Source organism: Pogona vitticeps, chromosome 2 (assembly GCF_051106095.1).
Source record: "Pogona vitticeps strain Pit_001003342236 chromosome 2, PviZW2.1, whole genome shotgun sequence".
Lineage (NCBI taxonomy): Eukaryota > Metazoa > Chordata > Lepidosauria > Squamata > Agamidae > Pogona > Pogona vitticeps.
In genome coordinates this window covers 282309042-282453220 of record NC_135784.1, presented here as the reverse complement: position 1 = coordinate 282453220, position 144179 = coordinate 282309042, and the positions used below count along the sequence as shown (strand labels likewise).

Below are 144179 nucleotides of genomic sequence, written 5' to 3'. Positions count from 1 at the left end.
AAAAAGAAACAAAATATTCCCCCTCTAGTGGTTGAAGGAGGAATAGCAGCTTCCCATTAGTTTCTATGGACAGAAAAGAGCAGATACGGATCAAATGGTTTTCAATGCATTCCTATGGGAAATGCAGATTTGACCTGAGAACTTTCTGACTTGAGAACTGCCTTCCAATACGGATTAAGTTCTCAAGTCAAGACCCCACTGTAAACAAGATATGATGGGGTGGAATCTAGGACTTATCTTTGTGTTCATGACTCTGTCTTGACTGTAAAAGTTCCTGAGTTTTCCTATGATAGTGGTAGCCTCTTCTGTTTGACATTAATGGACCCTCTTTGTATATTTATATCAAATTTCTCTTCTACTATATCACTTGCTTCCTGTGAGGTGGGCCCACAGTGGTGCTACATGGCACACTGCAGTTTACATAGTTCTGGATTAGAGGAACAGAGTTTGCATCACATTTCATTGATTATCTATTAAATTGAGGTCTCACCATATCGACTTAAGACTAGAATCTGGAGCTTGTGCTTCTCTTACAAAAATTAACTGATTATATTATTCATTAGAGAGCCAGAAATTGTCCCATTAACATGGTTGGTTGCAAAGTTCTCAAAAGCACAGTTCATTGCTTATTCACTGTCAGTTTCCTATTGTTGGATGACATCACTCTGTATTATTTTGAACAGGGAGCAAGGAGCAGAACAAATAGCGTCTAAAAGATTAAATTAAAACCCCTATGATCATTTCATAAAATTAATGTAAGAAGAAACATTTCCACTTCCAAATCCCCTTGACTAGACATTAGAAAATGCAACATAAACTTGGAGCTGGCTGGATAGCTCTGTGGGTTGATTAATCAAACATTGGGAGTTAGATTCCTCACTATGTGTCCTAGGAGGAAAACCAGCGTATGTACCCTTGAACAATCTGCACACCCAGAAGAAGAGAATGGGAAACTACATCTGAGTACTCTATACCTAGGAAATGTATTATTCTTATTTATTACTTTATTAACCATCATCCTCAGTATTTATATTAATAACCCTGGAAAGGGTCACCATAAGATTGAATCAACTTGAAGACGCATTTTTATTATTATTAATATTATTGACAGTCATTACTTTGTTTCTTTTAAAAAGTAAGTGGTTAGGGCCTTATTAACATAAATCATCTCTTTTTCCAGGTTTTGTTTCTTCCAATTTAGGCAGAATTTTAGGATATACAATATGTGCAAGTCAGAGAACAATCTTTTTAAAGAATCATCTACCCTTTCCTTTGAAATCATGCTTCTAGCAACAGTATTTTTTAAATGTAATAGAGGACAATGTAAACAGTAAATCTGATTAGTCACAAGTTGCTGTTTTGGAACTTCAGGCATTCAGAATATTTTAAATCCAACAAAATGGGAACATAAGAATACCACTAAAAGTAGAAAACAGAAGCAGAAAAATGGAACACAAAAATATTTAGTACTGTACAAAACCATGTATCCTCCCAGCACATTTTGGATTCTTTTGATTATGGATGAGACTTTCAGAACTTGAGAACTTCCAGTCCCATAATTCAGTCAGAACCCTCCCAAGCGGAATTATGGGAGTGAAAACCCTCAAACTGTAAGGAGTTGAGTAGCCCTCCCTACGAGTACCTCCATGCCATCCCTGCATCACTACTTCTTCAAATAGTAAGAAAAAATACCCTGCTGCCCTATGAGAGTCCCAAGGATCTTTGTAACTCACAAAGGACCATGAGAGAGTGAGACCCAATGCCCATAACATTGCATGCAGGCAGCCTCCAATGGAACTACCTCTCCCATGAACCTTTGTGGGGCACCTCTCTTACCATATGAAGTGGCACAGGAACAATGTGGAGGGAGAGATGGCTACTCTAACTCCTTCTGATTTGGAGGTTTTCAGTCCCATAATTCTGCCAGGAGTGGCAGTGGTTCTGGCCAAATTATGGGCCTAGAAGTCCTCGGATTCTGAAAATCTCATCCCTAATGATTATTCTTCATTAGGGAAATTTCAAATAATGGACTTATTCTGTTCAGTTGTCCCTACTCTCAGGACAAGATGCATTTTACGTGATGGGAGGGTGAGGAATAGAGGATTCTCTATTCTCTGTAAGATTTCTTTGCATATTTTCCTTCTGATATTTATAAATAATTTATAATAATTTGTGTATCCTTAAAAGCAAGCAAGGAACAGCCAATTTAGATGACATATTGATGAAGTTCTGCTTCATTCATGACATCTCTGTTTTGAAATCTGTGAACTGTGCCTGGGTTAGTTAGCTTACCAACATTAACACTGCCTTTTGAATGATAATAATTAACAATATGACATATATTTATGATTTAATGTAATTGACTGCTCATTTTTTAAAAAGAGGGGATGAGCCACAGGTACTTGGAGAACTAGGGCCCCAATCTTACTTAACTAGTTACAGGAAGTTGTGCACTGGAGGTACACAGTAATGTGATGATATAATATAGTTGTTTGGGATCATAATATTTCCTCCCCATTGTAAAGCTGTGGGCAAGCCAACCACTGACCCAATACAAGCTAACCAATCAGTTTGCATCTGATTAGCTATCTCTCTGCTTCCAGCTCCCAAATGACCATCCACCCCCAAAGCAGAAGGATTTTCAGTAGGTGCTCTAGGTGGTCCTCAGTGTGGTTTCTTTACCCACCCTCAAAAGGATAAGTCTGAAAATTCTCCTTCACCATACATGTGTGTCAGAATCAAAACAAATGATACAGAGAGCTAATGGGCAAAAGAGGCAGTTCATTAACTCTGAAAGGACACACAATTGTCTTCTCACAAGCTTTTCCAATCTCCAGTAGCTTACAAGTCACCTTGCTTTGTTTCATAACAATTGGTAATCATTAGTAAAACACAGACTTTGTTTGCATTCCAGTTTCTCAGCCACAGTGGTCAGAGAGAGTTTTGTCCATAAAACATTAATGTGCTTTCATTTCAGAATGACATGCTAACTTCAGCCCTGAGTTCATGCTGAGAGAGTTCACTATAGAGTATTGATGCCTTAGGATGAGGGTTCACTCAGAATAAGCCATCTGTATTTTGCCAGGTGTATTCTGCACAGTTAATTGAGCATACTTCAATCCCTTCTTCTTAGTGCTACCAGGAAAGGCTTCACCAATGCACTCTTCAAGATATGGGCTTCTACAGTAAAATAAAACAATAAAGGATCCCTCTGAGACTAGGCTTAAATTCATGTCTTTACTATAAAATATATTAGATACAAGGCAAGAATTAAACAAGTTTACAAGGGAGAGCCACAAACATAACATAGCAAAAGCATATTTTCATGAAAGTTCAAAAATCTCTATTTCCCATATCTATAGCAGCCAACTTGCTGGAGGTGTCCGTCAGACTGCCTATGGTCTCTTTGTTTCATGAGCTTTTATAGTAGACCATTAGCACAAAATCACATGCAGAAAAGCAACTTAGCATCTGGTGTCTTAATTGGTGTCTTTACCAGACACTTCTTGGTCCCTTTATGGAGTTCCAGAAGGTAGTGATATATGTTGCTTTTCTACATGAAAGAAAATTGGTGGTTGAAGTAGCAGATGCCTGAAGCACACTTCAAGAATATCACCTGGAAGCAAGGCTGTCCTTTGGCTGACATCCAGTGTTTGCTGGAATATCCTTATATTTGCAAGTGCACCAAGGTCAGAATGCTCTACTAACTGTGCTAGTACATATTTTGTGGCTGTTAGATCAAGGTGTTCCTAGAAGCTTATTATTTTTTATGCTTAGTTCAAACACAAGCCTTTGCTTTGGATTTTCCAGACACGTCGTTCAGTTAATTCTTGCAGCTGCTTGTCCAACACAGAAAGTGTTGATTCTGTGTTCAATTCAAAATGGGATGAAATGTTGACTCCTTTGTGCCCTTTCTTTTACATGAGTTTAATTGTTTATTTCTAAATTACTAAACATGCCCTAGCTGGCCAGATAGATCAGAGAATTAGATATCCGGCTATGGGGCCAGATGTTATGAATTTGATTCCCCACTGTTCTCATAGGGAAAAAGAGTCAGACTGTGTAGCCTTGGGCAAGCTGCACAGTTCCCGGGCACTCTCCAGAAGAAGGCAATGCTAAACTGCTTCTGAGTATTCTGTACCTAGAAATACCTTGATAAATTTAAGGTAAAAACTGCCTCAGCTTTTGTCAACAATAAAAATCAGTAAAATATCTGACAAGTGCCTGCTGCTCTCCATCCTTGCCATTTTGGAGCAACCTAATAGTAAGAAAGCCTACCCAGGTAGAAAGGTGACCAATTATACTGTACATATATGATTGCCCTTGAAGAAGCATGGCTTGTAACTAGAGATACACAACTTTGTCAATCTGGCTTGAAACATCCAAGATAAGGGTACACTGACAGTACATTGATTAATTTCATTTAAAGAAGATTTAGGAAGTGAAGGAGAGTTAGTGTCAAATACTAATATTCCTCAAAGTTTACTGTAATTAAGCTAAGTGCTTCAAGCTCAGTTGTAACTCTGGTTAATACTTATATCCCATAGCTAATTCCCAGCATCACTCTGCTGATGATTGGCTACCTCAGGCATAATTGATGAAGAGATTAAGTACAGAAGTTCTGAACACCATAATTATTATGATAGGTGCTGCAATTAAATTAGGTCCCACAAAATTTGTGGAGCTTTGTCTTCAGGTTCAGCTGTGAGACCCTGTTAGTTCTTTAGTAACAAGGAAGCAAACAAAGCTTGCTGAAGCTTCCTGGGATTACCATATACATTCAGGCTACAGAATCTTGGCCGTAGCAACCCCAGGTTATTGTACATACATATCTCACCCAGAATATTGATTACTTCTGTGTGTCAAGACCAGAAAGCCATCTGCTCTGTTATTTCAGTAAACGTTACAGATGACCTTCAACCCATATCCACTCAGCTATTTCTCAATTTTTCAATTTGATTTAAGAACAGCAAGGCGGGTAAATAGGTGAGTGATAATTTGGAATGGATATAATACAAGATAGAGGTTAAAATATGAGTGATTAATGGACATGATGACTCTTAGTTTCTTTTTGAATTAAGGTGTAAGATACACTCTAAGGAGATATTCTGCTGAAGCAAATATCCACATATTGTGTGCATATCACGCCATTTATTTTCAAATCAAATCCTTATTATTATCTCAGGTAGAACTAAAGGGCTAAAGAAATGAAATCTCCCTGTGAGTCAACAGTATTTTGGGCTCTGAGGAAACAAGTGAGAAAACAAATGAGGAAAGTTAGCAAGTCCTCAGACTGCAGAATCTAAGCATCACTGCTGAATATTAGATGCGGATTTAAAAAAAAAAAGTTACGGCCAAGAAAGCAAGTGCTGTTGCTAAAAATTGGGTGGATTTGGAATTGGAGCTTGGAAATAAAAGAATTCAGCTCAGTGGCAAATAGTCACAGGCAGATTGAGAGAATCAAGGTGCAGTCCCAAGATACTTACGTCTGCTTCGGTATAGGAAGATTTTTATTCTGATTTGTTTAAGGGAGAGTTGGAAGAATGTCAAAAGTGGTCAAAAACATCTGGGGAATTTTAATTATCCTCCCAAATGGCTTCCAATTACTATGCAGGAATTAAAATCTCTCATACAGGCTTTAAAGAATAATAAAGTGCCAGAAAAGGATTTTATTTCCCCTGAGATTTTTACAGAAAGTGTAGACTAGTCTGCTTCTTTACTGGCTGGTATTTATGTCCACAGAAACAACACAAGGTGCATTGCTAATGGTTGGAAGCTCAGCTTAGTCATTCCATCATTCAAAACAGGTGGCTAAACAAATCCCAGAAATGATAGGCCCATCTAACTGTTGCGGGCCTATGGCTAAGCAGGCCCGGTCCCCCATCCCCAGACAATAAACACACTGCACAAACAAAACTGGAAGTAAAAGGCCACAATTTTATTAATTGAATTACAGCTGCAGTCCCCCTGACTAAGTATTGGGATTAGATCTGTATCCATCAGGAGGCCTGAGTGCCATCACTACTGTTGTTGTCAACTTCCCAGACTCTTCTAGGCAATGCCCTGAGGTGGCAGATCCTCAGAGACCATGTGGGTGTATGCCACTCTGCGGCTCTATGCCACCCAAGGGGCAAGGCCAGGACCCTGACACCCCCCCCCAAGCTGGGGCAGCCCTATCCCTTGTCCTTATTCCCTCAAACGGAAGGGGTTTCAAGATAGAGGTGGGGAGGACACTGCCCACCCTCTATCAACCACCAGATCCATCCCCAATGCTCCCAAACTGCTAGCAAAGCTGTGACAGGGATAGAAAATGAGAAGTGCAGTAACAAATACCCATCTAACATTGTTGTTTAGTCATTTAGTTGTGTCCGACTCTTCGTGACCCCATGGACCAGAGCATGCCAGGCCCTCCTGTCTTCCACTTCCTCCTGGAGTTGGGTTAAATTCATGTTGGTCACTTTGATGACACTGTCCAACTATCTCATCCTCTGTCATCCCCTTCTCCTCCTGCCTTCACACTTTCCTAACATCAGGGTCTTTTCCAGGAAGTCTTCTCTTCTCATGAGATGGCCAAAGTATTGCAAACTCAGCTTCAGGATCTGTCCTTCCAGTGAGCATTCAGGGTTGATTTCCTTTAGAATGGATAAGTTTGTTCCCCTTGCAGTCCAGGGGACTCTCAACAGCCTCCTCCAGCACCACAATTCAGAAACATCAATTCTTCAGCGGTCAGCTTTCTTTATGGTCCAGCTCCCACTTCCGTACATCACTACAGGAAAAAACATAGCTTTGACTATTTAAACTATTGTTGGCAAGGTGATGTCTCTGCTTTTTAAGATGCTGTCAATGTTTGTCATTGCTTTCCTCCCAAGAAGCAGGGGTCTTTGAATTTCGTGGCTGTTGTCACCATCTGCAGTGATCATGGAGCCCAAGAAGGTGAAATCTGTCACTGCCTCCATATCTTCCCCTTCAATTTCCCAGGAGGTGATAGGACCATGATCTTAGTTTTTTGATGTTGAGCTTTAAAACGTTTTTTGCACTCTCCTCTTTCACCCTCATTACAATGGTCCTTAATTCCTCCTCACTTTCTGCCATCAGAGTGGTATCATCTGCATATCAGAGGTTGTTGATATTTCTTCCTGCAATCTTAATTCCGGTTTGGGATTCCTCCAGTCCAGACTTTCGCATGATGTATTCTGCATATAAGTTAAATAAGCAGGGGGACAATATACAGCTTTGTCATACTCCTTTCCCAATTTTGAACCAATCAGTGTTTCCATATCCAGTTCTAACTGTTGCTTCCTGTCCCTACATATAGGTTTCTCAGGAGGTAGATAAGGTGATCAGGCACTCCCATAGTTTGCTGTGGTCAACACAGTCAAAGGCTTTTGCATAGTCAATGAAGCAGATGTTTTTCTGGAACTCTCTGGCTTTCTCCATAATCCAGCGCAAGTTAGCAATTTGGTCTCTAGTTCCTCTGCCCCTTCGAAATCCAGTTTGTACTTCTGGGAGTTCTCGATCCACATACTGCTGAAGTCTACCTTGTAGGATTTTGAGCATAACCTTGCTAGCGTGTGAAATTAGTGCAATTGTACGGTAGTTGGAGCATTCTTTGGCACTGTCCTTCTTTGTGATTGGGATGTAGATAGATCTTTTCCAGTCCTCTGGCCACTGTTGAGTTTTCCAAACTTGCTGGCATATTGAATGTAGGACTTTAACAGCATCATCTTTTAAGGCCCACTTGACTTCACTCTCCAGGATATCTGGCTCTAGGTCAGAAACCACACTATCTGGGTTGTCCGGGATATCCAAATCTTTCTGGTATAGTTCTTCTGTGTATTCTTGCCACCTTTTCTTGATGTCTGCTTCTGTTAGGTCCCTACCATTTTTATCCTTTATCATGTTCATCTTTGCACAAAATGTTCCTTTAATATCTCCGATTTTCCTGAACAGATCTCTGGTTTTTCCTTTTCTATTATTTTCCTCTATTTCTTTGCATTGTTCATTTAAGAAGGCCCTCTTGTCTCTCCTTGCTATTCTTTGGAAGTCTGAATTCAATTTTCTGTAACTTTCCTTATCTCCCTTGCATTTTGTTTCCCTTCTCTTCTCTGCTATTTGTAAGGCCTTGTTGGACAGCCACTTTGCTTTCTTGCATTTCCTTTTCTTTGGCATGGTTTTTGTTGCTGCCTCCTGTACAATGTTATGAGCCTCTATCCAAAGTTCTTCAGGCACTCTGTCCACCAAATCGAGTTCCTTAAATCTGTTCTTCACTTCTACTGTGTGTTCATAAGGGATTTGGTTTAGGTTATACCTGACTAGCCCAGTGGTTTTTCCTACTCTCTTCAGTTTAAGCTTGAATTTTGCTATGAGAAGCTGATGATCAGAGCCACAATCAACTCCAGGTCTTGTTTTTGCTGACTGTATAGAGCTTCTCCATCTTTGGCTGCAGAGAACATAATCAATCTGATTTCGGTTTTGCCCATCTGGTGATGTCCATGTGTAGACTTGCCTCTTGTGTTGCTGGAAAAGAGTGTTTGTGATGACCAGCTTATTCTCTTGACAAAACTCTATTAGCCTTTGCCCTGCTTCGTTTTGAACTCCAATGCCAAACTTACCTGTTGTTCCTTTTATCTCTTGACTCTATTTTAGCATTCCGATCCCCTATAATGAGAAGAACATCTTTCTTTGGTGTCAGTTCTAGAAGGTGTTGTAAGTCTTAATAGAATTGGTCAATTTCAGCATCTTCAGCATTGGTTGGTGCATAAAGTTGGATTACTGTGATGTTGAAAGGTCTGCCTTGGATTCGTATTGAAATCATTCTATCATTTTTGAGATTATATTCCATTACAGCTTTTCCCACTCTTTTGTCAACTATGAGGGCTACTCCATTCCTTCTACAGGCTTCTTGCCCACAGTAGTTGATATGATAATCATCTGAATTGAATTCGGCCATTCCTGTCCATTTTAGTTCACTGACGCCCAGGATGTCAATGTTTATTCTTGCCATCTCCTGTTTAACCACATCCAGCTTACCAAGTTTCATAGATCTTACATTCCCGGTTCCTATGCAGTATTTTTTTTCTTTGCAGCATCGGACTTTCCTTTCACTTCCAGGCACGTCCACAGCCGAGTGTCCTTTCGGCTTTGGCCCAACCACTTCATTAGCTCTGGAGCTACTTGTACTTGTTCTCCGCTCTTCCTCAGTAGAATATTGGACGCCTTCCGACCTGAGGGTCCCATCTTCCAGCGTCATATCTTTTAGCCTTTTGTTTCTGGTCATGGGGTTTTCTTGGCATAGATACTGGAGTGGCTTGCCAAAGCCTGCTCCAGGTGGATTGTGTTAAGTCGGAACTCTCCACTATGACCTGTCCATCTTGGGTGGCCCTGCACAGCATAGCCCATAGCTTCTCTGAGTTACTCAAACCCCTTCGCCACGGCAAGGCAGCAATCCATGAAGGAGCCATCTAACATAACCTTTATTAAATCTCAACATCTTTTAAACTTTACCAAACATGGAGTAGGTGGGCAGGGTGAATGCTGCTGAGGCTTGCCACGACCCAGGTCCGGGACCACACTATTGGACACACCAGCCAATCCTTGGCTGCCAACGCTACCCATCGCCTGCGTCACTCTCTCAGGTTCCCTTGTGGCCTGCCACATGGCTGTTGCCATTATGGAGCCTCAGAGGAGCATGGAAGGCCAGGCTGCCACTCTAGTCACATTGCAGGACCCGGATGAGTCCAGGTTCATCTATATTACTGCAGAAGGCTATGTGAAATTTCTCTTGCAGAAATTGGAGAATTGAGCAAAGCAAAATGGCTTCTTAGCACAGAAGCTTGCAGGCTGTAAATAGGGAAAATCTGGATTTTGGTAATTGCTGTACTCTGATGCACTTGATAGCAAAATACTCTGTGAGTGGTGGATGACCCCATACTGCATTTATCGCTTTAAGTCCTGGTTTTGTTCCAATAAATAAAACTATTTTATGGGAGAAACTCCTGATTGGAGATTCTGCTTCCTTATAAAGTCCAAGCGCTGATTGGAGATTCTGCTTCCTTATAAAGTCCCTCAAATTGAAAAGTTTAAACTTGGGTAAACCAGGTTTTAGCAAATAAAATCCCTGTAGTCAAAGGCATTTGACAGGACAGGACTCTATTTTTGACCCATTCCTTTTATACATGTGAATTATGTCATTCCAGTTGCTCACAGTCATGTTTTCCATATGCCAAAAGTCACAGGGCAGACCAGTAAACATCCTATTATATGCAGAGGATATGGTTTTATTTTCCACTAGATAGGTAGGTCTCCAGAGGCAACTGAGGAAGTTTAGTGCTTATTGTCACCAGAGCATTTCCAGTCAGTGGAAATGTCACAGACGGTTTTCAACCTGCATGAACAGGATAAAGAACCCTTCTCAGTTCATCCAGAAAAACAGAGGGATATGGAATTTCCATAACCACTACCATCATATCTTCATAAATGTCAGCTGAACTAAGGTCTGGTTTCAAGAGACAGGAGGAAACATAATTTCCGTAGGTACTTTCTGCTGTATATACACTGCATAGTCAATCCATTCATTATATGAAAAAAAAGGATCAAGAATTTCCAATTTTTACTACACGTAGCCTGCAAGCGTTTTTGTTTCAATATGCACGCATACATAGCTATACTGTACTTTCCTGGCACTTTTCTGAAGATTTCCAAGAGGGGCTTTTCCAAGCAGCTCTACACCATAGCTTAACCACAACTCTCATTCTAAAAGCACAAAAGATACACTATTTGACAAAAACAGGATGTGTAATCATAAGATCTGACAGCTAACTACATCAATCTAGTCTGAAAAGCAATCAAAGGAGGGGAGAGTTTTATATCAATCAAATACTAGTTCTGTCCCTAAGCAAATAATCAATAATATAGGGGGAAGGTCCCATTCAGATGGACAAACAAAACTAACCACTGCAAAGCTGAGTACCCAGATAAAATAGCTGAGATTGTGTGACTACACAACAAGGAAAAAAGCGATTAGCTGTGTAGTCACAATCAAGAAAATAGATTTACTCAGGTGAATTTTCTTTAGATGATCACACAGGAGGAGGCAGAGGAAATTGCTAGTCTGCACTTCTTAGCAATTTGTTAAGGTTGCTCTACCGCAGCCATCTAGATTTGAACGAGGTAGAGTTACAGTACAGCTGCCTTAAAAAGTTGCAAACAAGGGCTGGCTGCCAATTTCCTCCTTGATCACCTCCCCCCCCCCCCCCCGTTATTCTAGTGCACCAGCACTAGCACCAAGCCTTAACAAACAAAAAAGTACACAATTTTGAGGGAAATTGAGTGAGGGAAATTGACACCCCCACAAATTCCCCTTTGCTTCCTCTTTCCCCACCTTAAATGAGGAAGGAAAGTCAGCATCTTGCCCATTTCCTTGACTCAAGCAATCACAAAACCTGAACTGATGCAAACAAAATATATTTGAAAAAGAAATAGAAGCTCCTATGGTGGAGAGAAAAAGTACATATTAGGCAAGGGGGCCGTGGCTCCGGACTGGTTCACATTGACTTGTACATCATGTAGTCAATGGAAAATAATATGAATCATCCCATTTCTGGTGCATTTCCTGTATTATTTCAGTGCCATTTTTTAGATCAGCCAAAACTTTTATAATCACATTTTTTAAAAAATCACAAGTATTGTATTTTAATAGAAACCTATTGAATCAGAAGTGAATAAGAAAGAAATCTTTTTTGGGGGGTGGAATCTAAATATTGAGCTGATTATGTCTGCTGACATTACAGCATTTTGAATCAGAAGGGGAAATTGGCAAACACAAAGTGCTTTTCAAAGGAGCGATGGTTTCAGGCAGGTTTGCATAAAGTCACTCTGCTCAAGAACATTAAAGAGAAACCAAAAGGAAGTCCTGCACAAAACATACCCACCAGCAGCTCTAAAAGTTCATGGATTTCAAAGCAGTGTATGCCACAAGTAAGGCAACAGTTGAAAGATAATTCATTCATGACAGTATATACTTCTGGGCAACCCATTGCCTGTACATGAGCAAAAGTCAAGGGATCCATTGACAAGAAGCAGCAATCTCTCATGGAAAATAATGGCATGATGGAGAGACAGAAATGCTGCCATTGCTGATGTCTATTTGCCAGACTGTGGGAAAGTTAATTTTTGGAACATACGCTCCCAAATCCCACAGCCATCATGTCCATTTGGCCATTTGCCCAGCCATGTCCCTGTTATGTGCTTTTATATACTACACTGTCCATTACAGCTCTGTTCATACAACCATCACTGCTATGGATTGCATTGGGTTTAACTGACTTGAATTTTTTCTCCTCTCCAAGGGCACCATTTCAAGTTGTGGCTGGGAACTCAAGCAGAGGGAGTTCATTCCACCAGCATTCTCCCCCTCCTTCTAACCCTAATTTGAGTTTAACTTATTCTTCTCTGAGTTGGGTTCAACTTGAAGTGGGCTTCTTCATTCTGGTAGTGGATGAGTCTCATGATTAGATTTGGAGGCTGATCCAGAGCTTCCGAATAGATTCCTCTTCAGTCCAAGGTGATTTGTGTCCCATCCAATTCAATTTGTGCCACCAATCCAAAACAATTTATAAGCCTCCCGCTAACTTGTCTTGGAAGACCAAAATGGCGATAACCTTTTGGTTTTGGCACTGAAATTTCAGACAGACAGCATCGGGGATTGTGTGCTGTGCTTTTATTTAAAAAAGGTTGAAACAATTTGTGTTCAATCCAATTCAATTTGTGCTTCAGCTATAAAACAAGTTGTAAGATCATTGGATTCTGGAACAGAATTTGGCTGCTCAACTTTGATCTAGACCGCACACCTCACACAAGTCAGACCAAATCAGGCCAATTTAGTTAATAATTTGGAATTTTCCTGAATCCAGCACATATCTATGCTTCAGACACTTTGCCTTACTGTTATCTCCTGTCACACCCAAAATATTGTAGCACTTTTATTAATCTTTAAAATGCTACGGTATTTGCAGAGAAAGTTGCTCAGACCCACTCTGATGTAGATACTGTAGTTGGCACAGATCCTGTGGATGTAACTTTGGCCCCTGCCTGTCCTGTTATAATGTCCATATTTCAGTTGGTGCAGCTTGATGTTGTGGACGGGATCTTTGGAGAGGTGAAAGTCACCACACTTGTGCTGGATCCTTGCTCTTCCTGACTTATAAAAGCAGCCAGAGGGCAACTGGCTGAGTGGGTTAGTGTTGTAATGAAAGCCTCCTTACAACAAGGCAGGGTACCAAAATGCCTAAAATAGGCATTGATTAAACCTTTGCATAAAGCTCTCCTTGACTCCCACTGTATTGTCAGGCAGTCTCCAATATACAATTTTTTGGCAAGGTTATAGAGCATGCAGTGAGTGGAGTCCAAACTCTTTCGTGGATGGAACGGATTTTTAGATCCATTTTAGTGTGGCTTCAGGCCTGGTTACACACATAGCTTTGGTCACTTTGGTGGATGTTCTGCACTGGAAACTGAACAAGGGGACTGTTTCACTGTTGGTCCTGCTGAACCTCTCAGCAGCTTTCATTGCCATCTACCATGGTAACCTTCTGGGGCACCTTTCTGGGATGGGTCCTATATGTACTGTTTTACAGTTGTTCCAATTCTTCTTGGATGGCCAAACTCAGAAGGTGATGTTAGGAGAATCCTGCTCATCATCCTAGCCTTTGTTCTGTGATGTCCTTCAAGGCTCAGTCCTGTCCCCATGTTATTTTACATCTACATTAAACCACTTGGAAGGGTTGTCCGGAGTTTTGAGATTTGATGCTATCAGTGTGCTGGTGACACCCAACTCTATCTCTTCTTCCCATCTAATTCCAAGGAAGCTATTCTGTATTTAGACCAGTGTCTGTTCATAGTAACGGACTGGATGAGAGCTAGAAAATGGGAACTTAATCCAGTAAAGACAGATGTGGTCCCAGCCAATCAAAACACAAACCAGGAATTGGAATTCTCATACTTTCCTTCCTTGTTTTACCCACTCACTTCTCAAATCCTGCAGTTTTTGCCAGAATGCTGTCTAATTTTATTTTATTTCTTTTTATTAATCTCAATTTTCACTTTTGCACTAAGGTACAAACGTGGTAGTGTTTTTTAAAATTAAAATCATAAAAGAGGAACAGCTGATTCTCAAGAAAACTAAACAGAAGCAGCAGTGAGACATGGAGGGTGGGTGGGAAGTGACCAATATAAATACACAATAACAAAACATCATCAAATGACCGACACCCACAAAGTGCATAAATTAACATGTATCGCTGTGGTACTGGGGTTCACACGAACATTGTGAACTGGAGCAAGCCTGAACAAAGAAGTATAAAAATACACTACCTAGCAGTGACTTTGTTGATATTACTTTCAGCTTTGCACTATGTGGTCATCTGTGTGCAGCGCCAGTGTCATGGTGTAAGGGGGTCACCACTGATGCCCCGGGCAGGCTTTTTGCCCTCAAAAAACACAGGATGGAACTTGACTCCCAGGCTCCTGGCAGGCCAGGGGAAGGGCAACAAGTTCCATGAAGGAAACAGATAACGAGGGACATCACTGGGGGAAAGAGAAGGAGGAAGAGGCTAGAATAAAGGAGGAGGGGTGGGAGGTCTTAAATATGAACATATTTCTCTCATATGTCATATACAAATGTGTGTATGTCTACATGCACACACACACACACACACACACACACACAGAGATTGATTTAATCTAATAGCCTCTGAACTAGACCATGAATAAAAACTTTGCATCCCACTGAGAAACTCTCCAACATTTTAAAATAAAATTAATTAATGATGATTACTTTTCCTATATAATTATGCATTCTATCCACTTGAAAAACTTCTAAAAACTTAACAGTGTTCTTCTAATTATAATGATTATCATGATTATCAAGAAAGTTATAATAAATCATGTTTTCCCCTCTAAAACAGGGCTTGAAAGGAAAAAAAGATTTTTTCAGCCATTTTACAACTGTAGATTCTATAATGTAGAATGAACGAACTTATGTAGGAGTGAAGAGCGTGGTGACAAGCCCAGTACACAGCTTATGCAGATTTACTTCTTTGTATGTTTCCCACAATGATTCCACTAGATAAATAGCCAGAGCTTAGAAAAGTTGCTTGTTAAGACTAGAAGCCCCTAACTAGCAAGACCAGTGTGATTTTGTAAGTTATAGCTGGAAAGGGAACTTTTGTATATTACGGTTTAGGGCCTCGATACCTGGTGGAACGCCTACTCCCACCAAGATCTACCCGTATCACCCGAGTGAGCCAGGAGTGAGGCTGAGGAGCTTAACACCGAGGGAGGCCCTGAAAGAAAAAAATGAGAAACTGGGCCTTCTCGGCAGTAGCTCCTCGCCTCTGGAACAATCTGCCTCAGGAGATTCATGAGGCCCCTTCGCTGGGTAGTTTAAAAAAACAACTAAAAACATGGATGTTCAGGCATGCCTTCCCTCCAGTAAATATCTGATTCCTTTCTCTTTTCTTTTTTACTTTTTAATTTCTCTTCTCCATCTTGAAGAAGTGGTCATTGACGTAATAATTTCCTTTTGTTTATATTTACTTGTTTTATGTGTTTGTAAGCCGCCTAGAGTGGTCGCAAGACCAGATAGGCGGGATATAAGTAGAATGAATGAATGAATGAATGAATGAATGAATGAATGAATAAATAAATATGAGGAACTTCAGTTGGTTCTTCATTATGCAGAGAAGTTTCCATGTACTTACTCAAGAGATTTAAAGCACTTATGCCTGTAAAACAGCACTTCAGCTCAATCTGTAAATTAATTAGAAGCCAATGGAGAGCCTTTACAAACTGGAACCAGAAGCTCTTTGTAGCCCACTTCAATTAAAAGGTTTGTGGCTACGTTTTGTACCTGTTCGGTAGCCAAGGACTCACCAATGGCACTCTCTTCATGAGTGCTCTACAGCAGTGGTCCCCAGCCTTGGGCCTCCAGATGTTCTTGGACTTCAACTCCCAGAAATCCTGGCCAGCAGAGGTAGTGGTGAAGGCTTCTGGGAGTTGTAGTCCAAGAACATCCAGAGGCCCAAGGTTGGGGACCACTGCTCTACAGAACATTCATCTTTGTGACATTGATTAGGTGAAGTTCCAGCATACGAACACGTCATGAGTACATCAAGACGGAACCACAAGTGGCTGTGGCAACCAATACCTGGACTGTTATGAAATGTTTTCTTGCTCATCACCCTTTTTTGCCATACCAAAGTGGTGACAGAAATTACTGGGCCATCTTTTTTTCCTTTTTTGTCAGTTCAGGCTTCATCTTCATATCACAACTAGATATTTTTCCCCCTAGAGAACCATTGTAAAAAATATATAAGCATTGTGAATATCCTTTCTTTTCCCCACCATTTACCTCTCTGAATGGAACTTGAACTCTTTTTACTGTTTACTCTTATTGTAAATGCTCTCTGTGAAAATAGGACCAGTTATAACAGATGAGCTCTCTGCATGTGTTCTTTTTTTAAAAAAAAAATCATGTGATTCTCCCTTTGCACTTTTCCTGACCATGTGGGTTCAGAGTGGGTTTTGTTTTGTTCTCTTTTTTAAATTAAGCTGATTCAGGTTCTTCTTAACCCAAAAAAAAGCTGGTATTCTGAGGCTTTGAACTTTGAACAATGACATCTACCTTCCACGTGCTTTCCTCGCCCACCGCTTTGTTTCTTCTTTTCCTATTGTAATGAATGCAGGAAAAGACAGACTGTTTCTACCTACAAGGCCAAGAGGCGGTGAGGCCAATCAATCACTTGGCAGTTAGCAGAAGCAAATGTCAAAAGTGATGAGCACATCATTATTGATTGATATGTCTTAGTCTCTTGCAATGTGATAGATCTACAAGGTATATAAGGAGGAAAAAAGCAACTACAGAACTTACTTTCAAATCAGGGCCATCTCATAAGTGCAGCGGATAAAGAGAACAGATTGTAGAAAGTTCACATTTCTGGAAGTGTTTTCTCTGTTTCTTAATCCATAGTACATACCAAATGATTTCTTTTTGTGTCTATACATCAAGTCGGAGCCAACTTCTAATGACTCTAACAGGGCTTTCAAGGTGCAATATTGAAGGAGTGGTTCTACCAGTTCTACTCCCTCCGTGAGTTTCCATGGCCAAGTGAAGATTCAGACCTTGTTCTCCAGAGTCCTAGTCCATCACTCTATCCACTAAACCACACTGTGAATCCCAGATTTATTTTAATCCCTTGTCAAATCCCATAACTATGAAGGCTGTTTATTTGATTCCCACAATTTGACTGTCCTTGTTTCCAGAACTGGAATTTCTCATGTGATTTTGGAAAAATACTGATGAGTTCTTTTTAAAAAGCACCTACTGTATACTTGACACTTCATAAAAATATAATGACCAACATCCTGTTGCTTCGTATAGTAGACCCATTGAGTCAATGGGGATTCAGTGAGTAAGTTCCTCCATATATTCCATTGATGCAAATAGACTACTGTACTCTAATTGCAACTCACTGTGCTAAAGTAATTGAATAACCGTTTTGCTTGTTTCACAGGCAGGAAATGAATGTGCAGTGGGGGTATATACAGATTGTTTTGGTAGATCTTTGCTTGAAGAGCTGAGTGGAAAATTCTAGGCCAATGTTACCAAGGAGTAAAATTTGAAACCAAACACACACCAAGGGTGGCTTGCAGCTAGCATTTGAATTCATATTAAGAATCATACCTGGCAGACTTCTTTCATGAAATTTTGAGATTTTCATTTATAAATTCTCTACAGTATTGGTGCATTGTTTGAGGAAGTGAACTTGATCTACAAAAGCTTGCTGACTGGTTTATTAGTGGTCTAATAAAGGTATCACCTCTCCTGGATTTATATTGTGTAAGAACTTCCTTCTGGATCAGTCCTGAAAATTAATCATACGATCCTACTGAAATTTATTTATTTATTTGATTTATACCCCACCTATCTGGACTACCATACGACTCTAGGTGGCTATGTATAATAAATCAAATAACAAAGGGACTGTGGCATCCGCCCAGATCATGAATATTAATGTGGTATCTGCATAAACCAATGGGAGTACTGGAGGGGTGGAGTCACAAGATATAAGAGGCTCAGCAGGAGGAGGGGGAGTTTTAGTTGAGGAGATTGAGAGTTTAGAGAGAGTTGAAAACTTTTGGAGATTGGGCGGGAGAGTGGCGGTTGAGAGTGGATGAAGAAAGATGTTTGTTCAAGAGTTAATAACATTACTAAAACTATCATCATCTGTAACAATAAACAATTTCTAGTTTTAAAAATGATGATTTGCCTGGACCTCTATTATTAATAATAATGTTGATGTAATCGCTGGTGGCAGCTGAAAGACATGTAGCATGAGCTCTTAGTTTAGTGAAACAATCAGGGGCCACATGAAAATGTGACAGGGACCTTGTCAAAAGCCTTGCTGAAATCCAGATACAATACATCCACAACATGCTCCTCATCTACCAATATTGTGATACATCAAAAGGAAGGAAGGAAGGAAGGAAGGAAGGAAGGAAGGAAGGAAGGAAGGAAGGAAGGAAGGAAGGAAGGAAGGAAGGAAGGAAGGAAGGAAGGAAGGAAGGAGATTCATCTGGCACAACTAGTTTTTTAAAAAATGTATGCTGGGTCTTAGAAATCACAGCATTCTTTTCAAAATGCTCACAGGCCTAATGATCTTTTACAGTAACAACATTTCTGGTATAGATGTCAAAATTAATGGTCAATAATTGCCTGGCTCCTCTTCCTCCCTGTCCCAATGTCTCCTTGTTCTTTCTCTAGCATAGGTAGGAAAAAAACCTTTTTGTTAATTTTAACCTGCCTTTTTGTTAATTTTTAACCTGTGCTTATTTTGGACTTTAGCCTTTCTAACCATCTCTCTGTGCATATTAATTGCTTGCTGGCACCCTTTCTTGTTGATTTCCCCCTGCTTCCATTTTTTATACATTTTCCTTTTAAAACTTTATTTAACTGAAATATCACTATAGGGACGTATGTTTTTCATGTTTAAATAAAAGGTGGGGGGGAGAAGCTCTTTTTTCCATTTTGTCTTCCCTTATTTTACCAAAGAAAGCTTCTTAAATCCAAATGCTTTGTGTAAGTGAGAGAGAGAGAGAGAGAGAGATGACAGTTTCCTTTTTTTATGTTTAAAAATTCATCTAAAAAATTTCACCCTTTATCTGTAAAATTGCCTAGGAAATATTTCATGCAACAGAATTGTGAAGACTTCTATTAGTAGTTGGTCAGAAGGTCCTTGTAAAAGGGTCTGGATTGGGTGGAACAAAGTGGGAGTGCTCTATCTTTGTTTTAATCATGTCTTGTGAGTGTGCAAAGCTCCAAATGCCCTCCATTTTGGATTGTGTTGCCTGCCTGCTGGCCCCTATGACTCCTTCTAGGGTCTGTGATTTTCTGTGATTTTTTTTGACTTTTTGTACAATTCACACACACACACACACACACACACACACAGAGAGAGAGAGAGAGAGAGAGAGAGAGAGAGAGAGAGGACAGCCTGTTTGTGGGATTATTTTAATCCTTTGAATTATTTTTTTTATCCCCATTATTTCTTCAGGGATTTCGGGGATTTTCAGTTTTTTGTTCCTTTCCTTTCTTGGATTATTTGTGCTGCTGCTCTGGACTCAAAAACAGAAGAGGAGCAAGGCATCAAGTGACAGGGGAGAGAGAAATACCCCCCACATTTTAGTCATTTTGCTTTGGAGAGGGGCTTGACTGTATATCTTGCTTTTATTCATGTGCTTGCTTTCCTTCGTTTTTGGAAGAAGGGCTCTGTCTGTGTGCCCACATACCCATGCCTGTGTCCACATGCCATGCATGCTTGTCTGCTTTCTTGCTTGCTTTTTCCCTTCTTTCCTTGGGAAGGGTTATCTTCCTGTTTAATTGTTGTTGCTGCTGCTGCTGTTGACACTGTCATGTCCTTAAATTACTGTGTATTTATTCTGTGAAATACATATGTTTTAGGGGAGTTGGAACTGTTTAGTTCGTGGTGGTTGTCTGGTTTTGGAGTAGGCAGATTATCTGCTGCTTTGCCTGTGCTTTGGGGGACTAGTTTTCTTACGTTCTTTAGGGCTTTTTTGGACTAACACCAAAAAACAAAAACAGTGGGAAATGGAATGAAATGACCCATAAGATGCGTTTTCTGTCATGTTAAACTAAAGGGCCAGTGCAAAGGAAGGAAGGAAGGAAGGAAGGAAGGAAGGAAGGAAGGAAGGAAGGAAGGAAGGAAGGAAGGAAGGAAGGAAGGAAGGAAGGAAGGAAGGAAGGAAGGAAGGAAGGAAACACGCACACCCTGAATGAACCCAAAACAAAAAAATTTAAGTCTTCATTGTGTAATAATGCAGTCACAATTTCCAAAGAAGTAGCAATGTTTGTCTGTCTCAGCTTGTCAGCAAAAGAAAAGTGAAAAAGAGAGGGACAAAATATCATAGCAATTTTAAAACTGACATATTTATTTTAGTGTCAGCTTTCATGGATCAAAGTCCACTTCCCCTGGCTGGGTATCTAACGAAGTGGAATTTGATCCACAGAAGCTCACACAAAGCTTTCTTTAAAGTGTTAACAATAGTTTGACCTCCCTTGTTTTTTCTTTTGTCAACCTTTCCTTTGACTATTTCTGACCATGGCTAAAGGATGACAGATGGTTGTTTCTCCACTGTAATCATTACTACTTCATAAGAGTGATGTAAATCCATCCTAGGGGACCTGAAGATCAACATGTGCAAAGAGGGTGATATGAAAAGATATTTGACTAACAGTGAATGGATTAATCTGTTTCCAGTCCATGTGAACATTATTGTGTTCATTCATAAGTCTCTTCCTGTTTCTATAATGATATGAGAGTTTTCCTTTTTTTAAAAAAGAGCATGAAAAATAATATATAAATGCTTAATTAAATATGCATCTTAAAATGTTTTCCCCACAGAATATACATTTATAGAATGCATATGTGTCCATATATTATGTAACATAAATTTATTTTATCCTCTTATTATGTTTGATTTACTCAGTAAAACTACAATACTTCAGTGGAATCCAAAGGCTGAAATCCTGTTTATGCAGTTATACCCACAGAAGGCTGATGACATCACCGGAAGTGGTAATTTTTCAGAAATTAAATATTTCCTGTTACTGTCCCATGCCTCCGAAGGCTCCCTTTCATCCTTTAGAAGTCATGGGAACCATGAAATGGGAGGAGGAAGTCTTGAATTACAAAAACCTACCACCATCAGTAACGCCATCCCAGTAGCTATGATTTTCAGTAATTCAAATTTTTCTCCCCCTGTCATTTGGCTTATACAGGAGCTGCAAGATAGAACTCAGAACTGATTAATTTCTGAAAAAATTGCTCCTGCTGCTGATGTCATCAGCCTTATGTGGGCATAGTTTCACAGGATCTTAGCCAAAGGATAATTATACTTTTTATCTACACATTTATAAGTTATGGGTCAAATCAGTTCCAAGCTGTATACATATACTTGTCACAAAAATATGTGTTAAAGGAAGAAGAAGAGGATCTAGGTAGGGACTAGCTATAGCAGATTGATCACAATTTTGGCTGCAACTCTTTACATTCTTACCTGAGTGTAACCCTCACTGAATTCACTGAGTCTTGTTTCTGTGGGCCTGTGCTGTTAAATAACGATCTATTAAAAAAACTTAAAGGTGTATTTATTTAATAAATGAAAAAAAGGGAGGATCACTGGAAAAACACAGTTCCTATCCCCAGATTTTAGCTACCTAGGTTAGCAAAACTTGTCAAAACAGCATCACTCTAAAGAAGAACATACAGAGAATTCCAGGTTTTTACCACTTGAAGCTTTAATGAGAAAGATGTTCAAATCCCTTGCCTGATGGTAAAAACCAAGAGCTTGTGTTACATTTAGCACAAAGCGGTGGTATCACATTGGACATGGGGCAGAGGTCGTAATGTGTGAATTGCCTGACATTTCAGTGCAGAAAAATGGTGCAAATAGCTTCTTGCAGCAATGAACAGCTTTTCCAATTGGAGCAAGCCTGAAGCTTTGCAATCAAATCAGTTTTTAACAGCTCCTTCAGACATTCCATTCAGGTACAGTCTACCAAATTAGAAAGAATTTGCAGTCTTGTCCACTAACCACACACCATCTTTCTTTCTTTCTTTTGAAAGGTTTTTTTTTTTTTTTTTGGAGAGGATACTGCATTCTCTTTTTCCTTTTTCTTTGGGGGATGCACTTGCACCTGTACATCAGGACAGAGAGGGTGGGAGATGGTGTTGATTGCCCTGGGTGCCAAAATTTCAAGTTATAAATCTACCTATCACCACAATGTACAAACGATGCCTTAGTTAAATGGTAGCAATCCCATATGAATAATGGATGGTATTGCCCTGTAGTTGGCAAGAGGGTTGCAAGGCAATATGGTATGCCACTTGCCAGTGATGCACTCGCAAGCTATGGCCCCTGCCACTCTGATTTTAACTGAGCATAAGCAGATGACCTGTACTGATTTAGAGCTTGAGGGAGTTGCTTTTGGGGACTACATGGCCTATAACCGCAGAAAGACCCTAGAAACTGTAGTCCAAAACAATTCGTCTATCCAAGGATGGTCCTGATTGGTCAAGAATGCCTCTCTCAAGAAGTTATTTTGCAAGAATTCACATAGGGCAGTAAAAGGTAAGCCAAAGGGTGAATTAGTGGTGGGATAGTCCCAGGAGCTCCAGCCTTTTCATACACAAGTTTAAAGGCATGGGTTGTGGGGAGGAAGGATCAGGATGTACAGAAGGCCTCTGCCTGAGACAATACAGAGGTGCTGCCAATCCAGGCAGAGAATACTACTGTACAGGCTGTGTTTTATATAGCAGTTTTCTATGAAACCTTCAGTGTATCAATGAGGTTTAATGCACAAAAAGGGAGAGCTTTATAGTATTATACCAAGAAGTGTTAACCGGGAAAGATCAACTGGCTTTTTGCAGATCAATGGTTCCCAACCTTGTCCTCCTGATAGTCATAGACTAAAATTCTCAAATACCGTAGGATTGATTGATTGATTGATTGATTTACATACTGCCCATCTAGAACGTGTCTACTCTGGCAGATATGCCAGACCCTTGGTTGTGTCAACAAAATTTCTAGGTATTCTTGTCCAGATACATTCAGAAGGCCAGATCTGGGCTAGTTATTGTAACTGAAATTTTGAAAACGAGATATAAAGCCATGTTCTTTTAAGGAGGGGGGCGTTATGCAATGACATCTAGTCCACTTCCCCAGATCACACTAAAATACAGCAGTTAGCCTTTAAAGTGTCACAACGTTCTTGTCTCTTTTTGAGTTGGGATGGGTCGGTGTGCACCTGTTTCTCAGATATTCTTGCACAGACTAATGCAGCTATTTCTTCAAAACTTCAAGTATGAATGGTGCTTTGGTAATAGGAGCATCCTATACTATAAGCAGCACACTTTGCTATACTGATTGTTTAAACCAGTGGTTCTTAACCTTTTTGAAAGAAACGCCCCCTTGAGCCATTGAGGAAGTTATCGTCACCCCCCCTCCCCATGGGGATGATATTTATTTATTTATTTATTTATTTATTTATTTATTTATTTATTTATTTATTTATTTAAGACACTTAAATCCAATGACCCCTGAAAACAAAATTCAATTCCAAGATAATGAAATGCCCCCCAAAAGTAACATTTAATAATTTAGTTGCAAGCGAATTTTAAGACGCAAAAAGAAATACAGTATAAAAAGGGCATAAAAACAAACTGCAATGCAGGAACTAAAAATTTCAAGACAAAAACTCTGAAACTAAATTAAGATTGGAGGAAAATATATATTCATGCACACTGTAAAAAGGCTGCAGCCATCTTCACAGGTTTGGCTTGCTCCAGCGCCCCCCTACCGCCCCCCTTCTGCTCCAGCGCCCCCCCACCGCCCCTTTTCGTTCTACTGCCCCCCTGAAAAATGAAATCGCCCCCTGGGGGGCATTATCGCCCACGTTAAGAACCACTGGTTTAAACCAGGGATTGGCAACATCCCTGGGGCTTCAATCAACCCCAAAGGCCTTTTTTTGAAGCTCCTCCTCCGTCACCCCAAATTCTGCTGAAGTTGGAAGACAAGCCACAAAAATATCCTTGAAGTATGAAGTATGCAATGCCTGAAGACTTTGTTTGTCTGCTGCCAAAATTGGCAATGCAACTTGCCACTGAAAGTCAGTAGAGGCCTGACAGCATGAGGCTGTCCCTTACCATCAGAATTGCCCATCCCAGAATAAACGATTCAGAAATGTGTTTTATGGCTTCACCCATGAATACCCTCTCAAAATCTGAATGAATTATTATTTTTTAACTCACAAAATTGTATTGTAAATGTATTCAGTATTCTGTTTTTTTTGAACTTCCAACATCTTAAGATCTTTGATTTTTTTATGAAGGAAGGGAGAGGAAAAAAAGGAAGAGTCAACAGAGAGTGCCTCTGCTGAACCTAACATGAAAGCCAGTAATAACTTAAATGATTTCAGAGCTTCTAGGAGCATTTTCCCCTTTCTACAACTAAATTAAAATGATCCTGCATGTTCAAAAGTGCTTAAGCGGGATGTAGTTGCCATGGTTACCATGGAGGTAGTCTAAATGTGGTACAGTATATAAAATAATCAGCTGAAATGACTATGTACAATACTGATGACAGCTGAGGGAATGTAAGTTAAAAATACCTGATAAACAGAAAAACCCCCAAGTAAAAATAAAATTCTTCCACATTCGTGCATCTTTCGTACACGCAGTGAGACTCAGAGAAAAGTGAGAAGGAGATTAAAACAATCAGTTTCAAACATGAACAGACCATGTTTCCTGCTCAGACAGAATTCAGAACAATGCACATCACACAAATTAATACACCTAGAGTGTGCAAATAAATTAGTCATGTTGTCATATGAAAACTAGAGGGGCACAAGGAATGTTCACCCCCAAATGTTGATTCTTGGAGAAAATATAATCAGAAACAAAATACTTCACCAGACAAAATGAAGTAGATTATAACAGCTCTTCTGTCTTTCCTTCCACAACTGCATTGCAGGATATAAAGTGTTATTAACATTTTTAAGCAGATATTTTAAGCCCTTTTTCACATAAGCCCTTTTTCTGCCTCAGATACATCTGTTAGTTTGCTTTCTGACTGAAACCAAGAGGTTTGGCCTGATCTTATGTCTAGCTCCACCATGTGATGAAGTTGATAAGCTTCATAATATGCGCAGAGTAACAAAATAACCCAGCCCCCTTAGCTGATCAGACAGTAACAAAGTGATTTGGCTGTCATAGGGTTTTTCCTCTTGAAGAGAAACTTTCCATTTCCCGTCTGCCATATTTTAATTATAACATCATGAACTTTGTAAGGCAGGACATTAAAAAGGTAAGTGAACTGGGTAAAAGTAATCATTTTAACCAAAGCAATATGGCTTGATTGTGATAACCTATGTTTATCCCATCATTTTTCCTATTTAGGATTTGGATTTTTCCAGATATTTGAATAGTTGGATCTGAAAATTTGGTGGGATTTTCAGCTATGAAAAGACCTAAATATTTAAAGTGTTTATTTGTCAGCTCCGGGCACAATTATCCATTTGTGATTTCACATCAGGGATCATTATCCATGGCCTTGTGCAAAAAGCCTTTTAGGAAATAGGGACTAGCCATGTGGCATTATATACTTAGTCTTCCTCAGGAAGCTGGGCTGTGGGCGAAGGCCAGGTCTGTTTGTATGGATGCCTTGCTGAGTTTTTTCTTTCCCTGGGCTTTCTTTTTGTCTCCTGAGCACATGGCCTGGGGGTGGGGCCTAGGGGTGGGACTTCCTGATTTAAAAGAGCATGTCCCAGGACCCAGGACCCTTTCCCCTAGGAAGCTGGGCTGAGGGCGAAGGACAGGTCTGTTTGCATGGATGCCTTGCTGAGTGTTTTCTTTCCCTGGTCTTTCTTTTTGTCTCCTGAGCACATGGCCTGGGGGTGGGGCCTAGGGGCGGGACTTCCTGATTTAAAAGAGCATGTCCCAAACTTTATATCTGGCCTTAACATGGTAAATAGGAAAGCCAATGAGATTTGCATAAACCAGGTAGTCAGGAAAGTTTTAAGGATCAGATCATACTTTTGCACTATTAAAGAGCAGGCCGGGTAGGTGGGGCTCGTCAGCCATGGAAGGCAGCCCATCTAGGAGAAGGAAAACTCCAATTTCAAACCTCCACTGCCTTGTGGCTATATCCACTCATGGAAAAGGCTTCAGGAGTTAACCTCGAGGCAAAATCCGGAGCTGGAGTCCCGAAGGCAGCATGTGTCGTTCTGCCAACTCCTGCGACATTGCTGGAACCAGCTGTATTGGCTCTTGCCTTTCCATTGGACCATTTCAGCAATGTGGAGAGGGGGGATCTGCTGCTCCTCCATATTACCTTACCCGGGCTTCATGCTCTGGAGAGGACACTCCTCGATTCAGAGCATGTTACCATAGTCTGAGACTGAAGGATGCCTATGCAGCTTCCTCTTCGGTTTCATACCTTAGATCCAAATTCTGCTTTTAAATCTACAAGGAAGTGGACTCCATATAGAAAAAAGGGGTTTTTATTACCAGTATCTGATGAACAGTGTTAAAAAGAAATATAGGAAAACAACCATCCAACCTCTGTGAACATCCTCCATAGCATCTGTACTCTAGGAAAAGATTAAGATTTAGAGAGTTCAGTAAAATAAAAGATGACAAAGCCTATAATTAGAGGTATAAGCGATTCCTCAAGGGTATACATTAATAATCAAAATGTGCTGCGGAGACTCCCAAGGTTTTCTAAGCAAGTGCTCAGAAGTGTTTTCCCCATTTCCAGTCCCTGTTTCTGGTGGCTCTCTGAGACTGTGCAGCTTGCCCAAGGACACACAGGTGAGGCGGTGTTCTGCCTCATCAGCCACAGATGCTCTGGGTGATCTCAGCTGGCAGTTCTCCCAGGAAGCACAGGAAGGATGTGAATCCCCAGGCCCTGACTCCACAGCTAGCCATTCGAATCCACCGAGCTATAGATCCTTACTACAGAGAGTAAAATATTTCTCTCCATCATTTTACTCAAATATTGTTACTCATATTTTCCCCTGCATTACGTTCATTCCTTCCTACTTCGATACTTTGAGCTCAATAGGATATCATAGATTCTAAGGTTAATCCTCAGACACAATTTTCAGTCTGAACAATACATTTTTCCAAATTTGTGAGTGGCTATATCACCTATGATTTAATATTAGAATCGGGGAAAAATATTGTGTTAAATTTTCAGCCAAGATTCTTGCAGTGGTTGTACTTCAGTTCATAACTGAGCTGTTGTTTTGATGGATGACACATTCTATAGATCTTATAATCTACAAACCCACTTCTTCCCATGAACCAAAATGAGCAAATATATCCGATTCCTGATCATATAGGGATGTATGACAGAAAAAGTGGAGAAGATTATGTTCAAGATTCCTCATAGACCTTTCCCCCTATCATTGTGATCAATGTATTGACACAAGAAGAATATTAGGGAGATAAAATAGTAACAAAATAACTCTCCTACAAACTGTCCAAACATTTTATTGTGACTAGATTCTTCACATCAGTCAAACAAGTCACCATGTGGTCAACCCTTCTTTCACAAATCAAACTGACTGTGTCAGATCACTTCAGTATGAAAAGGGCAGCAATTTCTTCATAAGAACTGTTTCCTTCATGACTGCCTGATTACTCTAATTCTCCACAATAGGGCATGATCTGTCAGTCCATGATGATGATATGTACACAGACTTTAAAGGTATCATCTAGGCATCATCATTGGGCAGGGGGTTGGACTTGATGGCCTTGTAGGCTCCTTCCAACTTCACTTTCCTATGATTCTATGATCTACCGTATTTGCTGGCTTTTAGGCGACTGGGCGTATAAGACGACCCCCCAACATTTCCACTCAAAATGTAGAGTTTGTTATATACTTGCCATATAAGACTACCCCCTCTTCCGCATGCGTGATTCTGCTTTGGCTGCATCATGGGAAGAGTTCGTTTTGCCGCTTTTGGTTCCTTTCGCTGGGAGAGAGCAAGGGTTTGCTGGAAGAAGGACAGCATCGGCGCCGAACAGCTGACTGTCGGGAACCAGCAGAGAGGTGGCAGCCATTTTGGAGAGGCGGCAGCCATTTTGAGAGGCAGCAGCCATGTGGTCGCATTTCAAAATGGCTGCCGCCTCTCTGCTGGTTCCCAACAGTCAGCTGTTCGGCGCTAGAGTCAGGCTTTTCCCAGGCTACCAAGGAGGAGCTTGGTCTGCCCGGTCTTACTACCAGGTAAGTGACTTCGCTTGGAGAGAGGGAGGGTTTGCTGGAAGTGCACCTGGCGAATAAGACTACCCCCCCCCCACTTGGAGGCATGTTTTTCAGGGCCAAAAAGTCATCTTGTACACCGGCAAATATGAGTAGGCACACTGTTGATAAATTATTCTTGCATTCAAGGCATGCATGAATAAGGACGTACTAAGGAATAAAGGTCACCACATTTTTGTTCTCCAAATCTGAATAGCCTGTTTTTCATACTATGCAAGATATGCACATTCATTGTGCCTTTGTTTTTCCACAAAATATTTCATTTTGTGTAGTAACCACTGCTCTGAGAAAGAGTATAATGGCTGGAACATTGAGCTTGCAATAGAGAAAGCCAAGTTCAAATCCAAGTTTAGTCACAAAATTTACTTGGTGTTTTTGAGCCAGTCAGCATCCCTTAGTCAAACCTACACTAGATGGTTGCTTTTGGAATAAAATGAGGTGAAGAAAATAGTCTATAGCTCTCTGGAGGTTGCTGGTGCATATAAGAAAGGAACAGCAATATATTGCCACACAAGCACTTCTACAGATATCCCCATGAGATGCTGTCATTTTTTCTCTCCTTGGCATTTATTGACAGGGGAAAAAAAAAGAAACTGTACAGACATAAGAATACAGCAATAATCACCTACAAGTGACATGTTGTTTGATTTGGATGGGAAAGGAGAACAAACACGGATTCCAGGGAAGAAATAACATAATTAAAAGATAAAGATTTTATATTTTTGTATAACTAGATAATTTCCTAGTTCAACTTTCTTCCACTTCTATTATATTACAGTATGGAATGGGACTGTTAGCAGTATTAGGAATGTTGGATGCATTCAACTTAGTAGGACTGAGAAAGCAATTCCAATATCATAATCACAAGAAAAATAGAAGTAGAATTAGTTATTTGAAAAGGGTACTGTTGTTTCCTTATCATTGTTTGAAACCATGTTCCAGAAATTTAAGATTTACAGCAATTTATAAGCTTGATAAGTTGAATAATAAAATAATAAGCAGAAGTTTCTAATAACATATGCCTCTCTCACACCCCTTCCCTCCTCTTATTTTCACTGGCTTTTCCTTTTGTCAGAGTAGCACCTAGCTAAGCTCTCAGCTAAGTTCCTAATGAAGTATCCATAAGCCTGGGAAAGACAAAAATGAGCCCAATAAGAGGAATAACACCAGACAATTTTTTTATATTTATATTTTTATTTTGGATCATAGCTGCCATAATGTCCCACCCAGCATTTATTCCCATGGCTTCATTTCTTTTGATTCACTGTTTTGGATTGGGGTTGGCAAAACAGAGCTCACTACATTTTCGCAAGATCCACTGCCTCCCAGTATTCACCTTAGAAACAATTATAACAAGTAACTTTGCTACCAAAATTCAGTCTGCCACTGTACAGTGGACCTCAGTAATACAGCAAACAAGCTTTTTTGTCAGTGTTAAGTAAGAAACCTTTAGTTACCACCCAATTCCCAATTGTTGCTTTAGCATTTCCCCTTCTTTAACGCTGGCTGTTGATTGTAGAAGATTAACCTTTTGTTATTTAAGAGTTTAGGCATTAATTGTTAATTAAGAGGCTTAGGTCTGTGGGACTATTAGCTATCAGAGAATCTCAGACTATGATTATGTGGTGCTTCTGCTGCTGCCTTAGTAAAGTGTGAATAAATTCCTCAGTATAAATAAAAGTTTCTGAATGAATGCTTTATAATGATTGTTGAAAAAATTAGCTGGAAGAAATAAGCTTGATTTTCACAGAATGAACTATCTTTTATGCAAAGTTTTAAATGTTCAATATCTTTTATTTATCATGTATGTATTTATCAAGTATGTGCGCCTGTGTTTTGGACTGAGAATCCATGCACATTAAAAAAATTAAGTTTATGATAGGAACGATGTTTAATAACATAAATAATTAAAATTAAATATGGTGAATAAATGAAAAGGTGTATTCTCTAATCAGTCATTTTAGCCATGTTCCTTTCAACCTTAAGCACACGCCCTTATGATCTGCAGCCTTCAAGTAGCCACCGAACTGGAGGACCACTAGGGCAGGGGAAGGGAAAGGATGATAAAAAGGAAAAGGAACTCTAGATCAACTAGATCCGGATTTAAAAATATATTACGATCTTGGTATGGCAAATAGTTTACATGGGATGTTCAAACGTATATACAGTGGTGCCTCGCACAACGGGCGCCTCGTAGAGCGATGAATTCGCTCTACGAGGCCGTTTTTGCGATCGCAAATGCGATTGCAAAACGGTGCCCGTATAGGCGGGAAATCACAGAACGAAGGTCGGTAAGCTGCTCGCTTACCGACCTTCGCTTTGCAACCCGACAATCAGCTGTTCCGCGGCTTCAAAATGGTCACCGGAACAGCCGAAAGGGGCCGGGGCGCAGCGTTTTCGCGCCCTTGGTAAGCAAAGGGAGCGCGCGAAAATGCTGCGGAAGCCCCAAAATGGCTGCGCGCAACCATTTCGGTGCTTCCGGCAGCGTTTTCGCGCGCTCCCTTTGCTTACCAAGGGCACGAAAACGCTGCGCCCCGGCCCCTTTCGGCTGTTCCGGCAGCCATTTTGGACCTGCCAGACAGCTGATGGCAGCCATTTTGGCGCCCTCGTTGTGCGAGGGGAGGGAGCGAAAATGGCTGCCGGCCCCTGGGAAACATTGCACAACGGTGAGTATTCTATGGCATTGGAACGCATTAAACACTGTTTAATGTGTTCCAATGCCTTTTTGTGTTCCGTAGTGTGATGTTTCCCACAGTGAAGGTTAATCTGGAACGGATTAACCTCGCTGTGCAGGGCACCACTGTAATTTAAACAGTGAAATCATATTTTTTCATTCAAATGACCCATCTTCCAGCTAAGTCTGGACTCAGGGAAACCTGTTTCTGCATATCTGCTGTAGAACCCAACTTACACAAACTAATTGGCTAGCACATGTGACACCATCAACCCACCTACCTGGACATATTTTGTTCAACCGTTAGGGGACTGGTTGTGCTTCTTTAAAAAAGTTAGCTTTATTACTAGGAAGGTTAGGTTATTTTTGCTTACATTTAATATTATTTATTAAACTATCAATAAGAAAAAGAATCCTATGAATTCTTCACATACAACTCTTTGCAGTACTTCTCCGCATGCAGTATTCCACATGTCTAACAGTACTCCACCTGTCCTATTAACTTGTAATGACATCCTGCAATTAGAGATCCTCTGAAGAGAGATTCTCTATATCCATTGTAATCAGATCATGAAAAGGTTACTTCCTTGGACTACAACTCTCAGAATTTATTTCTCATTGTAGCCATGTTTGCTGTCAGACTCTGGGAATTGTAGTTCAGAAGTCAATTTTCAAAGCTTTGTGGCTGACTCAGATTTCTAAGAGTGCATGCAAAACAAGGGGTGTCAGTAAAAGAAGTGATACCGAAGCAGAATCAAAATAGATTTTAGTATAACCCTTAGCAGAGAAAACACAGGCTTCAGAGCAATTAGGCCCAGGAACATTCACACATAGTAGCTCAGGCAAATAGAGGAACATTCACACATAGTACAGAATGTCATTGTCACATTTTCGTTTTGCCCATCCTCCTTTTGACCTGGCAGATGGCCTGTATTTTTGGTCTGCTTAAAAGCAGACTTCTCTGCTTTAAAGAGAAGTCCCAGGTGCCCTTTTTTTGTGTTTGTTTTTGATGCTATTCAAATAAAATTGGGCATTTGGTTCAGCTGTTGCGTCTCTATGCCTGATTCCTTGCCAGAGAATCTTAGAACCCAGGTTTGGCCGGTAACAGAAGGAGCATCTAATTATGTCAACAAAATTCATTATTGTCTGGTTCACTTCCAGAATTCTCCACATCATTATATTACAGTTCTTCATTTCTATACACAAGGCAGAGCAAGAATGGAGAGTCTGTCCCTTTCAGGATATAATTGGAGCACATCTCCTATAGTTCCTGGCTCTTGGCCATGCTACCTGGGAGGTGGAATCCACAACATCAGAAAATACACACACTCCCCAGAGCTGGCACAAAGCTCTTTGGAAATGGATAGAAGAGATTTTGTGGCTATCTGTGACATCTTAATACTCCTCTATTGTACTCAGTCACATCACGTTTGAAAACAGGATTTATTTTTTAGGCATTATATACTTTTTCAACTGCTTGTTTACTTTTGCAATAAATAGCAATTGTATGATAGAGCTTACTGCTAGTAAAGCCTCATGTTGCTGTGCTAAGTGCACAGAACGTGTTTTTCAATTTTCACTGGAACGAGCTGAACCCTTCAAGATCCAGAAGAGCAAAGTGATCACACTAATTACTCATATTTTGTCCAGGATTCAGAGTATACAACAGTGTTTAAAGCTTTTATATGCTTGCCATTGGGAATGCTGCCTTGGTGCAGCAGATGTCTGGATCTTAGGCAAGTCCTTGAAAAGTGGTGGACATTATTGTGGAAGTAAACAGCCCGTATCAAAATAAGATGTCTCATATTTGCTCACTGCATTCATTTGTAATATAAGAATATTCCACCTTGTTTTATTCTGATACAGACTGAATGAAACCCTAAGAATTATATCATACATAATGATATGAAAATAAATATGCTGTAAATAAATGCTGTGAAATAATAACTGTTATTCAGTTCTTAACCAGCAAGCCAGTAGCAAGCCAGTAACAAGCAACCCAAGAAGTACAGTGGACTGTATGTTTGGAAATGAGTAAAGCCAGCAACAGCAATCAATATTGGTTTTCCTCTATAGATTAAAACATGAAAGGCCCATCTCTAAAATGAGCACAAGGAAGTTTTTATACAGATATAGACAAAAAACCCACCAATTAGTGTGGATCTCTACATACGATTTCTCACCCAACACTTTTATATCAGGGTCTTGAACTCTTTCTCTGCTTAGTTCCTGTCTCAGGGATACAGTTATAGTGCTTTCTTCACTTTGAAGAAAATCCAGGATGCTAAATGTTCTTTCAGCTGTCATGCTAGGAAGATGCTGTTTAGTTTCTCAAAACCAAGAAAGCCTCAAATTTTGAATTACATTTCAGAGGAAAGGAAGTCAACCGGACTGAGTGCAGAGAAAGTATTAGAAAATATGCTTCAGTCTCAAAAATAGAACCCCCGCGGGAATAGATAGCAGCATTGTGCTAGTCAAAGTGGAGCTAGACCTGCAGCATACTTTAGGTATTGAAGGAGGAAGAGCAACAGGTATCTCTGTCCCATCAAACAAATGCATGTGTTTGTTGTGGGCATGGCACCTTAATTCAAATCCTAGCTTACAGGACAGAGCCAATAATTGCCCTCTCTTGGGTCAGCAGTTCCTTTAACCAGAGACTTCTTTATAGCAATTAACCAAAAGCAATAGCACCACCAGGTGGCTGTGTTTCATACGTAACCACGTGTTTAACTTATATGCAGTCTGTGGACTAAACACAGTGTCATAACTGAACGTTGAAATGCCTTTTTATTTTTCCTTCAGACATTGCTTTTAGTAGTTTGATCTGAGCCATGGAAAAGGGGAAAGAAGTCTATCTTAAGCCCTGGGACTGCTATTCTCTTGAATTACAATGCCCAGAATCCCCTGCTACCATGTCCATTATCCATGCTAGAGGAATTTGGAGAGCAGTGATGCAAACAAGTAACTTTCCCAAACTCTGGGATGCCTTTGTTTCCTGGACCATAATCCTAATCCAGATCCCCCTAATCCAGAGTTAAGTGTAATATGACGAAGTGCCAAGATAATTTGTGCAATTCTTCCTGCAAAAGAAAGCTTAAATGTTGAGAAACCACGGCTGCTAATGCTTGGCTCTGTGCCTTTATAGATTTTATGTTTCCAGTAGAAGGAATCCAGATCTGTCCTTCAGTCCCAATGTCTGTGGGATACAATTCCCATTACCTCTGACTGTTGCCTATCCAGGCTGTGGCTGGTGGGAGTTGGAGCCCAAAAATATCCAAAAGGCCTTGTTCATAAGACACCCAACAAGAAAGATGAGCCTCCCTGAAAGATCAAAAAAAAAAAAAAAACCTGCAAGATTTCCCCCTGCACATCCCTAACTATTGTACTTTGATTGTACTGTAAGAGCAGGGAAGACTCACTGAAAAAGACCATCGTCCTGGGAAAAGCTGAAAGCAAGACAAAAAGAGGAGGACTTAACATGAGATGAATTTACTCAATAAAGGAAGCTGTGGCCTTTAGTTTGTAAGACCTAGGCAGGGCTGTTAATGATAGGACCTTTTTGACCTCACAAATTCAATGTTTATGTTTATTGCCCTCAAGCAGGAACTGACTTATAGCAACTCTAATAGGGCTTTCAAGATAAATGAGATATTTTATGAGTGGTTTTACCAGTTCCACCACTCCTCATGAGTTTCCATGGCTAAGCAAGGATTCAAATCCAGGTCTCCTGAGTCCTATTCCCTCATTCGATCCACTATATCATACTGGGTAACTCATTAATTCATAGGGTCATCATAAATTGAAATGACTTGACAGCACATAACAGCAATAAAAGGTAATTACTTATAAGCAGTTATTTCCCTGTTCTGGTTTTGGTTATAGATTTTAATTTGTACTGTCCTGGAATCCATTGGAAGAACAGCAGTTCAGAAATATTTTAATAACAAAAGTAACAACAATCCTGACCACGAAACTTTCATTCTTTGCTATATTTGTGCAAAAGAAACTCATCCAGATGGCAGTAAGAAGCACAGCAGTTCTTTAAACTACAACTACTGAAGAGGAAACTGACCTAGATAAACACTTAAAAGCACTTTAGCCAGCTATTTATAGATGACCTAATGATCTGATTTATGCAGGGAGGAGGGGTATTCCAGGAAGCAATCAACTTCAAGGAAATAAACCATTTATTTTATAGAATACATCCTAGTCCATGAACTCTAATGCCATAACGAATATGTAGATCTTTTAACAGCCTGCGGGTCTTTTAAACAAGAACCAAAATGGAAGCAAAAAGTAAAAAAAAGTAAAAAAAAAAAGTAAAAAACCTCATGGAACCTGCTGTATTTAAATGGGAGCTTTCATGGACAAATGTATAAATCCTCTCATTCTTATGTCTGAAGAAGTGGACTGTGCCTATGAAAGCTCACATTAAAATATAGCAGTCTTTAAAGTGCCACTGTGTTTTTGTCTTCTTCTTCTTCTTCTTTTTATTATTATTATTATTATTATTATTATTATTATTATTATTATTATTATTATTATTATCATCATCATCATCATCATCATCATCATCATCATCATCATCATCATCATCATCATCGTTGTCGGCGGCGGCGGCGGCGGCGGCGGCGTCATTGTTATTATTATTTTGCTTCTGTTTTGTTTTCTTTCTTGTCTGATATGCTTGCACAGACTAACATGGCCACATCTTTGAAAACCAGAGGTCTTTCTGTTGCTGAAGTATGTACCTTACAGCTCACTCGTACTTTAGATGAGAGATAAGCACAAACAGCTATTTTGGTAGTTTGTGCCTGTTTGGCGGTCGGCCCAAGGGGCATTCCATAGTTCCATGCCCCTCCCCCTCCAGCGGGCACCACTCAGAGGCAGCACCTGGAGGAGGCGGGGCAGAGAAGCCAGAACAGGGCCTTTGGGTGGATGCTCACCAGAGGGGGCAGGGCTTGGAACTTCAGAACCCCTGTTGGGCTGTCTGCCGAACCAGTGGTTCATGCCCATCTCTAATTTAGATGCAATAAAATAACTGAGCACTATTTATTGTAGCTAAATTGATTTACATACTCATTTTAATTAATCCTCATAGTTCTGTTGATCTAAGCTGAGGACTTAAGTTGAAAATGGTCACAAACATGCTCTGCCAAGATTCAATGTAAATTTGAGCTGCCAAGACTTTTGCATTCATTTTGCAACAACCAACATTCCCAAAGGATTAGATAGCACTTGAATGCTACCTACCCTCAAAGCCAGCTCCCATTAACAGTATCAAGCCTTTTAAAGACAGATTTATTGATGCTTTTACTGCTAGGCATTCTGAGTTTGTTTCTAATGGTTTTCTATGCATTTTATTAGATTTATGTACTTTTTAATCTATATGCTTTCTGGGATTTCCAGTGAATTGATATGCTGATATAAAATGAACTAAAATGTAGTAAAATAAAATAAAATAGAAAAGTATGGTATCTGAAGAAAGGGCTTCAAAAGAAAAAGTACAAGAAGAAAACGTAGGTAACATGCTGACTGCGAAATGGCAATGTCTTTAATTTTTGTTTGTTTGCTTTAAAGAATTTAGTGAAATCAAAGTCTTGATCATACCAAGCCATAGACTAGATTTTCTCAGAACATCAAACTGTACATGCAAGTGTATAACCCCATCATTATATACGGAACAGCCTATAAATTTACAGAGAGTTTATTTTCAATTTGTTGTAGGGAGTAGATGGCACTAGCGTACAAATGAGTCCCATTCTAGGGGGAAATGCAAGACAGCAGCTTCTTATATAATCTGGCTCATATTGAGGATCTGAAGTGCAAGCATGGTCCTTGGAGAACCACCTAATCATCAGCATGTTCTCTTCCTCCAGCCATGTTCTGCAACACTTATAAGAAAATCCTTAGGGAGTACACAGTGTGTGACTTCTTTGTCTTTCATCTGCTTTCTTTACTGACCTGTTTTTTTTATTTATTTCTGTGAAAAGTGAGTATCCTAGAACTCAGAGATATAGGTAAATGCCTGCTATTCGTTCTTAATGTGAGTTGAATAAACACATGTGAAGGGGGACCATACCAGTGATCTCTCCATCATCATTTCTGTGGCCTGCCTATACACCTTCACTCCCATTGGAGTTCTTCTTCCAGCTTATATTGGGGAATGGAATGACAAAGCAAATGCCCTCCACTTCCTCTCAGCTTGATTCAACATGCTTCAAGAATGATCGAATAGAATGACTTATTTTGTAGTGCAAAAGCAATTTTTATAGTTGGTATCACTAAATAGTAGATGAGAATGGTTCAAATTCTGGCCATAGCATTTAGTTACATTTGAGAAACCAGAAAGTAAAATAATACAGTACTTTTAAAAACTGCAACATAATAATTAACTATTTGGGGGATTTTGTAACTATTATTCTAACTAATTACTTTGATATGTAACTTTCCCTTTTCTGCAGCATATCAGAAATCTGACCAACAATTGAGGTTACAATACTTTGCAAGCAGCCAGTATTGACGTCTGAAAAGAGAACAAGCTTCTTCATCTTACACTGCACTGCCAACATTGTTCACCATCCCCTGATCTTGTAGGAGCATCCTCCACCTGTCTTAGATTTCTTGTCTGTCAAAGTTATTTAGCTGGTCTTTTAGATACTCACATCCCAAAGAGCTTAGGACTTTACAAGAAACCATTGTGATAGTAATAATTACATGTCATCCAATTATAGAAACCCTTTCCAGGGTTTTCTACGTAGAGGGGATTCAGAAGTGGTTTATTGCTCCCTAGTTCTTGGTCCATTCTGGGCTAGTACAGCTTGCCCAAGGCACCACATACTGGCTCTTTTCCTTTGAGTCGCAGTGTGGAATCAAACTCCCGATCTATGGCTCCCACTGCCAGATACCTAAACCACAGAGCTCTCCTAGCCAACATGAAACCAATGCTATAGGTAACCAGACTTAGTAATCACTGCTCTTTGAACTATGCCCAGAAGGAGACAGACAACATAGTTGCTTAAGAGCCATCACATAATAGCCAGGCTGCTGCATTTTGGACTAACTGAGATCTCCGAGATGCATCTTATCTACCAGAGCAGTGCTTTCCAACCTTGGGTCCCCAGATGTTCTTACACTACAACTCCCAGAAATCCTGGCTAGCACAGCTAGTGTTGAAGGCTTCTGGGAGTTTTAGTCCAAGAAAATATAGGGATCCAAGATTGGAAACCATCGCCCTAGGTTACCACTGCAAGGGCAATAGAGGCCATTTTCTCTCTCTCTCTCTCCACGATGGTATCATAGCTGGTACATTTGGTTAAATTTGTGGAGTGTGAAGAGGCTATATTTGGACTACTATTCCCAGAATCCCTCCAGCCAACAATGCCACTGTCACGGATGCTGGGAGCTGAAGTACGAACAAGTACCTATTCCAAATTCTACTACAGCAGGAGCCATTTGTACCTTTGGGATTATTTTCAGCCTATACCAGTTTTAAACTAAATTCAGTTAAAAGTAAGCAACATAACCATCAACAAGTCACTGGGAGCTTTTAGATACTTTGAAAACAATAGGGGCTCATGTCACTCCCAGTGTTGAATACATTCTGTAGCTATATAGAAGCACCTCTGTCTTTGTCATCTTAACTGGAATTGGGAAGGTCTTTGGCCAATCTTATTTAATTTTTAACCTTTCGAGTCATTTGGCTATTAGTGTAATAAGCAGCAGAACAAATAAGATAAGGAAGCATCATATAGCAGAATGGCACCCCTTCTCACTTTGATAAAGCACTCCAATTTGGTGCAAGAAATTGATGGGAAGAAGATTGAGAGAGTCATGCAAGCAAACTGTACTCATCTATCAAAAACCCTGCAAGACTAAAGATCGCATTTGTGGCTGCTGAAACCAAGGTAGTTCAAGGTTCTTCAAAGCAACAAAGATCCATACTTTTCTACTGAGCGAGCAGGAGATATATCAGTTATTGTACTAACAGTAATTAAGTTCAAGGATTGCTTTTGTTGATCAATAACAAGATGGTAGCATTGCATGCAGAGAGAAATTCCTGTTTGACCAATACGCCATTTTCCATGCCAGGACTGCAGATTGCTCTGTCTTCATACAGTCTTCTGCAATACAAACAGGCCTTGCATTTTACTTGATTTCATTCCTAGAAATGACTGGTAATGTTTAATCTTTTGTTCTCTTTATGGCAGCAAGAATTCATATTTAGTTAGAAAGCTTTGTTTTCTCTGCAGTGCTTGTGCTTTTCTAGAATATTTTTCGCTCATCTCTTTCCCCAGCCTTTAGCCACTTCCTGTGTTTTCCACATACTCCTAACACCTCCATTAATTCCCAATCCCATATTTTTCCACTTATTTATCACATACATTTTTTTAATGTTTTGTAGTTCATATTTTTATTTGTGCTTTGATTTTTCACCGAGAAGATTGCTGGGTGGGTAGGAAAAAAGAAAGTTGCAATGAGGGCTGTGTACGGGTTCCCCAATTTTAGTTTGGAGTATAATTCAAGAGTTCAGAATGGATCTTCATATAATCCAGAGCAATCTGAATTGATTTGTAAAATCAGATTGACAGCCTTCTATTGACTTGCACTGGAAAACAAAAATTGCTACAATGTTTTGTTTTGTACTGATGTAGGTGAAATTTGGAGGCATGCTTTATCCTAAGGAGGGGGATCAATCTATCAGTTTTCATACAGGTAGCTGTAAGGGCTCATGTCCTAGGCACGTTTTGTTTTTTTGGAGGAAGGCTGAACTGATTTGAGCCCCATCCAATTAATTTCTGCCCCAAATCCAAATCAATTTACAAACTGACTTCACACAGAGCTGACCATTCAGGCCATTCTGATTCAATCTAGACTTCAATCACACCAGACTGATTCTGTTACTAATTTGGGTTTTGGCCAAAGCTGGTACACAGCAACAGCTGCAACGTCTTTCACATCACTGAATGACTGCCTTATGTGCCAAAGGTGTGAGTTAGGAACTTTCAAAGCTTCCATCTAGCATGGCTATTGGTGAATTAAGGGAGCTGAAATCTAAAGCTTCTGGTGGGCCAGATGTCTCCCTACAACATATGATGGCTTTCCAATACCAAATAATTGCACAAAATTTGGCACTGAATTTGTTCTGTTGTGATCAGGCTAGAATTACCCTTAATCTTTTTTAAAAATTCACAATAGAAGGGGTCAAGAGTAAAGGCATCATGGGATACCAGAGGTTTCACTAAATACTAAGCCCTTACAGATATTCTTAATTTGTACAGACTATATTTACAGGTGAATAGAAGAAGGAAATAGTCATTACGTGGAGAATTGTATTTAATGCGAAAACTGTGCAAAAGAACCTTATGACTTAATACAAGCAAAATCAATGTAGCAGAAAGAGACTGGTTCATTCATTCATTCCTCTTGTAACTATCGCTCTCTTTTTTGCTTCAAATTCCCATCTATTTAGGCATGCTTCCACTTTATATGAATGTTTTAATTTTTAATTTTTCCTTTGTTTGTTTTGTTCTCTTCATCATAGATGTATTCTATTAATAGGATAACTTTAATAGGTAGGAATGTATGGGTGTGAAAGCTGGACTGTTCAGAACGCTAACAGGAAAAAAATGGTGGGCTGGAGAACAGCTTTGTAGATACCCAAACAAGTGGTTCCTAGAGCAAATCAAGCCTGGATTATCTTGAGACTGTTCTATTTTGGGCACATCATGAGAAGAAAGGATTCTCTGGAAAAGACAATAATGCTGGGAAAGGTAGAAGGCAACAGGAAAAGAGAAAGACCAAATATGAGATGGACTGACTCCCGAAAAAAGATCATGGTCTTCAGTCTGCAAGTGCTGAGCAGGGTGGCTGAGGACAAGACATTGATAAGTCACCATGAGTCAGAGGCAACTTGATGGCACAACAATAACAACAATAATAATAGAAAAGGCTGCCGAGATTCTGGGGTCTCCTCCTGTAACTGGAATGTTTTTGCCTTTCCCCTTTGCCAAGGAAGTAGAAGAAGGAATAGTTTGTGCCTGCCACATGAAAAATGTGTAGTGTACATAGTAGTACTTGATGGTCTCCTCTCTTCTGTCTCCAGGGGAGTGGTTTATTTCTTCCTGAGGATGCTGCAAGGTAGAACTATCTAGTATGACTGATGAGTATTGGCATTCCCATGCTCCAAAAATCTTCCATGAAGGGTTTTGCATCATAAGCTCATTAACTAGGAACAACAATGCTATGATGGAACAGCTACTCTTTGAGTGCTGAGGCATCTATACGGTCATTACAGAAAACCGTATCAAACAGATCGGACAAACCTACTTTCATTTATCAGTCAGGGCAATGATAACTGTGTCTTTCATGTAACAATGAAAGTCAATCTTAATTCAGAAAGCCTGGTTCTGTGGGTTATATTTCTTCTGTAGGATTTTTATACTTCCTCAGGCTATTGAGCTGCTGTAGCATTAAGCGGTATCATCACCCACAGCTATAAATTGTCCACTTAGAAAGATTCAGCACTTTCTGAATGGGTTTTGAGTTCCCAATCCATCAAGTCTGGATGCAATATTAAAACATACATACAGTAGTGTTACAATGAAAGGACAAGATAGCTTTTTTAAAAGTGATATAGATCAATTGAAAATTTGCTTCTCTATGCCTGAAAGACACTATGGTAACAAATCAGCGGAGAAGTAGAAAGTCAACTCCATAGAGGTGTAACCAGTTCTCCAAAATTTTCTCGTTCTCCATGATTTTCCAAACTTACATGCTGTGACTTCCACAAGCACCAGCAATATTTCCTGTTTCTTATATGAACAAAACCCTATTTCATTCCCACTTTTTTCATCCTTTACCTGAAGTTCTGAGCAGAAACCTTCTAAACCTTAGTGCCCTTTTCAGTGAATCCTGTGTAGGAAAATTGCCATTTTGTGTGACAACTATAATAATCATACACAGTCTGGAGTTTTTTCTTCTCTTTGCAGGTGAATACTACACTGGAAAGATGCTATTTTCCACAGGAATTGTAATAATCCTGCATAGGTAATCAAGCAGGTGGTGATGGAGCAGCTCCAGACATTCCTAGAGGAAGAGAATTGCCTTGATCCTTTCCAGTCTGGGTTCAGACCATGGCATGATACTGAAACAGCACTGGTTCTGCTGCACAGTGACCTTTTAAGGAAAGTTGATGGAGGAGGAATGACATTGTTGGTGCTCCTGCATCTCTCAGCGGCTTTTAATACCATCAGCCATGGTATCCTCCTGGAAAGACTGATGAATGCAGGGATCAGGGGGACTGGTGCTCAGCTGGCTCTGCTCCTTCCTCAGTGGTTGTATCCAGAGAGTTCAGCTTCGGGAGGAACAGTTAGCTCCTCGGACGCTCAAATGTGGAATTCCCCCAGGGTCATAAGTCTTCCCAGTGCTTTTCAACATCTATATAAAGCTGTTGGGAGATGTCATCTGCAAATGACGTCTCCCAACAGCTTTATATACAGTGGTGCCGCGCTTGACGACGTTAATTCATTCCAGCGAAATCGCTGTAGAGTGAAAACGTCATCAAACAAAACAAAAAACCCATTGAAATGCATTGAAAACCATTCAGTGCGTTCCAATGGGCTGAATACCTGCTCGTCCAGCGAAGATCCTCCATGGGGAGGCCATTTTCTGTGCCTGTAGTGCGAAAAATCAGTCCTAAAAACAGCAGGGGGGCATTTTCTTCAACCGGTGGCCATTTTGAAACCCAACAATCAGCTGTTTGCTGATCATCATAAAGCGAAAATCGGTTCCCAAAGCAGGGAACCGATCATCACACAGTGAAAAAACCCCATTTAAACCATCATTTTTCTATCGCAAAAGTGATCGCAAAAATGTCAACGTTATGCAGATTCATCATTAAACAGGGTAATTGTCCAGTGGGGCACGACTGTATCTGTATATCTCTCCCTTACATCCTATGCAAGGGATGCTATCCAGGTGCTTCAGCATTGCCTGGTCTCAATTCTGGAATGGAGCAGAGCTTGCTTATTTATTTATTTATTTATTTATTTATTTATTTATTTATTTATTTATTTATTTATTTATTTATTTATTTATTTATTTATTTATACCCCACCCATCTGGTCTAAAAGACCACTCTAGGCGGCTAAACTGGAGTTGGACCCAGAAAAGATAGAGATCCTTCATCTCAGGGGCCCTTCTGACAGGTTAGTTAGGGGATTGTCTCCCTAGGCTGGACAAGGTAACACTTCCTCTTAAGAATTGAGTCTAGAACCTGAGTGTTTTTCTGGACCTGGCTCACCTGAGGCTGATTGCTTAGCTCCTCTACCTGGAGGACGGGCCCTGAAAATGTTGGTGCATGAACTGATTATCTCTACGATTCACTGCTGTGATGCTGTTTACATGGGGCTGACCTGGAAATCACAAGAAATTTAGAATGTGGCTATTGGGCTGGTGTCAAGTGTGAGTAAATTTGAACACATCTCCCCAGTCCTCGCTCACCTTCCAGATCAAGTTCAAGGGTTTGGTGTTTAACTTATAGGGCCCTCCATGGTTTGGGAGCTCGTTACCTGTTGGAGCACCTTTCCCAAAGAACATTGACCAGATCCTCACAAGTCATGCTGTTATGGATTGCCACACTGAGACAGAGCAAAAAGACTTTATTGGAAATTGAGACGTTGTGGTTGTGTCACCATACTTCTAGAATGGGCTTCCAGTCAAACTGCACCTGACGTCCGCCCTCCCAGCCTTTAAGAGATTATCCATCCATCTATTGTTCAATGCTGACTGAGTTATTAGTTTTATGTTGTCTATTGACATGACTTACTTTATTAGATTTCTTTTTATTATTGTCATATTATATTATTTGCATTGTTCACCACCCAGAGTAGTGCTTCACACGAATCGGGTGGTATAAAAGCTCAGTAAATAAATAAATAAAACAGCTTTGCATTCTTCCCAGGAAAAAATGAGCACTGAAAGATCTAAGAAATCCTATGAGATTTTACCATGAAAAAAGTATATTATCCAGAGAAAACTTAATGTAAGAAGAAGTGTTTCACTCCCTGCTGAATTACAAGTTCAGAACTAGTAGGCTTGCAATATTGAAATTAATGAATTTTTGGCCTAACATGTCATTAATTTCTTATGGGCATCATATTCAGGCCCATGCAGGAGTCCTCTTCCACACCCACTTAACTGGTGGTATGAATGATGTTTTACTAATTAACAGGTAAGAGGAAAGTCTCCATTATTCCCTACCCAGTGCTTAAAGCAGAGAAATACCAGCTTTTTCAGAGGGACCATAGGAAATGCCATTGCAACATGCAAATTGAAAGCCCCATGACTGGATCTCCTCATGCCTGGGTCCTTGAAGCTCCCAAGAGTATCTGAAACATAAGGTATAAGAAGCCCTGCAACAGATAGTTTGGTACCCATAAAAGGTGAACTTTACATCCATACTAGGGAATTAGCCTATACATTTTGGCATTGGCCTTAACATCAAAATAGCCAATCAAATGTGGTAAGAGTGGGGGATATTTAACTTCTACTAATCCCACCACTTGGATCAAATATGGAAGAATGATTGGGTTTCCTGGAATCGCACAAGTGGCACCAAATATGGAAAGCCATGATTTTCAACAGATAGAGGACTGTGGTGGACTGTCATTTGCAAACAATAAATGAAGGAAAGGGGGAAATCCTTCTTTTCTCATTGCCATGAAATTTCTCTGTACAATTTTTTTCCTCTGGGAAATCTCACATGAAATCTCAGAAGGTCCGTAGTCATTTCTTCTTGTGGAAATGCCAAGCTGTGCAAGATGATTACAATTCCTGTGCAGGATGGCATCTTTTCTGTGCAGGATTTGCTTGGAAAGTACGGAAGAAACAACAGGCTGTGTAGAAGGGCATCTTTCCTACACAGGGTTCACAAGAAAGGATATTAAGCAGGGCACCCCCTCCCCCAGCACAGCCAAACCTCATGAGGCAGCTGCAGCCAGGATTCCCCCTTCCGCTGCCACTTCTGGGTCCTCTAGGTCCGCAACCATGATTCCCCCTTAAATCGCCATTTCTAGTTCCGGGTCCTCCAGGTCCATCGGCATGATTCCCCCTTAAACCGACACTTCCAGTCTTCCAGGTCTGCATGCCACCCGCTTCCCCCCCCCCATTTTGGACAAACAAGCCCAAAAGGTTTTGCCACCACTGGCCTAGGATGTCTCGCAGATATTTATTCTGGCTTGTTTCTAGATACATTTTCTGGGTGGACCCCCATATTTCAGCACCGTAGCATATCTGTGATATAACTTTGGCCTCGTAGATTTTAAGAGTAGGTGGGAACTGTCTGCCACCTCGGCCCCAATAGAACCTTTATAGAGAGTTAATAGTGTTGGTGGCAATTTTATTGGTATTCTCTAGGTGGTTTTTCCAGGATCCAGTTGAGGAGAAGTTTAGTCCTAAATATTTAAAGGACTTCACTTGTTTTATAGGGTGGCCATCAATCTGCCATGCATGATTTTTAAAACCTATTGGCAAATACTTGTGTTTTAGTTTTTTCCATAACTGATTTTCAGTTTTTCTTGTGCTGCTAGTTGATTAAAAGCTTTCAGCAGCCTCCCTAGCCCTTGTTGTGTTTGCTATCACCACCATTGTTTGTCAGGATATTGTACCCCATAATGTAGAATTTACTCTTTGCATATGAATCTGAGTGTATGAACCAGAGTGTTCTGTTAGGAATCCATTTTATAACAGGTGTCCGGCTACAAGGTCAGCACATGTAGTTGATGCAGTACTCAAATGTGTATTGGGCATGATGTAATGTCTAGGAGAAGACATCAGGTGATGTGCCAGTGATTGGTTGTTCTCACTATATAAGTAATGCACACTATAGTGGGAAAGGGCGCTTCATATGAAGAGTTGCTGCATGAAATGCTGTTCGTTTATTTTGCCGATAAGTGCATTGTTTAGTCTGCTGTACATAACTCAGCTGTAGATATTTTGTAAATACATGGCTGAAAAGGAATCTACCATTTCTGTGAGTCTCTTTACTGTTGACCTGGAAGACTGCCTTGTCTCGGATCCATCTCCACATCCAAAGATTCCTGACATTGTTTTGTATGCAAGCTGCTTTTGGCTTCATTTTCAAAGGAAAAGCTGGATGAGAACTACTGTATAATGAACAGAATCATTCTACCTTTATATTAGTGTGTCTTCCTTATATGGTAGATTTTAAATCATGAGTTTATGTTTGAATTCATGATGTCATAAATTAATGTACTTATTTTTATTCAATGAAACTACCATTAGTTGCCTTCTGTGTCATATGCTGGGGTATATCTTAAATAATAACAATAACTTTGGAAGGGACCTGATGGATCATGGAGTCCAGCTCCTGTCAAGGAGGCACAGTGAGGTATCAAACTCCCAACCTCCGTCTCCACAAGCTGCACAGTCCCAGGGCATCCCGCAGAAGAAGAGGATGGTAAACCACTTCTGAGTACTCTCTACCTAGAAAATCTTGAAAAAGGTTGCCATGACTCAGAATTGCCCTCACAGCACATGATTATTATTTTATTGTTATATAAATATATAGCAGGCTTTTCCTATAGCTTTTCCACAAAGGAGGAGGGGGACTAAACTAGTAGGAGAGATTATTTATAATCTGCTACTGTTTAAATACTCTGCTTTAACTTGCAAAAGACTTTCATCATGTAATTCAATTCCATTTTGCTTAGTACATGAGAGTCTTTCAAGATATAACTCAAGTGCTTTCTCTCAGCAAGCTAAATGCATTTTTGCACTGATTGAGGTAGCCTATTTCAGCTCCTGACAGGAAGCGATGGGAGCAGTCAGGTCAGACTGGGTGAAAAAGAACAAAATCCGTCTCATATTCAATCAGCCACCAATTACAATTTATCAGCAGGAGAGCTGGCCTGAAATGAGTTTCCTTTCAGAGGCAACTCTTTGCACACTGCTTAGATGTGCAGATGCCTGAAAAGCAGTAAATACACCAGCACACTTACTTATTTTCATACGGTCTGTCTGAGGTTCCTGGGGCGATCAAATCTACACTCATGGGGAAATACAGTAGGTCATTTTTGTCTGTCTGTTCAGGCCTGGACTTTTATGCTTGTCATTTCTTCTCATCAGAGTTTCATTCTTACACATACATTTATCACTTTAAAATGTTGAGGTCTGGATAGGAATGAAAGCCTGTGAGTTTATGCAGAAGCTACACAAGTTACACCATAGGGTGGGCCATATGCAGCTTCCCATAGACAGGTGGTTTGCAGCCCCAAATTACCTGTGATCATCCCATTAATTTTTAAAATAAACAATTTTTTAAAAAAAAATCCTCCAAAAAAGGGCCCATTTCTACTCTTGGAAGTCTCCAGGAGGTATTACTTTTCACACTGAGGATCATGAGGAAGCCCCCCCCCCCAATCCCTTAAAAAAGAAAGAAACTGGAGGTTCTCTTATGAGTATTTCCTGTTTATTCTCCAACCCTATAACCCAAACTAGCCATTTCTGGGAGTCAACAAGGTTTGGGAGCAAAGATATGGCCCTTTACTCACATATTTTCCCTCAGGTTATTCAGAATTTTCAATGAAAGACAACAAATATTCTGCTCCACTTAAAATAATGCATATTGTTGTTAATGCTGTGGAGCCTCTTAAACTTGATATAGCTTAGGGCAGTGCTTCCCAAGCTTTTTTGAGTCACAACCCCCTTTTATAATAGCCAAGTAACCTGCACCACCCCACCATATTTATATAAAAAGGCATTTTAAATGAGGTACATTAATCTGTTCTCAGAAAGTAGAGGCTCCTCTCTCCTACAAAGGGCCTGTTTCACATACATACAAATACACATTAACTTTAATATCCTGCTCTGAAAAGTCAAGGAAGAAATTATTTAACAAGGGTTACAACACATATACGATGACCCACTAGAAATGTTGTGACCCCCCTCCGGGGATCATGACCCCCAGGTTGGGAAACACTGGCTTAGGGTTTGAGCAAGTCTTTGGCATAATCTCAATTTAAACTATCATATTTTTCTGTTTATAAGATGACCCAATGCATCAGTTGACTCCCCCTTTTCTAACCCCCAAATATGAAAAATTGCAGTCGCACCCCTTTGATCCTGAAGCCCTTTCACGACTGCTTTACACTGTGGGTTCGCAAAAGGCAGGGAAAGCTGCTCCCTTCCATGTATAAAACGACCCTCAATTTTTTTGTCTAATTATTTAAGTAAAAAGTGTCATTTTATACACGGAAAAATACAGTAACATTTCTGTGCAAGGTTCTTCCTTTGACTAAAGAAATGAATTCATAACTTTCAGTACTTTTTTTGGTTTTGTTCAGAAAGAGTGTTTAATAGTACAGTAGATATAATCTGGTCTATTCTAGAGAATTTCCCAGCTATGCTATTGCAAATTAGCTGGCTTAGCACACAAAGTAACAAAAAGGGAGAAAGCCCTGCAGAAAATGGCTTTTCTTCAGTGGCCTTTTCTTCTGAGCATTTGCACCAAACCACAGCTTAGCTCATGACTTCATGAGTGATTGCTTTCTTCCCTAACGCAGTTACAGTGACATAAAAGCCAAATGTCTTAATTCTCTCTTGCACCGTTCAGCCTAGCCCATTATTTCACACATTTCTCCTCCAGCACACAGAGAGAGGGAGAAATATGTTCCTTTAGGCTGAAAATATGAACTTTGTGATAAGGAAAACAGTTCACCAATTCAAAAGTTGTTAACTGTAAGACTGAGGGTAACAGCAAGATTTCTCTCACGGGAGTGCTGTACTTCCTGCCCACTGCCTAGAAAGAGAGCCAGACCCTGCCAATTCCCCCACCCTGGAAGATAAGACCACCTGGACCAGATCCGGGGAGGCTAGAGAAGGATTTGAACAAACTAACAGTCAAGGGGACCAGGACTGTATTGGCAGGATGGGGAGAGAAAACACGGGAAGTAGTGGAGGCGGGACTGGTAGATATAAAAGGAGGGGGAGGAGAGGTACCGGGAGGCTGGGAGTGGATATGGGTTAAAGACTCCTGGACGGGAAAGGTAGAAAAACTGAGGGTCCCGAAGGAGGGAGCGCATGCCAGGAGGAGGAGAAAAGGTACCCCTAAACCATCATACTGGGGTGAGAGAGAGACCAAGGAGTGGTGGAAGAAATTAAGAGACAAGAAGGAAAAGGTGGAAAGAGAATGAAGGAAGAGATTAGAATGGAAGATGTGGGAGAGGCAACGGACAGGACCAAGGGAGGACCCTGGCAGACGGGGGAACCCTCCAGGGAGTGTGACTGGGTGGACTATCGAGACGAAGACACCATCCCCTTACTGGAGGGGGAGAAGGGATTATTATTAAACCTGGGTACTCCACTTGAATGGCCGGGACCCTGGAATGTTCAGAACGGAAACCCTTTTAAATTTGACAAATGGAAACCCCCAGTAGACCTGTTGTCTGATGGGAAGAAAGGTGGGAACACAAGTGCTAACACAGGATTTTTGTTAAGCCATGCAATAAATGTTACCCCCATTTCGAAGCTGAGGAAGTCTGGTGATTTATTTGGGGCTGGCTTGGAGCCGAACATCGAACCCTCACATTAACCGAAAGATAAAAAAAATAAAAAGGGTGAGTTTAAAATGTGTGGACTTTGGGCAGCTGCATGAGACTGCTGGTAACAGCAAAACAATGGCTCTCAGAGTGTATAAAATTGCTAACAGTTTCAAATATGTATATATTATTCAGCAATCCTTGCATTTGTCCATATTTCCGACACAAGGAGCACTTCAGCCAGATTAAGTAAAAAATATTTGCTTTTGGTTCCATGCAGCAGATGTAATGGTATAAAGCCATGCATCTGGAAGCAATAATTTGTCAAGTTAAGTAGCCAAAATGCTGTTTCTAACATCCTCATATACTATGTTTGCATTAAGAGGTCACTGTAGCCTCCAGATGATGATACAGCTAGAAATGACAAACCATATGATTAGCCTATCAAAGAAGTTTGAGTGGAGTACATTTTATTGAGTTCTGTAATAAAGCATGCTCTCTCACACAAATTCTCTCTCTTTTCCAATTCGCCTCGTCACTCACTCTTAAAACCAGTCTTGCTTTGCTCAAACAGCTGCATTTTATTTTATCTCTGCTTTGCCAGAGGGCTGATAGAAGACCTGCTGCCACCACATTACAGCTGCTTAAACACAGTGATCCATTCCAAGAAAGGTGGTTTGTTGAAGGAGACTCACAGGGAAAAGTCATTTTTATGCCATAGATTTTAGAAATGAAAGAAAGAAAAGAAACACAACCCTTAAGATTATGCACTTGTTCCTAAGCACTATGCTACTCTTTCATTAATTCTGGATATAGAGATTCAACAGACCCTCTGCTGTTATTCATTTGTTTGAAAATGGCTGACACTATGTATTAGTTTCTTAATTCTTTTCTATCTGCATATAACAAAAGAGAGAGAGAGAAAGCAATGTGGTCCTTATACACAATCCAAAGACAAATGTGGGTGATACCTTTGTTAGAGCACAAAAATATCAGAAGTTGACAGCTAGCTTCTTCTTGTGATGTTTTGGATGTTGCCATCAACAGCAGCATCCTCAGGCAGGTCACATCCAACTTATGGTATCCTTTTCAAGCAATATGAACTATTTAAGGACTGGTTTCACCATTGTCACCTTCCAATGAGTTTCCATGACCAAGCAGAAATTTGAACCCAGGTATTCTGAGTTCTAGTTCATCACTCTAGCCATTAAAACACATGAATATACTAATAAAGGTATCAGCCACTCTTGTCTTTGGATTACATTTGTTTGTAAGTGAATCCAGAGACAGAGTCCCTTACTACATCTCAGGCCACTGTAGGTCCTTTCTTAAACATCATGTTTCTTGTAGTCTGGACTCTCAGTTGATTGCAACAATTCCACTTCCACTTCCCTGAAGTTGAAAAGCAGAAATCCAATCCCAGTAGAATGAAGGGACAAGCCCATCATTGCTCTGACTGGTCACACACCCACTGTTACCCTGCTGTATTGTGATAGAAATCCAAACATTTCAAAAAGACTAAGAAACAATCTCTATTGCTCTCTAACTATTATATATCAGGGAAGAGCTGCAATTCCTCATGAAATTTCATGGATGCCATGCCAGGATAAGGTTTGTGTTGTTTAGATGGTGAAACAGCTTCTGCTGTGTCCCATCTCTATGTGCCATGCATGAGCATGGTCTTCCCCACTATACCCTCTTATGAAAAATGCAAGATAAATAAATGTAATATAAACACTGCTACAGTGCCCTACACTCATGGCAAGGAAGGTGAAATCCAGCCTCCTCAGCTGTGCCTATGAGACAAAATCACTGGTTTATACAGGTGCACTTTCTGACAACAGCTCCTCACACTTTGTGGGGCACCACCCTGTTGGACCTTTGAAGAAGAGTTGACTTCAGATGCTCCCATGCACCACCAGTTCATCAAGCCGTCCATCTTGTGCTTTTAAATGCTTCTGTGAACTAATGTTCTTCTCCAGGTTCTTTCACTGTGGCCATACATGCTGATATGGTTTTCTGGTGATCTGTTTGTACATAAGCCTCAATCTTCTTCTTCATCCTTTCCTGCTGGAGACCAGATGTAGTAATGGCAACATTGGCCTTGGAGACTCTACATGATGAGGTTGTACTGAATCCAAGCTAATTTCCAAGGAGCTTCAGAAAGGTGTTCTCCTCCTTTCTCTTTATTTTACCTTGTACAATCAGCTATAAGCTTGCTTCTAGTTTCTCATTTCAGGTCATGTAGTAATCCCTCTGCAGGACTGGCCCTCCTGTTTTGCAGGATGAGGCACCTTCATCAGGTAGTAAGTAACAGATTAAAAGAGGTGGAAAATTCACCCTCCTCCTGGTAGAAAGCTCTACCATTGTTGAAGAGGATCTAGCTGGTAGACCATGGGCTGCAGAAAATACCAGAGTGGGACAGCGTAATATGGCAGTACTTTAAAAGGTATACATATGCATACTGGGAAAAGGTCTGTGCATGTAGTTGCTAAGTTTTGAAGGTCAAGCAAGCAGCTGAAATTGGACCTGGAAGCCAAAGCTGTATTTGAAGATATCAGAGAAATATTGAGAAGGTGAAATTCAAGCCTACATAGAATTCATTGCTCCAAATTTGGGAAAAGAAGCAAAGCAAGGCAATGAAGCATGGCCAGTAAGAAAAGCAACATGATGTCTTCTTTCATCTCAGCATCCCATTAATGTTTCCTTGCTGCTCTTGATTTGCCAGTGCAATGTGCTGTTTATTCAGCATCTTTCCTGTTAAAAACAAAGCAAAACAAAAAACAAAACAAAAAAAAGGAATTCAAGAGACAAGACATTAGTCAGAAAGATCTGTCTCGTTTTTGGATCACATACACTAGCTATTGGGGACTATTTTGAAAGCAATGTCTAGAGCTTATTGGGGGGGGAAAACTTCAAGAAGAACCTGATGTGTTTTTGACTGGCTCAAGAATCCATAGACGTGCTTCAAGGATAAGAGCTATAGGTGCAAAATACTTTTCCCGTTAAGGACATTGGCTTGCTAAGAGGGAATGCATGTGTGATTTACAGCAGTAAATGCAGTTTATTACCCACAATGGAAAGCAAGAGACTTAATGTGGATAGATTTTACTTTTAACACGATGTAACGTGAAAGGAAGAGGCATTACTGCAACCACAACAGGAGGCCAGGAAAACTGCCCAATGCAACAAAACTGTCACGTTATGTTTACAAACTGTTGCAAAGCTGTCGCAGCTGCTTATTCAAAGACATTAGTAAGGGTGGTAATCAACTGACATACCAAAGGGATTTGTGAAGACAAATAGAAGTGGTTTCACCATGAACCTGTTAAATTCTTCAGTTAAACATAACCATGAGATGCCTCATGCTGATATCTAGGAGCCTGTGTGGGGGACCTGCTGCTACTTTGGTCTTCATGGAATCACAGAATCACAGAATGGACAAGCTGGAAAGGACACAAGGATCATCTAGCCCAATCCTCAACAAATCCCAGAAAAGCATCCCTCGAACTTCTCAAAATCTCCAGGGAAGAAAAGTCCACCACCTTCTAAGGTATGACAATGTTATGACCATGTTTCTTCTCTCTTTAGCACTATACCCAGAAATAGAGCTATGCAGTTTGGTCTGCAACTCCAAAAATGATGAGATCATCAACCTTATGTGGCTTCAACTCTGCCATGCTGGTAACCAACCTATTAATTTGTGTTAAGGTCACTTAGATTTAGGGTATGTTCTAAATGAATTACAAATAAGTCTATCACATGATCCTAACCTTCCTCTACTTAGACAGGACATTTTAGTCCTTCACCATCACATTTTGTTGCAGAATTGACATAGGACTTGAATAATATCAAATTTTCTTTATTTTTTATTTAAAATATTTATATGTTGCCCTTCTCCTAAAGGATCCAAGGCAGCTTACAGCATTAAAAGTAACAAAGTTGAAAGCTAAAGGAATAAATTATTATATTGTTAAAAAGAATTAAACATATAGGATCATATGGTCACCTGGAGAGCTTAAAACTATCGTCCTAGTTCCCAGCCATTGTTGTCATGCCCAGTTTTGCTTGGTTAGCTTATGTTTCTGATTTTTTTAAGGGGCTGAGACAAAATTGCCCAGCGAATCAGTCACTTTTTTGCCATTGATGCTAGCCAATCTACTAGTTACATATTGGGAGAAAAACACTCTGTGTTCATTTTGGCAAACCACAATGCCAAGAAGCAGAAGTGGCATGCTCTAGTTGTTAGTGGATTGATCCCCTTTGATGGGAGAAGCATCGGGATTCCTTGCAGATTCAGGAAATGTAAGGTGAGCAAACTGAATCCTACGCCAATTTGTTTATCCACCATGCACTAGAATTCCATGGTAATAATGCTAAAAGATACCCTAGAACATGCTCACTGTAAGTTATTGATGATGATGATGATGTTTTATTTTGTTTATCCATGTAGATTAGGGTTAATATATTGCAATTGTTATGATGTTTATTTTTGCCCATCATTTTGTGCTATGCACCACAATGTGTTCTGGAAAATGCTTTATACAAACTAACAATGATTATGTTTAGATCTCTTCTGTAGCATGGAAAATATATTCATAGAACTATGAATCATACATTCACAGTACTGGGAAGAATGAAAGTGCAGAATGACAACCACAACATTCTTCAGTAGGCTGAAGAAGTGACCAAGGGATTGTTGCAGGAAGTTAGAAACCTGAAGGCTGGTTCACACAAGCATTTTCATCAGGAGGAGCTTGCAGTATCACAGTATCATTTTAAAACTGAGTTGTGTGTTCTTAGCTTTAGCGTTCATACAAAATAAGGATCTCATGGATACATCAAATGACAATTATATCATGTAACTGAACTGAACATGTAGGGCAGTGGTGTCGAACTGTGGCCCTCCAGATGTTCTTGGACTTCAACTCCCAGAAGCCTTCACCACCACCTCTGCTGGCCAGGATTTCTGGGAGTTGAAGGCCAAGAACATCTGGAGGGCCACAGTTCGACACCACTGATGTAGGGTAACCTTTTCGCTGCTGGAAAGAGCATAGTGTTCTGTCGTCAACAACTCTGTTCGGTCATTACCCAACATCTGTTGCATAAGCGAGAACACAAAACACACCTGGTCCTGACAATATGGTTCCCACTTGCAGAAGAGGTACTGGATACTTCCTTGCACAACAGCCCACTGCACAAACAGAACAACGGAGCAGGATTTTGCCCATAGTCATCATGAATGTAAGGTGCATGGCAATGAAATCACTGATGCAACCTGAGGCAATCAAAATGCCTGATAGAACTTAATTTTAATGCCTGCAATGTGCCATCACTTTCAGGATGATAAGCAAGATGAAATCCCCATGAGCTGAACTCAGCTTGGTTTTCTTTTCCCACCCTCTTTTTATTTTGATTAGCAACTTCTGAAGAGTTCTGGAAGTGTAAAATCTTGCACCATATTTTAAGTGACATTTACTTAACTCAATATGGTCTTTGGAAGTGATCCACTAAAGTGCAAAGGGAAGCTCAACCATGGTTCTTCCATTAGAACAAGAGAAACTCTTGACAACAGCAGAAATCCATACTGCCTGGCAGCTACCCATTCTGCCTGTGGAGAGGACAGCATTTTTCACATGAGAAGCATTGTTAATTAAACAACTTAGCAAATAGCAAAGATATGCAAAGGCTGTTTTATTTGCCTAAACTTTTGGTCCATGAATAACTGCTGAGGAAGGGGATTTTAATGCTGTTGTTTGTATTTATGTGCTTTCAAATTGTTTTTAATTAAATTGGATTTTATATTTAATTTGCTTCAGTCTGCTTTAATAATAATGCTTATTGAGTTCTTACCAGTGCCTTTTATAAAATCTTGTTGTAGCCCTTGAGTTCCAATACAGGGAGAAATGTGGTGGTGGTGGTGCTGTGGGCATGTGTGTGGGCATGTGCATGTGTGTACACACATGCATGAGTGTGTACAAGAATGTGCGTATCCACCCTGTCTTATTCACTTGTATGCAAATTCCATGCAGGCCTGTTGGTCTGTTTGTTACATATTTATACTGTCCAGTGATCTATGTTGGACAAATTACAGCCCCCAAAATACAAAATTCCAGCAAAGCAATCATGATTTAAAAGGTCAGATAAAAGCAAGACAACATAGGCTGAAGCAGCACATAATAAAATCAGAAACAACGCTACTAGCTAATAGAAAACAGGGCAGAGATTAAAAAAAACACTATGAACAGACCTTGAAATTTTTGGAAAAATAACAAGTTCTTGTGGTACTGAAAAGACCAGAAGACATATGTGTTAGGCAACGCTGAGGGTGGCATGCCACAGATGTGTGCCACCTAAGAAATGATATAGTTGCCAAGCTCATCTTGTTTGGTTGGACCACCCAAAGAGGTCCCAGATGAAATTCAAATAATCAGGAGGTAGATATAAGAGGATATACTCCTTCAGGTAACCTAACTCCCCCATCAAACTATTTAAGGTTGAATGTTAAAACTGGCACTCCATAGATGTGAGCTATTTATTAATATTCTGAGCCTTAACTGTAAAACGATCCCTTATAAGCATCTTCATCAATAGTTCAGAATATTGCTTGATCCTATATATTCCACATCTATGCATAACCAAGCATGTCTATTATTTGCTGGTGGCTCATTATTTCAATTTGCAAAGTGTCATCTAATCAAAGAGTGAAAAGAAATAATGTGTTGTGATCTGGCTGATGAATCACACACACACATATACAGCACCAAGTGCCAGAGGCAAAAAAATCTTGCAAATGAGCAATCAGAGGGCAGAGATTTGTTTCTGAAGAATGTGTACTAGGTAATTTAAGCAGCAAAAACAGCAAAAAGTTACCATTTCAGACTGCAACTTTCAGAATCCCCTAACAAACATGGCAAATTCTGGGAATTGCACTGTGGGGATTTTGTTCCAAATTTCTCAGAACTGGAGAAATTATAGTCCAAAGCAGTAACTTTTCCAAATGGCTGTTTAGACTAAAAAGACCTACTTATTAAGAGGACCAACTAGGCAGGTTGCCCTCTGACTGCTGTCCTTTCCAGAATTGCCACAACAAAGTTGTCTGTGGAAATTAACCTTGTAAGTAGGGTTGGCACATCTGGAGCATCCCTTTCCTTGGGAACTCAGGGCCAAAACCTGAGAGACGGGCAAGTGAGTCTTCCTAGTGTAAAAATAGTGGAGTGGGCAAGATTTGGGAGGAAGCCAGAACAATTGCTGGGGCAGCTGACTGGGGGGGGGGAAATGGGCACATGAGGAATGTGGGTAAATCCAGAATCCAGATAAGGCCTGGCTTATCCACAGCTAGAGGGGGATATTTTGGTGACAAGGCAAGCCACAGAACGCACCCAGAAGCTACAGCAGTTCCTACATTTCTCCTGGGGTTCACACGCCATATGATCACAGGTAACACATAAGGAATTTTTTCCAGTCTCTGTTCTTCTGCTGGGACATACAGAAGGATCACCATTAGCCTATAGATAGCTTTTCCCAGGCCTTCTGGTTCTGAGGGCAGGAGTCTTGCAATGAGAAGGCTCATAAGTTGTGGTGCTGTCACCCTAACTCTCTGTCTTGCTCCAAATGAAACCATGGGTTCTCTCCTATGTCCCCTGCTCAATGTCTGACTCTTTGTCAGACACTGTGCCCACATGGTACAAGCATGGCACAGAGACATCTTTACACTAAGGCAGTGTGCCTTGCTGTTGTCAGCTGGGAACGGTTAGAGATGGGTGCCCAGGCTTTAAAGCAACCCCTCCCTCCCTCCCTCCCTCCCTCCCTCTCTATTTATTTATTTATTTTATTTATTTTATTTATTTATTTGATTTTTACCCCGCCCCTCTAGACAGCGTCTACTCGGGGCGGTTTACATAGGCTAAAACAAATTAAAAGAACATATAAATAACATATATAATACAATAATTATAAGCAATATTATTCAAGATGGCTAAAACTCAAATAACAGAAGAAAAGGAAAGAAAAAATAACTTAGTTGACTGGGGGGAAGGCCTGTTTGAATAACCAGGTTTTTAGTTGGCTTTTAAAAGCACCCAGCGAGGGTGCCAGCCGAATTTCAGTGGGGAGTGTGTTCCACAGCCGAGGGGCGACCGCCAAGAAGGCCCGGTTTCTTGTTTTCTCCTTCTGGGCCTCCCTCGGCGTCAAACCCCTCAGCCGACCCCGCTGGCTATATCGGGTGATTCGGGTAGATCTGGGTGGAAGGAGGCGATCTGCCAAATATTGAGGTCCCAAACCGTTAAGGGCTTTATATGTGATCATTAGCACTTTGAAGTCAATGCGGAAACGAATAGGTAACCAGTGCAGTGCAACCAGAGTGGGGGAGATATGCTGAAATTTTCTCACCCCACTAATAAGCCTGGCTGCTGCATTCTGGACCATCTGGAGTTTCCGCAGGAGCCTCAAAGGCAGCCCCACGTAGAGTGCATTACAATGGTCTAATCTCGAGATTACGAGCGCATGGACTAGAGTAATGAGGGCCCCCCGATCAAGATCTCTCTCTCTCTCTCTCTCTCTCTCTCTCTCTCTCTCTCTCTCTCTCACACACACACACACACACACACACACACACACACACACACACACACACACAATATTACTTCAGACTTTCTCTTCCAACATCACTTACCTTCAGATTTAACTCCCCATCTAGAGATCTACACCTAGATGTGTGAGGCACTATTGAACTCCAAACGTCCTTCTCTACCTGTTTTTCTCTTAGATTTTTCTGTAACTTAAGACTCCCCCCCATTTTACAGCAACACAGTGTAGCAACAACGATTATAGTTGTAGTACTCACTTTCTAAAATTAACCCATACTATAATAGGAATAGGAATTGATGCCTTTGAATCGTGGTGCCGGAGGAGGCTCTTGAGAGTCCTCTGGACTGCAAGAAGAACAAACCTGTCCATTCTAAAGGAAATCAACCCTGAGTGCTCACTGGAAGGACAGATCCTGAAGCTGAGGCTCCAATACTTTGGCCATCTCATGAGAAGAGAAGACTCCCTGTAAAAGACCCTGATGTTAGGAAAGTGTGAAGGCAGGAAGAGAAGGGAATGACAGAGGACGAGATGGTTGGACAGTGTCATCGAAGTGACCAGCATGAATTTGACCCAACTCTGGGAGGTAGTGGAAGACAGGAGGGCCTGGCGTGCTCTGGTCCATGGGGTCACGAAGAGTCAGGCATGACTAAATGACTAAACAACAAATAATAGGAACTGCACTATTCTTATCCATACTTCTTTCATTAATTCAGGCATTGTTACTGGCAGAGGAGATGTAAGGTCTGATGGATTGGTTGCTAATTTTTTAAAATTAGGTGCAGTTAAGTTGTTCAGAAACACTGCTGGTTCTTAAACAACAAATAATGAAGCAGTGAAATGACAGTACTTGGATGCCATCCTTCTTTAAAAGATTCTGCTCTGTTGAAAAAGTACACACTTGAATTTAGGTATTATTAAACTATAATTTTGATATATTTGTTTTTAATGTATTAAATACATTTGCAAAAGCCAAAATGACCTGCATCCTCCTATTCATCAATTTTCAGATTAAACTAGCATCTCACTATTTTAAATGTAATTGGTATTTAATTACATTGGTGAATGTTTATTTCTGTTAATAAGGATATAATGAAGTTAATGTCTCCTTGTTGCCTTCTCTAATGCTCTTCTCTTGCTCATGCGAGTGGCAAAGAAACAACTTGCACTCTATGAAAATGTATATTTTTGAAACAATTTAATGACCACAATTTCCCACATGCACATCTTCTCACCCTCAGCCATAGGATCTGCAGAAAATGAAAATAAACAACTCAGATCTTATACATTGAAAAAGAGTGATTTGATAATTAACAATTATGCTTACTGAGAAAAGTGAATTTAAGATTATGAAAAATACTATTATATTTTCAAATGTTTTAGCTTTAAAGCATGTTGTAAAAGAAGTGCTATCTATTGACTAGGGGTAGGTTTTTTTTTTTAATTTCTTGGATGACATATCCCATAATTCTCCGTTCTGAGAGTTCTGACTGACAGACAGACACCTAAATGAGGGCAACAAGGATGATCAGGAGACTGGAAAGCAAGCCTTATGAGGAAAGTCTGAAATAAATGGGAATGTTTAGCCTTGAGAATAGAAGACTGGGTGGGGGGAGATGATAGCCCTTTTCAAATACTTGAAAGATAGTCGTACAGAGGAGGGGCAGGATCTGTTCTCAATCATCCCAGAGTGCAGGACATGTAATAATGGACTCCAGTTACAGGAAGCCAGATTTTGGAGGAATATCAGGAAAAACCTCTTGAATGTCAGAGTGGTACAACAAAGGAACCAATTACCTTACAAGGTGGTGAGTGCTCCAGTATCAGAAGCATTCAAGAGGAAACTGGACAGCTATCTGTCAGATCTGCTTTGATCTGGATACCTGTGTTGAGCAGGGGGTTGTACTCTATGGCCTTATAGGCCCCTCCCAACTCAGTTATTCTATGATTCTATGAAATATGGCTCACCTGGAAGAATGGTCACAGCTTGAAGGCTCTGAGACTTAGCTAGGCCTAGCTTCACCCAGCTTCCTGTTCAGAAAGAAAGCTCCCAACCAGCACCGGGACAGATACAGGAAACTTGTGTGGACCTGAAAATCAGACCAATGAAGGCAGAAATAAACCTCAAACAGGTGTTTCAGTGTACAGTAGGATTCCTTTAACTGCAGGATCAGTATCTGCTGATTCATTTATCCGCTGGCTGAAAATACTAAATTAAAAACCACAGAAATACCTATTTATATGTATTTCTCGGGTGTATTTACCAGATGTAGCCACTACATCTGGTAGGCAGAAAGTGCTGGCAGAAAGTGAGGAAGAATTAAAGAACCTTGTAATGAGGGTGAAAGAGGAGAGTGCCAAAAGCAGCCTGAAACTCAACATCAAAAAAACTAAGATAATGGCCACTGGTCCCATCACCTCCTGGCAAATAGAAGGGGAAGATATGGAGGCAGTGACAGATTTTACTCTCTTGGGCTCCATGATCACTGCAGATGGAGACAGCAGCCACGAAATTAAAAGACGCCTGCTTCTTGGGAGGAAAGCGATGACAAACCTTGACAGCATCTTAAAAAGCAGAGACATCACCTTGCCAACAAAAGTCCGAATAGTCAAAGCTATGGTTTCTCCTGTTGTGATGTATGGATGTGAGAGCTGGACCATAAAGAAAGCAGACCGCCGAAGAATTGATGCCTTTGAATTGTGGTGCTGGAGGAGGCTCTTGAGAGTCCCCTGGACTGCAAGGAGAACAAACCTATCAATTCTAAAGGAAATCAACCCCCAGTGCTCACTGGAAGGACAGATCCTGAAGCTGAGGCTCCAGTACTTTGGCCATCTGATGAGAAGAGAAGACTCCTTGGAAAAGACCTTGATGTTAGGAAAGTGTGACGGCAAGAGGAGAAGGGGACGACCGAGGATGAGATGGCTGGACAGTGTCTGCGAAGCAACCAACATGAAATTGACAGACCTCCGGAAGGCAGTGGAAGACAGGAGGGCCTGGTGTGCTCTGGTCCATGGGGTCACGAAGAGTCGGACACAACTAAACGACTAAACAACAACAACAACAACAGCCACTAGAAGGAGCCAGAGTCCATGCAATGTGTAGTGTCCAGTACTTCCACATTTTTTGCATCTGCCAGGGAACTTTGAACTCATCTTTTGTAGATACCACGGATCTCCTGTATCACCTATTCTCACCATAGAGTGAATGGAGAAATCTGTCAGTTTCACTTTCTCCAGCCTTAAGAGTTTTTTAAACTTGGCTGCTTTTTTTCTATCATAAATTTAGGAATTTGGATATATTCCCTAAAAACAGACTCTAATGATTTTTCTCATCCATCTGCAATGGCCAAAGTCAATAGGGCTAGCTGCTTCTGGTATTTAAAAGACAACGTTGCCTCCACCATGTAATTATTCCAGACAAGAAGCCCTAGAGGAGAAAAAAAAGAAAAGAAAAACCAGTGACAACCCCAGTTCAGAACAAACATAGTTTAACAGAAAGGGGAGTCAAACCCAGAGGGATAAGGGCTAATCCGTCAGGGCCCTGAACCTAGATAGACTCATCTAAAAGTTTAATCGTCTCCCACATTTGATTTCTTTTTAAAAATATCATTAAGATGAAGAAGTTTGCCAGTTTTGGTTTGTCCTTATGAAAAATAAAACAAAATTCTCACTCATGCCTTCTTTTGGCCTGCAAGTGGTTGGGGGTCGAGTTCTTGTGTTATTATCCTATCATTAAACGAGGACATTATCTGCGACATCTAGAGTATGCATAGAGTGAATCCTGATTCTTAGCTTGTTTCATTTTTCTTCTGAAAGTGCTACCAGTTTGCACTTGCAGCATTCGTACACTTTCTTGTTCTCAGGTATGAAGACAAACATTGCACACATTTTTGCAGGCCACCACCACTGAAGTGTTTCTTCTGTTCATCATCCTTGTTACCTTTTGGCTTTCTTCTGTTTGTCTATGAATACCGTTTCCTTTGTCTTGTCTGCCTTAAAAGCTGTTGGGAAAGTCCCCAATAATTATATACAGAAGCCAATTTAGCAAAAAAGACTAAAAAAGAATTATATAAAAAATAATTAAGGGCCTCCCCCTTGGCCTTCTTTGCCAAACTCCTCTTTGCTCTATCTGTTCACTCGCTCCCTGGGGTCTGACTAAATCAAAGCGTGCTGCTTATATACTGCCCCATAGTGGTTCAAGCACTCTCTGGGTACTTTAAAGGTTAATTATGCAGACTATGCATTGCTCTCCCCCCCCCCAAGGGAGCTGGGTACTCATTTTACAGACCTCAGAAGGATAGAAGGCTGAGTCAACCTTGAGCCAACTACCTGGGATTTGAACCCCAGGTCATGAGCCCGGTTTTGGCTGCAGTACAGGAGTTTAACCACTGCGCCACGAGGCTCTTCTGACTAAGTTTTATCCCTCTGCTGTGCTGTGTTAGGAGTCAGCAAACAGAAAAGACTACCAAACAGAAAAGTTGGTTATGTTCATTCAGAGATAGGTAACTCAAGCAGCAAGTCTCAAATAAGAGTCATGGAAGACGCAGACTGAAAATATAATAGCTTTGACATAGCAGGGTTGGTCACACAAGGCTGCTTCAGCAAAACATTGTGCCATCCAGTGTCATAAAGACTGCACTAGTTTCTTCAGTATATCTTTCCTAAAATGACTGTTACAGTTTTCTCATAACTGTTGAGTAACAAGGCAAGCTTAGGCATTTATTCTGCAACTCCTACAGCCTCCTGATCATGAAGAAAACAGAGGAGGGGGGAAAGCAAGATTTCACTGCACCAGAATTTTTTTTCCAATAATATTTTGGTGGGGAACCTTCTGAGATTTCTAAGAAATTTGGAGTCATTTTTTTCTGGACCAAAATGCCAACTGTGAAGATGACCGCAGTTTCTATGCAGAATTGCATCTTTCTTGTGATTCACTCAGAACAGGCAGAAGCACAAACAGCCCAGGATAATTGAAATTCCTGGGCACTGTAGTATCATCCCTGCTTGGAATTCACTGGAAAGAGCACCCGGCTGCAGAAGATTTGACAGTTTCTTGCACAGCATAATAGGTGAAAAAATGAAGGGGGAAAAATCTTGATTTTGTGGAAAACTGGGAAATCTCCTTGGCGCACGGAGACATCTCAACAAAAGAGCATGACAAGATCTGGAAAACTGCCAAACAAAAGAGTTTTGTTTTGTGGGGATTTTTGGGGGGGGGGGGGGTGCTTGTCAGATTTCTCTTCTACCAAGTGCAATGATGGCTACTTTTAGTGACAATGTACAGAGCTACAGCCTTAGTTTGTTATTCTACTTTGTTTATTCAGCACTCAGAATTAATGCATAAAAGATTGCCAGAAACCTTGTTGCACAGTTAACCAAAAGGTATAACTTTCACTGGCAAGTTGTCTAAGTTAAGAAATCTCTGTACGGTATTGTCTGTTGCATTCTGAGTTACATGACTCACTATGCAACAGATCATGCCTATGCAGATCTATTGACCAGGGTAATTTGCCATTCAACGTTATGCCTCTGACATAACTGCAGAATAGGATTTTGGCCATTATTTTTTTTTTATCCATGATTTTGTGACCATTTTAACAAGGATTTTTAAAAATAGTTATTTTTATTATTTTAATACCACAACATTAAGGGTTTGAATAATGATACATGTCTCATACCACTTTAATCTGTTGGCTTTATTAGGATTTGGACATTTGGGCTGATTACTTATTCTAATTGGTTGTCGGTGGGGGGAGTTAATATTTAAAAGTAACACGTCTCGAAAGTGTTACTATTAGCATAATGAATTAATTTTATAGCATCTGTGAAAATGGTTAATCGGCACGAAGCAATTTCCATGTTCTTCAAAGCTTGGGCTTTGGAACAAATAAAGAATCAAGAATCATGTGGTATCTCAAAGGCTGAGTCATTTTATATGACATTGCATTTCACCAAGACCCAGTGTGGAGTTGTGGTTCAAGTGCTGAATTAAGACATAATGGAGCTGGCTTCAGATCATCACTCAGCGATGAAGCTCACAATGGGACCTTGGGCCCATTCCATTAGCTTGAACTGCCTCACATAGTTCTTGTGAGGATAAAGTAGGATAGAGAAAAGCTATATACCTTCCTTTGAGTTCATTGGAGGAAAGGCAAAATTAAAATATAACATGGAGATGGACTGGAACCCACTTCTTCAGATGCAGTACACAAAAGCTCATGTGAAATAAAACTTGTTCACTAGCGACAGAAGACTCTGACTTGGTTTTGCTGCCACAGATTGAAAATGAGGGACTCTTATTCCCAATATTTTGCTCCAACAAGCTTGTAAAGAGTATGCACTAAGCCAGAACCACACACAAAAATGTATTGAAAGAACATTTATTGAAATGCATTGATATAACAGATGCAACATTAAGAGGTCTCAGATGTTCAGAAAACATAAAAACAAATGATATATTGCACTAGGGTGGAAAAACAACAGTAATATTTTTTAAAGCATAGCATATTAAACAGTCTTACTATAACTGTTATTAAAAGCAACAATAAAATACAAAAAAAATGATCAGTACATAAACATATGCATAGTTAAAACATTAACTAATGGATGAATATACTAAGCAAACAGACCTGACCTGATATGCTAGCACAGATGAACTCTACTACCTCTTCTAGAAAAGTACAACACACCATTAAGTAGAAGTACAATAGTGGTAAAACCTCCCAACTAGGGCAGCTTGTGGACCAGGCCAGGGGTGGGGGTGGGCAGCACCTCCGAATTTCAGGACACAAAATTTCAGGATGCACCCCACCCCAGACACACTCTGCTCTCACTCCTATCACACCCTCCAGCTGAAATATCTTAAAACAGTGACTCACAATCTTAGGTTCCCCGGTATTCCTGGACCAAAACTCCCAGAAGCCTTCACCTCTATTTGTGCTGGCCAGGATTGCTGGGACTTGTAGTCCAAAAACTCCTGGGGACTCAAGGTTGGGAAGCACTGCCTTAAAAGAATGCAACCAAAAGTATAGAGATGAGCCTAGTGGTGCAGTGGTTAAACTGCAACACTGCAGCCAAAACTTCTCAGATTCAATCCCAGGCACCCAGCTGAAAGTTGACTCAGCCTACCATCTTTCCCGGGTGGGGGTGGGGGTTTGTAGTCTGCATAATTAAATTGTAAACCACCCAGAGGGTGCTTTAAGTGCTATGGGGCAGTATATAAGCAGCACACTTTATATTAAATAAAAAACCCAACATGATCTAATACTGTCTCCAGATAACTCACACAGTCTGGATTCCCAGCTGTCAGAAAAATGTGTATCTATCAAAAGTTTTGATTCTGAAAAGTCCAAAAGAAGTTCTTTCACTGATTCTCCAGGCAAACATTATAAAGGTGCTCAAAAACAATTACTGTAGCATAACTCTATGTATGTGTTTATAGCTTCATAGTTTCTTAGGTTCAACCCAATTCCATAATTCTTCACGATTTCATAAACCCGCCATAATTGTACTTCAAAAAATATGAGTCCAAAATGGCATCTGATCAACAAAAATTACAGATGAGCTATCCTTGTGTAAGTTTAATGCAAATGTCTTCAAGATCTTCCATGTATTACACTGTAAGTCTCTACTTTATAGCTTGTTGGTCTTTGGAGGCATATTTGCAATGTCATGGTACCAGGATAATGTTTGCAGATTATCTAAGAGGACTGGGAAATACCAGGGAGCAGCTGACTAAAGAACGATGACAAGCCTTCCTTTGTAAACCTACAGTATTTCAGAGCATTTTTGCTGATAAAACTCCAAAAGAGACGATAACTGAAGGGAGGGAAATACATTTCTCATTATAAAGACAGCCAGAGCTCAGGGCTCCCACAGTTTCATTTGATTACTTGCAGCTTTCCGAGCTGATCAGAGGACACGAGTATTTTTGTCTGGATGAAAATATAAGAGCGAAATTTTGCACAGCTGCAGCAAACTTTAAAAATCATGGGTCTCTTTAAGCCTTAAAGGTTAGCACAAACTATTTAGTGACTCTGATTTAAAGATATAGCAAAGCAACAATCGTTGTGCTATTCAGTGGGAACAAAAGATATCAAAAATTGCAGTTCGACAATGCCTTTATTAGGAACAAACAAAATGCCACAAAAGCATGCAAACCTTTTATTTCTGCCCAATGCTTTGTTAGGCAAAGTGATATACAAATTAGTAAGAAACAGAAAAATGTTCTTCAGTTATCCACCAGTTATATCGTTGTTGTTTTCTGGCCACACAATGCACAGTCAAGAGTGAAACGTTTTCCTTGGCAGCAGTGTAACTGCAGGGGGGAGTTCTACCCCCTGAACAGCTTATATTATTTTGTATTTCTGTTGTACCAGTGTGTTCCTTACCAGATTTGCCTGTGTACATGACCTGTCCTGCTTCTATTCTGAGGCAAAGGCTGTAAGGTTGCCACCATTACTGCAGCTCACATATTATGGTATTTTTTCCTGACCTGTCTGGTCCATCGATACATTGCAAAAAATAAATTAGAAACAGAGATTTTTTTAAAAAAAAATCCATATTAACAATTCATCAAGCCAAGGGTGGTCATCATTACTGATCATTTGGAAAGAAAATGTTTTACAGTCAGCCCTTCCTAATTGCCTGCGTGTTCATATGTGTAGGCAGAGCCTGCTGCCATTACTGCTGAGAATGTGCCTTTTTGTGTATTTGTGGCCCCGTAAATTGATAATTGGGTGGACTTATGCCTAGGTTTTTAGATAGATGATACATGAGTGACTTGACTTCTGTGGTCCAGTGTCCAGTGGATATACAGTGACATAAGGCGGTCTAGCGTCCATTGTTCACAGGATCATTTCTGCAGGATCAACCAGAGCAACAGAGGAGACTTCTCAAAACAGAAAACCCTTTAAATTTATCAATATATCGATGAAGTGAATAATAATTTTTTTAAAAAAAAATTGGAGAGCACAAATGGACCATTGAGGATAGAGAGAAAATAAACCACTACTATTGTGTAGCCAACCTTATTGCCTCAAATAGGAGGAAATAGACAGCTGCCACTAAAAATGTTTGGGACCTTCATATCGGTATATATATCATGTGACCGTGATCCAATACAACAGTTGTAAGAAAAATATCAGGGAAACTAAAGAACATTTCCCTTGTGTGACCAAGGCCTCAGTCCCAAAATGGAGATTCACAGCCTGGATAAATCACTGATAGGTGTTGCAGGTAACAGATGTACACCTGGGAATGTATTTTGGGATTTAAAAAAACAGTGATACATTTATGTTTCATTAAACATTAAAGCTGGTTACAGCAGAGATCCACATGAGTTTGCTGTGTCCTAATCAAGCATGAAAACTCGAACTGTCTGTACCAGTCAATCTCTATTTTAGTGTTCGTGTTGATCATTAAAGCCCAGTAGAATGAGGTGGAATCATGGCCGGCTTCAGATGTTCTAGCAGCACTTCACTGATGCTGACCATCTTCCTCCAACTGTGGCGTGTGCCATAATTTCCAGCGCATTCACTAGCAACAATGCCACATTCTCATCCTCCTCTCTCACTCTGTTGATATGAGGCACATCACACCACCAGCTCTACTTGTCCAAAGACAGAACAGTTTTATGTGGGGTAGGTGCGCACGCAAATGTTTGAGTCAGATCACTTCAGAGCAGGGCTCTAACTAAGTTGGAGCAACCTTAATTTGAGTGGTACCAAAATCTAGAGGTGAATCTAAAGGAGGAGGCCAAGAAAACAAATATCAACACATCCCAGTCTCTCATCTTTTAAAACATACAATTTATCTTTCGGAGGGACATTATATTTTTCTCATCCTTCTTAAGGGTGAGGCAGATCCATATCCCATGATGGAGTAGATGCAGGATGGTGCTGCTTAGCCCAGGTGCCAAGAGGGCTAGTTGTAGTTTCACCGCAGAAGCTATATAGTAGAATTGTTTTGTGTTTCGGCATTACCACTCCCCAGATTGCCCAGGCAGCTCTGCTGTAGTACAAAAATATAATTTTGAACTCTACAGAGTGATGAAGACGGGAATGCAGGCTTCTATATATCTTACTGGTTATGAAATTACATTGACTATAAGAAATCATTATGCAATTCAACTCTTATTAACTCAGTATGAACTCCAGTGGTCCCTGGCAGGGTATCCCCAGGGCCACAGAATATTTATAAAGAATCTCCCACAGTGAATAAGGTCCAGAGAATGAGGAAGTCCACCTTCAAGCCATGCAGTGAGAGGAAGGACCACAAGCAGAGCTAATCTGTTATCAAAAATCCAATATCAGAGAGGACAAAAAGGAGGTGTTGCAGAGGTAAATTGGAAAACACTTTGGATCTACAGAATCCCTCCTGCCCCACAAGCATACCCTGAGAATGGGGAGGACCTAGGCCAGTCATGGAGATAATCATGTTGATGTCCCTCCCAGAAGCAATGGGAATAGAATATTCAGAAACAAATAAAAGGTTAAAATGCTTGTTGTTGTTTGAAAGACAACAAATTATTGCCCTGCGTGTTTGAGCCCAGAAGGGAATGAGACACTGCAGTTATCTACCACGGATTGTTCCTTCTTACTCCAATAGCATTGCTCTGTGAGCCTGCAATGCTGTTGTCTGCTCATGGACAAGCCTGCTGACAGCTGTTATTTGTAGTCACCTGGGCTGCCTCCATTATTGATGCAGCTGTATTTCTGCTACTGCTTTAACAGTCTGCTTTCTACTCATGTAATTAGGAAGACAGAAAGAAAACCTCAAATGCCTGCACCTGTCTCCCCCTGTTATTGCCTCTGCCTCTACTACCCTTTCCCCGGGTCCACCTATGGTTGGTTCTATCTCCACCGATCATTGTGTTTGTCCAGAAGTACATTGAGAGGCACTAGCAAATAATGAATGAGAAAAGGTGATACAGCACCAAACCTACCCACTTCAGGGACACCAACCCACTAGATGAAGGCTAAAATAGAGAAAAAGGTTTCTGTCCACATCTCAAGATCTAAATATTAAACCAGAAGAGACTAGGCTAAATCTATGGAGAACAAAAACAAGATACCATGCTGAATGGATACATGTTGAAGAGTGTCTCCCACCAGGACAAGATTCTGGCTGGACTATCTGGAAGTCATTTAAAAGACTTTGAGGCAAAGTAGTAAAACCAAAGAATAATCAAGTAAAATGAGACTACTTGAATACAGGCCTAATTTTCTGTGGCTGTGGAGAAATTCAATCAATGCAGCACTTACGTACATGCAATTTATGTCCTACCATGTGTCCAAAAGATTGAGCAAATGGCCAAGATAATGCTATTGAAATAGCCCACTTCTTGTCAAAAATAGTCTAATTATTAACATTGTAAGTTTTTTTAAAAAAATTTACTTATATTTCATATAAGTCTGTGATTTTAAATTGTGCAATGCTCTGATATGAACAAAGGAACACCATCAAACTGTATCTTAGCTTAAACTGTCTCTTCTATGTTTGTTCTTCTGGCTGGTCTTTCTTCCCAGTAGACATGTAGAATTGCAAAGTCCCTAAGTTTAATGCATTTGGAGGTGTTATTCCCATGGAATCTTAATTGTGGGGTCCCACAGGGCTCGATTATCTCCCCAATGCTGTTTAATATCTATATGAAGCCACTGAATCAGGTCATTAGGGGGTGTGGGGCTTTGTGACATCAGTACACTGATGACACCCAGCTCTTCATCTCATTTTCTACATCAACAGTGGATGCCATTTTGTCCCTTCAGCGCTGCCTGGAGGCCGTACTGGGATGGATGCAGGTGAATGCTCTGAGGCTGAACCCAGACAAGATGGAGCTCCTGAGCGTGGGTGTCCCTGATGTCAATGGTTTGGGGAACTCCCTCTCTTTGGGGGGGGGGGTGACTCTCACCACAAAGAATTTGGTTCACAGTCTGGGGAGCCATTTTGACCAAGCTCTTACCATGGAGACCCACGTAGCGTCAGTGGTCCGTACCACCTATTTTCATCTTTGGCGGATTGCCTATCTTGATGTGACAGCCCTCACCATTCTGGTCCATGTGCTTGTAGTCTCGAGATTAGACTACTGTAATGTGCTCTCTGTGGGATTGATGTGGAAGCTTCAAATGTTCCAGAACATGGCAGCCAGACTTCTTACTGGGGTGAGAAAACAGCAACATATCTCCCCTACTCTAGCTGCCCTGCATTGGCTGCCTGTTCATTTCTGCATTGATTTCAAAATACTAATGATGACAAATATAGCCCTAAATGGTTTAGGTCCTCAGTATCTGGCGGAACACCTCCTCCCACCTAGATCTACCCAAATCACTCACTTTAGTCAAGATGGGTGGCTGAGGGGCCTAATGGCGAGGGACACTGAAAGAGAAAGAACAAGAAAGTGACCCCTCACCTCTGGAACAATGTTTCCCCTCTCCCCGAAATTTGTCTGGTTCCCTTGCTTGGTGATTTTAAGAGCTAACTGAAGACTTGGCTCTTTAGGCAGGCCTTCCCTCCTGTCAATACTTAATTTATTGTTATCCTTATGCTTTAAATGTTGATTATTTTATTTTATTTTTCTTGTATGTTGTTAGCTGCCCAGAGTAGACGTCAGGCAAGAGGGGCGGGATATAAATAAAATAAAATAAAATAAAATAAAATAAAATAAAATAAAATTAATTAAATAAATAAATAAATAAATAAATAAATAAATAAAATAAATAAAATAAATAAAATAAATAAATAAATAAATAAATAAAATAAAGGGCTGCACAGTAAGGTCCAGGTGATCAGTTTGATAACTCCAGGACAGAAGACAAAGTCTGTGAAATGAATTCATTGCCAATTCACTGACCCCATTTATGGCCATTGCCATATATTTGACCTCTGTTAGAAGACAGCTGTGCTCATATATCTGTAGGCAAAGCAGATATTATAACCCGTCAGAGCAGCTGCCCACTATGGATGACACGGACGTTTATTCAATCTGGATGTACCATATAATTTGGCTGTCAAAGGTTTGATCAATTTTATTACAGCAAAAGCAACCGTAGCCAAACTGACAGTGGTCCAAAATAATCGTTTCAAACTCTTGATGCACAGCGATGCTTTTGACAGGTGGCTGAAACTGCTCTTAAATCAGAACCACACTAAATGGGAACTGAAAACAGAAAATACGCTTGCTCATCGCTCAGAAAGATTATTGGCTCCCATATTTTGCTAGAGGGAATTGTAGTAGCAGTATTGCTTATTGTACAAAGCAGACCATCCGGTGAAGGGAACAACCTCTATCTGAGCTCTGGAGCTTGGAAATGTTACCTTCTGGGACAACAGTTCCTAGCATCCCTCAGACAAGCAGGAGCAGGAGCAGAACCTGGAAATCCACTGCCAGTTGGGAAAAACAACATCACATGACAGGCAATCTGCTCTGGGGTAAAGTATCTTCATACATTTAACCACAAATTACTTTGACTTTCCATTATGTAGGTTTGGGCAACATGTGGCTCTCCAGTTGTTGCTGCAGTATAACCAATGGGAGCTGCAGTCTGATCACTACCAGAGGGGTGCAAGTTGTCCACACCTGCATTAGATGGAAAAACACAAAACCTACAAACCAATCCCAAGTAAAGCAATCCTGAGTGGGGTAGGATGAGGTGGATCTAATGTCTTGTCTCCAGCCCCCATTGGTATCTGCCAGCCACAGCAAAGTGTTTGAGAATTGATTTAGCCTGCTACCAGGTGCCTAGGTAGTAGTAGTAGTAGTTGGCATCCTTCAGTCTCAAGAGACTATGGTAACGTGCTCTGTATGGAGGTCTTGGAACAGCGTCTAGTGTGGCTGAGAAGGCCAATTCGAGAGTGACAATACTTTCCACACTGAAGACATGCAGTCTGTCCCTTGTCCAGCTCCCTGGTTTTGCTGGTTTGGAGGTTGCCTCTTTGCCTCAGCCTGCTGGACAAGTGTCTCTTCAAATTGGGAGAGGCCGTGATGCAACGCCTGCCTCCAGGCTGAACGCGCAGATGTCAAGGTTTCCCATCTGTTGAGGTCCATTCCTAAGGCCTTCAGATCCCGCTTGCAGATATCCTTGTATCGCAGCTGTGGTCTCCCTCTGGGGCGATTTCCCTGCACTAATTCTCCATACAAGAGATCTTTTGGAATCCGACCATCAACCATTCTCACAACATGCCCAAGCCAACGTAGCCAGCGCTGTTTCAGTAATGTGTACATGCTAAAAATTCCAGCTCGTTCTAGGACTACTCTATTTGGAACTTTGTGAGTTCATAGGTATGGGGCAATAAAACAGACCAGGCTTGCCTGGGAAACACAGCACTTTGGATCTACTGCAGTGTCCTCAAATGTTCTTGGACTAAAACTTATAGAAGCCTTCCCCACTAGCTGTGCTAGCCACGATGCTTGCCCTTCCATGCAAATGAAGACCTGGAATCCACCAGTACAGGGGCACCAGAATACAGAGGTTGGAGAATTTACGTGATTTGCTCCAAACTACACTGTCTAGCAATTTGCCCACCAGCACAATCTCTGGGCCTGCTGACTAGGAGACTGCAGGAACTATAGTCCAAAACTGTATTCTCAAAGCCCTGCCAATGTGTCTGCCTAACTACTGTTTCAAGCTATATTTGTTCTAAGAATCAAGCAGGAATTATATAAACAAAGAACTTTATTCAAACAAGCTTCTGTTTCACTACTAATTCTCTGTTCCTTCTGCTCTGTCTTAGTACTGTTATAGCTGAGATTTTCTAGTAACTCTTCCATTCATCTGTGATGGTACTTGATCCGTTCATCTGTGCCTTCCCTTTAGGACACTTAATTTGTCTCCCTGTCTGCTGTTCATTGGGTTGCCAGATCAACAGCTTCCTATTCCCTAAGAGTCAAGGCCAAGTCAAACACCTGGGGGAGGAGAGGGAGGCTTTATGAACTCACAGACTCAGGCTTAAAACATCACAGAGGTAGGACAGAAAAGGAGTAGGGGGCATAACTGCTTCTGGGCCAGCTGATTGCGGAAACGAGCATGAAGGAAAGCCAGATAAATGAGACCAGTTTCTAAATAAAACTTGATTAACCAGATAAACCAGCAACCTAGAGTTGCACCCATGCATGTAGCAGAATGCTGTCAGCAGCTGCACCATTGCTAAGAGGGCTCATATCCCATATGGGTTAGCTATGGTGTTTATATAATATCTGGTGAGCTTTTCCAAGCCCTGCTGTGCAGCTGAGGCTTTTGAAAGTCTCCATCCAGCAAAGGAAAGTTTGATTTGGTTTGTTTTTTTCCAGGCCCTATAGCACTATTGGCAGGGCCTGTGCAACAAGAATGCTCAGGAGTCACAATGCTGGAGTTCCACTCACTACCTTACAGCATGGAATGACGGACCAAGTACATGAACATAACAGCCTTTTTCCCAGTCCCTTCCTCTCACTCCTGACTTTTTTTGGAGTGCCAACAGCAGTACAACTGCAACACACATATTAACACCTTTGTGCTGAGTCAATAAATTCAGGCATCAGCTGGGATATCAAGCCATCTCACACATAAAATAAAAACTTCCTTCCCTCCAGGACTGTTGGAGAGTTGTCTCCCTGCCTCAAGATCTGGAGAGGTTTGGCAATTCCCTGAGGCCTGGCAATCCTAGCCTTTCTATTTAATTGCACATATATCTAGACAACTGGCTCCAACCATCAACTTTGAGTTTAGAACAGCATTCTCAGGAACATCCGCATTTCACTACTGTTCCAAAGGCCCTGTTTACCTCGTACGCTTGCCAGACAGTTTATTCAGTGTTCTTTCATGGTCTTTACAATACTTTTTCTAATTAGGCCCCTATACTTTCCCATTTTAAATAAGCTATACAATGTGGGAAATGATGTAAATACACAAAAAGAATTCTCACATCTAGCCTTAAAAGCAGGCACTTGGAAGTCATTCTTGAGATTTTGCTGTGAATTGACAGTGAAAAGGGGACATTTTAAAACAATGCTTTCTTCAGCAGATGGATAGCACAAACTTAGTTACACTTAGAGCTAGGGCTGGCCCAAAATATTTTCGCATTTGAAGCAGAATATCCAAAACAGAATTCCCATAATGTTCTTAGAAAAACTTCATACGCAAAAATTGTTTTAAAATAACATTTTATTCAATAATATTTCAAGGAGTGCATTAAAATAAAATAAGGTCAAAAACAAAATAATTAAAAAAAAAAAAAAGACAACCAAAATGTTCAAACTGCTATATTTTAATGTGATCTTTTGTGGACAAGTCCACTTCATTAAACAGGTGTCTGAAGAATCAACATTAAGAAAGATAGATCTCCGATTCCCATCCAAAATCAGATTGTTCCAAGAAAAACAAAATGAAGGGGTCGGCTTTTGAAAATACAACTGCTATTGGTGTCAAAAGATCAGTGTAAGCTCTCCATGGCTATTAGTTCAGCAGCAACTGCCCGAATAGTTCAGTGAGTTGGGTACCTGGTTGTGGAAGCAGTCTTTGGAAATTTAATTTCCCCACCTTGCTTCCTGACAGAAGAGCCAACAGAGTAAATATATATAAATAGCTCACTGAATTGGGTACCTGGTCACAGAGCCCCAGTTCAGTTCAGTTTCCCCACTATACCTCTCCCCCCCCAAAAAAAGCTAACCTGTGTAGCCTTGGGCGAGCTGTAGCCCCAGGACACCCTCAAAAGAAAGTAATGGTAAACCACTTCTGAGCGCTCTCCACCTAGAAAAGTGTACAAGGATTACCGTGAGCTGGAATTCACTTGACAGCACATTATTATTATGTTGTGCTGTCATTATTTTGTGATATATGCAATTTTTTTCCAAAATGTTATCTCAATGTTGGGGGTTATGTTGTTGTATGCTGCCTTAAGAAAACGTTGTATTCTAAATCTTTTCTAAATGATCAAAAAATAGTTAATGAACTGAAGAAATGGAATTATTTGTGCTGTTAAAGGAATAGGTTCAGCCGGAGTTTGGAGCAGATGATGGAGGAAGTCCTTACTTCGTAGCAGGGCACCAAGACAACAGCATCCCATTCCCTCACATTTCAGGACCCGTTAGCAAGACCCGTTCACAAGACTTGCAAAATGTATTGCAGGCAATGTGGAGACTTAGTCAGGAAGATTAGGGCCATCAGATCTGCAGCATGCAAGGCACTGAGAAAAACAAGGATGTGTCTAGGCAGTTTCTGAAGTCTTTGGAATGAATTCTGAACTCTAGGCTTGCCAGGGCAGTAGCATCTTATTCCCTGAGACTTCATGGACAAAATCTGAGGTCTGGCAAATTGACTCCGAAACTTCAGTCTCAGAGCTCAGCAGCCCTAGACACCCCAAAAAAAAAGAGAGAGGAAACCTCGGGCATCTGATTCTGGAATCCAGAGTTAGTATAGTCCTCAAGGCAGCCAAAATCCAATAAAGAAATTTCAAATAAAAGCAAATACAACTAAAACATAGAAACAGGTTCGAACATAATATAAGATTGAGTAAGAGAGTGAATACGCCCCCATGTATAAGACACCCCCCACTTTTCTAACTCAAAATTAAGAAATCTAAGTGGGGCTTAGCAAGGGTAGGGTGAAGGGGATCAAAGCCCTGCAGAATGGCCTTGATCCCTGAGTTCTCCCTTCGTGCTAAGCCACAAAGGGCTTAGCAAAAGGAGGGAGAAAGAGATCAAAACAATCCCGTGACTGCATAATCATTTTGATCCCTTTTGTCCTAATACAGCATGGGATTGCCCCATGGGACTTAGTAAGCAGAGGGGAAAGCAGGGATCAAAGCCATCCTGCAGCACTTTGATCCCTGCTTTCCTTTTGCTAAGGCTTAGCAAGTGGAGGGGAAAGCAGGGATCAAAGCCCTGCAGGATCACTTTGATCCCTGCTTTCCCCTCCACTTCTTTTTGTTCCCTCCTCAGCTTACTTCCGTGTATAAGACGACCCTCAATTTTTAGTCTAAAGATTTTAGACAAAAGTATAGTCTTATACACGGAAAAATACAGCAGCTCCTTTCCACTGAAATTCAGCTGGGTACAAAAGGCCTGTCTGCATAAAAAATAAAATCATTCTTTTTATGATTATAGTATGTTTGTTTTCATTCAGGTTGTAAATAGGTGAGATGGTGGGTAGCTGAAAAGTTTTGTGTAAATGAAGTTGTTGCTATTAGATAACTAGAAACATTTTCAGCTATTGGCTAGCTGAATAGCTCAGTGGTTTAGGTATCTGACTTTGGAGCCAGAGGTTGGGAGCTCTATAGCTATTTCACAAATAGATATAGAAGCACAAAAGCCCTGTACTGTGCCTCCTGCAAGAAGAGCCAGCCCATGTGGCCTTGGGCAAGCTGCATCATCCCAGAACACTCACAAAAGAAGGGAGTGGTAAACCACTTCCGAATATTCTCTACCTGGAAAACCCTGAAAAGGGTCACCATAAGTCAGAACTGAATTGAGGACACATTATTTATTAGCACAGATCTAAGGACTTCAAGCATAGACTTGTTAAAGTTGATCTCAACTGTTGACAAGGCTTTTGTGCTTCTACAGCTATTGTAAAGTGGAGAAGCAAGAGCTATAGAGTTTTTCTTATCACTAAAAGTCTGGGAGCACTTGCGGGTATTCTGTGCCATCAAATTTTTTACAGGCACTGGAGAACTCTTCAAGCCAGTGGATGGATCCATCAAGACCCACATATTCAGCAGTAAATCAACACAATTTTATTCAATCCAATGGGACACTGCACAGAAAGTGCAGTAACAAAGGTTATCAGCAGAGGAAGAGCACGTCCCCATAGCAGAAAGTTGCAAGTTTTGAATGTTCCTAGTAATATGGAGGTGAATAAGGTGTGACATGTTTACAAAATTATTCAGGGCATCGTCATCGTTTAGTCATTTAGTCATGTCCGACTCTTCGTGACCCCATGGACCAGAGCACACCAGGCCCTCCTGTCTTCCACTGCCTCCCGGAGTTGTGTCAAATTCATGTTGGTAGCTTCGGTGACACTGTCCAACCATCTCATCTTCTGTCATCCCCTTCTCCTCCTGCCAACACCAAGGTCTTTTCCAAGGTCTTTTCTCCCTTATAATAAAGATAAAGGTTCCCCTTGACAATTTTTGTCCAGTCGTGTTCGACTCTAGGGGGCGGTGCTCATCCCCGTTTCCAAGCCATAGAGCCAGCGTTTGTCCAAAGACAATCTTCCGTGGTCACATGGCCAGTGCAACTTAGACACGGAACACTGTTACCTTCCCACCTAGGTGGTCCCTATTTATCTACTTGCATTTGCATGCTTTCGAACCACTAGGTTGGCGGGAGCTGGGACAAGTGATCGGCGCTCACTCCGTCGCGTGGATTCGATCTTACGACTGCTTGGTCTTCTGACCCTGCAGCACAGGCTTCTGCGGTTTAGCCCGCAGCGCCACCACGTCCCTTCCCTTATAATATTGAAACCCAAAGTCATCCATTAAAACTCACAACTTCTGGAAGACAGTGGGAGGTTTGGGACACATAAAGGGAAGAAAGTTGACAAACACAGCGTAGTGAAACTATAGGATTTAACTATGCACAAGATGTATGTGACTATAGTCAGTAGGGTTAAATGCCGATAAAAGGGGTTTAGGAGAGATTCATGGAGGAAAAGCAACCCATGCCCACTGACCATGACTGGTACTGGAACAGATGACCTTTTAATCTGTTCCAGTGGGGCTGTTCTTCTGTTCCTAACTTCACTGTCTCCAAGTATAATGCTTGTCATCATTCTGAATGCTAGTTCTCATAACTAGATCTATTCACACTTCCTTTTTTCACAGTGCCTAGGTCATTTTTCTTAAAAGATCTTGCTTTTAAGTACACTGAGAGGTTCTGTCTTGAGTCATTAAGCATAATGGCCAAATATATCCTTACTCTGAAGCCCACAGAAATGCTTTAAAAGGGTAGATAGCAAGACAAGAAAGGTTTCAGTTTAAAATACAAAAGAAGGCTTTGCTTTGTCATTGCTCTTTGGTGATTTTCCAGGAATCTTTAAATGTGGGTTAAGGAGGAAGACGAAAAGAACTGGTAGCTGAAAGCAATGCATTCCCCGCCCCCCCCCCCCGCGCGCGCGCGCTTTGGCTGGGATAACAACAGCATCTTAAAGAGATCAACCAGGCCACACCCTGCTCCATCTGAACTCACCACCACTGATATGTTTAGAAGCTCTGGTGTGATATATATTTTTTTAAAAAAAAAACTTGTACTTTGGATAATGTTGAACTACAACTCCCATCAACTCAAGCAAGCATTAGCAACCACCTTGGGTCCCTTTGTAGGAGAAAGGTGGGGTAAAAATATTTTAAATAAATAAATGGTGAATTTTACATTGAGCCCATAACAAAAAAAAAAAATTAAATGTACAACTATCTTTCTGAATGTTGTCTTTTCATGAAAAGCTTGATCTGAAAAAAACAATTCCACTTGTTTCTTTCAAGATAACAGTCCCCCTAGTGCTGAATGGTTGCAGGTGCTATTACCTCTGGGTCTAGGCAAAATTTATTCTGATGATCCATTTTAGATGTCCTCTTTGAGCTTTGCATACCATGCATGTACATCGTAAAATTCAGATAAACCTTTCAAAATTGTGCTTCACAGGAATCAAAATATTGATTCAGTTTCCTGAATATAAGGCCAAATCTCTAACATAATTGAAAACTCAGACCCTGAAATCTGCAACATACAAGCCCAAGTATTTGACATTAATTCTTCAGCAGAAATTATTTACTGAGCAAAAATGAATTATGTGTTTAGCACTGTGCAATGTACTCCACTTGCAATTAGTTATCTAGAGTGTATGTATTTTTTTAATGTTACATACATTTGCTATCAGTAAAGGAGAAAGAGGTTGTCCTGTAGTGGTAAATTTTGACAAACAGATGCCGATCAGGGCATCGGCCCCAAGGAGAATCCATAAATAAATGAAGTTCCTACTCCACAATAGCAGTTGGATAGTAGCTTAATTATTTCAAAAGCTTAATTATTTCAAAGAATCTGGTGGCACCTTTAAGACTAAACAACTCACACACTCCGCTCGAGAGAGTGTCTAAAGCCAAAAAATGGACAGTGAATGAAGACATTGTCACTTCAGCTAGAAGATACATTCATGTTAGAGCAGAGCCATTAGTTTTAACACCTTGGTTGGGTAATTAACTCATGCAATGAACACAAGGGTGCTTTGCTAACCAGTTCTTTAAAAGTATATGGCCAGTATTACTTAATTCAAAAGGCATTTTCTGTAATGTACTTCATTCTCTGCTACTGCCATAATTGTCTATAAAAAGCTGGAGCTTGAATACTGTTTTCCATTAATCTAAAGAAATGGGCTATGCCATGACAAATGAGTGTCAAAGGTGTCACAAGGCACTTCATTGTTTTTTGTTGCTACCTACTACTAACAGCTATTTGCTTGGAAAAACAAAGTGATTTGTAAATATTAGAAAGTTACATTTCAGCTGACTAAGGGCTCTGTTATGTGCCATAATATTCCCGATTTTGTGATAGTTTAGCACACTTGAGATTGATTTTAAAATATCTGCCTACATGACATACAGTTAAGCATGCAGATTTTGTTGTTGTTCAGAAAGTAAGTTTATTTAAACACCCACTAGGGAGTTGTTTATTTTTACTCCATTATGAGCTCAATATATTTTTAATCATTATGGCATGTGCGAAAGCCTGTGTTGGAATAAACACTTCGGTGGAGGTCTGCAGGCTTTGCCAAAATGGGTGCCAAGTATAAGAGGTTTCAGACTGCAGGATACCTTGCAGTCCAAACTCTTCTTTTTTCTCTGTCTGGTTCTGTTTTAGCTCTGCATTGATCTAGCGCTATGCCAGTTCAAAACTTTAAAAATATTAAATATTTAAAACACAAAGGAGACTGGGGACAGGTTGCTGCTGCTGCTATTGATGCTGCTGTCACCCCCACAGCTGCACTAAAACTAACAATTCTTGCTCCCCCCGGCCACTTCCTGGAAACTCCTCACCAGAACACAGACTGTGCCCTCACTCTCTGCTTCACAGGGCTCTTGGTTGTTGGAGAAAGTGGGGTAGCTGGTCTTCAGAACAAGGAGGAGCTGCCACCACCTACTTACCCTCCTCCTGACTTGGAGGCGCCTTCACCAAGTTGAAGGCTCAGGAGTACCCCGTCTCCCCATCTACCTACGACATAAAAACAAGTAATGGGAGTGCAGTTCCATAAGTTTGGCACAAATCAACACAAAAACCATGTGATGTATCAATTCTAAAAATTCTAGCCAGTTCCTGATTTGATTCAACGATGTAGTCAAGGCCTACGATATTCAGCAAAGCTCAGCGGCTGATATCCTGTTGCTTAACATGGCAAATCAAACTAGAGTAGGCCCATTGAATCAATGGGGATTTGGTAGGTCAATTCCTCTGTAAGTTCCAGTCATTCAAATGGGTCTACTCTAACTGCTACTTACTTTAGCATAGTAAGTCTCACCAAATCCCCATTGTTTCAATGGGCTTACTCTAGTGTGATTGATTACCTTAAGCAACAGGAGCTTGGCCAGTATATTTTGCAGGTTTTGGAAACTGAACTTGTACAGTCAGAAGTAAGCACTATATACAACTGAGCTCAGTGACGCTTACTACTAGTTAATTCTGTATAGTGTTGCAGTCACAGCCTGTTAATTTAATTGTAAGAGTATTATTATGGAGTTTTTAACTAAAATCTTAGCTCCTTGAATGTGTGTGTGTGTGTGCACGCACGCACACACAAGCATAGTAAAACAAAGAAAGACAATAGACCCATTTTAAAACTTAGGGAAATGACTATAGCTTCTGCTTTGGCCAGCAATGGGATATAGCTATGGGAGCTATTGCCCTGAGCTACTGCTTTTCAAATTTGCAACTGCACTAGCCATAATGGCTGCAGATGATGGGCTTTGTAGTATGACATGTTTTATCAAGGGCAAGCTTTCACAGGCTGCATCTCATTTCTTCAGATGCATGGAGAAAAATAGATTACCATGATTGCATCTAGAGTGCTTCTTTGCACTGTTTTCTCAATGACCAATGGTTTATGCCAAGGAAATTAGTCTTTGAAGTGCAACAAGACTCCTCTTGTTTTTGGTTATTATATTCTTGCTACAAGAAAATTATTTGGGGGGGATTGTTCTTGCCAATGCACTTATTTGCAGTGCTTCATCAATGTGTGTACATGTATAGATTAAACAGAGGAATGAAAAACTGCAAGTGAAGTAGAGGGGACTGAAAATTGTAGTACTATGTAGATGCTTCAATTCCAGAATGGATTTCTAATAATCTCCTGCTTGAGAACATGAAATGCAGGACCAACTGGCAGAACCCAGACCAGCTGAGGGTAACATACAGTCAACTCACCACCCCTATTGCGTACAATAGCCAACAAGACTAGCAACTGAGTCTTACTTTCTTTGATTCTTGATTAAGAGAACCAAAGGTCTTTCAAAGGATCTTGCCATCTCCGGGCAGAGCTTCCGATTAATAAATACAATTATGAGAAGTGTATGATGTTCTGTTTCATTAAGGTTTCAGAGTCTCTGTAATTTATTTACTGATAAGTACATAAATTCATTATTATCAATCTGATTGTCACCCTGCCTGAGCTCCCTCACTCACACAACTCCTAATTTCTTCTGGCTACCTCTTGTCCCAGCTCCACTCTTCTAGAATAACCTCCCAGAGTGTTCTCTTCCAAGTGATAACAATCTTTTAAGAAAAGTATCATCACAAAGATATCCAGAATGGAGCAGTGGTAGAATAATATTCTCTGTCCTTCAATGTTATCCTATTATAATTCAGTTACAGATGGCTTCATCATGTCATTCTGTTCATTAATTTTAAAAGTAACTTTTCAAGTTCCAATTCATGGTGATGTTAATTTTAGAGGAGTGAGAAAAAATAGAGAGAAAGGGGAAATCATAAATCAAGCGGCAGTCTTCTATAGACATAAGTTTTTGATTGTGATGCTCCAGGTTGTCATTGGGCAGAGGGTACAAAGAATACACACATCACTTTAGTTGACCAGATAAGACACACCTCTCAGAAACAGGAAGCCATTTCCAAGAGAATGGCATGACAGTTGGATGATATAGTGAAGGAATGCTGTCATTGCCAGAGAATCGCTCTAATATATGACCACTTGGGTCTCTTCCCTATCTATCTGTAATTGATTTGCTTTCCTTCCCTGCCCATCACATCTGTGATGTCCTTTACGTGACATTGCATACAGCTTGATAACTTTAGTTATCCAGAGTTGCAGCCACCAGGGTTCTATCTAAGGTTACAAGGTTGGGTCATATAATGCTGATTGATTTCCAGACATGGCTAAACATGTTTTCAGAAGATCTAAATGATGGCTTAAAATTGCCTTTTCCAATATGAAACTGCCCAAGTCTGAGCTTCCTTTGTTGAAGGATCTTCCAACAAAGGATCTCCTTCTGCACACAGTAGGTCTATGCTATGCTATTATATCAGTTTGACATAACCAATAACATGACTCCATCCGAAGGAATCCTGGGATTCGTAGTCTGAGGAAGTATTCAAAGTTTCCTGCTAGACATGTTTCCCCCCCCCCGCCCTCCCCACCCTGCCCTGCTCATCCCCTGCAGATTACAATACTAGAGCTTTCTAAGAGATCATTCTAAGTTCCTTCCCAAACTACTAAACCCAGAATTCCAGAAGGAAAGGGCCAATTGTGCTGAAGAATGTGAGAAGGAACATGCAGTTGCACTTTTTTCCTTTTCCCATAGGCATCTGGTTGGCCACTGTGGCGACAGATTGTCAGACTAAGATAATCCTACAGTCTGGTCCAGCAATGGCTTTCCTTATGTGCGTAAGACTTGCAGGGGAGGGAGGCACAGCGTCCGTGTACATGGAGGACAAACAAGTATGCATATGTGCAGGGAAGGAGGAGAAATGTTGTGCATGTGCACACATTCACATGTGCACATGAAGATATGTGGAGGACACTACACTTTACCACTGCCAAATGCCACCAGAAAAGGTCCCGTGGTAAAAAAAAGTTGCTTATTAAATCACGAAAGGATGAATAGTTCAGATTCTTTTTTTAAAAAAAAGTATCTTTGAAACATTCAGACGTGTAGAGGATTGTGCTGTTAAAATTACAGACAATGAGACTGGGCTAGCGTGCACAAAGAACTGCTGATTGTGATAGCTATACTTCTCAGAAACATATGGATTCAGAATATTGGGGCAGAAGCAGTCATTACAGCCAGCCCAGCATTGGAAACTGCTGAAAGTGTCTCAATGCACAGCTTTCTTCACCTCACATTAATTTGCATCTTTGCTTGGTTTGTTTTGTGCTTGGTCTTGAGGACTGAAGCACAGGATTCCTTTGAAGTTTTGATTTCTCAGACATTGAAGACTGCCTGAATCACTTCTCTGTAACAGGAAGGTGCTTTCAGCTATCAGTTCAGGCCCTCAATACCTAGTATTTCTTCACTCAGTTGCTGGGAACCTTCCAGTCTCAATAATTCATTCTGAGGCATTAAGAGTGGAATGCCTTAGAGTGACATTTACTGTACTTATAATTGAACAGATCTACAGCAAAAATAACAACAAACACAACTGCTCTCAGAAACAGGCCTCAACAGACTCACTGACTGCTTCCAACAGATACTAACTGCCAGCAGACAACAGAGAAGGAAAAAAGAAATTCTCAGCAGGGAAGAGTGGCTCTCTTTAAATTCAGAGTTAGGGAAAGCACAATTGGTTAGTGCTGGATAGATTGATAGTCATTGATAGAACAGAAAGGTCCTTCCCAGCCAAATCCACTAAAGTGAGTATGCAAAAAAAAACTCCTACAAGAGTTGCCCATCCAGAAGCTTGGATCTCCATGTATAGATATATGCTTACTGGTCACATTTATATAGGCTCAGCTAAACCTGATGTTTCCGGGAACTGTATTAAAACTAAATCTTTGAGATTTATTGTGAGAAATAGCTGCTGTGCTATCACTTTTTAAAAGAAAGTTGCTATCTGAAGCTGTGGAGCTAACACCATATATGACACCCTTTGCATTTCCTTTTCTTCTGTCTGTCTGCCTGCCTGCAAAGGTAGGTTCTTTGGATCTGTTTTAAGAATATCCCCCCCCCCCCCCCATCCCTCTAGTTTTCAGGGAAACAACCCTGATAGGATACATGGGGAGGGGGAAAGAAAACAGTTATTTATCAACTACACACCTTCTTTTTCACACAGATTTTTGTACAAGAAGCAGTTTCTTGAAAGTAAGCTGTGGGGTGGGGAGACATGCAGAAATAGCCTTTTCCTCTTTTTTATTCATTTCACTAAAACTCATTATGCAGCTTCAAATTACCTTAGTTTATTTCACTTCTTCTGTCTTTCATTCATACTGGCAGTGGTGCCTGGGTGGAAGACACTAGTGGGTGGAGCCAAGAGTGACAGGCAGTGCTAGGGCAGAAATGAGTGTGCACACACACATGCGCACACACATTTACACTGAAGGTGACAAAGCAAGGATTCACACATAGGCACAGCAGGAGAGGAACACAGACAAAGTCTCCTTATCTTTATTAAGAAAGCAGGCAGGAGAGGACTGGCCGGGGGGGGTGTGGTAGCCTGAGGTGGAGTAATGTTCCCCACCCTAACCGCTCAGTCTCCACTGCATACTGGTCCACACTCACACCATCATCCACCACAGCATCACATGGCTGTTTTGTTTTGTTTTTAAAATAAGCTTCTCTTCCCCAGATTTAAGCTATTCCATCAGTTTGTTCTAGCAGGACAGATGTATTTCCTCCGTCCTGTAGGAATATTCCATCTGGCAGCACTAACTGTCAGCAAGTGTCAGCTCTTTGTGAGACTCCGATATTCAGCAGTATGACCAAAGCTGCCAGTGCAGGAGTAACTGCCAACTCAAAGAGAAGAAACAGACTCAGCACCAGAGTTAATTTTCTTAATGAGCTGTATGTGACTCTGTTGCAAAGAGATGCCACCATCTGCAATTTACTGGCGCTCTCAAGGTTTTCTCTCGGTGCTGCATTTTCCAAAGAAGTGCAGCTAGCAAGCAAACTCAAATGGTTGCAGTTTTTACTGGCATTTTGGAAACAGGTTTTTGATTGGCAATGAAAACCTAAGCTCTCACTCAGTACTATGAGGGACACATAACTCTAAAACAATAATTTTACAGGGTTGTTGTCGGTTTTTCGAGCTCTTTGGCGGTGTTCTGAAGGTTGTTCTTCCTTGATGTTTTGCCAGTCTCTATGGTCGACATCTTAGAGGACTCAAGTAGGAACTCTGTCCATCCTCTGTTGCTGTTTGTTGGATAGTATTTATAGCTGTGGGAACAGCTTTTTTCTTTTTTCTGGAGATAGGGTGATCAGCATGTTTTTGTTGTGATGAGGGAGGGAGGAGGGGGAGAGGGAGAGATTATCCTTAGCTGGTCTTTTTTTGCGCAATGATCTCTGGCCCTTGTGGCTGGGTAAGAGTTTGTTGACCTTTTGCAGGTTGTATTTTTCAGAATGGGGCGCCAGGATGTTTAGTTTCAGGCCTTCTTCTTTCCTGCTGAAGTTTTGTTTATGTTTATGGATTTCAATGGTTTCCCTGTGTAGTCTAACATACAGACTGACAAAACGTCAGGAAGAACAACCTTCAGAACACAGCCAAAGAGCCCAAAAAACCCACAACAACCATTAGATCCCGGTCATGAAAGCCTTCGCGAATACCATAATTTTACAGTTCTGGTGCTTTGCGGTTTCCATTTAATCCGATGGTTCCCAACCTTGGGACCCCGAATATTCTTGGACTGCAACTCCAAGAAGCCCTTGCCAGCACAGCTAGTGGGGAAGGCTTCTGGGGGTTACAGTCCAAGAATGTCTGGGGACCCAGGGTTGGGAACCCCTGTCAGATAGACAGTAGGTGTTAGCTGGGCCATTCACAAAGCCAGCCCTACCAGTCGGCAAAGTAAGATAGCCATGTCAGAGAGCCAATTTGGGATGTCAGAAGGCTGTTCATTTAATTTGCTATTACTGTATTTTTCCTGTTACAGTTAAAGACAGTTGCTTCAGGTACTTTCTACCATCTGTATAAAAAGATCCTGGTTCACTTTGGATGCTGCATCTTAAGCCATCCCAGGACTTCCAAGGACAGTAACATTTTACTTACAAAATATTATCCCAACACATGTCCTTCCTGCTAGGCAATATATATATATACTCATTGGTAAGCACCCAAACTCAGAACATATATATCTATATATTCTGATTTCTAAAGTGCCCCCTTGTATTCAAAACTTGCAAGCTATAGGGGTACTTTTTTTAAAAAAAGGAACAACTCAGATGAAGGGGCATTCTAGTGCTTTTACGCTCAAAATTACTTGTGCAATTCATTAACCACCACCACCCGCAGCATTTTGTTAGCATTAACACTAGAGAAATAATTTGTGCCTTTACTCATTATTTTTGTTTAAATCACTTTCTTGTTCTTTACTTCTATGCCACTCAAAACTCAGAATTGTTTTGAGTGGCATAGAAGTAAAAAAACAACTCTGCTGAGAAAAGTCCTTTAAATAGTGACTAGTCAGTAACTAGAAAATGTTTTTGTAGAAAACACACACAGTTTCCACTCATGTTATTTTGGATAAGCAACTGCAATAAAAGTTAAGTCATTGCAGGTCATGATGTTACCATTCACTTGACATTTACAAGCTCTGGGAAAAATTGGCACAATTGATTGGAAATCTCAGGATGGATTCCTGCATCCATGTTTCCCAAGGGGAAATTGCCTTGAGCTTCCACGATATATTTTTTGGGGGGATGCAAGATTACTTAAAACAGTCCTCCTATGATAGCTTTCATTTGGCTCATTTCCGGAGGGTTGCCTGAGAACTTAGGAAAGGTTCTTCTCTCAGTACACTCTCAGAGTACCCATAGCTAGTGGCTATCTAGTGGGGGGGAAAGGATTGGTCCAAGCACCACTTCTGTGTACTAGGCGTACTTATTCAGCTGTAATTCCATTTCTCCAGGAAAGCTTGGAAACGGTTGTTCAGGAACACAGAAAGAATTCACAACAAGAAGAACATTTCCCAGGGGAATGTTTAGAATTCTTTCTCCATTCTCTGAACTCCCTTTCCTTTAAGAGAGTCTTGGCAGTTAAAATAGACTTTAAAATGATATTAAAATGGTAAACATCTATAATATATAGACAGTCTATCTGGACCCATCAGAGTCTATAACTCACTTTTCAATTAAACTGGTAAAGAATGTCAGAGAGACATAGTTAAAATAGAAGTGTGCTTTATACTTTTTTCCTCATTACTTCTATGGCTTACTCCAAGAACATCTATTAGAAGACCACACCATGTATTTTATTATTTTAAAGCCCTTCCATGGCTTTATCAAGGTGGCACACATATAAATTATTAACAACATTAGCTATCAATAAAATTCAGAAAAGATACTCAACAGTTTTACTCTTTTAAAATGCTTTTAACTAGTTTTCTTGAACTAAAAAAGGATGTCAATAGAATGAGAGGTAATATAACTATGATACAAAACCAGCCTTTCATTAATATGGAATGCAAAAATATTGAAATTCATGTCCATAAGGATAAATGAAAATGTTTGTAAGTTATTTTGTAGATGGTATTTAACTCCAGTGAAATTAAATCAAATAGAGCCAATGATTCAAAGTTATGTTGGAGAGGATGTCAAAAACAAGTACTTATTTTTATATGTACTGTATTTGGAATGTGAGAATATTTTGAAATCGTAGCATTTCGTTTTCAAGAAAATAAGTGAAATGATTAAGTTAAAGGTAGAGGTATGTCCTAAAACAGTGCTTTCATTGATATCTGACAAGAAGCAATGGAACTGGAAATGGGGAAAAATAGTTTCAAATGTATTAACAGCTGCAATACTAGTGATAGTAAGGAATTATAAACAAAATAAGATTTTCAGTTAAATGAATGGTTGAAGAGGTTTTGGATATAACTGTCAATAATATGTTAACATTAACATTAAAGTAAAGAAGGATTTGGTAAATGATTTTATAGGCATTTTGGGAAAAGTTTTGATTTTGTATTAATAAAGGGGAAGGGTTGTGCACCTTCAGAAGAATCAATGCAGTTTTGGAAGCGGAATGGGGCTCCATAAAGGGAGGAAAAATTGGTTATATCTCCAAATGGCCCCAGCAGGGAGCACATTTGTAAAATTCTTTGTGTTGTTTTGTGTTATTAAGTGTTTAGATATATATGTTTTCATTTTTATATTTGTTACAATAAAATAAAATAAACATTAAAAAGCAGTCTCTCATTAATCGTCCAAAGCTCCATTGTGGAGCACATATTCTGCTTACAGAAGGTTGCAGCTTTAATCCTTGACATTTCCAGATAGGAGTAGAAAAATTCCTCTCTAACACGAGGTACAGCTAGTGCTAGTCAGTGTCAACATAGTACATGGCTAAAGTACTAAAGTATTAAAACCATCTCAAAGTATTCTGTAATCTCTTGGTCATTTCTGGGTTTTTCTAACATAGTACTGACTTGATTGGTTTAACTTGATTTGATTCATTAATTTCAAACATTTCTGAGCCAATTTTCAATGATGCACTTTTCTTAAAACACTTTAGGGACAGCAAGCAGTACCGTCATCACCATCTAGATAACCCATCAAAATCAATCTAGGCAATATTTATGAGTTCAGCACAATTACTGTAGCAAGAAGTATCACCCACCACTTTCACAGACCTTGTGAATTAATTTGTAAAATCCTCTGAAACACTGTTTATATATGTACGGTAAATAAAAATGTAAACTTTTTCACACTACTGTATAAAAATATCATCTACTAATGTGACACGGTTACAGGAGCCATCAGTGTTCATTCCTGTGTTGTTGTTTTTTTGCAACAGAAAAAAGAAATACAGCTTCATTTTTAAAAAAACAGAATTTCCAGAACATGATGATGAAAGAAGAGGGTGAGATCAAAGATCAGTTTAATCAAGAAAATGCAGTCCACTTTGATCAGAAAATGAAACTGTTTGTAGGACATATCAAAGTTATCATTGAACATAGTAGCTTCACTTGATGAATGGGCACATGCATTCATATAAGTCATAGAATAAACATTCCCTTTATCAGTAGGTAGCACAAACTATATCAAACTCAGCAGGAAGAGCATGCTTTTTTGACTCAAGCATGAGATTGTAGATGACCTTCCCAAAAATTTCATATGGTTTAAACAGTGTAAACTTGAGCGTCCCTGCCAAATCGGGAGGTAGGGTTGGGGATGTAAGAGTTGATCACAGTCCATACCCTGTATGAAAGCTAAGGAGTGCTGTGCAAAATGCACATTCTGTCACCTCCCTATAAATTCTGATTCTGGAAAGGACCTTGAAGATATTTTCCCCAAACCCCATCTTATTACATCAACACTTGCTTTCCTTAATTCCTCCTGGCGAGATACAATTCCAGAGTACAAGATTCAATCAGTAACATGTTATGCCATAACCCAGCTGAGCTTGCAAACAGAAGATAAGCCCAATCTTATAATTTTTCTGTATATATGTGCATGTAAGGGTCATCCCTGCATTCATAGGGTCAATGGTAGGCATGGCCAGGAATCTTCTGAGGGCCTGGAGCCAGCAGAGATCAAGACACCTCTGGCTTGATCCACCCCTTTTCCACTACAGCCTTCTTTCTCCCTCATCTCCCTCTGGCCTGAACAACAGTGGTGGAGAAAAGTTAGAGTAGTCAACTCACTGCTCTCAAGCAAGCAGCGAGCATTAATGGTGAGGAAAAGGAAAAGAGCAGCTAGTGATAAAGGCAATGACACAGTAGACTCCCTGAGGGTGGGGACCCATTGAAGAAGGTCACCCAAGGACTCCCAAGTACCCAGAGCTCACCCTAAACACAACTCTCACCCTTTTAGATAGGTAAATAAATAAATATACAGGCAGATAGGGCCAGGCTACTCCATATTTTTAAACAGGACCAAAGAAACAGATCCCCAGGTTGTAAACATGAGTATTTGGAAGAAAATCCAAAGGATTCAGTAGAACATCTTTCCAAGCATTGGGCTCAAAGCCAAGGGAACATAAAATCCATTTTAGAAATGGATTTTCACAGACCTTGAATGAATTCTATTCACACCACTCCTGAAGTTGACAAAGTTGGCTGATTTCATGCAGCTCATTATTACAGTAAAAGGAGCATGGGGTAAGCTAGGAAGGAAGTGCTAGTTGAGAAATGTCAGGGCAATAAAAGGTAATGGTCAGCATGGAATTTCATGCAACATTATGCAATGCAATGAGACTCACTGAGTTCAACAGCACTTAGTCACTAGTAAGTCATCTCTGAACTGGAGGCTACAGTGACTTTTTCTACTTTGCAATGATACCAACTTGAGCTTTACTCCCAGCGGAAATGTAATCTGAAAAGCTGGAGGGGACCCTATGGATCATCTAGTCCAGCCCCTGTCGAAAATGCACATTGAGGAATCAAACTCCCAATCTCTGGCTCTGCAGCCAGATGTGCCTAAGCCTCTAAGCTATCCAGCAGTTCAAATCTGAATATAAATTCAAAAAATACAATATTTTTTTATTTCTTAGGCTCCTTTTGATCAGTTGTGTTCCCTGGATTTTTAGCCTTATGGAAACAGAAATGTGTGACTCTGGAGGAAAAAAAAAAGTACAATTCACAGTGAGGTTGTGGGATGCAAAAGGTCAGAAATTCTTTTAAAGTTAAATCACTCATCAATAGATTTCAAAGGCCAAATACTACAAACCACTTCCTCCAGAGTAATACCACACAACATGAAATAACCTCTCTTAGCTGGAACCCAGATGGAGATGATGAAGGCTGGAAATCTTGTCGGAATGACACAGCAACACTTTCTAAAGTGTGGGCCTTTGCGGAGGGAAGGGCCATTTCAGCACCACTTCAAGCAGCAAATTGTTATCAACTTGCACCTCGTACAGAGACTTCAGTGGGACTTCAGCTGCGCTATTTAAGTCTAAGTGGCTCCTCAATCAGAATCTGTGCTTTGTGTCCTACTTACCTGGACCTTTAAATCAGCCTTCAACACAACCCTAGCATTAATGCAACACCCCCTCCACCCTAAACAGAGGTTGGAAAAGTTGCCTTTCTGGACTGTTCCCAAGCTCTTATCTTAAATATATCTTTTTTCCTAGAACAGCACATCAATGGCCCAGTCATTGCATCTGGTAAAAAAAAGAATACCCTTCGAATGAGGTGGAAATTACCTCAGTATGGCACAAATACAATGCATGACACAACACTTAGTTATTAAAAACTCTTCCATGCCAATTTGGGTCTTGTTCATAAAGATATTGCACTCCATTCTGAACACACTATATTGGATCCAGCCTTCTGTCAGTCCACAGGAAATAAAGGAAATTCTGCTGGTGGAGGGAAATTATCTTCAATGATACCCCCGCCTCCCGCAGTCTTCTATGCCTCCTTCCCACTTTATAGTCTGGAGGGTTGGGGGACCATCCAGAAGAGATCCACTTGGAAGCCAAATTTGCTGCCTCTCCTTTCTCCAATGGGAATGTTTTTCAAGTGGAATAAAACTGCATCTCATCAATTTGATAGAAGTACAGCTCATATGTGGATCTAATTCAGTTGACACAAGTAAAGTTATTATGATGATTTCCATGAACGTAGTTCCCTGAAAGTGTGCTTAGAAATGCTGATGAGCTTAGCTTCAGATTGGGTCCCATTCATTTTTATAAAACACTCCTCTGGGTTTTTTTCAGTTACGTAGGAATGCTTTTGGAAAGCTCTTGTAGCACATTATGTTCAAAGGAGTTTTAATTCCACAGTTAGTTTGGGAAGGGAGCTGAAGTTTGAGTCAGCCAGATTTTGACATTCCATGGCTAGATTATTCTCGCAAATGGGCAGTGCCCCTCACCTGTCTTAGCAAACATGCCTAGCATGGCAGCCCTAAACAAATACTAATAAAAATGTGTTGTGCAACTTTGTGTTTTCCTTGATTCGTCCAACAAGGACAGACTGAGAAATAGCTTCATAATGTCTCCAGATTGAACCAATGGAGAGTAATTTGTTATACTGCTATTTTACAAAATAGAAAAGAAAAGAAATATTTCTGCTTTTAAAAAGCAAGAAGAAAAGTGTAAATAGGAATTCCTTGACTTACAAATACGTGGGGGGGGGGGGGTTGTTTCCAAAGAAATACTACTAAACTGGCACAGTATTACCTTGCAGCTGTTACTCAGTTGATTGTCTGGTTGTTTGGTTTGACCCTTTTTTTAAGGTCTACAAAAACATACCCATACTTAGCATCTAAGAAATAGTAGCAATGGTGATAGTAATTTTAAAAACTAAAACATTTAAAGTGTGCCTAGAAATGAAATCATGGAAGAGAGTTGTGTCATTTGTGACTGATGCTTGTGCTGCCAGGATCATTTGCTAGGCACTTTCTATGGGAACTCCATAGACACACACATGCGGAGGTTATTGCATTGCATCTGGCCATGGACTCACCTCCTTGACTGAGGCTGTAGCATCTGCCTGTGAAATTTGTTGAAAATAAATAATTTGGTTACAGGGCTCTGGAAAGGACCCTTGCAGGTTGGCCCATCATCCCCCCTCCTCAGGGCAGGTTGAAATTGAATCGGACAGTGAAATGTTTACAAGAGACATGTTTCCTCAGGCCCTTTTAAGGATGAGGATTTTACAAAGGGGCAAATTGGCCATAAGCCCCTTTGAGTCCCATTACAGTGGCTCTTTTGTTGTAACTAGTTTCAAGACTGAGGAAGGAGGCCTTCCAAAGTGGGGGGGGGGAGGACTGGCATAACTATGTGCTTGGAACTTCCCATCTCCTACAGGAAAAGAAGTAAAAGTTGAAGGGATTGCTGCCAGTTGCAGACCTCCCCTACCCAGTGGATGGAAAAGAAAAAAGGATGGAGAAAACCACATGGGGTGTCACTGGATGGCGACTAGGCTGGAAGATCTTCAACTTCTCCTTAGACTACAGGACAAAGGGATTTAGTGAAATTAATAAAAATGACAGGGTTTCTTTCTTCCTTGCATATCTTGGACTCTGTGGAACCACAGGCTTGCTCTTGACATGATACTGCTCCAACAAGGAGGACTGTATGCATCATCTTGATGGGGATTGTACTTGTGATCGTTTTAAGTTTAATTGCTTGTATTATTTCTAAGTTTACTCCTCTGTGTGGCTACCAGGTGTGCCACCCCAAATGTTGCTTCAGCGATAAAGCCAGGTGCTGATTTAAATTCAGCTATTTTATTGTTGTCAGGATTTAAAAAGGGGGAAGTGATACCGGAGCAGAATCAAACTAAATTTTAGTACAACCTTTAGCAGAGAAAACACAGGCTTCAGAGCAACTAGGGCCAGGAACATTCACACATAGTAGCTCAGGCAAATAGAGGAACATTCACACATAGTATAGAATGTCATTGTCACACATTTTTGGCCCATCCTCCTTTTGACCTGGCAGATGGCCTAGTCCTGGAATGCAGGCAGGAGGAAACCAGCCATGACTGGCCAAAACATTCACACCAGGGAGCAAGAGACTGAAGGCCGTATATCAGGGCCCAGGAAGGCTACCCATAAACATACAAAAGATAAGATTCTTTCCCCAGACATTCAGGGGCATCTTGGACATAAGCCAAGGACACATGGGCACACAATCTGCATATCTATAGGGAACCAATAGATCAGCGTAGCTGGCATCACTACCCAATGAGGGACTGGATCCAAAGTTGAGGTACAATTGACCAATAGAATTATAGTACTTTTATAACTCTTTGTATCATTATAAAACATATGTACACTGTATTTTTGGGATCTTCTTTGCTTTTAAGAGGAGTCTCAGCTGACCTTTTATTTGCTGCAATTCAAATAAAATTGGGCCTTTGGTTCAGCTGTTGCGTCTATGCCCAATTCCTTGCCAGAGAATCTTAGAACCCAGGTCTGGCTGGTAACAATGTTACAAAGCTTGTCCAAATACATTCTTCTGTCACATTCTGCACAATAAAAATTCTACACGGATACATTGTCAGTGGAAGACTATTATCCCCATGAATAAGAAAATGTGGGCCAAAGTCTAATTATTGATCCCATCTAAAGTAGACCCATTCAAAAAAATGAAATTTACATAAGCATAGAGGTAACATGCCCCCATTTGTCACTTGGGTCTGTCCTGTTTGAGACCAACCACTGGATTTTAGCATAGGTGTTTCACTCCTGCACAAGAAATAAATCACTATTTTGTGTGCGCTATATTCTAAACAGCTAGAGTTCCTATGTGTAAGATTATGTATGTATGTATGTATGTATGTATGTATGCATGCATGCATGCATGCATGCATGCATGCATGCGTCTATGTATATGCACACACATATATACATATGTAGATGCATATATGTATATATACATATACACACAAAGCATCAACATACGGTACATATGTAAAATATATCTCACAAATGGATTTCTTAATGTGTTTTTCAGGGATAATCACATAAACTGATTAACACAGATCTGGTCTCCTGTTTAGGAATCTTTTATTTATTTTTAAATAAATGCTTATTATTCTGGAAGGTGCCTGGATAGCTCAGTGGTTTAGGTGTCTGTCTGCAGAGTCAGAGGTTGGGGATTTGATTCCTCGCCGTGCCTGCTGTAGAGTAGAGCCAGCCCTGTGTGGCCTTCAGCAAGCTGCAGAGTCCCAGGGCGCCCCCAGAAGAAGGGAATGGGAAACCACTTCTGCAGATTCTCTACCTTGGAAACCTTTAAAAGTGTTGCCCTAAGTCAAAACTGACTTGCCTGCACATTATTATTTATTATTATTCTGACTTAACACTTTTGCCATGTCTAGTATGTCTCTGAAGGAAGCATCTTAAAAGCTTTCCATGGAAACAAACATTGTGTGAAAATGCCCTCTACGTCCTGAAATGTGCACTTAGGGTTGCAGCTTCTACCTATTAGGTCTTAAGGCCTAACGGGTAGATCCTAAGGCACACCTCTTACAGCCTGCAAATAGTGCAAAGCCTTTTCCAACAACAGTTCCTGAGACTGGACATTCAGACCTCATGGTTCATACATTTTATGCCACCACACATTTGTTTTGTGACTTGAGCAGATGGCAGTAAACAACATGAATCAGCTTTTTGCAAGCTTCTTTGAAATGACTGGGATCTGTTTGAAGTCACTTCCACGCTGTAGCATAAAACCCCATCCACATCAGTGGCACAGAACTTCCCAGCAAACCCCACCAGTTTTCCTTCCGGACTACCATAAAGGATTTGACCTGAGCCAAAGTCCATTGGCAGGGGAGGGTGACTAGGAGAGAGCTTCTTGACCCTAGCAATCCTCTTTACACCTAAAGTGGGTCAACTGTTCCCCTCCAAATATTTTGGGCCTACATCTCCAGTTCTTCTTCTTCACCATAGCCAGTGGTGAGGAAATGTAAAAACTGCAGTCCAAAAACATCTGGAGGGCCACAGTGGCCCACCCCTGGTTTGCTATTTGAGAGCAAGCTAGTTGTCAAAACACACCCATCTATTCCACCCCGAATGTTTTTTTGTTTTGTGGTAAGAAAAAGAGACAGAAGGAACAGTGGGAAGGTTACAAGTGACATCTTATGTGTGCACGCACACACAGAAAGATTCTATGAGTGAGGCAGGCTGGTGGTTCCGTAAAACCCTTCATCTGGAAGCACCCTACGGCAGTCTTAGTGACTGTGGATTATGGAACTGAAACCCAGCAAATCAGGTCATTACTTTGGAGAAGGCTGCACTATGGAATCCTTGGTATTGAGGTAAGGATACTTCAGTTCTTTTCAGGAAAAAATCTTATCAACCGATTGGCACAATTTCCTTTAATTGTGCATTAAACTGCTCTCTTAATAAAATAAGCAGTGTGCTTCCATGAAACACCTCACTATGGTTAAGCCAGCATAACCCCATCTATTTTAAAGGGGTACAGGTGTGGCACTGAATTAAAGAAGTCTAGGGCTGTGTTGTATTTTCAACCAGATTTCTTTGATACATAACCACTTGATGGAAGACCTTTTTCCAAAGAGACATACACAGAGACACCCAAACTTTTACCTAGTCTGTTCCCACATTTTTGTGACAGAACATTTGAATGTTTTTATAAATACCTTCTATGACACCATTGATTTGATTCATGGAATAGCAGCTTAGTCTTTCTCTTGCTTTTCTGAATGGTATACACTGTGGGCTCCCTCCTCCTTTGGGCACACAGGCTTGCTCACTCAAAGGGCTCTGAAGTCAGCAGGAGCCATTAACTGGAGCCTTGCAGGGATCCACGTCCTAGGCACCTTTCATGTGTTTACATGGTATCAGTCAAAAGAAACAAAGTGATGCCAAAGGTAATAATAGTGTAACATGCTCATAAAACAGGATTTGCCTTTCTTTGTTTTTCCCTTCCAAGAACAATGGGAAACTGCAGTAAGTTTGACTGATCTTTTCTCTCTCTCCAAAGGAAACCTCGGGCATGATCCACCAGAAGCCGCTTTGACCCCGGAGAGACTTTTTCTTAACTTGCATCCTATCAAAGACACTTGCTTTATAACCAAATGAGCACGGTCTGAATCCTGCTCTTTTTCTGCCTCCCACCTCCAATACAGCCGGGTGAAAAATCAGGCTCAGTCTGCCTCCCCAATTTGCCTCTTTCTTCTTTACCCCCCAGAGCCGATAAAGAGTTGGCGGTGACAGGGAAGTTGGTTTCGACCACTTCCGAGCACTCGATCAGCCCTCGAGAAGCGATTCGGCTGCTTTTGCTGGGTGGTCCACGGGACACCTGCAACCGCTCTCGTTTCCAAACCCCGAGCCTCAGCCGGCAGCCTTCTTAAAGACCCACGGAACTCAGGGAAGACTTCTCGCCCAGTAAACTTCCTGCAGGGAGGGGGCCCCATGCTGTTTTTCGAACAAACCCCCTTTGCTCAAATCCTCTCTCCCTGCTTCCCGAACAAAATCCCAGGGGGGTCTACATATGACATATCACGCCATCATCCCTTGCAATCTTATTGCGCAGGCAGGTGCGTTATCAGAGCGAAGCTCATCCATTCCCCGCGTGCTTAAACGCACTGTTCACAAAACCGGTGGAGCATCTCTCCCTTGTCCGGGTTGCTCCGCTCCCTTTCAGAGTTCCTGCATACTTGGCCTTAATAAGCAGACTTTCTGGCTTCTTGTTTTACCCAGGAGCGGGTTGGGGGGGGGCGGAGGGGGCGGAGAGGGAAGAGAGAGAAAAAAACAGACAAGAATGACTTTTCTCCTTTTTTTAATGCAGAGGATGGTGTTCTTTTTTTATTATGGTTCTAAAAGTCGGGTGGATACCCTGTTGTTTTTTGTTTTCAAATCCGCAAGCCATCCTACGTCAAATCATCCCTACATCCTCAATGAACATCCCCCCACCCCCATCTCCAGAGGCACGTGGACCAGCTTGGTGGATCCAGCACAGTTGTTAAGAGTAAGGAGTAAACTCTGAGAAGGAGTCGAGGCCCCAGAACGACGCAACAAACAAAGGAAAATGGACAGTCAGCTTTCCAAAGGGCATCCTACCTTCCTGAGCCGGCTTGCTTACGTGTGGAGGAGCAGTTCGGGGAAAGGACAAGAGAGAGGGACGGATGCACACGGACTATAGTCTCGTGGGAGCAGCCAATAGGCAGGGAGGCGGCCCTCCGCGCCTCTGGTTTGTGTGTGTTTCGAACTCAAGGCAGGACAAAAAGAAAAAGGCGAGGAAAGGGTTCAAGAGGGGACTTCCCTTCCGCCTCCAAAGAAAGGAGTCTCCAAGCGCCCCACGGCCATGGGGCGAAGAAATAGTCCAGCCCTCTTCCAGGGCAGACCAGTGGGGCTAGGTAGGAGGGCGGTCCGCAAAGCACTGATGGCAGCAGAAGATGCGCGGGAAAGTTCAAGAAGTCAGAGGGGGAGGAGAGAATAAGATGTCCCTCTTCAGCAGCAACCCCCTACACACACACACACCCCCCACACACACTAAAGACCCATATTCTCTCCCCTTCTCGTAAAGGGGTCCGCCGCTGCTCCTCTCTGTGGGTCCATCACCTCCCCCGCCCGTCACTGCGTGCAAAACTTGCACCGGACGATCTTCTTAAAAGCACTTTGGAAATCTTTGTTGAAGTAAGCGTAGATGACGGGGTTGAGGAGGGAGTTGGAGTAGCCCAGCCAGTTGATGACGGCCCCCAGCCAGTCGGGCATGTAGCAGCCCTCCTCGCAGAAGGGCAGGACCAGGGCCACGATGAAGAAGGGCAGCCAGCACAGGATGAAGGTGCCCATGATGATGCCCAGCGTCTTGACCGTCTTGCGCTCGCGGGCCAAAGCCATCTTGCGCTTGGCCTCCGCGTTCTTGGGCTCGTTCTTCCGCTCCAAGGCCGGCGTGGCCGAGCCCGGCAGGGAGGGCTGCTGCTGCTGCTCGTGGTGGTGGTGGTGGTGGTTGGGCAGGGGCAGGTGGCTTTTGGTGGCGTTGGAAGGCGTCACCTCCAGGATCTCCAAAGCCGAGGGGGCCACCGGGCCGTCCTCACCCCCTGGCCGGAGGGCCCCGTTGATGCAGACGCCTCCGCCGCCTCCTTTGGGCTCGACGGCACTTTTCCAGCTTTTGGCTTGCTGCGGCGGCTGTGGAGGTCCTCCGTTGGCCTTCTTCGGCTCGCTGGCGGGCGAGATGGAGAGACAGGTGTCGGCCACGGGCTCCGCAGACGGTTCAGCTGCCAGCGGTAGCGGCGGCTGCTGCGCCGGCTGCTTTTTGTCCACTTTCTTGACCGTCTTCCGGATGCGGAAGCGGGCCGCCTTGAAGATGCGCCCGTAGAGGACCAGCATGAGGAGAAGGGGAATGTAGAAGGCGCCGAAGGTGGAGTAGATAGTGTAGCCGGGGTCCTTGCTGATGGTGCAGGCGTTGGGGTCCGAGCGGTCCTCGGGGGTCCGCCAGCCCAGCATGGGCGGGATAGAGATGAGGAAACCGATCAGCCAGGTGAGGCTGATCAGAACTGCGGCCCGCCGGGGCGTCCGCTTGTTGACGTAGTCTATGGGGTCGGTGATGGCCCAGTAGCGGTCCAGGGCAATGGCGCACAGGTGGAGAATGGAGGAGGTGCAGCACAGCACGTCGAGCGAGATGAAGATGTCGCAGGTCACCTGGCCCAGGGTCCACTTGCCCAGCACTTGGTAGAGGGCGGCCATGGGCAGCACCAGTACCGACACCATCAGGTCCGTGACGGCCAGCGAGCCGATCAGGTAGTTGGCCACCGTCTGCAGGGAGCGCTCCAGCGCGATGGCCGCGATCACGCAGGCGTTGCCCAGCACTGCGAAGAGGATCAGCGCCCCGAGGGCCACCGACGTGCCCAGCTGGTAGCCCAGGCTGGCCGCTGCCGTCGGGCTGGCCGGACTCGCCGTCGGCTCGCCGCCGCCGCCGCTGCTATTGGCTCCGGCCGTCGCCGCCACCGTGCTGTTGGACAGCTCCATGGCGGGGAGGGAGTGGGGAGCGGGAGGGGACCCGAAGGCAGCGCCTTCACTCCGGCGGCGGGGGCAGCGGCGGCGGCGGGCAGCGCTTCCCCAGGGTCACCATGGCCTACCCCCCGACGGGAGCGGCGGAGCGGGCGGCAGGCGAAATCCCAGCCCTTCAGCGGGCTAAGGAGAAGCCGCGGCAGGTAGGCTCCGTCCGTCCGTCTCTTCTTCGGCACGCCAGCACCAGCTCCAGTTCCAGCTCCAGCAAGCCGACGGCGGCATGTCCTTCCTGACTGGGCATCCCCGGGAGCCGCGTCGAGCACCTCCCCTCCCTGGGCTGCCCTGCCTCGCCCTCCACCTCTGCGCTCCCTCTGGAGCCCTGCCGCCGCCGACACCCACTGGCTGCCTCACTTCTCCCTGTCTTCCTCTTCCCCCTCCCTCCCCTCTGTCTCTTGCTGCTCCCCTCCCCTTATCCACACCTCAACACCCCCCCCCCCCGTCGCTAGCTACTCAGTTTGCTTCAGTCCCTGGCGGCTGCTCTTGCTCCTGCTGCTTTCCTGCCCCTCACCGTTGTCCCTCACTTCTTTCCCCACATCTTACTGTGGGACTTACTTATTTCGTTTCCCTGCCACCTCTCGTCTATCGCTTCTTCCCTGCGCCTCCCCCCCCCGCCCCCGCCGGCCTTCCGCTGGTCCTGGCTTCAGCTGCCCATCCCGGGCACTCGCCTTCTCGCTTTCTCTCGCTGCTCCCCACCCGCTCTTGTAGCGCTCACTGGCTGCTCCCCCGCCCCGACCCCGCGCCGCTCCCTCCCTGCTTCCTCCCTCCCTTTCCTCTGCTCCGATGCCTTCTCCCACCCCAGCCCGTGGGTTCTTGGCTCCACTCCCTGCTTTTGGGTTTCCCACTCCTTTCCTGCTGTTCTCTCCCCCACCCCACCCCGCGCGCTTGTTCTCATCCTTACTTCTTCGCTGCTAAGGAGCGCCGACGTCTCTTGTCTTCGGCATTTCGCGGTCCACCCCTCCCCATCCCCAGCGCCCGGTCTCCTCCTTTCCAGTGTCTTTCCTCCTGCACCGTCCCACGTCCCTCCCCCTTTCTTTCACCCCCCCCTTCCCAGTCCACAAAGAATACACACCTTGTTTGGCGTCTTGACGGGTGATTTCACACCGGATTTTATTATTTTTCTAGCGATGCTTCCTTTCCTCAATGCAGGTTGGGCATCGTTTGAGTGCTCCCAGTTCGATAGAAAGCCAACGGTAGGGAGAGGGAGGGAGGAAAGAAGAGCAACGACCACGACTCAGAAGACACAGTCCCGCTCCTCTCCCCGCCCAAACCTCCCTTCCCCTTACGTAGGAAACAGCGCTGAGGAACCCCCAACACGTCAAAACCCTCCTCTCCCCCCCTCACTTTACCCCGCCTGGCCAAATCTCAGCTCTCCAACTAATGCCGGGGTCTAAGCGAGAAGGATCCATACATGACGCGAAAGTTAGTTTTAGGGACGAGGGCTGTCGTTACCTTCACTCGCTCACCCACCCACCCACTTTGGTCCTGTCTCTCTTTCCACGCCCGCCCTGCTTGGTAGGCTCGAGAAGCGCAAGTAAAGAAACACGAGCTAAACCGTGGCCGGTGGCCACGCCGGAGGCATAGATACGGCTGGGGTGGGGATCGCGTGCTTGAGCAAGGAAGGACCAAGGGGAGGAAAACTGCGGAGTCGAGGTTTCTTTCTGCCTGGCTTCTATGGGAAGCCCGGGCCCTGGGAAAGAGGCAGGGAGTCCTCCGCCGTCCTCCCAGGTTTCCTTATTTTCTACTCAGATTTCGGCGCTTGCAAGGCAGGAGGCGAAGGGGTGGGTCCCCTCTCTCCCCGTCTTCCCCGCGATCCGCGTCGCCGACCAAGTTCGTTCTGGCTGGCGGCAGCCTTCAGCACCGCGGACAGCGCTCGGCTTCAAGGGCATTTGTCGCCACCTGCAGGCACGTTACTTCGGGCCGCCTTGTACGTAGTCGGGGCTCGTAGACCTGGGTCCCGCAAAGCTTTTGAAACATTCCGGTGTTTGGGATTACGCCAGAATCTTCCTGGGGGGATTCTGTCAGTTCTAGTCCAAAAAAGAGTTACTCGGCTCTGGGAGATACATTTAAGAAACACAAAGACGTACACACACACACACCCTACCAAGCCTGACTCACACCACACAGGATCACACAAATGGAGTGTGAGAAAAAGATGACGTACACACACACACACACACACACACACACACACACACACACACACACAGAGAGAGAGAGAGAGAGAGAGAGAGAGAGAGAGAGAGAAATTCCAGCTGCAAAGACATCCAGCTCTTTAAATATCCCTAATTCTGTTTCAGTGCATTTCTGTTTAATAATAGTAATCCTGCCATCAATTCAATTCTGATTTTATACTGACCTTTTTCAAATAGAAAGCACTCAGAAGTGGTTTACCATTCCCTTCTTGCCCAGAGACTGTGCAGCTTGCCCAAGGGCACACAAGCTGGCTCTACTTGCAGGATGCATGGGAAGAAATAGAAGTTCTGGCTCTGCAACCAGATACCTGAACCAGTGAGCTATCCATATTGTCTTTTCCAGCCCCAATTCAGCAATGGAAAGAATAGCTGGGGGAGAAACGTGTTTCAAGGAGGAGGCTATGGAGTGCCTCCTGAACAGGGGCACCTCCTGCCAGCATTTAAGTTAATTTAATTTATTTAATTTAACTTTTTCTTTTTCTTATCTATCATTTATTATTTTTAGTATGTCTGTTAATAATGGATGTTTATGGATTAATTTTTTAATTGTATTTGTTCTGTTGTTAGCCGCTCAGAGTGGTATAATTATACCAGATGGGCGGGATATAAATCAAATAAATAAATAAATAAATAAATAAATTTTAGGCGATTCCCCCCTCCAGGGTTGCCATCTGCCTATGAGGACCTTGGTTTCACTTTTGCAAAACTATTTCAAGTTCACTTCCTCTCCCCTTTCCCCAGTCCAATATTTATGTTGCTGCCATTTCACAGACAGACCAATCAACCTGCGGGGAAGCTGAAGAGCGGCAGCTTTGTGGTGTGGCTGCTTGCAAGGACTGCATTCCTCTCAGCACAGGCTTTTGATCAGATTGAAAGCAGCCATTGTTGATATGGTTTGGTTTCTATAAAGGGCAGCTGTAAAGTTCCACAACAATGGATGCTGATGCAGGAGGCTGCAAATTAAATTTGCCCTTTTGTCCTGAATATCTCCTCAGTCAAGAGGGGTGGCAAGCAGACTTTTGTAAGTAGCAAGGGAAGAAGTATGTACCCTCCCTCTACTCAAAAGGTTTCCTACTTTGTCATAGAACTTCAGGTAGATTTGGCACTTAAAACTACATCCTGGGGCAAGAACATCATTCACATCCAAAGTATATATTATAAGCCTGGTGGGAAGCATAGCAGGTTGCTTTTTTTGTCAGTCAAGTTTAACTTAAAGGATCCCAGATAATTTAAATGAAAAATGTTTTCCTGGCAAAGAACTGTGGGTTGTCTACTTGCTAGAAGGTTTATTTTCTTCATGTGTGGGTGTCCACTCTAAAGAGGTCTTGTCAACCTTACTGCAGGTCAGTAAAACATTCATGATTATGCAGTTCTCTTCTAACTTTGTTCATAGCATAAAGGAATAGTTCTACTCTAAAACTTTTGAGCAGAATTAGTTGGTCAATGCAATGATCAATAAAGGAACTTCGGATGAGGCAGAGACAAGTAGCTGTAGCTTAATGTCCTACCTTGGGGCAGATTTGTTTACCTGGTGTCCACTCAAATCATCTCAAAGCAGTGCAGTAGAAAGTCAATTAGGAAAATCCCAGCCGTACTTATTCATGTCAGTTTTGACAAGCAGATACTGGAAAAAGGGAGTGGGGAGGTTGTCTTGTTGTGGTTACATTTGTCCTCTAAATTATGTCCTCTTTCCTTCTTTCCTCTCCCTATCTCTCTCTCTCCCTCTCTCAGTCACTCACATACAGCCACAAAATTAAAGAGCTGCGCTCTCTTGCTTTCTGTGCTTGAAGGAAAGTTGCATTGCAGGAAATTACAATGCAACCAACTATTGAAACTGCTGATCTCTGAGAGATAAAAGATGCTAAAGCTTCACTTGATGGAAGGGAGGGTGGAGGAAAAAGTCTGAAAGACAGAGCAAAATGAGAATAGTATCTCTGGGAACAATCTCAAAATAAGCATCAGATTGGCACATTGTAAATAAATCTGTTGCTGCCCAGTAAACATTTCTAAAGAGTTCAGAAGGGACTTGTGTCTAATGATAAATTTTGCTGACAATTTGTTGTTGTTGACCAGAACTTTGCCCTGCAAGGAAGAGAGGGGAAGGAGGAGGGGAAGGAGGAGGAAAGGGACTGAAGAAGAAAGAGTGCAAAAATCTGAACATGCTAAGAGAAAATAACATTTCTCACCATCTTTTCACAAGGTACTCTTTTTCTAGCCCAATTTTACCTTCATGTGCCACACAGCCTATTATTTTTCAGAATGAAGACTAAACATTGCCTACTTTTCTGATGTATCTTTTTAATATTGTTCGTAGAAACATAGGATTGGGTCCTGATCTAGATTTGTGCAAATGGGCTAATGGAAAATATCTCTGTCCCTTCCTCCCCAAGGCACCCCTCTAGGCTCTTGAAAATACAGTGTGGCTGTACTGATTGGATAGGCTCGGATCAGAACAAAATGAGGAGTTCCTGAAAACTTGGTGCAGGCATCTTGCAAGATTTCTCCTTCTTCCTCAGTGGCATAACACATTCCATTCATTGGGGTTCTCCAGTCCTGCATATGGCATAGACAGCCAGCTGTTTGTCCATGCCTAAATCCAGATCCAAGACAATATGTACCCATTTCCTTAGTCTTACTACTGCAGAATTCTGTTTCCAACCAGATGGTCTCTGAACACTCACAATCAATGGGATGGGTATGCTCACCTTGAGCCCTTGGATACCTTGTGTCTCTGAATTTAGAGAAAGGTGAGACATATGATTGAAATAAATAATACATAACAAGACATACAATTTCACCCCCAAGGCAGATTGAAGACACATCTTTAAAGCCAAAAACTGCAACAAAGGAGACTGCTACACAAACATATTGAGCTTTTATTTCTTAGTTATCATATTATATGCCAACAGCAAACCCATTCTCCATAACAAAAATTCAGACTGCACATGTTGGTTCAGGTATTCCTGAAACTGTAGTTAAAGAAAGTAATCTGTACAAGCTCTGTCCAAAAGCCAATATTGTCAACATAAAAGAGGCAGATATTAACGAACAAGGGGGGAGCCCAAAATTTACAGTAGTTCAAAACTAGAGGAGAATGTATGGGGAGGGGAGACTTCTCTAACAGCCTAATGAATAATGGGCATTCACAAGGGACATGGATAGTTAATTGACTTAGGAGACTGAAAATGGGCAGACAGAACTTTGGACAGAATCCTTCTATACTAGTGGTTCCCAACTTTGGGTCCATAGTTGTTCCTGGACTACAACTTCCAGAAATCCTGGCCACAGCTAGCAGTGAACTTCTGGGAGTTTTAGTCCGAGAATATCTGGGGGCCCAAGGTTAGGAACCACTATTCTATACTGCAACATTTTGGCCAAAATCCTATTGTGTTATTATGAGAGAGTGAAGCAATAAGCATAAATCTCAGCAGCCAACCGCAGCAGATTAAGACATCAGCATAGGCACTTGCTGTTGCATGCCAAGTCCATCCAGAGAAGGCTGGTCTGTTAAGACAAATGGGGCACTGCCCACATCAGCCTCCAGTCGTCTCCAGCTAGCTCATACCTCCCTGCCCTTTTTCCAGAATCCCTGCCTGTTTCCCCTCTCCTGCCAAGCTCCCAGCTTTATTACGTGAGCACACGTGTCTCAGAGAGAGATGGAGAAGCAGAAAGGGAATGTAAGCAGCAATCTACTCCAGAAATGAGAATTTGTATACTCTCTCTGCTTTTTGGTCGAATACTCCAGCCAGTAGCTTCTTTGGCTTGGGTATGTAGAAGCTGTAGTCCAAAAAATAACTTTTCCCATCTCTTGCATACTCTTACGTGCATTGACACCTATTTCTGCCATTCTGTTGCTTATTCACCTATTCAACTGCCTAGTGAATTCTGGAGTTCTTCATAGTAACATTGAGAGTAGTTTGACAGTGAGGTTCATTATTCACTCACACTGTAGCTAGCTCATTTGTGACTCAAACCCCAAACATAAAGTCACTGTCTATGGTGTAAAGTCCCATGTTGAGTGAGAGTGTTAAGGAGAAACTAGACATTGTAAGAGAAAGGTAATGCACTAAATATGAAGAAATAATTTGTGATCATTTTATTGAGTTGCAGGACCACTGGAGTACAGAATTAAAATCACACCACTATCACTCTGGGTACAGTCAAATCCATGACATTTGTCAGTATATCACTTCCAGCCAACATTTAATTTTCTGTTGTGGACACACTTTCTCAAGGTCTTCACATCAGGGCTCTGGGGGGAAAGGAGGAAATTAGTTCTGGGCTCATTCTCAACCTACTTTCTGCCTAGAGTTGTAAAGATTAAGATATCCACAAAGTTGGGAGAAAGGAGAGAGCTGAGCTATAGAAAAGAGATTGAAAACATTGAAGGAGAAAGAAGGTCTTGAAATGGGGGCCAAATGAAAGCATGAGTGAATGAGTAGAGAATGAAGTAATGGCAGTTTTGAGGGAGAATCTGTGGCCCTCCAGATACTTTTGGGCTTCAGTATTCATTATGGATAATGGGAATTGTAATCCAGGAAACCTGTGGAAAGTCATAGGCTCCTCCCTGCTGCCTTAGACCAACTAAGCACCACATTTCCCCAAGCTCATGAAGCCAGTGGGAGAGATTAAAAAGTTGACAAATTTACCCATCCAAAAATATGTCTTCTTCAGCAGAGCTGTGAGTTAATGTTTTATTATTCATCTAGGGAAGAAAAAAGACCTCAGGGTGAGAGAGATCAATTCAAATTTCCTGGTTTCCAATAAATCTATCCTATCACTCCTACAGGGACATAACACAACACTAGAAAGAAAATTGTACTTGAACACTCTGATTTTTCCTAATATAAAAATGCTTGTAACGAAGCCTTGAATTTTGGCTTTTTGTACCTGAAAAGCAACACTCAGAAGCTATTGTCAGGAAGATGGAGAAAGTGTTTCCCCCTTTCTCCACTGGCAGTTTTTCTGCTGAAAAATCCTTCCCCTCTTTGCCTCAGAGGAGAGCACATAGATATATATCGTGAGTGAGAGAATGAAAACAGATAGCAAGAAAAGGCATTACTACTCCCTCCCCTCAGCCACTTTTTCCCACTCACAACTGTGACATTTCATCCACCTTCCTGCTAATCAGGGAACATTATTCTTACCTGTAGCTCAGATCAGGTCTCTTCTAGAGTTTACCAACAGTAGAGTTCAAATGACATAACGATGTCACACCAAGAGACCCCCCCCATTCAAACAGTGGGCTTTCCCCCTACTTCCCCCATGGCAGTCTGAAACCCCTCATATGTTTTGAATGCCTCCCCAACCAGAATTTCACCCTTCTTGTCCCTCTGTTGGAAGCTATTCTGTCAGTGGGGGCATTCCTTTGCTATCAAACCTCAAACTTGATCTCCATGTCAGTCAAATCCCCATGTCATATGATAAGTTGTACCTCAGGATGGTTCTGGAAGAGAGCTGGACACTTCAAGAAACTCATTTACTATAAGAATTTGCCTAAAACACAAGGAAGATCTTGACAGTAACAGCTGTTTGACAGTGGGACTACCTCAGAGAACGGTGCACTCTCTTTCATTGGAGATTTTTTTTAAAACAGAGGTTAGATTGGTGGTTCCCATCCTTGGGTCCTTAGATATTCTTGGACTAAAACTGTCAGAAGCCTTCACTGCTAGCTATGTTGTACACTTGGGAACCACTTGTTACATACAGCACTGATGTTACCTGTCTGTCATAGGTTTGGAGGGAAAGTTCCATCCTATGGGGAGTGGAAGGCGGGACATCAGGAGGAGGGGCTGTACTGTATAAATATGTGATGCCTGTGTGGAGAGTTTAGGAGACACTGTGAGACACTGGGTTGTGACGAAGCAGCAGCTGGGAAGAAGAAGCTGTTGTGGGAGTCTGTGTGTCAGACAGGGTACTACTGTGTGTCAGAGTACCAACCTGATAGGTTCAGGTGTCTGTTGGTTAGCCAGAACTGATAGGTTCAGGGTCTGTGCTTCAAGTTAAGGGTTCTGGGTGAACCAAACTGTATGCTTGTATGAGTGAGGATAAGCCACGTTACTTTATCCTATTCACCTGATTGTTTATTTTTCCCTGTGTGTATTTAAATAAACCTTATTCTTTTTATTGTTTAAAAATCCATCCCTGGTCTGTGTGACTTCTTAAAGGGAATGGTTGGTGGCAGCTTAGTGTAACTGTGTGGCAGATCCCAGTAGGTCTGGGTTTGTCACATTGATTGGTGTCCAGCGTGTGGGATATGACTGGTCCAGTTGTCCAGCGGTCCAGCAAAGCCTTGGCAAGTGTGCCCAGAGCAAGGGGGGTCTAGTCAGGGACAGTCTGAGGCGCGTAGGTAATCTTCTAGGTGTACCTCACGGGGAGGTGCGCTAGTAGAAGAACGTGCCAACTGGGGAGACTTAGATTAAGGTGCTCTGAGGCAGCTTAGTTTTGGCGGGAAAAAGCTGAGGCAAAACTGAGTAGTAACAGTGATCTAGCTTGCCAGCTGAGAGGCCCAGCAGAGGGGGGTAGGCTCTGACTCGATACTGTTGCAAGTTAGTGCTGAAGAACAGCAGCAATCTCTAGGGAGAGCTGGTTCTGAGGCAAGAAGGAAAAAAGTGGTCGTTTTATTTTGAGGCTTGACTTTTAAAGCAGCCTGTTCTGAGGGGGGATTATGCCCTTGACTCGAAGCCAGATGGCCGAAATGAGTGAAGTGAAAGACCCCCAGATTGACCAAGGTTCTGAGGATGAATTTGGCTCAGTGCAAGGTGACAGCACAGGAGAGCAGAACCCAGAACTTAGAAAAATGCTCATAGCCCAACAGCATGAACTGAGGATGAGGGAAATAGAAAGGGAAGAGAAACAAAGGCAATGGGAAAAAGAAGAAAGATTAGAGAGAGAGAGAATGGAGAGGGAAGAAAGAATGGAGAGAGAGAAAATGGCGTTTGAATTAAGAAAATTGGAACTGATGAACCAGAACAATAATAACAATAGGGATTCTGAGGGAGGCCAACTGTCTAAAGCTGACCTGAAGAAATTCCCTGTGTACCACAAGGGAGATTGTCCTGAGGTATTCTTTTCCCTAGTGGAAAGAGCGTTTGTGGACTTCTCAGTGAGGGAAACTGAGAAGATGACCATCATGCGATCTTTAATCAGTGGTAGCCTGGCTGAGGTTTATGCCGAGATGCCTGAGGAACTGATGAAAGATTTTGCAGAGTTTAAAAAACTGGTGTTTGCCAGACATGGGATAAATGCGGAGCAGCTGAGACAAAGATTCAGGTCCCTCACCAAGAAACCAGAACAGACTTTTACCCAAGTGGGGGCCCAATTGGTGAGGCTGCTTGAGAAATGGCTATCGCAGGAAGGAACAGAGACCTATGAGCAGCTTAAAGACTTGATAGCACTGGAACAGTTCTATTCAGTCCTGCATGGGGAATTGAACTTCCAGGTGAGGGAAAGGAAACCGAGGTCTGTGGCAGCAGCCGCAGAGATCGCAGATTTTATTTCCCAAATAAGAAAGCCCTTGGGTGAGGGGAAATCTGTAGGTAAACCCAAAGAAACCTACAGCAAGTACTCTCAGGGACCAGGGAAAAGCCAGCAAGGGGGAGGGGCCCATGGTGAAGGGAAGCCCTCAGACATGAAACCAAGACCTCAGATTTTGGAGGGAAAACCAAAACAAGATGAGAGAGAATCAAAATACACCAGAAAATGTTATTTCTGTCAGGGAAAGGGTCATCTAATCTCAGAGTGTCAGAAATTAAAGCAGCTAAAAGGAATGGTGCCTCAGGAGTCTAGTGGAACCAAGCCAAAAGCTGTGTTCTGTGTCCAGAAAGAGCAAGGCTCAGTCTCACTGAGGGAGCCTGTTGCCATGGCTACTCAGTCTGGAACAGCTACCGCTGCTGATCAGGCTGAGGAAAATGGTCCTCTTGTGGAGGTAAAGCGCTGCTTGCTGGTAAAAACAGATTCTCAGTTGTTTGAGACAGCAGGGGTGGACGTAGGAATACTTGACCGTCAGTATAGGGGGCTGCGGGACACTTGTTCCCAGGTAACCCTGTGCCATCCAGATATTATTCCTAGGGAGTTTATAATCCCAAATGAGAGCATGAAGGTGGCAGGGATTGAGGGGCAGGTAATCTCTCTGCCAGTAGCAGAGGTACCTGTCAACTTTCAAGGCTGGAGGGGAGTTTGGAGGCTAGCGATTTCATCGACTCTGCCAGCAGCCGTGCTCGTGGGAAATGACCTGGCTGAACATGTGAAACGGGTGCTAGTGATTACACGCTCACAAGCCACCACAGAGACAGTTCAGGGGGGTAATGATGAGCCAGAGACGGAAGCAGAGGGGAGTTCAGAAGCTGTGGTGGAAACCTTAACCACAGACAGCAGATTTGGACAGGAGCAAAAGGCAGACGCCACTCTCCAAAAGTGTTTTGAACAGGTGACTGACGCCCAGCTAACACCTGAAACCCCAGTGAGATTTCTGGAGAAAAAGGGGATTTTATATAGAGAGACCCTGAGGAATATCTCAAAAGTTGGAGATGGGATCAGAAGTCAGCTGGTGGTACCTGAAAAGTATCGCCCCATGATCTTACAAAGGGGTCACTCTGACATGTTTGCTGCACACTTAGGGGTGAACAAAACACAGCAGAGAATCACACAGAATTTCTACTGGCCTGACATAGGGAAGCAGATCAGGGAGTTCTGTAAACAATGTGATGTGTGTCAAAGGCAGGGGAATAACCGCGATAGGACCAAAGCAAAGTTGTGCCCTTTGCCTGTGATTGACACTCCGTTCAAATGCATAGGGGTGGATATTGTGGGACCTTTGCCCAAGGCCACAAAGAGGGGGAACAGGTTCATCCTAACAATTGTGGACCATGCCACAAGGTATCCTGAAGCCATACCCTTGACTAACATTGAGACTAACACAGTGGCCGATGCTTTGGTGGGGTATATGTCCAGGATGGGATTTGCCTCAGAGATAATCACAGATTTGGGCGCATCGTTCACATCAAAGCTCATGAAACGCTTATGGCAAGTCTGTGGAATAAAGCACAAGGAAACCACTGCCTATCATCCTGAAAGTAATGGGTTAACTGAGAAGTTCAATGGGACTCTAATGCGCATGATTAGGGCTTACTTGGCAGAGAATCCAAACAATTGGGACCAGAAGCTGCAATCCCTTTTGTTTGCTTATCGATCAGTGCCACAAGCCAGTACCGGGTTCAGTCCGTTTGAACTTTTATTTGGGAGAAGGGTGAAAGGGCCCCTTGATTTGATCAAACAAAATTGGGAGCAGATCACCCAGGATGACCCACAAGACGTTGTGACATACATAGACACCTTGATGAATGACCTAAGGAGAAATCTAGAGCTGGCAGCAGAAAACCTGCAAGCTCAGAAGGTCAGACAGAAAACATGGTATGACCACAAAGCTAGAGAGAGGCACTTTGACCCAGGGGAGGAAGTGCTTTGGCTTAGGCCCTGCAGAGAGAATAAACTGCAGCTCAAATGGGCAGGACCATATAGGGTCATTTCCAAGATGTCAGACCTGAACTACCTTATAGAGCAGGAGGAGAACCAAGCAAGGAGGGTGGTTCATGTGAATGCCCTAAAACCCTACTACAGAGGGGAACAGAGGGTTCTATTTGCTATAAAAGCAGCTGAGAGTGAGGAAGCGGAATTACCCTTCTGGGAGGGTAGAGGGGAAGTAAAATACAACCCAGAGGAGGTAAAGATCAGTCCTGCACTCACCCAAGACCAGCAGCAAGAACTAAAAATGCTGCTTAGTAAATATCAACAGGTGTTTTCCAACAAGCCGGGGATAGTGAAGGGAGTGATGCATCGGATCCACACAGGGGATGCACCCCCGCAGGCAGTATCCCCATACCGAGTAACGGGACCCTATAGGGACAAGGTGCGGAAGGAGCTGGACGAAATGCTGAGGGAGAACATAATCGTCCCCTCTTCTAGTCCTTGGTCCTCTCCAATAGTCCTTGTGGACAAGCCTGATGGGAGCATTAGGTTTTGTGTCGATTACAGGAAATTAAACCGTGTAACCACTCCTGATGCCTACCCAATGCCCAGGCTAGACAACCTGATTGAAACCATAGGGGGTTGTCGATTCATCTCATCATTGGACCTGGTAAAGGGATATTGGCAATTGAGAATTGATCCCAGGGATCAAGAAAAGACTGCCTTTTGCAGCCCTTTTGGTCTCTATGAGTTTCGAGTCCTGAGCTTTGGTCTCAGAAATGCACCAGCCACATTCCAAAGGCTGATGGACCAGACCTTGGCAGGGCTCAGTGACTTTACAGTGGCCTACATTGACGACATAGGGATCTTCAGTAATACCTGGGAAGATCACCTGATACACCTGGAGTTAGTGCTGCAGAGGTTAAGTGCAGCAGGGCTAACAGTAAAGGCCAGCAAGTGTCAGCTGGGTAGCCCAGAAATAAAATACTTGGGTCACATGGTAGGGGGAGGAGTGATAAAACCCCTGGAGGCCAAAATAGAAGCTGTTCGTGATTGGCCTAGACCCAACACCAAGAAAAAAGTCAAATCATTTCTTGGGTTGGTGGGCTACTACAGAAAGTTCATCCCGAGGTTTAGCGAGATTGCGGCTCCGCTGACCGATCTGACGAGGAAGAAGGCTGATGACCGCATCCCGTGGACCAGCGACTGTGAGGCGGCGTTCCAGAGGTTGAAGGAGGCGTTAATCAACTATCCTGTCCTGCGTGCTCCAGACTTCGACCGGGAGTTCATCATCTACACCGATGCGTCTAACAGCGGGGTAGGAGCAGTTCTGTGCCAGGAGGATGAGAATGGTGACCAACATCCAGTGTCCTACCTGAGTAGGAAACTTCAAAAAGGTGAGAGACATTTGGCAACCGTGGAGAAGGAGTGTTTGGCCATAGTCTACGCGATCCAGAAGGCCAAGCCTTACATCTGGGGAAGACATTTTATTCTGTGTACTGACCATTCACCATTGCAATGGTTAAAGACAATGAAAACCCACAATAGCAAACTTATGAGGTGGGCTTTAAACCTACAGGACTATGACTTTGAAGTGAAGGTGGTCAGAGGGTCAGTGAACTGTGTTGCTGACGCCTTATCAAGAAGACCTGAAGAATGAAGACGGCGAAAGAACATGGACTATGTGTATATAATGATGACAAAAAGTAAAATGTACCTGTTTTTGAATTGGTTTGCATGAATAAAGGTAAATTGATGTAATGTAGATGGTAAATGTTTAAATGCCTAATTGCTATGGTTAACTTAGAGTGTAAGGATAAGTAAGTATAATATGGTATGTATAACTGTTGTTGTGTGTTTTATACAGGTTGTTTTTTGGTGAAAAGCACGTTAGCTTTCCCCCTACAAAACAACTTATAAAGAGGGGAGGTGTTACATACAGCACTGATGTTACCTGTCTGTCATAGGTTTGGAGGGAAAGTTCCATCCTATGGGGAGTGGAAGGCGGGACATCAGGAGGAGGGGCTGTACTGTATAAATATGTGATGCCTGTGTGGAGAGTTTAGGAGACACTGTGAGACACTGGGTTGTGACGAAGCAGCAGCTGGGAAGAAGAAGCTGTTGTGGGAGTCTGTGTGTCAGACAGGGTACTACTGTGTGTCAGAGTACCAACCTGATAGGTTCAGGTGTCTGTTGGTTAGCCAGAACTGATAGGTTCAGGGTCTGTGCTTCAAGTTAAGGGTTCTGGGTGAACCAAACTGTATGCTTGTATGAGTGAGGATAAGCCACGTTACTTTATCCTATTCACCTGATTGTTTATTTTTCCCTGTGTGTATTTAAATAAACCTTATTCTTTTTATTGTTTAAAAATCCATCCCTGGTCTGTGTGACTTCTTAAAGGGAATGGTTGGTGGCAGCTTAGTGTAACTGTGTGGCAGATCCCAGTAGGTCTGGGTTTGTCACACCACTGGGTTAGAGGGTCACCTGTTACAGATGCTCTAGCTGTTGATTTCCTGCTCTGAGAGATTATTGGACTTGATGACTCTTGGAATCACTTCCACTTCTACAATTGTATGACTGTCTGGACCAGAATCAAGATTGATTGAGGTAACACCAGGCAGACAAATCAATGTCTGAGAGAGAAAAAGAGGCAAGTAGTGAGCAGTTTATAAATACTGGTGGAGGTATTGTTGTAAGGGTGAGGGCAGGGAAAGAAGTCTGATGACAGCTTGACATATATACAAATGCTGAGGCACACAGATTAGGAAGTAGAACTCAACTCCTGTCATGAAGGAGCAGCACATTGTTAGCATTTCTGTCTCTTGTACCAAAATAAGTTGACTGGCACACTGTGACTTGGCAAAGTGGGGTGAGCTGTTTATAGAATTTCAAAAACCTACCCTTTTTTGAACCACATCACCCAGAATCTCCTAGCCAACACATCTTTTATCCATCCTGACTGAGAGATTCTAGAGGCTGTAACGCAGAAGAAGAAGAAGAAGAAGAAGAAGAAGAAGAAGAAGAAGAAGAAGAAGAAGAAGAAGAAGAAGAAGAAGAAGAAGAAGAAGAAGAAATTTCTCTGCACTTTATTTATTTTGCTACTATAGAAATATGTTGGGCTAACCCTGTTCTCAGCAGTAGCCCATGGGAAGACCCACAGAGAGCCTCAGAAGAGCTCGATACACTTCTATTAAACATTAAAAAGTGTAATTGGCACTTCGCAGTTTAAACTAGACCAGATAACAGTATTAGTTTTCATGTCAAGTGATATTTCTAACAACAGCAGGGCAGTCTGTTTTATATTCTTTGCACTAGAAATAGAAACAGCTAAGAAGCACTAGGTCTTTGGCTTATTATGCTGTTTATTAACTAAAATGTTCCTGAAGTGCCACAGCATGAAGAATAAGAATATTTTTCATTACCAGCCTATTTAGATCACTGTTCGCTCCCTGCTGTGGATCTTTTTTTCATGCTTCACAATGAAGTATGAAAAACTCCAGCGGTAAATAACATTATTATGCTAAAAGTGCCAAATAAATACATTTTCCATTTGCAAATTGCTTCCTTGTAGAGAGTTTATGTCTTAGTTTGCAAAGACAAACCGAGACCTCTTCTATTATTAGCAGCGTTATTACTTTATTAGTAGTTACATTTACATTCCATCTCACCCGCTAACAAGCGCAAAGTAATATACATGAATATGTTCATGCCCAATCAATCTGCACAACAATCCTGCAAGGAAAATCAGGTTGGCAGAGAGTGACAGGCCCACAATCATCCTGTGAGGAAGGTCTGGTTGAAACAGAATGACTGGCCAAAGCTCATCTAGTGAATTTAATGGCTCATTTGGGACATGAATCTGGATATTTCAAGTTCCAGGTTGGCTTTCTTTCAAATAACTTTTTAGCTTTAACCTTTTTGTTTTAATTTGCTGCCCAGAGTAGACCTTTGGGTGGAGTATAAATCCAAATAAATAAATAAATAAATAAATAAATAAATAAATAAATAAATAAATAAATAAATAAATAAATAAATAAATTAAATTAAATTAAATTAAATTAAATTAAATTAAATTAAATTAAATAAATAAATAAATAAATAATTCTGGACTTACTATCACCATCATTTCCTGTGGCTGCATTCCTGCTGTTTCGGTTCCACAATTTTCTTATTTGATATTCCCATTGTTTTTATAGTTATCCACTTACATATTTATTGCTAGAGAATTTTGTGTTATGGGGCAGCACGCAAATGCTATTCATAATAGTAAAGGCGTAATAAATGATGATACACTTATCCCAGCCCTTCTGAAGGTCTTAAAGATTATGCTTGCTTTAAAATGCTGGTCCACATGTCCAGCTGCATGTCAAACAGAGCGACTTTAGAAATAAATTTCTTGAGCTGGAACTGAAGGAGTCTCCAAATCAATAGAGCCCTGCATTACATATAGGTATGTGAGTAAATCCACATGTTTGCTCGTTCTTACAGGCAATGCATATTTGTCATTACAGCCAGATAGTCTAAACAAAGTAATAGAATTATTTTCAAAGAATGGCAGAGAAGAGGTAACAATCTTGGAGAGAATACCAGGTTACAGTTCTCCTCGATAGGATTTTTATTGATTTGGGCATTGGAGAGGCAACAAAGCAGCAAAATAATCTTTCTCTTTCTCCCTCTCCCTCTTCCAAAAAGTAGCTCAATTGCTTGGAAAGAAGCAAAGATCATCTCTGCTCGCATTAGTATAGTAAGTCACAGTTAGAATAGGCACATTTGAATCAATGAAACTTATGGAGGAGTTGACTCCCTAAATTCTCCATTGATTCAGTGGGCCTCCTTTAGTATGACTTACTATGCTAAGCAATAGGATATTGACCCACAGCTTTGGGAAGGAGGAAATAAATTGGACAGAATATACACACTTCACTTCAAGCAAATAGTAGAGCTTTCTTCCTCCATTTAAAGGCAATCTGAAGCCTTCCAGGAACAACTGAAATGTCTCCTAAACTGTAATGGAAAACAGTTACTGGTTGTTATCGTAGTGCTTCCCTCCATATGCTAATTTCTTTTTTGCAGATTATTGCATGTTTGTTTCACTGTAGAATTTTTCTTCTCCCTTCTTCCTCCTCTCCTTCTCTGGTCTTACATCTTACTTCATTATTAAAATGTTTGCCGCTGCCATGGCTACATGCTACAAGACCCACTCACTTCTGCTTGAACAGGGGTGAGGAGGTTGTGATAATTTGTCAGCAAGCCTAATGGTGGTCCAAAGTACAAAATAACCATACACACACTACTTTATTTTTGGTATAACATTGGCCATACATTTATTGATTACAGCTGCCAGTAGCCATGATTCTAGCAAAGAGGACAGATCCCCATTAGCCACCCTGTCTAAGGTCTTATGCTGCCCAAGGAGAAATATTCAGAGTTACCTGTCAGGTCAAGGATCATCTTGAACATCTGAAGTTCTCCCTAAGAGACTCACAGAACTTTATACACCTCTAGGGAAAAATCAGATGCCTGTGTTCATCACAGCTGGCATTTGTCCCAATGAATTCCAGAATGAAACCAGGCACTCTTTTCTAATTATATCAAAATTCATCTGAGTATCAAGACATAAGTCTTTTCATACTTGCAATAATTACAGGCAACATCAGCTTGTCTAATTCTACAAACTTTATTTATCTACATTGCCTCTATATACCATATGCACAAAAATACTTCAAGCAGTAACAAGTCAAAATGTACTGAAAACATTTTTAAAGTTATGAGAAAATTAGGGGCACAAATGCTTAAAACTAAATTGCTGTCCAAAATTCTATAACTGAGAAGCTGCAAACAAAAGTACATTCAAAAACAAAAAATAAGTTTCAGACAGAAAATAAATAAATAAAAATATCTCAATTGCAAGAATGTACATCATATTTGAATCAAAAAATAAAGGAGCTTACAGCCTAAAAGAGGCAGCCTGAAAAACAAAGAGCAGAGAATCCATCTTTAAAATACATTGTTTAAAAGAAAAAAGCATTATAACTTTAAGTAATGCTTTAAGCATATTAAAAATACTCACACACCAAATAATACTAAAAGCTCACCTAGCCAAACCAGTTTAGTTTTATGGAGGAAAATCCATGTTGATTGTGTTGTTGGTTGCTGGAAATGACATCTGCTGCTGCACTGCTACATGACTGTTGTTCTCTGATGTCTGGTGGCCAAAGTTCTTTCAGTTATTTCCTTTCTGGCTATAAAGAACTTTTTTCACCAGGGGTCTTGAGATCCAAGAGCCTGGAGCACCAAGAAAAAAAATTATATAAAATTCAATTGTTGTTGCACCTACTGTAACTCCAAGGGCTTATAACTCAGAATCTGGCAAGCTGCCACTATGATGACAATGTTGCTGTTTGGACAAAAATGTTTGTCTGGAGGAATAAAGGCCTGTAACAAAAATCATCTGTTGCACCAGAGCCCTGTAGCACCAAGCTACTGAAACTACAAATAGTGGACATTGTAAATCCTGTAATCTTTGTTTATGCTTTGTTATCATTTGTAAAACATGCTCAGCTGTCAGGAATGTTATGGTACAATAACCTTGCTCAGCTGGAGAGATGGCTAATTATGCAGCAATGATTTTAATAAAGTATTGTGCAAACCTCAATTTTAAAAATACTTTCATTTTCAGGGCTACTTTTTCTACACTCCCCTTAATTTTAACACTACACACACATAACATCTCACATAGCCAATGGACGTAAGCTACTGTGCGGTCCTCCTTGTCTCTCAAAAAGAACAGAAAGCATGTAACCACCTGGAACTCTGTCCGCCTTCAACAGCTTCAGAGAACCACTCAAACACAGGGACCTCTCAGTGGTAGTTCCATGGTTATAGAGCTGTCTCAAACAACTTGCACATGACACTTGAGGAGTTATATATAATCCATAGACCATGTGTAGCCCATGCTGCTGTAAAGAATATATATTATAATCTATTACAAATTCTTATCAGCAATGGGTTGTTCTATCCTGTTTTCACTCACACATAAACCGCTAAAGTATTTTTACATTTTTCCCTCTCTGCCTACAGCATGTCTCTTTTCACTCTGCTCAGTTAAGGAAAACTATGACCTACTTTCAAATACATCTTGTGCAAGAGATCTAAGTAAATCACCCAGTGGATCACTACGATCCCGAGCTTTTCTCCATCTTGTTAGATGAAATTATTTCTTCAGTGAACTCATACTCATCATTCTTGATGGCAAGGCTGGACCTGCACCTGAGGAAAGCTAAAAGGATCAGAATAGTCAGAATTCCACAACTCTTTCTATTTGTATACCATTCTACCTATACTCTGTCTCAGGGATATGCGCATGTACACATGCATACAACCACACTCTCTTACAGAGTGGAAAAGAAAAAGACTCCCAGAGATATGGCCCAAATAAGAAGACTAGGCCTACAGCACTTCCAAAGCTGGATGATCCTGAGTGCTGCAAAAGGCCACAGGTTCTCCCTACAGTCTGAGGCAACCTTCTCCAACCTGATCCTCTTCAGATATTTTAGATTTCCATTTCCATTAGTCTCAGCCATGATGGACGATGGTCAGAACTAGGTATGGGAGTTTCGGATTTTTTAGACTACAAATCATATAATTCTCCATTCTTGGAGTTCCAACTGATATGTAATCACCTAGATTTAGCTCACCTGTGAGAAAGGCCTAAGCTGGAAGGTTTTGTGGCCTAGCATAGGCCTAGCTCTGCTTTGTTTCTGTTCAGAAAGAAAGCTGCCCACTGCTAACTAGAAGCTTCCTTTCTGAACAAGAACCTAGGTGGAGCTAGGCCTAGCTAGGAAACAAAACCTATCTTACGCCTTTCTACATGGTTAGGCAGCTTTAGGTGTTTGTCAAGTGGAACTCTCAGAATGGAGAATTAATGAATATATTGCCTTAAAAAGCAGAAACCTGACTGCAGCATGCAGTGAAAAGGGAGGAATCAGTCAGTGATTGGAGATATGGCCCACAGACTGATGGCCGGCCAATAGGGACTCTTGCAGGCCAAACAAGGCCCGGAAGCCAGTCATTCCACATGACAGCCTCACATTGAAAGTTCCTTACAGTACTCTTAAAATAAGTCATCTCCTTGAAGAAAGCAGAAGTTACAGCAGCATTGCATTCATTAGATGCATTCATTTTTTTTCCTATGAAACTCGAAAAGAGATAGAATTTATTATTTATGTATTTATTTAAAATATTTATATGCCGCCTTTTTCCTAAAGGATCCAGGGCAGCTTACAGTTTTTGAAAGAAACAAAGTTAAACGCCAAATAATAAATTGTTACAAAGCATTTAAAAAGCATTAAACAAATATATTAAAACTCAGAAGAAGAACAATATTAAAAGTCAGAATAACATGTTCCCTTCAAAAAAAAAAATCCCCTTGGTCAACCAGTGATTTAAAGGAAAGCCTGCCTGAAGAGAAAGGTCATTGTCTGCTTGTCGAAGGACAACAAAGGTGGGGTTAGCCAGGCCTCCCATTGGAGGGGATTCCAGAGTCTGGCCCAGCTAGCATTTATAGTGAATTGATTTTAAGCTGCATCCTTCTTCTTACGTGCTCCTTCCATACTTGTCAAACTTCATGTCTTTTGATAATGTTTGGTAAGGTGTATCTTTCAAAGACCTCCCAAATCCTAATCTGTCATCATTTAACATTGGGCCTCATTTCACCACAAATCCACATTTTGCATTTGGTCTATTATTTTGTAAGCAGCCTGTTTTGCCCGTACCATTATCTGTTCTGCAGTGGAACATCTGTTACAATTTATGAGACAATGGAGCAGCTTAGAAGTTTGGAAAGTGAGCAGGGTGGGAACAGAACAAAGTGAATCTTTAATATGCACAGACATGAACATACATCTCTTCCTCCCTTGCCCCTTTAAAACAAGGAAAAGTGCTCTCCTGGGTATAAATCAAGGTGCATCTTATAATTAAAGAACAACAGTAGAGTTTAAGGGCTGTGGGAGAAGATATGTCTTGTTCTTTATAATGTAGAAACTGAATGATTAAACTGGGAATGAAACATGGTGCTTCTGATTTTCTAACCTACGTAATTGTAGCACAATATGAGGACCAGCAACAGCATAATGTGACTTAGACTAGGTAGGAAACCTATGGAGTGGGTGGGCCTTGCAAGTCTTTCCAATTTTGTCCACAATCTTCTCTTCTTCTGCCCCATTGCACTGAGACTTCTAGAATGTGCCCATTGCCAAAATGATCTTATTGCCACTCAGGGGAAGAGAAGAATCATTGCTAGGGAACAAAACAGCTAACTGCTCAAATGTTGTAAATCTCTAACTGAACATGGTGCATGCCTTGCTTCCACTGCAATGACTTTATTTTTGGAAAACAGATAATGGGGAAGCCATATGAAGCTTGAAGGGAGTGAGAGATAAATGTGGGGGATCACAAATGCTAAGCCCTGTTGAGAGAAGAGGTGTGCTGCATGTAAATGTGAAAACATTTTCTGCATGAAAAGATCGAAAAAATAGGAGACACCAAAAGTTCCTTGTCTTAAAAAATTGAAGAAGGGAAAATAAGACTGGGTGAGAAATTGAAGCCCAAACCGGAAAGGAAGAAGCAAAGATTAAAGTAGATGACTGTCGGTTGAAGCAAGTCACAACAAGCACCAGATGACCTCTTAACATCTAAATGTGCGTGTGTGTGTGTGTTACAGCTGCCAGTAGCCATGATTCTAGCAAAGAGGACAGATCCCCATTAGCCACCCTGTCTGGGGTCTTATGCTGCCCATGGAGATATATTCAGGGTTACCTGTCAGGTCAAGGATCAACTTGAACATCTGAACATCTCCCTAAAAGACCCACAGAACTTTATACACCTCTAGGGAAAAACCACACACATACCCACATACACAAACATTTTCTAATCTCTGCAGACCAAAAGAGAATGGAAGCAGAGCAGACTTTTTAAAAAGCAGAGTTACAATCTGGCTTCTAAAGCAGTGCTTCCCAACCTTTTTAAAGTTGCGAACCCCTTCTATAATACTCAAATAACCTCTGACCCCCATATTTGCATAAAAAGGCTTTATTTAATGGGGTAAAGAAAACACATTAAAATAGATTTTTCAGAATATAATTCTAAGCTAATATTTAATGTGATGGTCGTACTTCCATTTGGGCAATCAATAAGATCTGAAAACATTCATGGTAAAATTTCCTGTAAAAATAATTGCAACTAAAAATAACAGTGAAACACATACACAGACCCCCCCCCAAAAAAAAACCACAAATAAGTTTGAGACCCTCCCCCCAAAGGAGCCTGATTCAAGCTGGGTGTTGGGGTTCTCCTGAATCTAATGTAAATCCCTACCAAAGATGGGTTAGAAATAGTGGGATTTAGCAGGACTGAAAGTAGTGCTGTTGGGTAAGAAAAACAATGGGAAAAGAATAGTTTCACAGCATCTTAAGTTTGGCAAATGTTGACTTTCTTGGGACTCAGCCAACTTTCCTTGTTCCAGAAGATTTTCTTGAACCAGGCCCTGAAACAGAAAATATTTTTAATCAGTATTAATGAAAAGAGCACTGTCACACTCGACACAGTTGCTGCCTGCATTTTAATATTTAAAAGGCGCTTTTTCTTTTCTTTTTCTTTAGAAAAATGAATTGTCACATTGTCTGAATTTCAAGACCGACATTTTAATCAAAATGAATCAAGTTCTGGAAGTCATTTATTCTGGCACAGGTTTTCATGAATGATTATAACATCCGCCATCACTGCCTTGTAATAATAACAAGCAATGTAGCTGTCAGAGCAAAATATTAACTCTCAGAGGTTCAAACAAAGTGACATCCTCTAATTTTAATACTTTTTAAATGTCCTGGCACTTGAGGGCTGCCGCCAAGGGCCTCTTTAAAATCCATTTGATAGCTATTGCAGGAAACAAGTTTTGCAGGAACTACCAGATGAATCATACCGGACAAAAATGATGATCTTGGACATGGGCTCCACCCACCCACCCGCCACTGTCTTATGCCCTCATTCTTATCCTTCTGTCTAAGGCTTGGGCATCTTCTGAGCAGAAAGTCTTGCCCATATAGGATTTGCTCTGTTTGTGCAGGAGTTGATGTTGTACAAGAGCTTACTGCCTGCACAAGTTGTGCTTTCTCACATGTCTGCACCGGCAGGACTTTCCAGCAATGGAAAGGATACAAGTCTTATCCCAGAATCATAATCACTTATGTGATCACCTAAGGGCAACCATGTAAGATTCTCTCCCCCTACCCAGCACCTAGTCAGCTCTTTTTAATGCACCCAGCCTCATACTGGTTGCAAAATTAGACGCATAAGCAATCTCAGGATATATCATGCAACAGGTCTGCTACAATGGAAAAACTTTACAGGATTGGCCTTATATGCACAGAAAATTTCAGTGGGATTTTGTCCTAAGTGTTCAAGGCAGTGAAAGGGCCTTAACTGCTAAATGCCATCTACTCTCATATTAAGACCCTGGGCTCTGAGCAAGTACAGTACAGGTAGTAAGATCAAACCATACCTGACAGAGAGCATATCATTAGAAGGGGAAGTACCTTAAGTGTTGAAAGCATCTGATTATCCCAGCAGAAGCTTTTCACACCACCTACAGTTTAAGAATTAGCTTATATTTTCTACAGTTCGTTGTGCCACTGCATTGTTTTATGATTGAACTAAATTTAAATGATAGCCCTTGTGTTTACATTTAGATCAACAAAACAATGAATTCTTGAGTACTGAATCTCACAAATATTATGAACATCTCTGAGATTTGAAGGAGAGCAAACTAATGGGCTGAAACTGCAGGTTAATATTCTTTAATGATCTGTGGGCAAACCACATTTTAGGCAAATAAATCAGGGTAGGTTGTGGATGTCTCTTTGCCAGAAGGACTTGCAAAGTGATGGTGTCTGTATTATCCTTGGAACATGAACACTGACTGCTAGAACAAAGAGTTTCATCATCATCCTTCCTCCCTCTACATACACAAGTATACCTTTTCAAAGAACGGTTGGCCTTAAGGAGTCAGTGACAGATGCCTGTCTGTAGATTAATTGTTGGGGAGCCCAAGGAAGAAGCTGCTACAGCATTCAGTCTGCTCTGGGTAACTGACAGGCCACTGTGCAACCTGGGAAACATTGCTTTTTAGGATTACAAGTCCCAAAATAAAGGGCCAGGCTGGCTGCTGAAATCTGGGAGTCACCTCCTCGTAAGCAACTTTTCCAGGCAGAACTGTCTTTGGTTTTACTGTGGGCATAATGGTTTATTACACACACAGTTGTTATTTCTTAGCACCTACACAACAGATATGCCTTAAGTCCTTGAGCACAGGGAAAACCTCACAATTGCAGGCACCTGTTTAGGAGCACTAAACATGTAGAGCATTATGTTCCACATGACCTTAATGGAATTCTCTCCGCATCCCTTATCTTTGTGTTGGACCATACAAGCCTGTAGACTGAACCAGTTTAATTCTTCTTATATTTTTCTGAGTTGGAGAATGTGACAGGGAAATAAGTAGGCAGAGGGAGGTAAAGGTTAGCTGAGACCAGAAAAGGATGTTCAAGATAGCCCGTTGTGAGAAAGGTGAGGATGATGCCCTCTGCCAGAATTCTATCTCCTTTGCCCTGGAAGGTGAAGGAAACCCAGGAGAAACCGGGGGGCGGGGGAGAGAGAGAGACCAAAGACACCAGAGAAAGAGATGTCCCTTACTGGAATAACAGAAGGGGCAAAAGGGCAAAAGATGGGAAAGGAAAAGGAAGGGGAAAGCAGAGGAGGATATAAATGTGATGACGGAGGAGTGTAGATGAAGTAAAAGAAGTAGAAGTGAGCATGGTAGAAGGTAAGAAGGCAGAAAGGGTATTGCCTGAGGGATGGGAGTGGGAGTGGATGGAAAATCCCTGAATCCACAAGTGGGAAAGATTGATTATTCCCCAATAAGAGACAGAGAGGAGAAAGAACCAGCAGCAAACCCTCTCATTGGGGAGAAAGAGAGAGCCGAGGATGGAGCTGGACGATACAGGAAGACCATGCCCACATAGACCAAGAGAGGAGAGAGAGATGGGAGGGAAAAACCCAACCTTCCATCAAGAACCATCACCCACAAGGTGGTGGGGAGTCACAGCCCCAACCAACTTCAAGAGTCAGGGTCTGCGGGGCAAATAAGTCATTGCCCTTGTTGCACCTGTCACAGTCATGGGATTTATGGGAAGAACTGAACAGAACCTTGAAAGAGACTCTGGCTCTGAATAGTTTGGGACAACCCTTGAACTTTGCTTGGAACTCTTTTATCCTCCCCTGAAGGAGGAATGAGAGGTGGAGAGTTTTTTACCTGTAAATAAGTTACCTGTTGAGTTGAAAGTAAACGTTACTGGTTTGAAACAAGAACTTGACTGTGTTCTGTCTGGGAAAGGGGTTCAAAAGAGGGGAGCGGTTTTGAAGCTGAATCTTCACACTCCTAATTAGAACTCAAAGCACATTAATGTGCAGAGAAGTGATTGAGGCAGCCTCTCTGTCTTTGTGGAATCAGACCTCAAAGGAAGTTCATAATCAAATCCTAAAAAGCAATCACCAGACTAAGTAAGACAAGTTCTGGTGAAGGAATCTTATGCTGCGACACTCAGATCAGCTAATAATTCCCCACTAACAGTCCTGAGGTATACACCAATCTCTAGCATCTTTCTAGTAACCTGATATGGAGTATTGGGACTTCTGCCTTCTAGGAGTACGTCTGCTGTGTTCCTTCACTTATGTTCTACCAATAGATTTAAATAAATAAATCAAATTTAACAAAAATGCTGTAAATTTCCAGTGTTCTCATCCAAAAATAAATAAATAATTGTCACCAATTAAGGGAAGTAGAGAACATGTGAAAGTTGTTGTCCAGTGTACTCCCCAGACATATGAATGCTCTCATGTGCATCCTCTCTGTGTACACACAACTATAAGCAAATTTTTGAATTTTGGCAGTAATCGCATCTAGGTAAGGTAGTCCCAGCAACCCATATTCATATAAAGGTGTTTCAAAAGGGAATTTTACTCAACAGGAAAGAATCAAAAACACATGCAGTGATTGCACTGGTGAGTACCAAATATTTCTAAATTGCAACAGTAAGTGAATAAGGCGAACAACTATATAGTAAAACAATTTGCTTCAGGATGGGGAATTATTAATGCAGAGAGCCAAACTGGCAAAATATGAAAGGGGTATAAGATCAATCTTGTTATTGCAGGGTCTGGGAATTCTATAGATAGTTGAATTCAGATCCCTGGAGGGAGGTAGTAGATAAAATGTATGGAGTTAGGAACTTGGTAGGAAAAGAAGGGGGGAAAGAAAGGTATTCACAGCAGCTGGAAGGCACTCAAACATCTTTCCTTAACATAGAGGATGGTTAGATATCTGTTAGAGTGACAGGCTAGTTGGTACCAAGAGAGGAATGAATATCTATAAGTCCCTTAATTGCACAAGGGAAGGACTAATAACTTTAAGAGTTAACATTGAATAGGAAGTTCCCAAACACACACACCCAGATGCAACCTGCTTAATTAATTACTTAGACATTGCATTTAAGAGAAAAGAGAAAACAGCTCTACTCACTTCTGCCACAACTTGTAGGTTTGATCGGTTACAGTAGACGTCAATAAAGTACAGAGGCTTCAGAGGTTAATAGAAGGAATGAAGAAAAAGGTTAAAAATAGTAAAAGCAAAAGTAAGTTCTCCCAGGCCGCATGGCTGAGAAAGAAAATGTATTGTATTTTAATTGTTGTAAGCCACCCAGAGACCTTGGGGTAGTGTGGGCGGCATATACTGTAAATTAAATAAATAAATAATAAATAAATAAAATGGTGGACATAAGGGCAGGAGAGGCACAGAGGAGCATCCTTCCTCTCTGGTGACCAAAAAGGTTCTCGCTAAGTGGTTCCCAATCTTTTTCAAGTCGTGAATTCCTTTTATAATACCTAAAGACTCTGCAAACCCCCACCACCACCACCATGTTTGCATAAAAAGCCCATTGTGTCATTCCCTAACATGGCAGTGCCATCAAGGCTGCTACTGCTCGCCCTCCTACTGCTCCTGCTGCCAAGTCCACCACCACCACTTCAGGTGGGGGGACAGGCTGGGGGAGGTTTAATGTAGGGAGAGAAGGCAAAGGACTTCAAAGATGGGCCAGGGTGCAGAAGGACACTGCGGTTCCCAGGGAGGGGGCAAAACCCTTGTGCAGAGAGGATCCCCCTCAGAAACAGAACAAGAGGCATTTTCTGTTAGAAGAACTTGGAATCAGATCAGGGGAAACATCTTAATTATAAAAGCAGAATAAAACAAGACAGTCCCTCACTACAGCAGACAATGAATCTGGTAAAATATGTCATGTTGCTACTGAGTCAGACAAATAATAATCACATACATCTTATTCCAATCAAGGAATTTCTCATTTAACTTCAATTCATCCATTGGAGAGACTTACTGAGATGTTGTAAATGGAAAACTTAAGTTGTGCACGGCCCACTCTTTTAAAAAATCTCCTTTCCAAAGACCATTACTTCTCATGCCAAATATGTGCCCATTTTTTTTCGTTGCATAGAGACTGTCCAGCTTCTGTTATGTGGAAAGTGTAGAGGCTGTAGACGACATTGTTCAGTCTTGTAGCATGGTTGCCAAAGTAGACATGGGGACAAAGTCTGTATCTAGATCTCCAACATGGTCTAGTTCCTCAATCTGTATCTCTGATGTTGGTAGCTAGCTGTTTGAGATCAAATCCTTGTCTATAAGCAAGAACAGAGATATCCTGCATCTTTATCCAGGATGGGCCAACTGTGCAAGGTTATTCAATTGTATTTTAATTAGTGCATAGTTTGTTCTTTAATGTTTAATTTATTGCATTTTTATTTATATTCTTTTTAATATTGTGAGCCACTTTAGTCTTTATATCGGGAGAAGGCCAGCCTATAAAACAAACAAACAAACGAAGTGGCTTATACGAAGAACTGTAGGTGACACTTCTTGTGTAGGTGATGAGTAGTAATCCATTTTCTTTTCAAGTTCTGTCACATATTAGTTTATTCTTGCTCCTTCTGCAAAATGTTCAAAGTAAATTAGACCGCTAAGTAGTCAATAAGGGTCAATAAAATGTCTATTATTCTCTGTACTGCTGCTTTGGGGAATGTACATGGAGGGGGGAGAGGGGGACCAACACAACTGCCTATATTTTTGGACTCTCCTTGTGGGTGTGGCTACAGGAACTATCTGTGTGTAACTCCTATGAGTTATTTGGTTCAGACCAGCAGGTAGGAAATTCTCAGGAAGGGGCTGTGATTCAGATTCAGATTTAGAAAGAGAGGAAGAGAGTTGAAGTAGACAGGTGCTGCTGTTCCCTGGAGGATGATATACGTAGGCCCTTACCACCTTGGTTTACATAGTACAATTTTAATATACGTATTTCTTCAGAAGGGGCACTGGAAGGGTGAATCCATGTACTGATATTGTGTAGTTGTATCTGAATTGGTGTTTTATTTTAGAGCCTGTCAATCTTCTGCCTTGAGTGACAAAGATATCTGGGACCTCTCTCCTGACTGTCCTCTTTTTAAAAAGATATAGTGGTGCCTTGACTTATGAACATCCCGACATATGACCATTTTGAGTTACGACCAGCTCCAACCGCAAAATTTTGCTTCAACTTGTGGCTGGAGCTTCGAGTTAGGAACAGAAAAAGGCAGGGGGAAAAGGCAGGAAATTCAAATTGCTAACTGTTGGTGGTGAAGAAGCTGCTTCTTTGTAGCTCTTTTGCCCCAGCAGTTAGAGAGTGTGTGATCGGAGGAGGTAAGGTGCCTGGTAAGGTAAGGTGCTGCTTTCTGCTTTTTAAAAACTGTTCTGGGTGGGTTTTGCAGCATGGTTTTGGGCTGGGGGGTTATGTTTCTGTGTGTCATGTTCCCGGGGGTTACAACAGCCGAAGTCCGATAAACCAGTCCAGGGTCAAGGATACCAAGAATGCAAAGCCAATGTCCATAAATCAACTCACAGAATGAAGTACAGTGTCAAAGTCCAGAGTCCGATACACAGCGTAGTCCAGGGTCAGAGTCCGAAGTCCAATACCAGCGTAGTCCAGGGGCAGAGTCCAGAGTTCAGAGTCAGGAACACGGTTCAAGAAGCATGGATGCAAGCCAAGGTTTTGACTCTTTGCTTCCACAGAATTTCTGGCTTCACTGGGAGCTGTTTTATAGTAAAACAGCTCCTTGAGCTGCTGGAAAGCTTTCTATCCTGTTAATACTCAGGACTGGATGAACGTAGGTTTCTGTGGACAGCCTTTGAGCGCTCCTCTGATCTTCTTGTCCTAAGTCTTTCCTGAAGCCTGGCCCAAAGCTTGTCTGCTGTGGAAGGAGAATCTGGAGGCGGTTCAGGTGTTTCCGATCTCTCAGCATTCTCTTCAGCCTCAGTTAACCCTTCTGGTTCCAGGTCTTCGGATGCACTCATGACACTGTGCTGTGATGAGTCTTTGGGGGGTTGTTTGTTTTGGGGTGTTTCCCCCCCATTTCTGATGGGTCTTGGGGGTTGTTTGTTTTTTGGATTTCCCCCCCCCCATTTCTGATGGGTCTTGGGGAGGTTGGTTGCTTTTGGGGGGTTCCCCATTTCTGATGGGCCTTGCATGCTTCCCTTGCTTTTTGCTTTGTTTTCTTTACATTTCCAATGTGCTGTTTTTTTTTCTTTGCTTTCTTTGCATTTCCTGTGGGTCTTGCATGCTTTATTGCTTTTCTTTTTTTCCTCCCCTTCAGCCGGAAGGGATTAATTGCATTTCCGATGGGTCTTGCAGTAATTTTTTTGTTGTTATTTTTTTCTTTGGCCAGAACAGATTAATTGCATTTCAATGGGAAATGGTGCTTCAGCCTACGATCATTTTGAGTTACGACCATCTTCTGGAACTGATTAAGTTCGTAAGTCGAGGCACCACTGTATTTGTACTACTTCCTTTTTTTATAAGCAATTCCTGCTCTGGCACAGTGCTGGTGAATGGAACTGAGGGGTGTATACTTCGTTGCATTCTGTCTGGACTGTGCTTCTATTACTGTTGCTATCTGAAAAAAATATTTTCACATCTATGTATCATTAATTGTGTTCATAATACTCATGTAAAGAAAATAGCCCCACAGAACCCAGCGAGTGGTATAACTGCATGTCATCATTTACCATTCTACCACTGGACTGAGATTGGGCAAAAATAATGAGTTGCACCAGACATTTTGTCCTTTTCAGTGTTGTCAAAAGGAGCTTCTGGTAGCAACAGAGAATGGCATGATGCATGAGGAAATATGTAGTCCAGCATGTGGAGTCCAAATGGTCAGCAAATTATTCCATCATATTGTTGCTGTCTAGATATGTGAATAATCTCAGGACAGATGTGCAAAAGTAAACTGAATCAGGAATACTTCTGTGCTTCCAAGGTCACCATGGGGGTCGAGCAAAAGGCACAGCAGCATTAATGTGGTGGAGCAGCAAAACACAGATCCTTTGTCTGGTGCTCACAGTTGTGAGTAAAAGTGAGGAAAAGATAAAGAAAAATGAAGGAAGACAAAGGAGAATATGCTCTTTAGCTCAGAAATGAATCTTTGTTGCCTTTCCTGCTGCTAAGTCACTGATGAAATATTCACAATCTTGGGGCTGCGGCATCACTGATTTCAGAACCACAGAACAGAACGGGTGGAGACAAAGAGATTGTATCGAAAACATAGAAGAGCAGTTTCCCTGCATTGCCTTTTTAAGGAATGAAAGAGTATGCTCGCAGCCATTTTCAAGTCCCTCACTCAATGTTTTACTGCCCTTAGGAAGCTGCTGGGGGCTTGTTCCTGGAGTCTGGAAAAAAAGCAAGGGGAAAAAATTAAAATAAAACAGAGTTCTTGGCTCTGTGACTTCCACTGCCCTGACCAAGAACTCTTCCATCCTCCCTGTGTCACTCAGTCTATGCCTGGGTCTTCTTGTGCACATTTCCCTATTTTCAGAGGAGGGCTTGACAGAGAAACAGAAGCATATTAACACCCAGGACCCAGACAAGGACTGGGTTGGAGGACTCCAAAAGGGTGGAGGTCAGGGCAGCTCCAGTGTGAATGTCCTTTGCTCAGGTACAGAATGGGGTGGCAGGGCTTCCTTACCTTCCAAGCTCCTTGTGTAGCTTTCACCTGTGGGCCTTCTGACCCATCCACCCCTGCTTCCTTTGGGCAGTAGGCCATTCCAATGAATCTTTGTAAAGAGAATTTCATATGCGAGCCAATGGCACTGCAGCATCGCCTTACCGAAGCTAAGCTGCCAGCAGGCAAGCTAAAGCAATCAACTTACTGAAGATAATTCAAATGTCAATATTTACTTATAGAAGACTATTTTGGGCTGAAGGATGAGGTTTGATGGGATGGTAATGGAGCCAGTTACTGATGGAACAGCCAGAGATGTTTGGGCATGGGTAATTAACTGCACACACCTGCAAGTAAGTCCCATTAGACAGAACAGTGTTTGCTTCAGAGACAAAACACAGTAAGAAAGAGCAGTAAAATACCAAGTTTCATCTATTGTTGTGGTACTGATGCAAAATGCTTCTTATTTGTTCCTCTGTATGTTAAATGATGCAAACCTTTGGGAGGGGAATGTAAATATGCAAATTATAGGATCAAGAGACCCCAATAAATACATTTGATTGTTATTAGTGACAAACAGTTCGGATTACTATACATTATATTATATGTTATTGTTTATTTTCAGTTTATTCTTTCAGAAACGTATAAATTATGAAATACGACATATTATGAAATGATCAAGTATGACCAGCTTTCAAAAAAGAAAACTGAAAGTGAACGACAAATTTCAAAAGGCAGCCTGTGGAACAGGAGTATGCAATACATTACCCACTGACCATTGTGGTCACCTCACCTCATGGAGCTCCATGGCCACCCCTGAATTAGGCAGCCTACCACCAAATTTGGGCACAAAAAATGGCAACACAAACCACATTTTCCCAACATAATCAGATTCACAGGAATATAGTCCAGCTTGAAAGGATCACCACTACCAAACTGTGGGATGGGCCACACACCCCAGGACTGTTTGTTGCCCTTGAGAGACTTAATTGTCCTAGAAATTCTGGGTGCTTCCAAGTAAGTGGAAGATGACTCCTACTACAAAATCCTTGCTTTTCTGAGGTAAACAGCAAGTGGAATTCTGATTGACTACTCCAGCTTTCTGGCAAGGGGTCGCACCTTCTGGATGTGCATCTTGGTATCTTCTAGGGCTGTGTAACACATTTGGCTGGATACTGAAATGCTAAGTAAGGCTATTTGTGCATCCCTTTAGCAGCCTTGGAGCAGAGCAGAGAGCCACACATGGTGGAACTGTTACCCCAAATGGGTTCTTGTTCTTTATATCCTGGGGAGAGGGACCATGAGAGGAGAGAGAGAACCTAACCAGACTACCGACAAGAAGACCACACACCATCAATTTTGGGTTAAGCACTATTCATGTAATATTTATTGATGAGACATAAGACATAGGATATAAGACAAAAGGTACCAAGCGGCCTCTCTTTCATACTTCCCATTCACACAAGATACTCACTCATCCAGAAGGCCCATCTCTGAGGGTGATCAATCCTCAGAAAGGGTGATGGGGGTCATTCCAGCACTGTTCCAAAGCCCACCTGTTTCTTCCTGGGTCATCCTCCTTATAGGTCTTTTCCTTGTGGGCTGTGTTAATGGGCTAAACCTGGGCTGGCACAAGCACATGGGGAGGCAAACCCTGGCTTCCTGGGCAGATACCATCTGTTGTCATGCAGGCATGCTTCCTTTCACGTGTACAGTTTGTTTCATCTGCCACAGACTTGGCTTCAGCTAGGCTGCTTCCTCCTTCTTAAGCTTGCTTTCTCCAGTTTTAGTTATATTTGGACTTCTTGCTCCAGTTCACTTCCCTCTTGTCTAGGGACAACAACTGCAAAACTCCAAACCTTTGCCCACACAGCAACCTCTTATTAATAGCGAAACTGTCTCTGTCTGCAACTTGCATCTTCTTTTGAAGCTCTGCATTAGGCACACTATCCCATCTTCTCTTGTGATTTCTCCATCTTCTTCTCAGGTCTGGGGTGCTGGTCTTTCTGGAACCTCCCCACACACACACTGTCACACTCTGTCACTCATTACAGACTCGCACCCTGAACAAATCCTTCATGTTAAATCTGGTATTCATAGGGTCAACATGTTAAAATAAAAAAGATGGGATGCATTAATCAGCAGAAAGCAGGAAATAAAAACTAGCAATACCATACAGTATAAGGAAGAAAATGAGTTGGCACCAAAGAAAGAAACTGACAGATTTAGCCCTCCTGATTAAATCTAAGACTCCACCTGCACACTCTAACCTCTGTGGTACTCCATGGGTCTCTGAGTGAGGTAGCCAGGCTGTTTATCTCTCTTTGCAGGTCCTTTCAGTGGTATTTTGCTTAGCTGCGGTGCTGGTGTAGCATATTCACCTTGAGTTCTTAAATTTTCTCTTCTCCCTTCTATTTATTATTATTTACACTGTGAGGACTTGATCAATGCTTGTACAAATTTTGAGTGGCTAAGAGAGTTTCATTTTCTAATGTTAGCATCTCTTTTTTCCTCCCATCCCCTTTTGGCTTTGCCAAATTTCACTGCCAAAGTTCATAATCGCCATCTCCTTGTTCTCTTCTTGTTTTCTGCATAATTCTGTCAGAAGTACAGTAATTCTAATGGGCTGAGGTTGGTTAGATACGTTCCTCCAAAAAGCACAGTCCAAACTGGGCCCCAATCTCTGTGCATGGAGTCAATTCAAGGGGGGTGGGTGCAGTAAACAGCCTTGTTATCTTCTATCCACATGATGGGCACAACATGGACATATAAACAAGGTTTTTGCTCACCTTTTCCTGTGCCTTGTGATGAACCCCCCACATCTATGCATGTATATGTGGGGGAAGAGAGAGGGAGAAAAATGAAAAGTAATAATTTCTCTGACACTGAAACAGGGTGCTTCTGAGCACCATTTTAGCATCTTGATTTTAGTGTTTCTGTGTTCATAGTTTTTCAAGCACTTCAAGTGTAAAAATCAAAAAGATTTATTTTTAAAAAAGGATTACCACAAGGAAGCAGGATTTTACTTTACTTCTGCTTAATCATAAGGGATGGGCTGCACTTCCCATCAATTTCACCAAGACTACTAGGTTTCCGGTCTACTCAAATTCACAACTGGTCTACTCAAATTCCACAAATCAATGGAAGAGTGAAGGTTTTTTTTTTCCTTCAGAGGTCTTGGATGAAACAAGGTAAAATCTAGTGACTTCTATGTGTGCAAGTGTCCTGAAGACCAACACTGATGCATCCTTGCAGCTGACTTTCCATTGAAAACAAAACGGAACAAAAGACCAACAATAATTCAGTGAGACCTTTGGGTCTACGAGTGCTCATATACAGGAAGCCAAGAGAGACCAAGATGAGACTACTTGGATATCACCACTGAACCACTGGTTATTTTAAATACAGTATTGCTGCACTTGTTAAAGTAAAAGCCTCTGGGACCTCTGTTTTCATTGTTTAGATACTTTATTTGCAACCTTTATTTGTAATACTTTATTCGCAGAAACCTCTGTGCTGCAAGGTCAGAAGACCAGCCGTCGCAAGATCGAATCCACACAACAGAGTGAGCTCCTGTTGCTTGTCCCAGCTCCTGCCAGCCTAGCAGTTCGAAAGCATGCAAATGCAAGTAGATAAATAGGTACCACCACAGTGGGAAGGTAACGGTGTTCCGTGTCTAGTTGCACTGGCCACGTGACCACGGAAACTGTTGATGGACAAACGCTGGCTCTACGGCTTGGAAATGGGGATGAGCACTGCGCCCTAGAGTGGGACACGACTGGACTAAATGTCAAGGGGAACCTTTACCTTTACCTAGCCTGCACTGATAGACAAACAAACTGAATCTGAGTCTTTTGGCAGTTGACAACAGAACTGGCAATTTGCTAGGAGGTTCCTAAATGCCAATGTAAATACACAGCTTTGCACATGGATCTGAGGATGATATCTCTGGAACCTTTAGACCAGTTTTTTCTGGGCAACAAACATAATCAAAATGAATGAACAATTCTGATCCAGGATACTAGCCAACAAAGACCCAGCTGTACGTAGCTTCTTTGTGCCCATATCCCACTGTAGATAAATATGATTCCACTTCCAGGTTCACTTACCTCTGTGGGAGAGTCATAAGAATATGGATCAGCAGAAGTGACTACCAGGATCAGATAAGGAAAAGGACAGAGATCAAAACCACAAGAAAAAAAATATTTATTAAGATAAATGAAACATGCTTCCCAACAAATTGTTTTCCTTATCCAGCTATGTTGCATTGCCCCAAAGCCAAATACTTTAGACTGCTGCTGATGTATGAAAAACACCGTGACTCTCACACTTCATAATTTTGCTCAGCTTTGCTGAATTTTTCAGTCATCTGACACAAGTCATTGTGTAACAGAGATTAAGGCTGTTAACAAACCCAGAACAAAAAAATGTGCGGCCTGCCTTCATTTTCTGCCATTGCAATTGCTAGGGAACAATTACTGGAAAGTTACTTTTAGAAACAAATTAATATATGATGTGCTCAAGCCATCCATAACTGAGCAGTGGTAGGATGAAGTTGTTAAGACAGTCATCCAACCGCTGCTTTATTATGAACAGCAGAACATGTCAGTATATACTGTATGTATAATAATAAAAGAATATCTGAATGTCCCTCAGTTGTCTGCACCCTAGTTCTGGGACCATGAAATCTATACACATGAAGCTTAACAGGCCCACTAAGAAGATTGTGACAATGTGAATGTTGGAGTTACTTTAGTTTAAAATTTGCTAATTTTAATTGAGCCTTAGCCTGCACTACCACTTCAGTCTCTAGGTGGTGGTCTCCAACAGCTTCCTGAAGAGTAGGGACCTGGAGATTTTGTCCAAATGCGTACTACTAGTTTAGATCGGGGTTCTATTTTACTAGTCTTCATTTCCAGTCTTTCCTACCAGAGGAACAACAGAGGTTCTGTTCCTGTATAACCCAAGTGCTCGGTGAAACAGAAATGCGTACATCCCATTTCTGAAGCCAGGGAGCGTCCGCCATCATGTAACAGCAGCACAGAAGTAAGAAGGGAAATGGGGGAAAGCCTACTTATTCCTGCCTGGAAAATGCTGAGAGGATAATGGGCAGAGTGGAAAGTTGAATGAGCAGTAGGATGAAAGGGGAGAAAGAACGCAATGGTGAAGGAAGAGAGAAGAGGAGAAGAAAGATGAGACAGCTTTGAACATTCTGTGGAGATAAAGCTGGAGTTAATGCTTGGATACTTATTCTTCCAGAGGTCCTGTGAACAGCTCCCATTTTCATGTTCCTGTGGAATAGCCCCCCAACTCTTCCGATACAGCGGGAGAAGGTTAAGGGGCATGACAACATGCTATATGATACTGGATTCTGAAAAAAGTATTCCCTTACCAGTATGGGTAAAATTGCAAAAAAGAAAAGAAAACTACTGAGTGTCAATTTAAATAAGTTCTCCTAAAATATGGCAAAACATTTAGAGGAAGGGAGAAAAACCAAGTATGAGTGGGGAGAGGAAGACTAGTGAGAAAGAAAAAAGGAGCAGAGAGAGAGAGAGAGGCAAAGCTGGACTCCTGTGCTAAGTTTTGTTGTGTTTTTTAAAAAAAACAACAGAGTTTCTATGGTCTCTAATTTTGTGAAGTTTTCAGTCATGTTTCTTCATTTATTTTATTAATTAACTTTCCTCTAGTGAGTTCAGGGCAACATATGTGGTTCTCTTTTTTCTTTCTTAACAAAAAGAAAGAGAAAATGGCCCAAAGTCTTCCCATGAATGGCTTTTTGACAAAGTGCCCCATGATACCCTGATTAGCAAGCTAACGTGGTGTGGGCTGGATAGATCAAGTGTCAGGTGGATACACAATTGGCTACAGAATCCTACTCAGAGGGTGATGATTAATGGGTCTTTCTCTAACTGGGAGGAGGTAACAAGTGGGGTACCCCAAGGCTCAGTCCTGGGCCCGGTGCTCTTCAATATTTTTATTAATGACTTGGATGAGGGAGTGCAGGGAATGCTTGTCAGATTTGCAGATGATACCAAATTGGGTGGAATAGCTAATACACTAGAAGACAGAAACAAAATTTAAAATGACCTTGATAGGATGGAGCACTGGGCTGAAAGCAACAGAATTAAATTAAACAGGGATAAGTGTAAAGTACTGCACCTCAGAAAAAGAAACCAATTGCACAGTTACAAGATGGGGGATACCTGGCTCAGCAAAACTATGAGTGAGAAGGATCTTGGAATTTTCATAGATCACAAGCTAAATCTGAGCCAACAATGTGATGTGGATACAAAAAAGGCAAATGCTATTTTAGGCTGCATTAATAGAAGTATAATTTCCAAATCCCGCAAGGTGCTAGTCCCCTTCTATTCAGCACTGGTTAGGCCTCACCTTGAGTATTGTGCCCAGTTCTGGACACCACATTTCAAGAAGGATGCTAACAAATTGGAACAAGTTCAGAGGAGGGCGACAAGGATGATCACGGGGCTGGAAACCAAGCCTTATGAGCATGTTTAGCCTTGAGAAAAAAAGACTGAGGGGTGATGTGATAGCACTTCTCAAATATTTGAAAGGCTGTCATACAGGGGAGGGGCAAGATCTGTTCTCGATCATCCCAGAATACAGGACCCGCAACAATGGGCTCAAGTTAAAGGAAGCAAGATTTCGGTTGAATATCAGGAAAAACTTCCTAACCGTTAGAGCAGTATGACAGTGGAACGAGTTACCTTGGGAGTTGGTGAATGCTCCAACACTGAAGACTTTCAAGAAAAACTTTAGATAATCACCTGGCAGATATGCTTTGATTGTATTCCTGCATTGAGCAGGGGGTTGGACTTGATGGCCTTGTAGGCTCCTTCCAACTTCACTTTTCTACAATTCTATGAATTATGTTGCCCAGTAAGGGGCTAGAATCCACATTGCCCAAATTAAAGTCTAACACTCCAATCAGCCTGCATGCAATGATGGAACACACAGTACATTAAGCTGTCTTCATACATATCAGTTCATCTGTACATGTACTAAGTACTAGAAAACCTTGAAAAGGATTGCCATAAGTCAGACATGACCTGCCAGCATATGATTATTTTTAAGAGTGGTTCACAGTATCTTTTCTAGGCCATTCTGAGAGTACTCACAAGCGGTTTACCATTCCCTTCTTCTGGGGGCATTCTAGGACTGCATAGCTTGCCAAAGGCTGTTCTTCCAGGAAACACAGTGGGGGACTCCCAGACTCACTCGCTTTGGAGCTTGCATTCATTTTTATTCAGTGGTGTTGCCACTCTCTGAGGCAAAGAGGGGGCTGGAACAGCAGCAGGAATGCTGAGACACCCCTGTTTTTCTTTCTCCTTCAAACATCTCAGAAGTTGCATTTTTCAGGGCATTCCAGCAACATGCAAAAATGGTAACCCAAATTAAGCTGTGTGTGAGGGAGAAAGCCCTATTTTTCCTCAGGTAAAAATGTCACTGAAAGTGCAATGACTAGAACATTCTGAGAGGAAAGTGGGAAGCTTCATTGCCAAATTCCGTCCCATTGACACCAGAAAAATGAATTATAACTGTCCATCATCGAACTGGTGCGAAAAGCTATGAATGGAAGTTCCATTGGTAACAGTTCACATCCTCTGCATTCAGTCTGGAATTAATGAAAGTGCATCGAATGGCCATTTCTCATCCACAAGATAAAAATTACAAAAAAAGCTCAGGTCTAGCCAGGGATATGCATGTGTGTCAAGACTGTTTTCAGACAGGTCCTATAAAACATATGCAGGATTCAAGATCAATAATGTCTATACACATGGAGATTAATAATTGATTCTGCCTTTTGTTCTCCATTTGAAAATGCTCTTTGCATATTTAAAGCAACCATCATTCTATTCTAAAGCTGAATCTGAAAATACAAGAAATTTGCATAGCTCACTGCTACTTGGGAAATAATGCATCTTTCATGAATTACGCCATCTAAAGATTATAAAAGCATACACTTTGATATTTCAGTTCATTTATATGTATTACATGCTTATCAGTCACAAGTGGTATCTTTTTGGTAACATCTCTTTGAACCTTTATTATTTCACTTCAGCCAAAAGTTGCAGTCCACAGACAGTAAACTGCAAGGTATAGTACAGACTTTGCTTTTGTTGAAGGTAGAAACGTTGCTATAAGGGACCATCCTGAGTCAACTCTTGCTTGCAAAATGTCGTTGAGTTTGCAGTCTATTCCTGTAAATACCAATGTTTGTGTCTACATGTAAATGAGGGCACCTGGGTCATTTTATTCAAGAAACAACAATTGTTAGTTACTGAAAAGTACTGTTGATTCCCCATCATCCGACCCTAATGTTAACTAAATCATTTCCAAGTCTCTGCAAACATGCATTTTAATAGTGCAGACAATTATTTTTCAAAGCATGTTCTCTAGAATATCCTAATGTTTCTCAGAAACTCTATGAAAAAAGAAGACATACTGTAAGATCATCCATAGTGTGGTATTCCTGAGTATAGTTTACTGATGTGAAAGCTGAACAGAAAAGAATGCTGATGGGGGGAATCTAATTGTTTGAAATGTGGTGTTAGACAAGAGGTTTATGGATATCATGGACTGCAGAAGGAGAAATAAATGAGTTCTAGATGAAAATGAGCCCAGGTTCCTGCTACAAAATAAAATTACTAATCTGAGATTTTGTTGCTTCAGATGTATCATGAGAAGACACCACTCAGTGGGAAAAAACAATGATGCTAGGAAAAGTGGAAGGTAATAAGAAAAAAGAAGACCTAACATGAGATGGATTGACTTCCAAAACAAGACACAACTTTTAGTGTGTGAGCTCTAAGCAGTACGAGCTTGTACTATTAATGATAGGAGCTTTCGGAGGTTATTACTTTATTAGGGTCACCTGGATAGCACCTAATAATAACAACGCTATACAAGTTTTCTTGGTTGGTTGGTTGGTTGATAACTAGAAACCCACCAAACCCAACACTAGAGCCTGGTGCAGAGTTCGGAAATTTTTTTACTGCAAGCTCCAGAATTTCCCAGTCAGAATGGCTTTGGACTTTGCTGACCTGGGGGTTCAAGAAGAAGAAGAAGAAGAAGAAGAAGAAGAAGAAGAAGAAGAAGAGGAGGAAGGAAGGAAGGAAGGAAGGAAGGAAGGAAGGAAGGAAGGAAGAAGAAGAAGAAGAAGAAGAAGAAGAAGAAGAAGAAGAAGAAGAAGAAAGAAAGAAAGAAAGAAAGAAAGAAAGAAAGAAAGAAAGAAAGAAAGAAAGAAAGAAGAAGTAATATAAACATTTCCATTATGTGACCTGATATCTAAAGCAGTCATTTAGAATGAAACAAGTAATTTACCACACCAAACTGGGAATGGTAAACTGAGTCATATAGGTGGCCCCCTATATGTAATCTAAGCTATCTTAAATTATTGTTGGAGGGCACAAAAAATACGGGGGCTTTGTACACCACCGCAAACACACACACTGTAGTGGAAGGATGATACAGAAATGGTGCCCAATAGGCTTGGCCAGTGTACTTAGGAACATATCTCAAAATCCTCTGCAACACTCTGGTAATCCCATTATAGTCATGTGGGGTTCCTCAGCTGATATTGAAGAAAGTCTCTGATCTCAAAATGTTTGAAAAAACACAGAGATGAACATGCTGAAGAGTTGATACCCTCATCCAATCACATCTACTAAGAACAACTGAGAGGAGATATGGGCCCCAAGTCAGTTTCTGTTGCCATCGAAAATATAAGCTATTTTAGCAACTTTGCCTAGCACTGTGTAGAAAGTCTTCTAAACATCATAATGCAGGATTGTACCACATGCACAAATTTTGCCAAACGACAAACAATTATCTCTAATAATTAAAAACACCTTGGGCTTGTGCAAGGTCAGCTCGTGCATGCAGCACAATCCTACATTATGCTGATAGGACTTTCCACTCAGTGAAAGCTCAATAGGACACCAGCCACAGGACACTGCCTTTTGCTGAGCTGAACTTCTATTACATTTAACCTAATAATTGTATGTGAAAATGCTGAGAAGCAGCTGTCTGAGATTTCAGACCAAATTTCTTTCCTGGCCATGTCTGGAGATACCAAGAATTTAACCTGAAACCTTCTCCACATGAAGCTTTTGTTCTACCAATGAACTGTGCCTTTCCTTATCTACAGTGGCCTCTGGTGCAGCATGAAGTGCAAAAAGGAGAAGTAACGCCCTTCCACACACTAGCAGGAGACATTTGGGGTGCAGCAGGACTCATATTATAGCTGTGAGCTAAAGCAATGGTCCCCAACATTGGGCCTCCAGATGTTCTTGGACCACAACTCCCAGAAGCCTTCACCACCACCTCTGCTGGCCAGGATTTCTGGGAGTTGAAGTCCAAGAACATCTGGAGGCCCAAGGTTGGGGACCATTGAGCTAAAGAACTCTCTCTACATGTGAGCTGAAGAGGTCTTTTTCAAAGGCAGTCAAAAGGAATAGCAATCAAATTTCAGAAACCAGAGCTTGGAAAGAACATTAAGTTTAAAATCTAACTTTATTAAATGACAATTCCACAAGCTGGAATCCTATTGCATTTTTACACTGGCATAATTCCAATGTCCACTTTAAATTTCAGCGGTGAATTGCCACAAGGTAAGAAGTCAGTGACTCAGCACACAACAGCAAATGCCTATGTTGGCACTGAATTTTAAACTGATCAAGTTCCATTGGTGAGTGTAACTAGTAAGATTCTGGCCATTGTTATTTATTACGTATAATGAATGAATCAAACCAGCCCCTTCCTTATGAATAAAGTAAATAACAGAACACAAACTTTTTAAAGTCATACACTTGAAAATGTGGCATGCCTAGTTTTCTTGTTCCTCAGTGTTGATGTAGAAAGAGTTGTATGTACACACTGAGAAAATCTGCTATGCCTGAATCTAACTCCAGTGTCTCAGAAACTGTTTACAAATGCAAAAGAGAGAAGTGAAGCAGGCAAGCAGGAGGAAAAATGAGATGATAAAAAGCACTGATTTGAGTGATAGCTCCAAAGAGAGCATTTTCATCAAAACATATCAAATGGAACCGACTGGGAAATTAAAAGTGGGTGGAAGCGACTGGCAAAAAAAAAAACCCGTCTTTGGAACAAGTTAGAGCTGAATGGATGATATGACAACTAAATACTTCATCACAGCTTAGTCATTTTAGGGAAGGTGACAATTTTAATGACTTTTGTTCTCCCACCAGATTTTATGTCACAGAAACACTAGAAGGGCTTGTTTCTGATTCTTTCTAATATCAACAGAATATATTTCCAATACAGTGCATTTTCCCATCGGATGTCTCATACCTTTTCATGTGGCATAATACTGGACAAATACTCTTAGGCACTTAAAGAGGATGACCACATCATCTTTTGGGGGGGGCAGACCTCCATTGGAAGGGTGGCCAGACAACAATTCTCTTCCTCCATTAGAAGATGTCCTTCAGCTGAAAGGCTGTCCAGTTTGTACGATTAAAGGGAAGGAGATTAGGAACTTTGAAGATACTTACCTACAGGGGTATCTGGACAGCAAACTCAGTTGGTCATAGGATTCTCCTACATGAGTGAAATTCATTGTCGCTCTATTTACATTTTAGAAGAGGTAACCGTGTTTGTATGTGCCTAGCATTTCAGGCAAAAAGAAAACAAAAATTAAAAAATAAAGAAGGCAAAAATGTGGCACCTTAAAGACTAACCACTATATTTGGATGTGAGCTTTCATGGACAAGTCCACTTCCTCAGACATATAAGTAGAATACAGACACAACACAGCACAGCATTCACTAGGAGACAGTAGTATTTGGTTGCATTTCATGTCGTGTAATGATTTATGACCCGCTTAGTGTCTGAAAAAGTGGACTTGTCACATTAGCTCATATTAAAACATAGCAGTTAGTCTTTAAGATGCCGCAACATTTTTGTCTTTTATTTTGTTTTGCTTTTGCCTGACATATTTACATTTTGCGGTTCTGTTTGTCCCCACACACATTCCTACAGCCATGCATTTGACACTGATGTAAAAGAGGAGGCATCCACATTCAAATGTAAGGTGTAGGGGATACTCCATACATGTCAAGACCCTTTCCAGAATTTGGAAGATTTTCTTTGTCACACTAGAAGGGGATTCTGGGAACTTTAGTCCAGAAAATAATGTTCCCAAATTCTGTTCCTTTAGTACTACATCAGAACTCACAGCTACCATGCAGTTTTCAGGCACTGTGGCAATAGTGAGCACAGCTCATGAGCATCAAGGCAGTGCATTGATTAGAGTGCTGGGGAGACCCAGATTGTAATTCCTACTGAAATATGAAACTCACCAGATGACCTTGAAGTAGTCACTTCATCTCAGCCTGACCTACCTAAAAGGACTGTTGTGAAAATAAAGTGGGGAAGAAGGAACCCTTATATTCTTCCTTAAGCTGCTTGAAGGAAAAGAGGAACAGGGGAAGGAGAAGAAATCTGCCTATGAGGTTGATAAACATGTCAATGTAAGTGGACATTAAATACTGTCACTTTGTCCACCAGCTTGATGCCATGGTTGTTGTTGTTATGTGCCGTCCAGTCATCTCTGCCTTATGGTGACCCATTATTGTCTTTTCCAGAGAATCCTGTCTTCTTGTGAGGTGCCCAAAGTAGGATAGCTTCAGTGTCAACATTTTTGTCTCCCATAAATAGTTCAGCCTTGATTTGATCTAGAACACACTTGTTTGTCTTTCTGGTAGTGCCAGGTATCCACAAAGCTCTCCTCCAGTAACATATTTCAAATTAATCAATTTCACTTTATTTTATATTTTGTTTTCTTGCTTTCTTGACTGTCCAGCTTTCATATCCATATATGGTTACCAGAAATGTGGATTATTTTGGACATAATGAGGGTCCGTCCCCCTGGAGCCAGACTGTCCACTCACCGTCCGCTGGTGCTGTGGGCTCCATGCTCCCTTCCTATCACTCCGGAGTGCCTGGTTGGCCACCAAGTCTTTGACCTGGCAGAGAGGCTCATTATCCCACCTCCTGCCAGGAGTGGCTAATCAGAGCAATAAGAAGGGAGCCAGCGGCAGCAGCGGATGGTGATTGGACAGTCCAGCCCAAGGGGGACGGATCCTCATTATGACCATCTGTGGGGAGTATTTATATTAGTATACAAATACCCCCATGTCTAATCTTGATCTTGGTCTCTAGTGAAACATCCTTGATGATCGTTTCTAGTTCTTTCATTGCTGCCCTATCAAGTTTCAGACTTCTGATTTCCTGACTGCATTTGGATTGATAGCTGAACCAAGGTGTACAAAATCTTCCACTATTTCAGTTTCTTCATTGTCAATGTTAAAGTTGTGAAGTTCTTCTGAGATATATTTCTAGGTGTTCTTGTTACAGAAGACACATCAGCTACAGCTGTCATAATAACCAAGAATGATAAAATCTGTCACACAATTTATCTCAGTTTGTCATTTTTTTTCATTCTGTATCATTCTCTGATATCTTGTATTTCACTTAAAAAATTGCTTTCTCCTCATGTATATATTTTTGTATGCGCTTTTCCAAATTCACATTTTTGAAAGCAGTATCTCAGATGAGTTT

At 41.5% G+C, this 144179-nt stretch overlaps 1 protein-coding gene and 3 long non-coding RNA genes across 4 annotated transcripts; all 4 read right to left on the bottom strand.

Annotated features, from left to right (window-relative positions):
• Positions 1 to 49268: 49268 nt before the first annotated feature.
• LOC144586391 (uncharacterized) lies at positions 49269 to 101026 on the bottom strand. Its single transcript, XR_013541187.1, has 2 exons — positions 100841 to 101026; positions 49269 to 52392 (listed from the first exon to the last, which is right to left on the bottom strand). It is a non-coding gene; the product is annotated as an uncharacterized LOC144586391 (long non-coding RNA).
• HTR1A (5-hydroxytryptamine receptor 1A) lies at positions 97524 to 99855 on the bottom strand. Its single transcript, XM_078384555.1, has one exon. The coding sequence runs from the start codon at positions 99727 to 99729 to the stop codon at positions 98335 to 98337; it is 1395 nt and encodes a 464-aa protein (XP_078240681.1). The 5' UTR covers positions 99730 to 99855; the 3' UTR covers positions 97524 to 98334.
• A 16060-nt stretch (positions 101027 to 117086) lies between the features above and the next one.
• On the bottom strand, positions 117087 to 120154 carry LOC144586392 (uncharacterized). Its single transcript, XR_013541188.1, has 2 exons — positions 118554 to 120154; positions 117087 to 117713 (listed from the first exon to the last, which is right to left on the bottom strand). It is a non-coding gene; the product is annotated as an uncharacterized LOC144586392 (long non-coding RNA).
• A 7349-nt stretch (positions 120155 to 127503) lies between these two features.
• Positions 127504 to 132195, bottom strand: LOC140704977 (uncharacterized). The gene is made up of 2 exons (XR_012084523.2): positions 132052 to 132195; positions 127504 to 129530 (listed from the first exon to the last, which is right to left on the bottom strand). It is a non-coding gene; the product is annotated as an uncharacterized LOC140704977 (long non-coding RNA).
• Positions 132196 to 144179: the final 11984 nt, after the last annotated feature.

Excerpts from the sequence above, each read along its gene's own strand:
- HTR1A (XM_078384555.1), bottom strand. The coding sequence starts at position 99,729 with ATGGAGCTGTCCAACAGCACGGTGGCGGCGACGGCCGGAGCCAATAGC.